This window comes from Myotis yumanensis, unplaced genomic scaffold (assembly GCF_028538775.1).
Source record: "Myotis yumanensis isolate MYYU_CA2020_CCGP unplaced genomic scaffold, mMyoYum1.0.hap1 SCAF_1, whole genome shotgun sequence".
Taxonomy (NCBI): Eukaryota; Metazoa; Chordata; class Mammalia; order Chiroptera; family Vespertilionidae; genus Myotis; species Myotis yumanensis.
Window position 1 is genome coordinate 47,340,814 of NW_027223752.1, and position 144,179 is coordinate 47,484,992.

The following is a 144,179-nucleotide window of genomic DNA, read 5'->3' on the forward strand; positions in this document are numbered from 1 at the left end:
AAAAGAGAGTAATTTCTTCTACCTTCCCTCCACAGATACTAACACGTTCACCTCTTGAGAAAAGTATTTACCTCTATATTTCTAAGTAACATTCTTATAACATTTGTATACTGCTTTATCAGTTTAGAATATTACCTGTTAACTTCCTACGGAAGATGAGGAGCCAGCATTTCTTCACACATTCACTCTCTCTCCACCACCCATAGAATTTCCCTCTCCTCCCAATAGTTATGTCATATTTTGACTAAATTGATATTATAGTAGTGTTTACATTATGATGGTGCAAGTGTTCATTGCTGAGCCAATTTAGATACTATTATGTTTTTCTTTAATTTTTTGTTTTCAGAGTTAATCATTTCCTCTTTTAGTTTGTTCATTTATACTATGTATATATCATCAAAATTTCTCATGTTCTTCACAGAACTATAAAACCCCTCTCATTATTATATTCTACCTGGTCAAATGCATTGAATGATTTTCGAGTTTTATTTCCTCCCCCGACCCCACCCCTCTCCCCGCTCCCCACCGAGATACCCCTCTTGGAACCTTTCATTTCCCTGCCCCTATGTGGACTGGCTGCTCAGCTTTAAACCTGTGTCTTCCCTTCAATTCCCTCATGTACTGGGGCTCCTGTTTACTGGATCTCATATCTATCTTCCTCTTAATCGATTTACTCCTCTATTTTGTGAGAGCACATACTTGAGTACCTTTCTGAGTATGAATCTATCAGAGATAACTTTATTTTTTTTTAATTTTTAATTAAATCTTTATTGTTCAGATTACATTTGTTCCTCTTTTTTTCCCCCCCATAACTCCCCTCCTCCCAGTTCTCGCCCCACCCTCTGCCCTCACTCCCCACCCACTGTGCTCATCCATAGGTGCACGATTTTTGTCCAGTCTCTTCCCACATCTCCCAATCCCCTTTCCGCCCCCAAGAATAGTCAGTCCCTTCCCTTTCTATGTCCCTGATTCATTATAATCACCAGTTCATTCTGTACATCAGATTATTCATTCACTTGATTCTTAGATTCACTTGTTGATAGATGCATGTTTGTTGTTCATAATTTGTATCTTTACCTTTTTCTTCTTCTTCCTCTTCTTAAAGGATACCTTTCAGCATTTCGTATAGTACTGGTTTAGTGGTGATGAAGTCCTTTAGCTTTTCCTTATCTGTGAAGCTCTTTATCTGACCTTCAATTCTGAATGATAGCTTTGCTGGATAAAGTAATCTTGGTTGTAGGTTCTTGGCATTCATCACTTTGAATATTTCTTGCCATTCCCTTCTGGCCTGCAAAGTTTCTGTTGAGAAATCAGCTGACAGTCGTATGGGTACTCCCTTATAGGTAACTGAGTTTCTTTCTCTTGCTGCTTTTAAGAGTCTCTCTTTGTCTTTTGCTCTTGGCATTTTAATTATGATGTGTCTTGGTGTGGTCCTCTTTGGATTCCTTTTGTTTGGGGTTCTCTGCGCTTCTTGGACCTGTAAGTCCATTTCTTTCACCAGGTGGGGGAAGTTTTCTGTCATTATTTCTTCAAATAGGTTTTCAATATCTTGCTGTCTCTCACCTTCTGGCACCCCTATAATTCTGATATTAGTGCACTTGAAGCTGTCCCAGAGGCTCCTTACACTATCTTCGTATTTTCGGATTCTTTTTTCATTTTGCTTTTCTGGTTGGGTGTTTTTTGCTTCTTCGCATTTCAAATCTTTGACTTGATTCTTGCGCTCCTCTGTTCTGCTGTTGGGTGTCTGTATAATATTCTTTATTTCAGTCAGTGAATGCTTAATTTCTAGTTGGTTCTTTATCACAACATTGAGGGTCTCATTAGTTTTCTTGAGGCTCTCATCAAGTTTATCGGCAGCTTCTAGCACATTATTGAAAGCCCTCAAAATTGCGTTTTTTAGCTCTATATCCTCCATTTCTGTCATGTTTTTTTGTCTCCGCATTTTTTATGCTTTCTTGGTGCACCCCCTAGTGGTCTTTGTTCGCAGTCTTGTTCTAGTTAAGACTTGATTGTTGTAGTTAATACTAGAGGGATTTGACCACCAGGCTGACTGGCTATGAGAACCAGCTATGTCTGCTGTGGGAAAACTTCTGTCCTCTGAAGAGGTGCTAATCTAGCTTTTGCCTGAGGCTATCCGGCAAATGGCTCTGGGCTCAGGGCTTGGGCGGGGCAGGTCGCAGGGGATCAACAGGGCGGGTTGAGGGAGCAGTTATGGGTGCTCTCAGTCTCATTCCCAGAGGCTCTGCTTCTCAGAACCCCAGTAACCGCTGCAAACCTTGGAGAGAAAGCTGCCCTCCCGTTCCAACTGATGCCAGACAATCCCGCTTCTCCCGTTTGAGTCTGAGTCCCTAGAGACTCGCCCAGATCTGGAGCTCAGAGTCTGAGACTCCCTCCTGATTGAAAACAACAACCGCGCCCTCAGCCACCAGCCTGCTCTGCGAGTGCACCTCCGCACCTTTGTATTTTCCACACTGCGCCTCCTCTGAGCCTCGGTATGCTGTTCTCTCTCCTTCTAGTTGAAGAATCTCTCCTCAGCCAGCTTTCCTGTGGTTCTGGGTGATGTCCATTCCCTTTTAGTTGTATTTTTGAAGTGGTTGTTGCAGCAGCAATCTCCGGTGTTTACCTATGCCGCCATCTTGATTCTCCAATTTTCCAGAGATAACTTTAAAAAAAAACTTCAATGGCTTTATTGCACTTTTATACTTGATTATTTGTTATACAATTCTAGGTTGAAAATCATTTCCCTCAGAACTTTTAAAGCATTTTTCGTTGTCTTCCAGCTTCCTGAGTTACTGTTGAAAACACTGATTCCATTCTGTGTCCTGATTCTTTATATATAACTTTATTTTCCCCCCTTTCCCTTCCTTTCCCTTCCCTTCCCTTCCCTTCCCTTCCCTTCCCTTCCCTTCCCTTCCCTTCCCCTCTCCCATCCTTCCTTTTCCTAAAAAAAACCTATGCTGTGTGGGGGCAAAGGGTCTACAAGAAACCTCTGTACATGGAGAAATCTCTATACCTTCCCCTCAGTTTTGCTGTGAACCTAAACTGTTCTCAAAAAGTAGTCTAAAAAACCACACACACACACACACACACACACAACCTGAAACAGGGGTCGGAGGAATATATGGAAGCTTTGGGGATTTTTTTCTTTATCTCTAGTTTTCAAAATTTTATGATGAAGGGTCCTGGATTAGTCTTTATCACTGATTTTGTGGGCATTCCTTGCATTTTTTTTCAGTTTGCAAATGCATGTCTTCAAGTTCTGAAATTTTTTCTTGTAAGTTTTCCTCTTCATTTAATGTATGTGTGCACATAAGCTGTCGATGTGTATGTGTGCATGTATATTAACATCTACCATTGGATGTTTTTGTTCTGCTTTCTGAGAGATTTCCTTTATCTTCCAACTCTTCCACTGGAACATTTATTTTGGCTGTCATATTTTGAAGAGCTCTTACCAGCAGTGTTTCCCAATTTTCTGAGTGCAATATTTTCTATATCTCTGGGAATATTGATAATAGGTTGTTTTCTCTACAGTATTTTTACTCTCTACATTGTTTTCTTTTTTCTGAGAAGAATATGGAGTTAAAACAAACAAATAAACAAACAAACCAAGTTCCCATCCCTCCCCTGTCTTTGATCCTCCCCTCTTCAGTTACCCATAGTTAAATTTGTTAGATGTCTTTAAGGGTCATTTTTCATGCACTTATTTACATTAAAACACACGCATATAATTGCATAGTTTATATTTTTTCCATAACTATGCTGCATTGTGCTTTTTTAATACTTAACAGCATATGATAAAGATCTTGTAATGTCTGTACTTCTAAACCACTTATTTTTAACTGCTGCATACTGTGCCACAATAAAATTGTGCCAGTATCTATTTGACACAGACCATAGTACATGTTTCTCTTTTCTCCACTCCAAGTTCATAAACATATTTTCATTTATTGCCCTATAATACTTTTATAGTTTTAATGTTTAGCTCTTTATTTAACTTATACTTGTGAGTGGTGCAAAGTTAAGATCTAATTTTATTTTTCAAAAGTATACATCATTTTTCTGAACTATAAAATAATCCGTTCTTTCCCCTATTATTTGAAATGTCACTAGATTCCCTCTTACATACTGTATGCTCCTGGTCTATTATGTTGTTCTAAGTCAGGGATTGGCAAATCACAATCCGTGGCCTAAGTCAGCCTCCTGACTGATAATTAAAGTTTTATTGAAACACAGCCATGCTCATTTGTTTCCATATTATCTATGGCTACTTCATGCTACAAAGGCAGAGTTGAGTAGTTACAACAGAGAACACTTGGACTAAAAAGCCTAAAATATTTACTATTTGGCTCTTTAGAGAAAAAAATTGCCAACTCTTGAGTCAGTATCATTAATAACAGACACTCTACAGTGTGCTCTGCATTTGGAAAAGTAAATATGTTCTCATTGGGTTATATTTCAAAAATATCTTGGCTGTTCCTTATAAATGTCTGTGTGAATTTTACATTTAATTGATTATTGATATGGTTGAGTTTAAATGTACCAACTTTCTATTTCTTTTTTATTTGTCCTATTTGTTCCTCTCCCCCCCACCCTTTGCCTTCTTTTGGTTTAGTAATTATTTTATGCCTTTTTACTTTTAGAGTTTATAGTATGCATCTGTAAGCTATCATAGTCCACCTTCAAGTAATTTTACATCACTTCAAATATAGTACAAGAAATAACAGTATAGTACTTCCTTTCCCTTTCCTGGCCTTTTTGCTAAGGCAGTCATACATTTTACTCTTTACATAAACTTCCTAATACATTGTTTTAATTTTTTCTTTATATGATCAATTATTTTTTAAAGGACTTAAAATGTTAAAAATTGTGTTTTATATTTACCCATATATTTATCATTTCTCAGGCTATTCTTTGTGCACATAAGGTTTTTCCTGTGGTATTTTCTTTTTGCCTGAAAGACTTGTATTAACATTTCTTGTGTAGATCTGCTGCTACTGAATTCTTTCAGCTCTTGCAGGCCTGAAAAAGTCTTCCTTTCAATTTTATTTTTGGAAAGAGATTTTTTGCTGGGTATAAAATTAATTTTAAGTTAACAGCACTTTTCTTTCAATATTAAAAAAAAAAAAAAAAAGGCTTGCTTTTTCAGCTTTGTTAGGCAGGACCGATGCAACCATCAGTCTTGGGAAATACCCTTTTGAGAACTTCATAAGATGCCCACTCAGTGCAAGGTTTTTCACTGTAGCTGGTGGAAACACCAACTATTTCTGGCCCTATGTGAGCTCCAGGGCTTGTTTTGCTCCTTCCTCATGGTTCTCTCCCCAACTCCAAATGCTTTCCTCACATGTGTATGCGGATCAGTACTCAGCTGCGGGCTTGAGAAGAACCTCTGTGTGCCCTCTCTGGCTCTCCTTCCCCGTCCCCCCCCCCCCCCCCCGCCCCACCCCCCTCCCGCCTCCTGCTCTGCACGGCACTCTTCTCTGGTACTCTGCCCTGTGAACTCATTACCTTGACCTCCCTAAATTCTCTCCTCTGCGATCTCAATTCAGGGAGACCACTGGGATCTATGTGGGCTCCTCTCCCTTCATTGTGGCCAGGAACCTCTCTGGACAGTAAGCCAGGGCAGTGATAACGCCCATCTTGCTTCTCTCTTTATGGGGCTTCCTCTGCCGCACTGCCTATTGTTAAATGTCTGAGAAACAGTTTATAGACAGCATATGTTTTGTTGTCTCGGGTGAGAGGTTAAAACGGGCACCTATTACTCCATCATTGTTAAAATGTTTCATTTGGGCTCTTAATTAGAATTGATGGGGAAATGTGACATTCACATGATTGAGTTTTTCTTTTAGGAACATGGTATTTCAGTTTACTTAGGCCTTCTTTTTAGTTTCTCCAGTGAGTTTTATGATCTTCCACATTCATCCTGATGTCGCATTTAAAGGACCCAGTATACCGGTAGGCTCTTTAACTTCTCTCTGACAGCATCTTATTTGGAGCCTGTAGCAGCAGCAATGTGGGGTCATGTAAAGAAGACCCTGGCTTCTGCTTCATCGCGTGGATCCTAGACCCACCCCCTTCCTCCCACCTGCAGATCAGAAGAAGAAGGGGACCTGTTACCAGATCTTCTGCTGGCTTTGTTCCTGATCACTCTTTCATGATGGCAGAGCAGGGCTGAGGGCTTCGGACCGGGGTCTGGAGTCTAGATGAGAAAACGCTAGGAGCAGCCCTCATAGAATCCCACGGTGATGGAAATTGACAGAGAGCTTTTTCATTTTGGCCTGGCTGGCCTGAGGCTTTTCTTCTGTTATTTATAGATGGGCATGGGTGAACTCAGAGAAGTAAACCCCAAAGATGGAACTACTGGTCTGTTGGGGGTCCCTTCACCTCTATCTGCTTGTGGGGTGCTCCCATCTATCTCATTTATACCCTGGGTCTCTTCTTTAAGAGACGGTTACTGATGCACAGAAAGCATGATCGCTAATAATCCCTCTGGGACAAACAGGCATTTGTGAGCTGGTTAGAGAGGTTGGGGAGGTGTGTTCTAAATATCAAACAGCACATTTAGAAGCAAACTTGGAACATAAGCCCTTCCTACGTCGGGAACTCTCTGTTTCTTTATCACTCCCTCATGAAATGCCCATGTTTTGAGGGAGGAGAAAAGAGTCTCTTTTTTCTAGATCAGTGGTTCTCAACCTTCCTAATGCCACGACCCTTTGATACAGTTCCTCATGTTGTGGTGACCCCCAACCATAACATTATTTTCGTTGCTACTTCATAACTGTAATTTTGCTATTGTTATGAATCGTAATGTAAATATCTGATATGCAGGATGTATTTTCATTGTTACAAATTGAACATAATTAAAGTATAGTGATTAATCACAACAAATATGTAATTATATATGTGTTTTCCCATGGTCTTAGGTGACCCCTGTGAAAGGGTCATTCGACCTCCAAAGGGGTCGTGACTCACCGGTTGAGAACCGCTGTTCTAGAGAGACCGTGGCCTAGCCCACACCCATTGCCGCCGCACTGGGGCTGTCCCAGCATGAACACTGGCGAAACAGTCAGAATCAGGGCGTCTAGCAAGCACTGACTGAAATCATCTCTTGCCATAAGGACAGTAATAAACTGAAGACACCTTAACTGCTACAGTTCACACCAGATGGGCAAGCACACATCCGAAGTAATGAGTTGGTTACTTACAGCTGTGCCATGTGTCTAGATCTTCGATTTATCTCTTGAACATATATAAACCCATCACCTACAATGGCTCAAACCTTCTGAGCGGAACTTTTCAGAGGTCAGGCTCCTCCCCTAATTCAAAATACATTTCTTAAGAATCAAGGGGCAGGTGAAATATAGCTTATTTTCATTATACCCGTGTGTGTGGATCAACTTGTACGAAGCATCAGAGCAATGATGAGGCAAATAAAACAGTGACAGGGAGATTTTAGAGCAGTTGACTATACTCATGTAACACCCCTCCCCTTTTACTCCGCTAAACAATCATATGTATCTAACACCCACGTCTCTAAAATGGGGGTGTATTTGGACTTTTTGAAACAGTGAGCTTAGTGCCTCACTGAACACTGGTCCACTCTCTGACAGATATATTGGAGAAAAAACACACAGCATGTTAGTCCCACAAAATGCAATGTACTCGGACACTCTGGAGACACATCCCATCCCAAGTAGGCATCATGCTAGTTCAGGAGCAGATAACCTGTATTGCTTGGGTACACCTATGACCAATGGTTTACAACCCTGAGGCATATTAGCACCACCTACAACACTTTTATAGTCCCGCCCCAGACCAAATAAATCAGAAGCTCTGTTCTAGGCCCCAGGCATTGCTGTTTATGTCCTGCAGGTCATTCTAATGTACAGCCAGGGTTGAGAACCACTACTAGACTAGAGTGGTGGTAGCTATTGTGCCAATATTCAAGTATTCATGCAGGGTAGATTTTTAATTTGTGCTTTAAAGCAGTAACTAACTCTTTAGTCTCCCCAAGGACATTTCCAAGTATGGTAAAACTGCCTATGTCTATGTCTCTAATATTTAGCGTAGGTTAACAATCACGTGTGTGTGTGTGTGTGTGTGTGTGTGTGTGTGTGTGGTAGTCCTGTAATTCTGCTTCCTATATAGCTATTGAATTTCCCCCTTTTCCCCTGTTGCCATATCCTTAGTTCAGGTCTTCATCATCTCTCTAGTCTTGCTGCCCCTTCCCCCTTTGGCTAGCACTGCTCCCGTATTTCTCTTAAGCCCCAGACACATCTTTCCTCTCACACCCTCTTCAATGGATCCCCCCGTCCAGAAAAATCTGTGTCCTCATCTGGGGGCACAAGGCCTTTCATGATGAGGCTGGAGAGAGTCTCACCGAGACAAAGGTCCCTGTGGGTCCTTGCCGGTCCCTTAATGAGCAGTTGTCGCCAGCTTCTGAGCCTTTGCCTGGACAGCTGGTACCTCACCCCGTCCTGCCAGAAGTCCCCGTTCAAGGCTCTTCTTCCAAGTAAAACCTTCTCTGATCTTCCCACTCTTGTTCCCACTCCCTACGTCTTCACGGCCCATGCTGATACCTATATAAGCCTTGAGTGTGTCTGCCAGAGTGAGTGGGTGCTAAAAAAATATAGTGTATGAACAGACATTTCATTTATCACACCATCAAAATTTTAAATCTGTCTTCCCTATTAGATTCGAAGTTTTCTCTAGAGCAGTGGGTAACATGGTATGTAATACAAAAAGCAAAGCTTTTGGAGACGAGTTTGGGTTAAAAACTCTGCTCTATCATTTACTAGCTGTAGGATCTTGGGCAAGTTTAAGAGTTTCCTCAGCTACAAAGTGGGAGTGACACCTCCTCAAAGAGTTGTGAGAATTAACATGATGTGTGTAATATCAGGCACATAGTAGGGAAACAGCTATTTTCCCCCTTGCCTCCAATTTACCAAATACTCTGCAAAATTCATAACACTGCACTACAAAGCTTGTGTTTTGGATTTTATGCTTCCAGGTGACCCACTGTCTCAATTCTGTAAAAGTTCAATTTTTGTCAGATTTGAAAACCTTCCTTTTTCTCACCTTAGTCATCTGGGGAATATTATACCTATTATTTTATTTAATCCTCAACAGTTCTTTGAATTATTATTCCCATTTTTCACAGCCAAGAAAACAGGAGCAAAAAAGAAGGTAATGGATTTTCTTTCAGGAGGGCTAGGGCATTTCAGAATCCTGTCCATGGCCTCGAAGCTCTGGGCTCTGTCCTTTATGCCCGTTGCCCTACACTCAGTCTTATGAATGCTTGCTTTTAAATGCAACCACTGCCCAGCTGGTGCAGCTAAGTGGGTAAATGTCGATCCATACACCAAGAGGTCATTGGTTCGATTCCGGTCAGGGCACATGCCCAGGTTGCAGGCTCAGTCCCCAATGGAGGCATGCAGGAGGCAGTCAATTGATATTGATGCTTCTCTCTCAACATTTCTCTCTCTTCCTCTCCTTTCCCCTCTAAATCCAATAAAAACATATTTTAAAAATAAACAGGTACATGCAACCACTAAGCTTTTTGAAATTAAAACCAACACTCCAATAATGATTGTCTTAAGGGCAAAAGTTATAGTAGTTATTTTAATTTTTAAAAAATAAAAAATATATTTAAAGACGAGTTTTTTTCAGCCCCATAATTTGGAACTGAATAGTGGCTGTCACAACCTCTCTGACTGGACTCGGCCACTTGGAGCCTTGGTTCCCTCATCTCTAACTTAAGAACAATGATAGCACCTGCCTTCTGCGAATACGGGGACTAAACGAGGTAACAAGTGCACTTCCAGCGCAGGCGGAGCAGGGCAGGCCCAGGGCAGGGCTCGGCATCTATCTCGCCAGAATATGAGGTTGTCCTTTAATGTGCTCCATCCCAGAAAAGAAGACACAAAGGAAACATTCACTCTTAAACACCTTTTGCTTCGTTGAGAACTCTAATAACAAAAAAAAGCACCCTGAGACAAATAAAAAGTAACTTTATTGACTGTTGATCTTACCATGAAATGCCTATAAGAATAATTACAAAATAATGTAGTTTGTTTTTTACACACTTTTGGTATCATCCTGATATGACGATCCTTTCACAGAAAGGATTCTTTACAATTTGTGTAGATAGAAAGCTCACTGTTGCAAATACAAATGTAGAAGCAGTGCATACCAAATCGGTACACTAACTTAGCAATGGACATTAACAAATGCAGAATAAATAACAGCTTTATACTTTTTTTATTTTTTAAAACAATTTCCAAATACAAAAATGTAGGTATTCAAAATGGATTTCCATATACATATATATCCTTCTGCTGCAAACAGTGGATCACAAAACAAAAGTGTCCTCAGCGTGTTTCATTCTTGAAAACCCACAAGACAATGCACCAATCCAATTAGAAAGGTGTGCAAAACTCCCAACTGTGCTGGCAGAACCCTGAAGGCGCGACTCAGGTTGAAGTTGAGAGAAAATAAAGTAAAAAGCGCTACCTAGTCAATACATGTGTGTTTTCTCCTTGGTCTTTGCAAGAAACACTGAGAGCTGAGGAAACACGGCATGTTGTGACGGGGCTCTTTACAGTCCAACTTCCCCAGGACTTGTCCCTTCCGCATCTACAGGAAACGGTGAACTGTTTGATGACGTCTAAGAAAAACAGTCACTAGATGATCCTTTCACACTCTCACCCTTTCATACAGAGGCTGAGATACTTTTATACATTCTGGTATCTGAAACTTTGGTTCTTTCAAAACATTTGATAAAAGTACAAGAATTCCATGACTATACAACTCTATAGAATTTTTTTTTTTCCTTGTAAAGTGTCAAGTTAGACGGACTTGACCAGGCTTGTGTGCACACGGCCCTGCCACGCCCGCGCGGGCATGCGGGGCACGGCGCAGGTGGGGCGTGCTCCCGTGTGTGTCTGTAATACTGACTCCCATCCGTGGGTAACACTGCGTGTCCTGCCGTCTCCTAAATCTACATCTTTGTTACCTGAAAACTTAACTCCGTATAAAAATATGACTGTTTCTTTAGAAAATAATAGTGTTGCTTTTTTTTTTTTAATAAAACCTGGAAGGTAGAAAAATGGTCTATCAAAATATGGTAAACAAATGCTTTAAATATGAAATCATTAAAAACATCTCATAGAAAGACACTGTGCTGAAGTTCTCTCCTAAAGAGCGAGCAAGGCTGTTACATCTAAAGGCTAACGACTTCATTCCCCAGATTTGGTTTCCTTTGATATCCTAACAGTAGTGGCAGAAACTGTCTCTAAAATGGCCCTTTCTCAAACACTAACATTTTCTGGATGCTTTTACGTCAAAATTAAAAAGACATCCTCTGGATCCATGGTTTTCAGCTCTGCTGATATCGGCTCCATTTGGAGAACTTTACAGGAAAAGGCAGTCCAGTCCGCCTGGGTCTAATGAAATTCACTGGAGGTGGGACCCAGACATTTTTTAAAAAACCTCTCCAAATAATTCTATTATGCAACCGGGGTTGAGAATCACGGCAAGAGACACACGAGAAATAGTCATTTTAAACTAGGTGAGTCAACTGATTGTCTGTAGGCAGCATTCATTCAATGACGCATCCTCCATATTCAACAAGACCGGCCACGTACATGAGACCGTCACGGAAGCTTTACACACATATAAACACGCACTATCTCATGTATTTATATATGTATAATAACATCTGGGGAGAGTTAGGGTATTTCTGGTTAAGCAGAAACTAGCATTACCATAATTTGTTCTTGATTTATTTAAAAAACAAACACTAAGCACGAACATTTTCTAAGACATTTCCATAGTTTTTAACAGAAAACAGTGTTGGAAACTCTACAAAATACATTGTGACATGAACACAGTTGCTCTATTATTTTCTGGAAGAGCAGGAGGAGGACGCGGCACTGGGCACGGGGGAGTCACAGGCGCCGCACGCAGCACGCCGTCTTTGGGCACTGCTTCGCTCACGCCTGCCGGTACCACCCTGGGTTGCACTTCTGTCATGTTCATCTCTTTGGCTTGCTAGACGCACTGATTCTGACTGCTTCGCCAGGGTTCACGCTGGGGCAGCCCCAGTGCGGCGGCAGTGGGTGTGGGCTAGGCCACGGTCCCTCCAGAGAAAGGAGACTCTTTTCTCCTCCCTCAAAACATGGGCATTTCATGAGGGAGCGATAAAAAAATGTACAGGCACACAACCCTACCATCATGCCCATGATAAAAAACATGATGTTATTACGTGGGACTGAACTAAAAAAAACAAAACGGTGAGCAAACACACCACGGTTCACTATTCTGAAGGCTGGGTAACCAGTAAAGCACATTTCCTTCCGAAGGCTCGTGAACTCCAGGCACTTGTCTTGCTGTACATTCTCTTTCACGTCTGTGTAATACTTAAAGTGCAATTGTCCCACGGCTTTGTTTCTGGAGCAAATATAAAGAAAGAGCTGTGTTTTGGGTGAGGGAGATATGGCACAAGGAATAAGAAAGAACTCATGGCTTTCACGGCCCCCAGGGAACAGGGCTGCCGTAGAGCTGCACGCAGACGTACTTTATACAACGAACTCCGGAACTTCGTCATGAGTGAGGTCCAGAGAAAAGTATTTGCTGGTTCTTTTGACTGGAAAAGCGTCCTGGATGTTGACACACTGCTGAGCCAAGCAGCTGTTGCAGTAGAGGCCTTCCTCGTCCAGTTCGTGGCCACAGCCGAAGGTGTAGCTCTGAGCAGTGTCTTGACACAGACCGGCGATGCGCAAGAAGTCTTTCTGGTAAAGTCTGATGTCATCAAGGCTCAAGCTATGCCGATCGGTGGAAGTCTTTGGTTTTCGACATATAGTCTGCAAAACAAGGGAAGTCTGAAACAACTTCAAGAGGACAGGCTCAAGTGAAAGGTTAGCAATAGCAGTATTTTCCTTGTTTACAAAGAGAGGCTGCAAAACTATATAAAGGGTTAAGGAACCCTGTATGTTAGAGAGGTTTCTAATCTGAAACACCCGGACCCCTGAGCAGAAAAATATCAGCACCACCAATAACAGGAATAGCAGTTAACATTTGCTGAGCCTTTATTATGTGGTGGTAGGCCCTGCTTTAAACATACTACGTGTATTACCAACTCAATCTTCCTATGAGCCCTATGAGGCTGGTGCTATTATTCTCCCCATTTTACAGATGAATGATCCAAGGCACAGAGAAGTAAATGCGACAGGAATCCAACTCTCTCGAACATCTCAGAAATCAAGCACTTGTCTTAAAATAAGGCTGTATAGGGAAAGAGGTTGTTTCTTTAGCATAGGGCAGTTCAGTGTGGCAACGCGTTCATGCTGAGGTCTGTTATTATGTTAATAGGAAATGGGAAAACAAACTAATTATTTCTCCAGAAGAAAGACTAGAGAACTGTTTTGTTTTGTTTTGTTTTTAAGCCAGAATTCTTGGGGTGGAAGAATAACCTGGTGCAGAGAAGGTTGGGAGGCAGGTGCCAGGACTGAGAGGCAGCTCTTGAACGCCTCAAGGGGCCATGTTCTGCCAAAGGCTTCACACAGCGGGTAGCAGACTATTGGAGTTCATTATCCCAAGAGGTGGTACTGGCTGAACATACAAATAGTTTTAAAAAATGGCTCAGATAATTACATAAATGGAAGATACTAAATGGGTTATTAATGGAAACGAGGCATTATTCTCTCTCACGTATGCTGCTGAACACCACAAAGGCCAACAACGCTGTTAGAATAAAGAGGCAAAAGCACCAGGAGGGAGAGAAGAGGGTCCGAGCCCAACAATAATTTTACCAGGAAGTGTCACCTTGGAGCACTCCTGGAGATGACCATCCCCTGTACTGATGTCCTCCCAGGCGCCCATGTGCTTTCACACGGAGAATTCTGTAGGTCATCACCACAAATCCTCATGGCGGGCACAGGAATGCCCTCCCCACTTTGTAGGTGAGGACTCTGATCCTTCGCTGTGCTCCACAAACATTTATGTACAATAAGAGCTAACACTTAGTGGCCTAGCAGGGTGCAAACCCACGCAGTCTGATTCTGGAGTTCATCCCATCTAATCATGCAACACATACAGCTTTAAAAATTATGCATTAGAGTTCTCAGAAAAATATTTGTTTTTAAATATGTTTTCACTGATTTCAGAGAGAGGGAGAGACAGAAACACCAATGATGAGAGAGAATAATTGATCAGGTGCCTCCTGTATGCTCTCTACTGTGGATCGAGCCCACAACCTGGGCATGTGCTCTGACGGGGAATCGAACTGTGACCTCCTAGTTCATGGGTTGATGCTCAACCACTGAGCCACACTGGCTGGGCTCAGAAAAATATTTAATAAAATGTCATTTCACATTATGACTACATAAATGAAAGAAGAAAGGGTAAATAGAAAAAAAAAAGAGAGAGAAAAAGGCGGTAGGCAAAAATTACCAGAATGCAGGAAAAAAATTGAAATAAAAGAAATACACAGAAGAAAAAAAAAGAGAGAACCCAAGAAAAAGAGACATATAAGGAGAGATTGACAGCGCTCAGAAAATAGAGGTCAACATAAGTTGTACATTTTATCCAAATACTGCAACCATGAGCTTTAGAGCATTAACTTGTCTATAACTTTTGACATCTTAGCCTAACCAGTGAACACAGGTTATCAAATATTCTCCCGTAGTATACTTTGAAAGTTTACTCTGAACCGGAGAATCAGAGTGTGGAGAAACACCTCTACCCAGCACACCTGACCAGTTGTTGTGGTCAATCAACACACACACACACACACACACACACACACACCGTCAGCCTGAAGTCTGGACACCTAGAGTGTGACACAAGTTGCATAATTTATCCAAAACCAAACCAACTCCAAGATAAATGGAACCAGCAAATAAACTGGAAGTCAGCTCAGAATGAGACTGTAATGCATGTATTTGGTAAGAATCATTTCCTCAGGATTTTCAATTTTCTCCTCTCTATATAAATATGCATGCGGACTTGCTATTTAAAGTGCTCAGGTCCCTCCATACCTGTGGAAGAGAATCGGTACTCTGGCCACGAAGTTTGACAACTGTTTCAGAGGAGCTGGAGGTGGAAGAACCGATTTCTTTCACAATCAACCCTAAAGTAAAACAGAATAAAAAGCAATGAAGATTTCATATTCATACCTCTTGCCACATATACTGCTGCTACTGAAAAAGAAAGATCAAATATGAACCATTATTGGAAAATCTCACCGTGATTCTTTGGTAGGAGACAACCAGGATGGAACACATTTTATCTTGTATCTTATAGGAAATTGGGGTGAGGGGTGGGTTGAGATGAATGTGGGTTTTGAGTATAGGAAGAAATTTAGAGCCTGAATTTTCTAAACTAAACTTCTAATGAAGCTCTCTATGATGAAGTTAGTAGTAAAAACAAAGACCCTGGGCCGGGTAAAGGAATCTCTTTACTATGTCTCCTGCAGTTTTCCCACTTACCACATAACACCAACGTTGAACTTAATCCCACCTGAACAGTGACTTCTAGGTTTGGTCCCCTCGGATGTGCAGTGGGTAAGTGTGAGGGCTCTGGCCTCTCGAGTCACACAGATCTGGGTTGATACTTGGCCCAGACAATTAATTAGCCATGTGTCCTGGCCAGTTACTTAACCACCCTGAGTCTCCTATCAGCCCCTCTTATACAGGGGGCTGATAGCAGCACCTATCAACAGAGTTTTACGATGATTAAAGAGCATGTGCATAAAAAGCACGAAGTACAGGGCCTGCACACGGAACACACTCTGTTCACGGAAGCTCTTCTTGGCCGACAGGGACACTGTGGCCCATACCTCATGAGGCAATCCCCTCACTGGTAAGAGCCTGAAATGGGAGGCCACAGTGAAGATCAGCAGGGTCCCTAATCACCCCAGTGCTTAGGGGCAACCTGCTGAAACTTGGAAACAGAAATCCAGGACTGACAGACACTTCCTTATGGGACCGCGGCATGTGAGTAAAGCATCCCCAAGACATGTTTCAGAAGGTAAAACTGCCAACAAAAGCTGGAGATGTATGGGAAGATCACTGACATTTTTCTTGCAATTAGGTGAGGCACGTGAGTAGGTCAAGTCCTTAAGGCCAAATAATTTAAGTACCTTCCCACCTTATTAAAACAAAACAAAACCGTCTTGTGATTTTCATTCAGCCACTGCTAATAACCTATAGAAATAACAGTTTCTGTGTTAAATGCTTCCCTCGTACCCCCCTCCCCACAAGCATTCATGTATATTGTTTCATGCACACACATGCACACACGCAGTGAGTGAGTGTGCTGTCTGTGCACCTATAATGTGCATGTAATTATGAGTTTATATTTAATACACATTGAAATGTACTTGTAAGGAAAATTCAACCCAATAAAACAAATGGGCAGAAAGGGAGGAAAGATGGGTGTAAGAACTAAGCTAAGCATGCCCAGAGCATGGGCCTGCAGATCTTTGTTTGTCAGGCAGAGGATTCTGTCACCACCGCAGGTCTGTTCCTGGCAGAGCACCTGGAGGCCAGGGTTCTGCTGGGCCAGCCAGTGGGCTTCTGCCATAAAGGTTCCTCGCGCTCTTGCAGAGTGAGTGCCAGGGTGGGCGGACTGTGCTGGCCTTATTCATCTGATTCCCTGCCCATGTGCATGGGAGAGGTGCAGCATCGGGGACTGTGGGTCTTTTTTAAAATATATTTTTATTGATTTCAGAGAGGAAGGGAGAGGGAGAGAGAAATAGAAACATCAATGATGAGAGAGAATCATTGATTGGCTGCCTCCTGCATGACCCACACTGGGGATCGAGCCCGCAACCCAGGCATGTGCCCTTGACCAGAATCGAACCCGAGACCTTTCATTCTGCAGGCCGACGTTCTAGCCACTGAGCAACACCAGCTAGGGCAGGACTGTGGGTCTTGACAGAGCAATGGCAGTCACTCCAACCCTAACAGGGTCTCTCACTCAATCAAAGCTTTGAGCAGCATAACAATAAGCACCCAGGCCACTTGGACAGTACCTGTACTAAGGCATCTTTCTCTAAAGAACAGAGATTAATTCATGACACGTGACAAAAACAGAAGTTAACTGAGGTTTAAAAACAAAACCCGTTCTGCTAAGGAGCACTCCCCGGGGGAGCTCACCAGAGTGTCCATTGAGCTTCCGCGACAGGAGCATGTCCTCCGTGATGTAGATGCACATGTCCGGGCTGACCTCCAGCGAGTCTTCGTTCAGCTGCTCCAGGTCCCTCGGGTCATCAACCAACATCTCTATTTCTGACACAGAAAAGGGAAAAGACATGTAGTGGCATAAAGGGAAATGATCACCATAATGCACAGCCACATTCTGAGGGAGGCTATGTAATTATTCGTATTTGAAAATAAGTTGGCTTATGAGGCTCTACAGCAGTCCACTCTCAGGACAATTCTCAAGCAGATGCTATTTGTCCTCTTTCTCACAAGACTGCTGTGTTCTCCACAGGTCTTCCAACACCCTGATTTGTCAAATGTTGTTTACTCTGTAAGAAAGAAGAAAAGCTCTACTACTATGCTTCCATCACAGGACAAACGGAGACCGATGGCTCATTTGGCTGATGCCACAGCAGACTGTTGACACAGAATGAGTAGTTCATGGAGCTCCCCACTGCCATAGCTGCTTAGTCTCAGGATAGTTGTGACTCAATTTGGTTACTACATGAATTCTATAGTAACCAAACATGTTCTGCAGCTTTCCTTAATGAAGTCAGTATCTCTTCCCCAAACCTGAATGCTATTGCATTTATTTGAGGCAGAAAAATAATAAAAAAAGATGTAAACAAATGCTAGGCTTGGCTGATACAGGCTGTCCATCTCATCTTATTTCCTCGCCACAGAGTTAAGCGGCCAAGTGCTGTGTTTCTTTTATACTCCCTAGCGTTCTGGTGATATGAGAAGTATTTAAGAAATACTAATTAATGAAATGGCCTGGACTCAAAATTCTTTTTTTTTTTTTTTGGAAAGTTCAAGACATTTATGTCACTATCATTGAATCCAATCTGTTGTCCTAACCAATGCTTATTTCGTGTGGAAATCAGAAACGCAGACCCAAGGGCTGTGGGACTAACTTCTACTGCATATAAAATCCTAAACCTTAGAATCTACAACCATCCAACCCTGTGGTGGCAAAGGCTCATGACTAGAGGGATGTTTTGTTCACAAACAACCCAATCAAGTCACTGGGGAAGGTGGCATGAGACTTCCTATTTTACTACTTCTTAGTTGTTCTGCAGACATCAATTCTGTAGAACTGATACCTGAGAAACAACTAGGAGAGAAAAAGAAACGAGCCATGAGGACGGGGCTGTCCTGTCAGCTCGGAGGGCCGGGGAGAAAGGTTACCATCGTCCTGCGAGTCCTCTTCCAGCCGGTCCTTGCCGCCGCTCTCCACCCCTGAGGTGTGGGAGCTGCCGTGGCTGGTCATCGAGCTGCAGGTCTTCAGCTTGCGGTGGATGGCGCTGCCGGAGTAGCTGTCCTCCGGCCCCGAGTCCCGAGGCTTGGTGTCCGCCTCGATGCCCGAGGTGTGGGAACTGCTGTGGCTGGCGGTGGAGTGACGAGACAGGCGCTTATGCTTCATGCTGCCCACGCTGCTCCCGCTGGCCCGGGACCGCTTCTCCAGCTGGTCCATGTCAAGGTCCAGGTTGTCACTGATGTAAGATTCCCGGTACTGCTTCTTCTCTGTTTGGGAAGAGACAACCGATCGTCATCTCACCCAACCAAGACAGGGGGACCGGATGGGGAGCTTACGTGAGTCAGTCATCAGGCCAAGATCAAGTACAAGTTCACTCTCAAAATCTAGTGACTGGCAAGTGGTCCTAATTCTGGCAGGCTCTCCACCTAAGAACACTGCCAAGTGAATAAAAGCCAGGACAGCACATTTGAGGGGAGCGCTTAAACTACTCAGGGTTCTAAAGCTTCAAACACCAGAGAAGAAGGCTGCTCCTTGACCGACCACCTCGTTTCAGCAAACCGTCATTGGCCCCGCAGTGAAATAAGTTCAGTCACTGAGAATAAACATTTAGAAAGTGTTAGAGCAACCTGACATTGTCGTGGCAGCCACCACTGTGACTTTTGTATTTTGCAGAAGTATCAGTCCACAGTGGATTAGAAATTTAAAAAACCTGGTCCTTCCCCCACAGGTAATTTCAGAAACACTACCTTAGGAGACTGTTGAATAAACATAATTATGCTACTTGCCATTCATTTCCTTTGTTCATTTGGTCCAGTGTTTGTTTAGCTCTAACTTGTTGAATACAATTTAAAATAATACAATTCTTCTGAGAATTTCTTTCAGGTAATTCTAAAATTTAGGTTTACATTAGCGAAGACTGCTTTTCTCCGTTTAGGCTGAATTAGTGAGACTGTCTCATCTAGTTAGAAAACACAGTCATCACGACTGGTGTGTCACATGGCCTCTGATTGGTAAAAATGTTCCTGAACGTGTCACATGCAGAGACACAAGTCCCTTTCATCAAGTGCTAAACCAGCCAGTACATCAAGCACAAAGTTACAGCTGAGGTGCAGGGGCACACCTGACACAAAAACATTATTTTTGTGCATCACGTCAGAAATTTAAAACAAAAAGATAGTTTAGCTTCCTTGTGTTTTTAATACGGATGAGAAATGACACATTAGAACAATGCTAACAATGGAGAGTGCATTTGGGAAACATTAAGTTGATATTATCTCAGAAGCTGCTAACAAGGACACTAATTGGGTCCTCAGGGGGCTGATGGCGGATTTAATTGTCTTGTTTCTTGGTTAAGTAAAAACACTCGCACTGCTGATGTCTGGTTCCAGCTCTGAAGTATCATCGCCACAGGCTCCCGAGAGGGAATGAGCATCAGCAGAAAGAGAAGATGATGATATGCTTTGCTGGATGCATAATGGAAAGATGCTAGGTGACGGCTAGGCGTGCTTTTCTGGGCTCCAGCCCCTTCCTGTCAATTCTAAGGAATCGGGCTGAAACACAAAGGCATGTGTGTGTAGCCACAGAGGACGCAGACTGGGGCTGGACATCACAGCCCAACATGCACCACTGAGACAAGTGCATCCAACCCATTTTTTAGGGTGAGCCTGGGTTCTAAGGATTCCTGCTTTCTTTCTTTCTTCTTTTTTTTTAAAAAATATATTTTATTGATTTTTTACAGAGAGGAAGGGAGAAGGATAGAGAGTCAGAAACATCAATGTGAGAGAAACATCGGATCAGCTGCCTCCTGCACGCCTCCCACTGGGGATGTGCCCGCAACCAAGGTGCGTGCCCTTGACCGGAATCGAACCTGGGACCCTTCAGTCCCCATGCCGACGCTCTATCCACTGAGCCAAACCGGTTAGGGCAGGATTCCTGCTTTCTGAAGGCAACAGGTTGACATGAAGATGAGAGCTAAAAGCATCTGCAAAATTCTCATACATTTCTACTTACTGTACTTTCAAAATAATAGATAGCCATGTGACCCTCGGAAGGGTGGCAAGTGAAGGAAAAGAAGTAATAAAAGAGAAATAGGGAAAAAGTTCTATAGGGTATTGGAGGTCTGAGACAATTGGGAAATGTGGATTTGATTATTTGAAAGTTTTCTAGTCCGGCCGGCGTGGTTCAGTGGTTGAGCATCCACCTATGAACCAGGAGGTCATGGTTCGATTCCCAGTCAGGGCACATGCCCAGGTTGTGGGCTTAGTCCCTGGTGTGGGGCCTGCAGGAGGCAGCCAATCAATGATTTTCTCTCATCATTGATGTTTCTATCTCTCTCTCCCTCTCCCTTCCTCTCTGAAATCAATAAAAATATATATTAAAAACTAACTAACTAACTAAATAAATATAAATAAAAGCTTTTCTACATCTTTACAAATAGTCTTTTTAACCCCAGCTTGCAGGTAGGTTTGGAGCCAATCCTAGTCTCCCATACTCACTAGTACACTCCCTGGGGTATAAGCAGTCACCAGCCTGCGCTCCTGCTAGGAGCCCTGTGTACATATACTTCCTATCAGAGTGTCAGCAGGCCTGGTGCACCACGAGGCTGGCTTCTGTCTCCTTTGAAGTGAGTGCTACATCACTTAGAGTTAGACCCTCTGCAAACATTTAAGAAGCTTCACACCACTCAGTTACAAACTGAGGGAAATGCTGAAATAACGCAGAAATTGGTTCGAAGGAATGCAAAATGCAACTTCTCATCCCCCTCGCAATCACTGGCATCAACAGCAAAGATGTTCAACATGCCAGTGTGCCCTTTATTCGTTCTGTGGGAAAAGCCCAGCGACCGCAAAGATTTTCACGCATGATTTTAAAATAGAATGCAGGCGATGTGACTTCTGTATAGATGTCTTAAGAATAAGCTCTAGGTACTGAATAAAGTTGGGTTAACATCTTTCTAATGACAAAGGCACTTCTCTTCTGAATACTATGGAAGAATTCTTGTGATTATTTTCTGCTATAAAACGCTAAAACAGTATTTCAGACAAGGTGACTCTAAATGAAATGTAATTAAGAAAAATAAGATTCCTCTGTGCTGCTCTTTTTGCTGAGCCAATATTGAAAAAGGGCTTTAACTGCGGGCGAGATAGGTGGATTCAGGCCAAGGCTGGTCCAGAGGAACTTGGTTTCAATTTTTCCTCAGACCTGGTGCGATCTCTAAGTAGAATAAATTAAATGTGTTTTCTCTGGAAGAAGAAGAAGAAGAAAAAAAGACTTTCCTTCCAAATCTATCTACATTTGCCCAAATAAAAGATCCAGTTTACAATTTTTTCATTCCTTCATTGCCCTGAACATGTAAGCCCACAAATGTACCCGGTACATGCTGGGTAGTTTACCTTAAACGCTATGGTTCGTTCCATCTTATGGGCTCTACAGAGCTCCCCCTACAGTCCCCTAAACAAGAATTTAGTAAAAGGCTGCTGGTGGAGAGCTGGTGGAATAAATGAACTTCTCAAGGCACCGATTAGGAACGAGGCTGACTTGGCAAACAACGGGCTCTGCACCCCACTAAGTCTCCTACCCATCCTCGCAAGTTTCCTCGGCACCTTTTCCTGTCTGAATTCTCTTTAATATTCGTGTCAGCGTCGGAGAGATATATTTGTCATACCGATGAGTCATCTGGGGAAGAACTGGCAGTCTGGCAGCGGCGGAAGCCAATACACCTGACATTTTTACCCACTCTCTCCGAAGACAGGTGCAGCGTGGTGGCAGACAGTGGGAGATGACTCACGTTCTAATCGCTAATTAAATGACAGTGACATCTCCAAATGGGGTCTCATTTAGACAGAGGCAGCTTTGGAAAGACATCAATCGGATGTGCAAAGCTCTCTGAGGTGTTTTGCTTGCTCAGAGAGAGCAGGCGTTGCCTTGTTTCTGTGGGAAAGGTTGGATCTGAGAGGTCAAAATCTGTTTCAGACGTGGACCTCCGATATGAATCTGCATCCTAATGATCATGCAACCCCCTAAAATCTACTAATCTAGTCGCATTACCAAGAATTAGTACGACATGATTTTGCAAAATAAACGGAAGGCATTAAAAAATAAACAAATATGCAAAGTAGCCTTTTGGGGGATCAGAAGTCAGAGTGTTAAGTGGAGTAACGCCAGGGTGCCATAACCCAAGATAACGGGTTACCCACGAGCTTCCTACTGTAAAGGTGAAGCCTGCTCTTAGAGGCCTTCTCTGCCTCCCTCTTCTTCACCATGTGTTAACTTTGGCCCAGGACTCTGGGGCTCCTAATAGACTGCTCTATTCTGTCTGTGTCTCAGCCCAGCCCCCACAGGACTGGCTGGTAAAAGCCTCAGGTGAAAATTTCTCCCTCCTTTGCCATTCTTGCTAGGGCAGACGTGGGGGCCTCCCCGAAGTCAAGAAGAGAGACTGCAGCCATTTCTGTGACCCACTCCGTTGGAAGCAATTTCAGATTGCCCGCGGATAATAGAACCCAGGTGGATCCGTGTATACACGGAGCTCTGAGATGCAGCTCAACCTTGGCCTGAACCTTCACATGGTGGCTTCTTACAAGCATTTTCAAGCCAAGCGTGGGGATAAGCTAAAGAGATTACACAAGGGGCAGCTCAACGACAGGGATCACCTCGGCATTTGGGATGGGTGCAGCTGCTGGCACCAAGGCTACCCTTGCCTTCTGGAACAGTGCTGGCATGGAAAGAGGAGGCTGCACTAAATTTGGAGAGTCCTGGCCGCCAAATCCCACCCCGCAGGAGCCTGCGATACCTTCGTTTTCCTCCAGCTTCCGGATGTGGCGCAGGATGGGCTGCAGGTTCATGTAGAGGCGGTGGCTGTTGCTCAGCAGCTGCAGGAGGTGCCTGGAGCGCAGGGGGCACCCCGTGTAGTATATGAGCTTCCTGGCTGAGGGCAAGCCATCTGGCAAAATCTCAAATTTCTTACCCTGGGGAGGGAAAGCATAAAATCAGATTCGGGAAGCAAAGTCTCTGATTTGCCCAGGTCCCCTTCGTTGTCTACTTGCTAAGGAAAACTACAGATTCCAAAAACGATGTGTAGCAGGTCCTTGGATAAGGTTGTTTCATCACAACGTTGATGAGTTGCTATGGGAACGCAACACTTGTTTCTATCAATTAGCCTATAGTAAAACTGGTTTTGTCGTACGTCATTTTGCTTAAAGTTGCTGTACCTGTGGACGACTTTGAGTGAGGACTTACCGTATAAAGCTCCATTCAAAATTTGCTGAGACATAAAGTACCGTGTTCCCTTTCAAAACTGTCACAGACAGAGGGTTATCCAAAATTCAGGAAAGGGTCTAGGGAGGGTCTTCTGGTAATCACTGACTGGGTGTGACAGTTGAGGAAGACCTTTGGTGTCTCTTGCTGGTCAGGCCATTTACATAATGGAGAAGGGAAGGGCCCATCATGCAGCATCCTCAACCTCAAATGCAATCCCAACACTTAACTCAGCAAACAAGTTCCACAAGCAGAATGCATTCAAGTATTTGTGGAACACGCACTGTGCACCGATCCCTGCGCTAGACAGACACGGAGGAAACAACAGTGAACAGGACAGACAAGCTCCCCACCCTCAGGGAGACACATTCTGGTGGGACAGATGGTAAATTAACACATAGAATAATTATAGCTTATGATAAATTCCGGGAAGGAAATAAATAGAATTATGATGGTGAAAAATACTGGATACCTATTTAGGGTTTAGAAAAAATATAAAACTTCTCTTAGCCGGAAGCTACAGAGACAGCAGTGGGATGGGACAAGAAAGAGAAAGAAGAGCTATAAGTGTCTATCAATGGAGATATAAGGAATCACATTCTTTAAGTCTGGGATCATTATCATAGTGTTTGAAGTGGAGGGCGAGAGTCTGGCAGAGTTCCTTACAGTTCTAGAATATTTTGAATTTCTTTCACTTTCCTAATAATGAATAAAGCAGCAGCAGAACTACAAAAAAGGAGTATTCCAGATACAAAGATTCTCAGCCAGAGAGGAGAAGTGAAGCAAAGAGGGAGGCATACTCTAACTTGAAGTGGGTACAAAGCAATATGGGTTTGTGTAACTCAGATAGGGATAGAATTTTTCACCTCTGGACTTCTTTAAAAGACCACTGGTGGACCCCAATGCTAGAACAGTAAAAACTGATACTTAACAAACTGTAAGCAGATGTAACTCATTAATCCTCATCCTCAATTTGAAATGAAGAAACTAAGGCACAGAGAGGTTAAGCAATTTGCTCAAGGTCACACAGCTAGGCAGGGCTGGGCTGGCTGCATGGGGAAGTCTGTCAAAGTAGATTCCTCCTCTCCAACCCACAGTCACCGAATCGAAAATCTCTAGGAGAGGAGGGCGAGGCCCAAAAGTCTATAACTTCAACCCGCTCCTCAGATGAGTATGACGCAAAACTAGATCCACTGAGTCCACGACCCTTAAAACACTCAATTCCAGAAATGCATTTTATGACTACTTAGTGTGGGACATGAAAGGGGCAAGTCTGGCAATAATGTGCTCATTTTCAAACAGCCCAGATCCTTTCACAAAGAGCTGGAACAAAGGCGAGCAGTGGGGAGGAGGCAGGTCAGGCCGCGCTTAACGTAGGAGTAAAGTGAAATCAGATTGAACTGTGCCCAAGTAATTAAAGTAATGTAAAGTCAGGAACAGGTCTTCTGACTCACAGGGCAGTGTGGAATCAGTGCCCAGTGCTATTTGGCAATACGACTCTTTATTTATATAGGCCATCTTCCTCAGGGGAGAGAGGCCCATGTGGACAAATCCTTATCTCCCTCCTTTGTGTATTTTTTCAGTAGTTTCTGAACAAAAGAAAATTGTGGATTTTAATGACTACTAGACAGACACACTGTTAACTGTAATTCTTTGAACTCTACTAAGAAATGGAGATAGCTAGCAAAGTAAAGAAACAACTGGAAAAATCATGAATTTGCTCTAAAAATATTCTAAAAATAAAGGTATTTTTCCTGTTAAGAACTATAGACCTTTCTTTATAATGATGAGTTTCAAAGAGTCAGATATTAATAGCAACATCTTTTTATATCACTCTTTATTCCTTCTTCAAAGGAAGTAATTTCCAAAGGAACTGGCCGGCCCCACACGAAGAGAACTTACCCTGTGATTATGGTTTTCTGTGTTCTAATCCCTCTGCTGTACACTTTTAAAATAATTCTATTTGATGAGCTCATCTTGTACTTTTCTCACTACATTTCTTTTGCAAGTAGAATAACTTAGGGTAGTGTGGTGAAGACCAGGCACACAAATTAAAATTAGTAATTTCTTTTGCTATAAAATTCTTTAATTTTAGCTGTTCTACTGATGAGTGACATAAGAATATAAGAAATCTAATTATCTTCACTGCTGACTTCTTAAAAATATCAACTTTTGTGTCTGGGACAATATTGTTTTAAAAAACAAGAGACAACAAAATTCCAAAACCAAACAAACAACTGAGTAATTTATTTTAGCCAGTTATTTTAAACTTACCACAAATACCAACTTTCCAACATTTGTCCAGGGGAAGTCATAAAGTAATTGTTTCTCTTCATCTAAATTCTGTGGGAAGAATTATAATGCATACAGAGTTACTGATGAAACTGACAGACACTAAAGTGGCTCTAATTTATCTCCCAGAAAACTAAAATACATTAATTAAAATCCGAAAGAGGCCCTCAGCTCTCTTTGGAGATGTGCAGACAGTAATTAAAAGATTAGTGATACGATTCAGTAGTTTCCGGTTCCCGAGTGACTGCATCATTAACTGCCCTTTCCAGGCAATCTTTCCTCTTATGGCCTATCCCTAAAATTTAAATAAAAAGTCCGAAAGACTTGGGCATTCAGGAGATGAGACAAGGTACTCAGACTTTCATCCATGGATATTTTGCCCACATCAAAGAAAAGATATCCTGATACTCTCCTAGCTCTCCCAGAACGAGGCTTTTTCTCTCCGTTGTCAATGGCTGTAGCACCATCCCACCTATTTACGCAAGGGACAAGCTTTATCAGAAAAGTGTAACGGAAATTAAAACATCTGCTCAGGCACTGTATGCATAGGTCATCTTTAGAATTATAAATGCTCCAGAGGACAAAAATATACAAGAGTATATTTAACGTCAATGACACACACAGAAAAAGTGATGGACGTGGGCCAATCTTTGGCTTTTTGTTTTCTGTTCTGGAAGACTTGTTACTACATGGTTTAGACCGGATTCCTTGGTCTATCCCACATCGTCCGCATCTGTGCACACATACAGGAAGCAATGACCAATCCGTGGCCACAAAAGGACCGGTGAACCTATCACAGGACCATAGAGGGACACTGTCCCTGGGAGACAGAGCAGTGCCTGCTGGACACTTAGTTCTCTCAGTTACTCACCTGGAAAATCTGTATTCCCCGCATGGTCAACCCGAGGGTCAGAGAAGCTTCAATTTCCCTTTTATCCTGGAGGAATAACATTTTATGAAGATGTCTACGTTAGAACCTTGAATATAAAGTCATAATTAAATTCTGAGATGCACCAGATTTTATATGTTAAAAACTGGGTAAATCTCTCAGCTCAGAAGCTAAGATTTCAGGCAAGCCTAAATATTTAAGGGTTTTTCATGAGGACAAATAATAAAGCTGTAAAAGTTTTATATCGGTTAGTTTTTTTTAAAAAAGTACTTATTTTTTAAATGCTCAATTATTACTTTCCAAAATGGTATACATTCTACCAGCTAACCCATAAACTATAAACAATAAAGTATAACTACATAAGGGAAAAAATTCTCCAATTAAGAATGTACTCAGGTGGGAAGAGATCAGCCAAAGAACTTATATGCATTTATGCATAATTCATGGACACAGACAATAAATAGCGTGGTGAAGGCCTGGGGTTGGGGGTGGGCTTGAACGGGTCAACGGGAAAAAAGGGGGACATGTAATACTTTCAACAATAAACACTTAAAAAAAAAAAGAATACTTAGAACTTTGGCGACATCTTTTTAAGTGCTCATCTGTAAAAGTGTTTATAAAATATAAAGTATAAAATAAAAGAGACATAATATTATTAAGTAACTAAACTATTCTCACTATAAGATTTCTCAGTACAAACAATAAATATGTACAGATCTTTATTATAGTGCCATTTCCCCTAGGAACATGGTTAAGAAGTATTTTTTGAAAATGCATCCTCACCAGGCACAGAAAAGAGAAGACATAGCCTAATTTTACTCTTTCGGTTGTTTTTTTTCCAACCAACATATTTTTATATCACGAAAGGCATATATAGTAAGAGAAACCAATCCATCACTATGAGTTTAGGCCAATTTCCCTTTCAAGGCCGTTCTGATTGTTTCCTGAAGTAAGACTGTGCTCATAAAAATGCGGGCTGTGCATGTATGAGGTGTGCAGTACTGGAAAGGGAGCACAGAATTTGTTTTTTTTTCTTCTTCAGGACGTTTCCTATCCTCCATCTACCTTATTTCCATTTTGTAACCAGGCCTTAAATGAAGCAGTTTTAGTGGCTGCCACTTGACTTCTCCGAAGAATAAAAATTCTGCCCACGAGGCAATAATATTATTTCCTACTTCATTCAGCTACATTACTATGATTAATTAGCTCATTTTAAGCAGACTAGAGTCATTTTCCATGCCATGTAGAAGTACTGCACTTTGAGTAAGTTTGAAAGATTTTTACACAAGATAAATTGAGGATATCTACTTCACTAAATGATTCCTAATAGGATTTTAAAAATTGATTTTTAGAAAAAGAGAGAGCGAAAGAGAGAGAGTGAGGGGGGTGTGGTGGAGGGGAGGGGAGAGAAACATCTATTTGTTCCACTTATTTATGCATTCATTGGTTGATTCTTTTATGTGCCCTAATCAGGGATCGAACCTATAACCTTAGGGGATGCTGCTCTAAGTAACTGAGCTACCTGGCTAGGGCCAATAGGATTTTTTTAAATACTAAATTTCCTTATCAAATAAGAATCACTAATGTACTAGACACTTCACCTGGTTATTACAGATTCATTATCTCATAGAATTTTCCCCAACGTTGGAAATGTATGGAATCATTCCCACTTAATAGATGGCCCAGGATTACTTATATTTACTTAGGATCCAGTAATTATCAGTGGTAATATAGGGTTTTTAAGTGACTAGAGGCCTGGTGCATGAATTTGTGCAGGGGTGGGGTCCAGCCAGCCCACCCGATAGGGCCAGGCCGGCTGGGGGGAGGGGGCATGGGAGGTTGGCAGGCCGGCCCCACCCTGGATTGGGGGAAGGGGGAGGGGCGATCAGGGGCAGGGCCTGGGGGAGGAGCTGCGGGCAGTTGGTCAAACTCCTGGTCAAGGGAACAATTTGCATATTAGCCTTTTATTATATAGGATTTCTGATTCCAAAGCCGCAGTCTTTTCAATGCATTATTAATACTTCTCATACATTTTAAAATTATAAGCTGATTGTCAAAAATGTCATTTATTTGCATTTTCTCCTATAAATTGTCACAAATAAAATTTAAGGAAAACAAACAAACAGCTAAGTCCTTTAGGAATTTAGCCAAAAAGATATTATGGAACTCAATTATGCCTTTCAAAGATGACAAGGGCATTAACAATGCACCTCTTAAACATGGAAGAGAGAAGAAACACCATCCCTTGGTCCCTTTCTAAGTTTTCTGAACCAGGCAATATGCTCACCAGCAGTATATCCAATGGTCTAGGGGTGTGAGACCATTGGGTAGGGAGTGATACCAAGCATAGTAACAGTGATAAAGGTAACAACTGCTTGAAGCACCTTTTATCCACTGTCCTTTACCTATTCAATGAACCTCAGAGGTAGGTCATGACCATCCCCATCTAACGATGAGAAACTGAAGCAGAGAGGTTAAGTAGTAACTGGTCTAAGGTCACATGGTAAGAGATGAAGCTAGGAGTCAATCCCATAAGTTAGGCTCAATAGACCACTTTCTGAACCACCTCATCCTATTCGGTTGGAGAATATACCTCTGGATACATAAGTGGGGATTCAGGAGTGAAATATGGCCACGAGTGGGGCAGGGGGGGGAGAAGACAGGATCCCATAAATGTAGTGTGAGGGATTCCCCGCAGAGCTTGGCCCCAACTGTTATTTGGGTGTGTGGCCTCTGACCTCTGAAACAATGAGGCTAGGTATACACAGGACACAGAAGGAAGTGACACACATCAGAGAGTTCAGTGGAGAAAGCACACAGGCTCTGATTAGGCCTGGGTTGAATCCTGGCCTTGCCACTTATTGGTTTTGAGGCCTTTAGTCTGTCTCCTAGTCTGTAAAATGAAGATTACAGTTCCTGTCTTACAGAATTGAGGAATTTTTTTAAAGGATAAATATAAATGGTGCCTCATAAACACAGGACTCAATAAGCACTCGCTGTCATTGTGAGGCTCTGGTTACTAATGGATCCGATGCTGTGTGACTTCACTTTGGGGAATATTAAAAACTAATGATCGAAGAAGTTGCCAATGTCACTCCCCGAGACAGAAATGCAGATTTGAGAGAAAAACTACTACGGTATTTCTGTTCACTGAAAAGCCAGATTCACAATATGCAGCCCCGTGTTATCACAGCGTTAGAACCAGGAGAGCCTGCACCCTGCTCCCGGGCCGAGAAAAAGCATCACCCGCTTCGAGATGACCTGTGGTGACAGACAGCGGGTCACGTGAAACTCTTTTAAAAGCCCTTTAAAAAGTGAACTGAGAGGTTAAATCAATGCCCCTAGTGATGGAGAAGGAGTTTTTTCTCAGAAGCTGCAGGCGCGCCGCCGTCTGTACCTTATACAATCTGTAGTAGTGGACGGCGACGTCGTCCAGCCGGACGGCCTCTTTGATGTATTTAAGATGAGCCTCGGAAGCGGTCAGTGCAAACTGATCTTTGTGCATGTTTGGAATGTGCTTCAGGATGTAGTCCTTCCCTCTCTTGGCAACAACCTGTTAGAATACAACGGGCAAGCAATGCAACATTTGTCAGGGGGTGTACACACCCTCACCCGTAAGTGACAGAAGGACAAGGACCTAAACAAACCATATAAACTGGCTAACATCCACTAGAAAATTCCCACGTTCACTCTGTCTTCACCATCAGTTATAATACGAGGCTGAATCAGCTAATACTCAAAGTGACAAAGTCAATTTAGCCGCAGTATTAAATATCTAAGAAGAAAAATCACAAGAAATGGGAAAAGTATGTTCTCTTGGCTTTAAACTCACCAGGAACCACAAAAAAAAAAAAAAAAAAAAAAAAAAATCAAACCAAAGACAAAACCATGCAAACTTGCACAATTTTGTACACATCATTCCTTATACTTGCAAAATTACTGGTACCATGAAATACATCTCCTGTCAGCACATCTTTAGGTTCCGGATCCTACTTAACTCTTCCAAAATCATAGCCACAGCGTGGGAGACTCTAAATGTTAATCCAAAAAAAGGCAGGGGACTGCGAGAAATTCTCTGAAATGTGTGGTTTTTGCATAAGAAGCTGATATGAACAGTCTATTGGATACTTATGAGAAAACAATTTATTTCATACATTCATTGTAATTGACTGTGGCTTATATTTCCATCAGACAGTAGCCTGAGCTTTGAGATGTCAAAAGTACTCAGTATCCAGCAGCTGCAGGCTCAGAGAAAGGTGTCGATTAGTTAAAGGTCCTACCTGATTTCATAAGGGCTAACAGATATGGAATTATGCAAAGGAAACTAGAGTGATGTTTAAAATCATAAGAATAAAAAAAATGAGAGAATTTTTAGTTTTAAAATGTTTTATAGATACTGACATTTTTTGTTTCTTTCTGTTGAATTAAGCATGATAAATTATTGGCCAATTTTCAAGTTTTACCGAGAACTCAAATTACAGATTTTTCTTTCTAGATGCCTTTTACATGAAGGTCATCTATATCAGTATTTGTTAACCTTGTTCAGGTCAGAGAACACACAGAAAATAGTACTTGTAAGGGTACTGAAGCAGTGACTTTGGTGACCCCAAGGGTTGAGGACACTGGTACCCAGGCACTCCGGACGCCAGGGCACATGGATGGGAAGCTCCGACGTAAATGACCAAGGCTCAGTGAGCACCTGATGATAACTAGGGAATGTAAAAGCAGGCTAATTTTGGCCCAACAGACATTGCTATGTAAAAGCTTGACACCTTTTGTGGTTTCTCCTCCAACAACTGAAGCACTGTCAATCAACTGTCAGTCGGTCAACAAAAACTTATATTGAGCACCTTAATGTGAAGTGCCGAGGAAACAGAAAAGGGTAAATTTATGTCTGTCCTTTAGAACATACCAAGAAACACTAAGGTTACTGGGGTTGGGCCCAAAAGATAAAGAGTTATTTGAAAATAAGATGTAAAACAGGGTCTGGCTGAGCACAGAGGAGGGGCCCTGGCACCTGGTCCATCTACCCAGAGGAAGCGACCCCTGAGCGGAGTGTTGGAAGGAGTTAGGTGAAGCGGGGAGAGGGGCTGCACAGGCTGAAATAATTGGAGGGAGAAAGGCCAGAGTGAGAGCCACCACAGGTGTGGAGACACGGGGATGACTGGACGATGCTACCGCATAAAATTCAAGGTGAGGACAGTCAGAAAGGAATCTGGAAAGGGGGGGCAGGGGCCACGTCCTGCAAAGCTCCTCAGGCATGCTTGGGAGCGGGCTGCACACATCCTGCAAAGCTCCTCAGGCATGCTTGGGAGCGGGCTGCATGCTGCAGGTGACAGGGGAGCCCTGGGGGCTTCATCCGAAGCCCAAGCAAACCTCCACAGCAGGGCTGTTGAGTGCTCGCAAGAGCTGGAAGCTGGGAGGCGGAGGAACAATGGTGGGGAGGGGACGCAATAGACAGACATGTAGGAAGTGAACAAAAATACAAGAGAGTTTTAGTTCTTACGCTGGGTGATGGGTTATCGGCTGTTTAGGGAAGAGGACGTTCTGGTTGACTGGGTGGGACGGGGAGAAGGAAGGGTGGTCAGGGAGGGAGTGCTGTGTGACTCCCAAGTTTCTGGGTGACGGGGTGGACGGCAGTGCCGCCAGCCGAGATTAGGAACACGGAGGCAGGAATAACCGAACTGAGGTGGTGGGAAGAAGATGAGTTTGACTCAGCACATTCGAAATTTGAGATGCCTCCGGGTGAACAGCTATCTCACGGACTCACGGGAGAGGTGGTTGTTAAAAGCATTCAGTTGGATGAAATCTCCCGTGATCGGGAGGGGTGACGTGTCAAGGGCAGCAGAGAAATTCTGGGAGTGAAAGTGTTCACTGGATTTGGCCACTTAAAGGTCACTGGTGACCTGAGGGACAGCCCATGAGTGGAGCCGTGGGGAGAGCAGGCAGATGGAGGTTGGTGGAGGAGGACACGTGGGAAGCAAAGAAGCTAGAAAATCAAATAGACATCGCTTTTTCAAGAAGCATTACTGAGAAGGGAAGGCAGGAGAGGCAGCATTTCTTTCCCTTCCTTCCTTCCTGAGGATGGGGGTGCAAACCAAGCCTGTCGTGTATGTTCTGACTGAAGAGCAGAGGGTAAAGGTAAGAGAAAGAAGTTACAGCAGAGACCTGGAGGAAGGATGGGGGCAGAACAGACGGGCCAGGGTAGAGAAAGTACAGTTGAATAGTTCATGCCGGAATAACCTAAATTACCTCGCTGAAGGAAGGAGATGGTGGTCAGAGCAAGGAGTTTACTTAACACACAGGGTTAAGGGGCCTCTGACTTACATGATGGCTCGACTTATGATTTCTTGACTATGGTGTGAAAGCAATATGCTTTCAACAGAGACTGAACTTTGAATTTTGAATGATTCCCCTCCCCCCGACACCCCACCCTCAGCTAGCGATCTGCAGTTCAGTCTTCTCTCGTGATGCTGGACAGTGGTGGTGAGCCACAGGGTCACACAATGGACACTCTGTGTCCACTGTGTCACCAGCGTTTTTTCTTTTTTGCTTTAGTTCAAGGCTTCAAGCACGCTCTAGGCTGTGTTCAGGCTTCTAGCTGTGCTCACTAACGCTGGGGACCCAAGCATCCATTCTGTTTTCCACTTTCAGTATAGTAGTCAAAAAATCATGAGCTATTCGACACTTCATCAAAAAGACAGGCTTTGTGTTGGATGATTCCGCCTCACTGAAGGCCAGTGTAAGTGTTCTGAGCACATTTTAAGGTGGGCCAGGCTGCGCTAGGATATTCGGTAAGTCAGGTGTATTGAATGCATCTTGACTTAACAATATTTTCACCTTACAATGGGGTTGACTGGGAAGGAGAAAAGCTTTCTCAAATTAAGAGTAAATAAGATCAAGGCCATGGAAACACCAAAAGCAGGCTGGCAAACTCCACGTTCCAGCATGTTTAGAATGGAGAGCAGTCTTCTTCCGAGTTAACTATAAGCCAGCCGCGTCTATGAAGACAGCACGGGTATCACACTCTTAAGTGTTAGACTTATATTTTGCGCATCATGAAGGGTTTCACCGGCCACGAAACATCTGGGTTCCCATTTCTTGAAGCTGCGCGTGTAGCCGCCCAATGACGTAGAAGCATGCTCTCTAGAGAAAACACTTTAGAATTTGAAAACAGTGCCTACCCAAGATGGGAAGTAAGCCTCCGGCTCGAAGTATTTTCCTTGGTGCTTATCCCTTTTGAAGTTCCCAAGGTCAGCCTGCAGGGCAAAGGCTGCCAGCAGGAAATAGGCCTCCTCGCGGAGCACACACTGAGAATGAAGCACTTGTTTTTTCAGGTGCCAGTAATAATAGAATCTTGCTGCTCTGTCACTAGGAAAATACAAGAAAACACATTTTGATGGTACAATCCAATGGCATGTAAACAGAACCCAAATCCTGCTATCCATCTGCTGACAAGGGCTCTTCTGTTTCGGCTCCCTGCTCCCCCCCTCTCCTTCCCCACTCACTGAAAAAAGGGGAGGTTGTAAGAACACCTGATCGCTGCCTCACTGAATTCGGAGTCAGACTACGCTGGCTGCAAAAATCACATTCCCTAAGACCTGTGACATTCGATTCATTCAGAGACTGGAAAAACGGTAAGTATTTCATTAAATCAGTATGACAATAGAAGCCTAGGTATTGGTTGTAATAAAATCATTTTGTTACAATAATGCTGTGCACATAATATAAATAAGGACAGATCTGAGGGGACAACCCAACCCTGGCTTTAATCTTTTGCTATTCTTTTTTGTTTTTCAGCTTGAGCACATTACAAATACTCTAAGGCCCTTTTAAAGATGTTTGTTTATGAGACTGTCTAGAAAAAAAAATTTCACTACAAAAGGTGTGATTTCTTTTTCCTCTTTCAGAATGAATGAACTGAAAAATGCTTCCCTTAAATCTTTTTTTAAAAATTATTATTAAGTGGGTGTTACTTTATGGGTGTGTTTTAATAGGCACATGTTATGACAACCATGATACTCCTCAAAAATGGAAATACTAGCAGTGCACTCATTGCAATCCACTGAGGTCAGAAATAAATATAGTCCCCATTAAACATGTTGAGCAAGAAGTGCTGACTGGGAAGAACATGGTCTAGCTCCAGAAGATGTCACAGGCACATAGGACGCCTCTGTGATTAAAGCAGAAATGCAAGAGAACACGTAGGTGTATAGTTAATGTGCTTATTTGCCTCTTTATTATTGTAGGCTGAATGTTTTTAGCTGAGATTCATAGTCCATTAGCTGATGATAATGAAAACATATGGGCTTATTTTTACCAAGATCATGTTTAAGTATCAAGAGTTTAAAAATAAAGCATTTGACAGAAACAAACAAAAGAGAATAAAAATAAAGCATTTATGTAATTTTTTTCCCCTTGGCACAGAGTACTTTTCAGAGCACTTCTTTTTATAATGCTGATCACACAGTGTTTGGACTAGTTCATCCCAGGGGGAAAGGGCAGAAGTATTGGGATAAATTAAACATTCACTAGCCCCAGGCGGTTAATGCCATACTTAGTCGGTAAAGTGCATTCCATACTTAGTAGGTAAATTGAGTAAAATCTTTATATAAATCGAGAATAACTAAAAACTTTCTCAGTCTTTAAAAAAATTCTTTATGGACTAATATATTTTACTTTGTAATGTGCCTATGGCGATGATATAAATATCAAGAGCGAATTTCACATGTAAATCACTAGCCAAATGTTTCTGTTGTCTGTTACATGGGGTTTCTCAAAGTTTAATAGGAAATAAGTAAAACTCGGAGTTCCCATTTCTAGTATTTTCTATCAGCCAACAAGATCATCTCTGAAAGTTTCCAGCACTGACTCCTCCTAAGCAAAGAGTAAACTTGCTTTTAAAACAGTGAACTCTGAGTTTGTATCACGGGCATAGTATTGTTCATGCAGCTACGTCCAGACAAAGAATCAATTACCTGCCCTTGCCAAACCGCATCTAAGATTCTCACAGGATGACTCCACTGGGCATAATCTTAGCTTTAAAGGTACTGCCAAGAACAGAAGCAAGACCCCCACAGTGAAAAGAAAACCAGGCTGTAAACACCCATGCGTTTTTATAGGAGAGAGTTCTTGCTGCTGCCCCACTCCGTGCCCCCCTCAACGAAAAGGAATATGATCCTTTCATCAATTTCTCTACTCTTCACAAAAGTGCGAGTTCCTTCGTGAATGAAGTATCTTTTTGGTAACTTATTTGTTATTGAAAATGTGGAATGCAGCCCTAGCCGGTTTGGCTCAGTGGATAGAGCGTCGGCCTGCAGACCGATGCGTCCCAGGTTTGATTCCAGTCAAGGGCACATGCTTGGGTTGCGGGCTCGGTCCAATGTGCAGGAGGCAGCCAATCAATGATTCCCTCTTATCATTGATGCTTCTATCTCTCTCTTCTCCCTTCCTCTCTGAAATAAATAAAACTATATTTAAAAAAAGAAAAGAAAATGTGGAGTACAGAGAATGTGAGTCAGCTGTACTGCTAACATTTTCATCAATAGCCTAACATAGTCATTCACTTACTTAACAAGTATTTATTGAGTGTACACTGTACTTTTATTGTAGGACCTGAGGATACATGCACATGCAAAAAGATTTAAAAAATAAAATAAAACCCCTTGCCCTAGTCAATTTGGCTCAATGGATAGAGCGTCGGGCAGGCCTGAGGACTGAAGGGTTGCAGGTTTGATTCTGGTCAAGGACATGTACCTCAGATGCAGGCTCAATCCCCAGCCCCGACTGGGACGCATGTGGGAGGCAACCAACTGATGTGTCTCTTTCACATTAATGTTCTCTCTCTGTCTCTCCCCCTTCCTTCCATTCTCTCTAAAAATCAATGGAAAAATATCCTCAGGTGAGGATTAACAAAAAAATAAAATTAAAATTAAACCTATGAGACAGCCTGGCTTGTGTGGCTCAGTGGTTGAGCATCAACATATGAACCAGGCGGTCACGGTTCAATTCCAGGTCAGGGCACATGCCCGGGTTGCGGGCTCGAACCCCAGTAGGGGGTGTACAGGAAGCAGCCGATCAATGATTCTCTCTCATCATTGATATTTCTGTCTCTCTCTCCCTCTCCCTTCATCTCAGAAATCAAATATATATATATTTTCCTGCTCTTAGAGAATTTATAGTCTAGCAGTGGAGACAGACAAACACGAGTACTTGATTTGGTCATAGGTACTTTTGCTGGTTTGTTTGTGTGGGAAGATGAGTGCCATGGGAAAGACAGGTTCATACTCTCTCCCTGTCCTCATACCTGATCAGTTTGCCGTTTTCCACATAGTACTGTACTCGGAAGTGGATAATCATAGGAGGTCCAAACTGGTCAATACCCTAAAACAGAGTCACATAAAAATCAAGCTATTTTCAGTTGCTTCAACAGTGGATTTCAAAAGTAATCACTTACCACTATTTACAAGCTACTTTTTAAACACTGAAAGGTTTTAATCTACTCCTGGTGAGTGTGGCCTTGCAGCGGGCAGACAGTTGTCCCATATGGATACCAGATTCATGCACAACCAGGAAGTCATAAAGCATCATTACTGTATCTGATACTCATTCACTGTAATGCCAATGACAACAGAAGGGGAGATAAAAATAAATGCCAGTGGAAATTTCTAGCTGAGATCCAGCTCCTTTCTCAGCTCTGTCCCCTGTGGTGACCATTTGCTCCTCATTACAAATGTTCTCTTGTTCCTCTGACATTCTACATACCAAATTCTAATATGCTGTTTGTTTATTTAGACATTCGTGCTCCTTACTTTGTAGTTAGCTTTGAAGTGGCCTTCCAGTTTATTCCAAGAATTCTTAAATACAAATTGGAGGCTCTAGGATCAGACACTGGGGATTTATTCCTGACTTAGGAGGGTGATCCTGAAAACACGAGGTAAATCCCCGTGAGTGCTCCCCCGTGTAAATAAAGGCACCAGCACAATAAAGTAACGAAGTATCAAATGTAAGGATAGTAAAAGTAGATTCAGAAGTTGCTAATACTATTTAGAACAACAGTTTGGACAACTCACACAGCCACAAGAGAGAACATGTACTTTTCCATACTTTTCATTTCAACGCCTTATCCCATGATTATTGAAAAGGTATTATCCAGGATTAAACAGATATTCCAAATCTAGTTGTATACTATAAGCTATTCATACTTCATTAAGGTGACATTTTAGAACTTTGAAAATCCATTTCCCTTTCCCATTCTTGACTGTATAAAATGTTGTTGACAATATTTTTAATGTAGAATGGCTAAAATAAACCTTTTAAGAAATCAAAATAATTTTGCTCATAAATGTAATCTCACCCAAGAGAATTCGTATTGTCGTACCTTGCTGGCCTCTTTCTTCCATTCTTTTGGACAATACTTATAAAGCTTCTGTGACAGCTCCATATACACATGCTCATTATCTGCACATTAAAAAGAAGAGACAAAGTGATAAAAATGTTTAATTTTTTTTAAAAGAAAACACAAAGAAACAGGGTTTTCAAAGAAAGCCTCAAGATTTATGAATGTACTCTGAATTCACATACTACCAAGATAATGCAACAAGATACTAAGACATTAAGTCCTGTGGGCTAGACAATGATGAGGGCCTTTTTGAATTATTTTGCTTTTTGTAATACCGCACACATACTATTAATATAGTTTCCAACTTGTACTTAGTTTCGAGGGTCAATACGGCTTACAGTCTAACTTCCAACACTGGACGTTACTTGGTTTTACCAAAACATGCTATTGTTTAGCTCTCAGAAGACTCTTCCCACACGGGCACGATAATGAACCATCCTCACTGCTGTGTAAGAAATCAGTTAACGCTGATAATAATCACACATTTTCAAGTGGGGGGCCTGACCCGGGCTCCATGCAGAGCAGTCCTCGAGGATTCTCCCCGTACAACACAGCGTGACAAAATGATGAACCATTACTCACGCTGCCTTTGGGACTGATCTTGTGGGAAGAGGAGAAGAATCTTATGCAAAACAAGAATGAATGCCAAAAGATTTCTTCAAGACGAACAGAAAATGAGACTGCTAAAAACCCATGTCAAAGCGATCTAAACATGTGAAAACAAGCTAATAAAAAATATAGAGGTTTTTCAGACTTCTCAAAGAGACACTTTTAAGAGAGATTTATTTCACAAGAAAAGCCTTCAGCATTCCTATCTTGTACAAAAGTTTTTAATCTTTTTCTTTTTTTTTTTCCTTAAAAGCTTATTTCTTTTTCTCTAATCCTCACCAAGGGGGCGGGCTCGTGGGAAGCTCCACTTAAAAATGTCCTCCTTCTGAAAGGGAAGTGTATTTCTTGGACCACTCCAGGGATGACATACATGACCACACTGTCACTCCTGGCTGAATGCTGGGGTTCGACTGGGAAAGCGCCAGAAGAGAACAGGGAGGGTGAAGCCACTCTTTGTCTCTAACTGGCAATACTAAATCAACCAATGTGAATGACAGGGAGAGGAAAAGGTCCCAGAGAAAGAAAGATGTTTCTTAACTTATCAGACTGATTAACACCATCGCTCATCTCGCCCACGTTACCGATTAAACACGAAATGGACAAGATCAGACAACCTTCCCGTTGAACCTGATTTGTTTGGCTTGAGTTCCCGTCTGAAGCAGCAGCCCAATGAGTAGAACCGAGACTGCTCACCATACAGCACATGCACAGTTTTCAAATGCCACTGCCCCTGCCATCTGACAGTCTGACCAGAGCTTCATTCTTTAAGAATTCTCAGGCACACACCAGTCCTGCAAAGCAGGTGGCACAGTAGTTTCCATTCGACATGTGAGAAAACTGAAACGGGGGAAGTCAAGCGACATGTCTAAAGCCACATAGTTAGCAAGCTGCAGAACCAGAATTAGAACCAGGTCATCAGATTCCTGTTCCAGCGTTCTTTCGCCATGTTACAATCTCTCTTTTAAAAAGAACACCTTAAAGTCCCTTCTTTTGAATCCGAAGGAAGGTGTAAACTGGTTTTATTAGACTGACTTGTTCAACAACAAAGATCAACAGTCTGCTTATGTAGTAAGAAGAATGAACCTCAGTACAGAGTAAACGTGAAGTTATTCAGAACCCACAGGGCGCCTTATTTCCTCCCAGACCCCGTCTTGAAAGAATGAATGAGGTATGTACTAACGCTGGGATGGAGCTGAGCATTTGTGTTTTTATTGCTTTAACTACCATGGGAAGAAAGTGAAGAGCAAATGGTTGATTCGTGGGTTCCTGACATGTTCGCTGCTCTGGCCTCACCTAAAAACACTGACAACAGCTCACATTTGGGAGAAGAGCCTTGCTTACCAGTTGATCATGACACACTTTCCAATCTGACAGATCTAAGCGTTTTATGGTACTAACCATTTTCTCAAGATATCATAGCCTTTACATTAAACCAATTCCTGTAGCAAAAAATAATTCATATCCAAGTGTAAATATAACAACATTTCACAAACAATTCTCCTTGAAAAACTGAACAAAGATATGAAAGGTTTTTGGTATTTAGAAGATTAATTTAGAGGAATTTTTTAAAAAAAAATTATTTTAGAGAAAGAAAGGGAAAGACAGAAAGACCTCAGTGTAAGAGAGAAACATTGATTGGTTCTGACTGAAGCTCAAACCAATTGAGCCACACCAGCCAGGGCCCAGAGAAATTTAAATTACTATTTGAAAGAAGAAAGCTTATAAGGAATGGCCACAGGTAAACCCTGGGACCTTAACTCTAACTGGCTAAGATGGTAGAGTTGAGAAGCCCTTCCCTTGAAAATCTTCTCCATATAAAGTATACAGAGGAAACTGATCCCATATCTCAAAGCTATAGATTCTGACTGGAGAAAAGAGAAGGGGTAAGGAGGAACAAACAGGAAATAAGAGTAAATTAACAGGGCACTTTGTTATACAGTCAATAACAAGTGAACCTGAATAGAGGAAAGTCAGTTTCATTGTGTCTACATTTCTTTTCATGCCAAAAATTCTAAAACAAATTAAATTACTAAAATAGCCAAGCTAATTTCCTATTAATTCCAGCTGCTCCCTCTGTGCAGGGAAACAAAAATCAAGCTTGGTTCATTAAAACATAAAAGAGCAAACACATAAAATCCAGACTCCTAAAGAGGAAAACATTTTTAAGTTCAAACTACAATAAATACATGATCTAAGATTTGAAATCTTGAAAAAAATACACAAGACTTCAGTTTAAAAAAATGAATACTAGACTAAAAACGATGATCAGTTTACAGGTATTTTTGGAATCACAATTTCATAACATATGCCCAACTTAAGTGACAGGTATAAAATGTCATTTCCTTTGGCATAGTTGGCTGAATCCATCAGAGATGCGGATAAGACTTACTCTGTATAACACTGAGTCCAAAGAGGTGACAGTCCTTTAGCCTGAGTAGGTCACACACCTGGACCAGCAACTGGTGACACAGAATTTTAACCTGCAGGGGGGAAAAAATACAACTTGAGATAATAATTTAACCAAGTCCACATAGTGAGCCACAACTGGGCAATTTAATGCATCCTAATCCAGTGATGGCGAACCTTTTGAGCTCAGCGTGTCAGCATTTTGAAAAACCCTAACTTAACTCTGGTGCCGTGTCACATATAGAAATTTTTTGATATTTGCAACCATAGTAAAACAAAGACTTATATTTTTGATATTTATTTTATATATTTAAATGCCATTTAACAAAGAAAAATCAACCAAAAAAATGAGTTCGCGTGTCACCTCTGACATGCGTGTCATAGGTTCGCCATCACTGTCCTAAACAGATTCCTGGAAAGGATAAGCTGACACTAGCAAAACAACTGTTGGGTTTATTGAAAGTGTCTACTTTGCCCTGTCCAGTCTGGCTCAGTGGATAGAGCACTGTAATGATTATCACAATACATATTTTTACACATGGTAATAAAGTCCCAATGCAATCTGTAGAAAACTCATAAATCTTATGATACTTGGGCAACACCTTAGTCTAAACCCATTATGGTATGCGATAAATATTTCGGAAGGAACCCAAAACAGCCTACTCATATTATCAAATTTGCCAAGTATAAGGAAAGTTTTCCTCGTGACGGCCTAAGCAAAATACACATATATTGTACAATACATGAATGCCTAGCTCTTATTTATCTTAATTAATTATTTTATTGTCTTACACTTTTAGGTACCTAAATCAGGTTCCCTTTCTGAATTCTAGTATAAATCAGACATCATAAAACCACATTAATTTGAAACCCTGGGAGTAAATTATTCTGAAAAGTCACATTTGAATGATAAAACAGTCCTTAAAAGATATAGTTTTAAGGCTTCTCAAATATTTAATGAAGTGTTTTGGGAGATAGAAATTGTGCTGAGTATACCTTGTTGAATTCAGAATGACGAAAGCTCATTAGAGTTGGAATTGACTTTAGGAGACCCAACTGGTCAACTGCTTCATTTTATAGAAATAAAAAAATAAGATCCAGAAAGCTTAAGGTCATGTGACAAAGGCAGCAATTCACAACTTTGCTAATTTGTGTACTGTAATATGATTATTCTATCTAATAAAGAGGGAATATGCTAATTGACCCTCATGCCATCGCAAAGATGGTAGTGCCCACAGCCAATAAGGAGGGAATATGCTAATTGACTGCCACATCCTCAAAGATGGTGGTGTCCACAGACACAAGATGGCAGCGCCCAGTCCCCTCAGCCCCCCCAGCCGCCCAGATCTAGCCCAAAGCACAGGCAAGCCTTGGATGGTGGCTGCCCAGCCACCCAGGGCTGCCTGAGGCTCAGGTAACCAGGGCTGGCCAAGGCTTGTGCTGCCGGCAGTGGCAGCAGCAGAGGTGTGATGGGGCGTTGCCTTCCCCTGATCGCTGGGTTGCCTCCCGCCCCTCAGGGCTCCCGGACTGTGAGAGGGGGCAGGCCGGGCTGAGGGACCTCCCCCCCTCCAGTGCATGAATTTTCATGCACCAGGCCTCTAGTACGTATATATTAAAATATGTGCAATGTGACAGTTTATCATTTCAGCTCTATCTATTATGGGTGGCATTTCACTTCTTGTTTGTACTATAACTTGCAAATGATATTATCATATTATCATTGTCTTCAATGATAATATGACAATTATCGTTTTAATTACTATAAATTCTAAATTAGTTCATTCTGAATTAACGACTTTTTATTATTACCTTAATATGTAACTCAGATTCAGAGAATAAAAAGATGCTGAAATTCCTTGATAACTGACAGCCAAACAGTTCAGAATAGAGAAAATGACAAACAGAGTGAGAAAAATAGGCTTGTTACTCTTTTCCACATCCATTACTAGCCGGCAACTCATCTACAGCACCTTATCCGCTGGAAAGGGCAAAAGGTCTTTATGTTAAGGCCAGAGACAAATTCAGGTGCTTAGGAAAGGTGTCCTATTTATACTCAGGACATACAGTAGGCTCTCCGTAAATATTTGATGAATGAAAGCCAGGAGTCTGATTTCCCTGTGCGCTCCTTTTGATCTGTCCCACGACTCTAGACTCCTCTCTGACCACCGAGTAGACAGACCATGTAGTAAATGGGAAAATGTGTGAATGCAAACCCACCAACACCACTGGGAGAACATGTGTACCACTGGGAAACCATCATCCTCTTCATTCATTAACAGGACTTTGGATTTTGGGTTCTATAGCACCATAATTCCACTTTACAAATACGCTTCAATAAGCAGACCGGTAGAGGGAAAAGTATCAGATGTTACATAAAACTGAACTATATACTACAAATTTGAGCCTTAGAATGCAATACAGCCTAGGGCACCTTTGATTCTTAGTTTTGACTGTAGCTAAAAATGTTATACACAGAGCTTTTAGGATAAAATGTGCTGAAAAGTTCACATAAAAATTCTTAAATTCTTAAACCACAAACTGTCCATAAATATAACCTAGGTTGTATTGTGTAACTGTTGTTCAAATAATGCTGCACATTTCCTCCATACTTCCCATATAATTATTATTATTATTGTTCTGCATGTTAAAATCAAGCACTTGGGAGCCTACTGATAAAGCTCTTTAACACTATCAGATAAGCACAGTGTTCTTGTTTAAAAACTGCAATTAGCAACGCTGTGCTCTGAAGTCTCACCTGTCCTGAGAACAAGCTTGGGCTTAGTACGAGTCTTCTATGGCAACACGTTAGCTGTTGTGAAATTGCTCATTATTTAATCTTCAGGAGCAATGGGAACTTTAAAAAGTGCCATAGAGTATGAGGTTTTAAGAATTAAGGCATTATCTAAAAATATACTCTACATGGAAGTTTTTGATAAAAACAGTATTTGATCCTAAATATCAATGGTTTGTTTTGAGCAGAAATATATAAAATATGTTCCAGAAAAGAAACCAAAAAAGCTTTTCACTCTGGTCTTAGTGAAGAGGAACAAGCTCTTGGTCACAATTTACATCACTCAAAAATTTTGTGGCTCTTACATTTGGCATAATTTTATTTCCCAAATTTTCCAAGTTTCCACATTTAATATTTATCTGCTGATTAAAAGAATTTAAAACAGCCCCTATCAATTTAACTCGTGAAGAATTCGGAATGATGAAGACACTAAACTTATTCCGCCTGCAGAAGATAACATTCTATCAAATATGCTTCAGGGAGTAAACTGTCTTTGCTTAAAACACTATTTAAAAATGATAAAAAAATTAGACCATTAATGAAATAGATTTTGCTACAGTTAATTTGTGATACCACAACTCTACAAACATCAACTGCTATTTTCTGGCAACTTTGAATGGGGGTTGCTGGCAGTGAGGAGTTCCCACACTCCTTAGCCCAGGCCCTCCCTCCTTGGGTCCAATAGCTTGATAGAGAGGAATCTGAACATGGCAAAGGGATCTACACACCCTGGAAGAAGAACAGGCCTAACAGAGTTCAGACTCTCGCTGTGAGTTTCATTAACAAGGTGCCACAACTGAAATGGGCAAACAGCTCAGAGTGCCTGGGCACTGTGCTTTACGCAGGTTCTATCTTTAAATCCTTGCAATGTCCCTGTGAGGAGAGTAAGATTATCTCCTTAAAGATGAGGAAACTGAAGCAAAAAATGAACTTGCCCAAGGTGCAGAGCAAGTCGGGGACTATGGATTTTTACCTAGGTCCCTGTCACTCAAACCCTCCTCAGTTATGACAACATATGGCGCACAGTCCTGACGATCCTGTAGGAACTATTATACTCATTTTGCAGAAGAAGGGAATTAAAGAAGTGCAAAATTAATCTCTGAGTAAGAACTGAAAGTAATAATACCAGCTATCATCTATGTATGAGAAATTATGCTATGTGTTAACCCTTAATTCTCACAATCACTCAGTACCACTGGTAATTAGTCCCAATTTATAATAGGTGAAGATGTTGAAGCTGAGGGAGGCTTAATAAACTTTCCAAACATGGGATTTGAATTCAGGTCAGTGTGTGTTCAGTACATTCACAAAGTTCAGTACTTTTCACTACCATACTGCCCCTCAATTATTCTTCATAAAGGGAAGGCAGAAAGGGAGTTAATATAAATCAAATGCCTAATATGTGCTGAGTACTGGGCAAGTTGCTTTTGCAAGTGAGGAAGGTGAATGAGCTTAAGAAACTTGTCCAAAGGTCACAAAACTAGTAAAATGTAGAGTCAAAATATGAATAATCTTAAATTTCTCAACAATGATGATAATTATATTACTAACAACTTACATTTACTCTGCCTTTACTATGTATTCTCAGGACAAAGCTATTAACACAATGTCAAAAACACAATTTGACACTATGTTAAGATCAATGGTGCCAGTAGTAAGATCTTTGATGATATTAGGGTATGAAGGTCTTTGACTGTCTGGCTTGACTTTAAAATATCTATAGCATCAGTTTAGGGGATCTTGTTAAATGCAGATTCCTGAGTCCTACCCTAGACTTACTACATCAGCATCTCCAAGGAGTGGAGTACAATGGTTTGAATATTTAAGGAGCTCACCAAATAATTCTGATGTACGTTAAAATTTTAAAGCCACTGATGTACAACAATTAACAGATTGACTGTCTTCCAATCTGTTCTCTACAATTATCTTCCTCACCTGAGATTTTAGTACAAATTAATTTCCTAGAAAATTATAGTCAGCTTTTAGTATTTCTTATGAAGTCAGATTAATCTTCCTTCCACTTAACTGAGGTCAGTAAACTTTTGTTCCATATCCTGTATGTGTGTATATACATACACATGAACTCATGTGTATAGATTCCACCAGGTAAAATGATAGAAATGGAATTGAGAGAAGTATCTTAAGTGCTTATGCTATATGATTATGCATATTTTTAAAATTTAGGGGGTACATTCTTATATAACTGTGTAAAAGAACTGAAATAGCATACTCACATATATAAATTACATTTTAATATATTTTGCCAGTGTCCACAGTGAAAGAGAGATATGTTGCCAATTTTTATTAGTTTTTAAAAACCAAATGCTGCAAAAATAATAGTCTGTCATTTCACACATCAAAAACAGCACAGGTACCCTGAGTACCTCATCAATAGAAATTCTGCCCCAACAGATGATAAAGTTAACTCAATAGGTAGGTTTGATTTTCAGACAACCCCTACAGGCAAAAACAAGGCTGCACTAGTAAATCAAGAAACTGTAGTGATTGTTAGGATAAAACCAAAACAGTTAATAAGCAAGAAACTTTCCCCATCTAAACTGCTTAATGAGGCTATTTAAATGCCATATATATTCAGTATGACATTTAGAAATATTCTCTTATACAGTAATTGGGTTAAAATATAGTAGCATATAGCAAAACAAAACAAAAAAAACTAATTCAAGGCAAGCGCTAAGGCAATTTTCCCCCTTAATTCCATCAGAATACAATCAATGAAAATTGATAATAAGGAGAGGAACTGAAAAATGCTAGGCATGCTATTGATTACCATAAAACTGTTTGGCAGTCTCTACCAAAGCTAAACGTATGTATACCTTGGGATCCACAATTCCACTCTTAGGTATAAGCCCAGGAATGTATGCATATATGCACACACATAAAATGTTCCTAATATTTTTATTCATAATAGTCCAAAATTTAAAATAACCCAATACCCATCAACAATAATTAAAGATACTGGCATATTCACACAACAGAATATTATACAACAATGAAAAAGAAAGAATTACTGTTACATACAATAAAATAGATGAATTTCACAGAACAAATGTTGAGTGAAAGAAGCCAAATAGAAAAGAGAACATGTCGCATAATCAGTGGCGTGGAGTTCTGAAACAAGCAAGATTACTCTATGGCGAAAAGATAGGAACGGCTGTTACCCTTTGGGTGGAGATTATTGACTAGGAAGAGTCACAAAAGGTCTTTCTGGGGTGCTGGCAATGGACTATATCTCAAGTTGGATAATGGTTACAAGGATGTATACACTTGTAAAAATTCACCGAGCTGCATGCTTAAGATACCTATACTTTGTTACATGTAAATTATAACTCAATTAAAAAAAATAATGTCATATTCCTTAATGTCCAGGTGAACTAAAGAGAATTAACTTTGACTCATGAAGCACAAGCAACAGTTCAATGTTCATAAGCACAACCTATTCAGGAAATGGGCTAGACTTAGGTTACTATTAAAACAATGATCAAAATACATTAAAAAGCTAGCAATTTATTACTATTTCATGTGTATAGGTACAACTCAAAAGTATTTAAAAAGCAAATTCAGCCGAAACCGGTTTGGCTCAGTGGATAGAGCATCGGCCTGCGGACTGAAGGGTCCCGGGTTCGATTCCGGTCAAGGGCATGTACCTGGGTTGCGGGCACATCCCCAGTAGGGGATGTGCAGGAGGCAGCTGATCGATGTTTCTCTCTCATTGATGTTTCTAACTCTCTATCTCTCTCCCTTCCTCTCTGTAAAAAATCAATAAAATATATTTAAAAAAAAAATAAAAAAAATAAAAAGCAAATTCATATTATATATATAAATAAAAATTATATTTCAATCGAAAGTTTAAAAATAGCAGTGTTTGTTTTTCTATAATATAGTAGCCAAAATTCTGTAATTGCACCCTAGGTGAGAGGCTATTGAAGTCAGCTGCACTTCAGCCAGAATTCAGAGTTCATACCTGTGTGGACTACTTTAGCACCCCAACCCGCCAGATTAATGATCTCATTCTGTAATAACTTCACCCCTTAATTAACCAAGTCAGAACGTGAATGTGGTCACGGGTGGGAACACAATTATTTAAACATTTCTAAGATGGGATCCACTCACATTGATGATGATGTTCAGAGACTTGTCATTGGGCAGGAAAATGCACACACTCCGGCGGTCTTGCATGACTCTGTTGTTACGGAAGTTCAGTTTGTTCATTGTGTGGGGGCCTCTCTAGCGGTCAGCGCTGGGCTCCGAGTCCCCGGCAACGCCGCTGCTTCCGAGAACGCCACAGCCAAACTCCGCTCCTCATCACACACTCTGTAGGAGAAGCACCATGATGTGGCACGATGGAGGTTTCACAGCTATAAAACAAAAAAGCCCAAATCAGGCGTGAATAAAGGCGGTGAGATTGGTGAGGAGAGACAGGGAGATGAGCAGCACAGGGACAGTGTGTCTCATAGCTAGGGCTGCCTAGAATAAATGAGAACTCCCTGAAATTCAGTCTACATCTCGCCCACTAACGACTGCCTTAAAACTTTCATTCGCAATCAGGAATTAAACGTAAAGCCCTCACATCCCAGAGCTGCCTTTGAGGCGTTTTCAGCCTCACAGGACAGATAACAAAGGGCGCGGAAAAGAAGCAAAATGACAAAATAGCAACAACAACAACATTCTCAAACTCTTTTCTTCCGTTACAAACTCAAATAAATGTCTTGGCTCTGGCATGACATTCCTTCTTCAACCACTTTGGTCTGGCTTTCACCTCCTCCTCGTCACCCGCCTGGCTGGACGAAGAAGCCAGGGACCTCCAGGCCACCAGCAGTATCCGAGGAGGTGTAACGGATGTCTCTGTGACGTTTTCCACGGCTGCTATGCCCCCCTTGCAACGTGTTTCTCCCTTTTATGGCACTGTTCTCTCCTAATTCTCTAACTTGACAATGCAAACAATTTTTCTATTTGTTATTTCACCAACCAATAAAATACAAAGAAACAACAAGACAGTATATATCAAGCTGCTAGTATGTTTGTATACAAAAGAAATGTGGATTTTGGATATCTCTGACATCTAATCAGTTTATTCAACATATTAATTTTATTTTTTTAACTTCTCTCAGATTTTCAATGTATATGATTTTATTCCCAAGTAATGAAAATTTTCTCTCCAATTTTCAATAATTGTCTTTTTATTTCTGTTTCATGTCTCATTGCATTGGCAAGGCCTTGCAGAATAATTTTAAAACAGTGGTGGATATTTCCTACTTTTAAGGAGTGTGTCTAATACTTCATACCTTATTGCTAATATAACACTAGTCAACGAAGATATGTTAAGATTAGTTGCCTCTCAAACCATTAGCAATATTTATATTGTTCCTTTTTTAATACTGTTATATTTACACTGTTCCTATATTTGTGAGAAGCAAAACAGAATTTCCAGGAATAGAGAACTGATTTACCAGGCAGAGACTTATAACCATATAGCTTTAATAGAAAAGCTATTATCAGTGCTCACATAAATCAAAGTATAAATGAGACAGAATCCTGTAGATTTGCTTCTTAAGGTTAAATGTCCATCTGTAATCAGCAGGAGGGTGGGAGAGAATATACTCTTAGATGACACATGAATAAATACAAAATAGTATTTCCTTTTAAAGTATAAATGCCCAGCCAGGGTGGCTCAGTGGTTGAGCACTGACTCATGAACCAAGAGGTCACCGGTTCAATTCCCGGTCAGTCAGGGCACATGCCTAGGCTGCAGGCTCCATCCCCAGTAGGGGCGTACAGGAGGCAGCCATCAGAAGTTTCTCTCTAATCGATGTTCCTATCTCTCTCCTTCCCCCCCCCCCCCCTCTAAAATTAATAAAAAAAGATATTTAAAGTATAAATAATATACTATCCAAAAGGGAGCTACTCAAACTAAGTAAACAAATGGTAATCTTATTTATAGTATTCCCTCCCTGGGACGGTGACCAAAAGCTCCCTTAGCAGTACTCTGCTTTTCCTAAAGGATAATAGCGATTGCTTCCCATTAGGTGGTAGCCAGCGCATCACCCGACAGGGTCACTGGAGGTCCCTGCTGCAGTTCTCTCCAGGAAGGGAGGGTTGACCCATGTGTTCTATGACCACAAACTCACCGCACCCAAATCCAATCACCGATTTAAATCATGCACATTTTTAGTTCAGCAGCTCCAAAGCACCCATCGTAGGACCAGTGCTGGCTGCAGCAGGGTCACCTGGACATTTGTAATAAATACAGATCCTGAGCACAGTGACATTTCTACTCAGTCAGAATCTCCAGGGTCAGGGTCAGGGTCAGGGTCAGGGCCCAGAAACCTTAATCTTTTAAAAAAGGTCCCCAGCTATTTCTGATAAACAGTCACATTTGGAAATCACACTTCAGTTAACAGAAGGAAGCACAGGGTTGGATATAATGCCTCCATAGCACCACATCAGGAAGTACACATGTGAAGTATAAATTCCTAAAACAGGTCACATGTATATGTACACTCGGAACATTTTCCTGAAAAATGTCACCCGGTGATCTAGGAATAAGTAAATTGGCGAAGCAGGGTACCCTCTATATACTCTCTCAGAGAAATTCAGAAATAGTTGAAAGCTCTGATAAGTCCTGCAGGCAACTTTTTAAATTGGTTCAACTTAATATTTCTCAAACTTACTTGGGCAGAGAATACTCCCCCACCCACCACATACCTATTAAGGTCCTGTAGAATAAAATCCTTAGGCATACTGCTTAAGAAACACAATTCTAAAATGATTTCCTTGTCAAGTATTACATTTCATGGCAAATTTCCCCCTCTGTATTAATACATTACAATCCTCTCTGCTATTAAAATCTTTTAAGAAATTATAAGCTATGCTTAAATGCATTTATTTAAATTCAAACACTTAAGTGATATTAATCCCAGTATATTTCTTCTTATTTAAATCTACACTTCAAATTGAGTTCCTCCTATAATTTTCCAGTTCTAATTAAACCAATTAACCGGCGGTATTTCTCCTGACCTACTTTCTAGAATGAAAAGAAAAACGTAGGGAAAAAATATATTCTGAGGTTTGGGATGTTTCCAAAGGTTTGTTAATTATAAAACTTCATTTGAGTACAATTTTTATTTATTTATTCGTTCAAATAATGAAGTAAAAAACCCCACAAACAAACTAAAAGAGGTTTACTGAAGAAAATCTAACAAAAGCAGAGTATTTAAGAAGCAGTAATGTTTCATTGCTGCTTTTTCTAGAAAGCTTTGAGGATGGCAAACTAAAAAAGCCCTAAAAGAGAGATAGGATTAAGTTTTTACTTTACCCAGAACTGCATTAAAGCTGATTAAAAGGTTCAACTGAAATAGCAAAATTACCAGATCTCTAATATGCTCCCGTATAAAATTTAATCTTAAATTGGACAGTCCTGGGGGAAAGAATTAGAATAAATTGATACCAATCTGAATTGTAGAAATAAGCCTTTTATCCACTGGCCACTTATTCTGCGTCCTAAATTTCAGCTCAGCTCATTCCTGGGCAAGGGGGCACACATTTCCTATTCCAGGGCAGCCTTTTTTCCCCCCCAGTGTTCTTAGGGTACATTATCTACAAAGAATAAACCATGTCATAATATCATTTCCCAGGCAACAACAAACAGCTTTACTAGTGATCAGACTCTACCTTGCCATCTTTATTAATACCCAACTTACAAATGTTAAGCTATAAGATTCCCACACTTGGATTTTAAAGTCATATTATTATAAAGTCCTATTTCCTGAGAAGCACCATTGGTTACAAAGTTACTTCATTTCTTTTAAGAATCAGGAAGCCATTACATAGTATGGACATTCAATAGCGATTTCCATTTTTTGGAAATTACCTTTAAAACTGGGTCATCTTGGAATAAAAGTATGGACTTTAGTTCATCCTACAGGGTAGAGCAAAAGTAGGTTTACAGTTGTGAGTACACGAAGCAGTGTTTATTCTTGTATTATTTATTAATTATTGTATTATTTTCCACACGAACAACTGTAAAACTATTTTTGCTCCCTCCCACCCCTCCCACCCCCCTGTAATATAGCAAGATTGGTTCATTAGTTGTGATAAATGTACCATAGCCATGAGAGAGGTTACATGTGGGGTATATAGGAACTCCCAGTACTATCTTTGCAACTACTGTGTATGTAAGAGAAGTCTACAATAAAAAGTTTATTTTCAAAACATTAAGTAAATGGAAATTTCCTACCCACATATTATAATCTCAGTTTGAATGGAGGCAAAGAGAATTCTCAACTTTGAGATTGTCAACCTAAAAAAACTTGAAAGGATGGTAATTTGATAAGAAGATTATTATAAGGCAATCCAAAATACCTCCAGACACTGCCAAATGTTCCCAGGTGCAAAATCACCCATAGTGAGAACAGATACTGTACAGCAAGCATGTCAAACTCGCGGCCCACAACGAATATTTTTGCAGCCCAGCCAATATAACGGAATGTAAGAAACGTTTTAATAAAAATTTTGTAACTTAATTTTTACAATATCCTGTTATACATAATTATTAATAACGAACTACAACGTTCGCTAATGACCGATTACTACAATTGTGTTGCATTCATTTCCCTTACACGCCTTATGCGCAGGTGAACCATTTCTCTCCACTAATACTAGCAGTGAATATTTTAGCAGCCGATTGCCACATCATTAGTAGTGGACTGACTTGTTTGGTGTGCGAAACAGGAAATATTTTGAACAAGAAAAATAGGTTTATTTGCGTTATGCTTATTAATTTGTGCAGTTATTCAGTGTCTGGTAAGTTAATGTTCAAGAAAAAATATTAATTTTTATTAAAATGTTCTATTATTTTATGTTAACGATTACTCATTTATTTCAGCCCTTTGTATTCAGCATGTCTCTATCGAAATAAACCTACGTTTCTATGAAAATTGAAGCTTTTTTTTGTTTTTTTGCAGCCCACATAAACTTAAACCTCGTTTATTTAGTCCGTGTTAGCCTTAGATTTTCACATGCTTGCTATACAGGTTTCCACAGAGAGGCATTATGGGCTCCTTCCTACCATCCAGCTGCTTTTTAAGGACAGGAGGTCCTCAAATGTCTCATTTGATGCCCTTTTCATTACAACATTGCTGAGGAAAAAAAAACTGATTCCCAGTGGGGGCCACTGTCTGTGTGGAGTTTGCATTCTCCCCAAGGGTTTCCTGCGTAGGTTTTCTCTGGATACTCGCGTCCTCCCACATCCCAGAGATGTGCACATGAAGTAAACTGGCCTGTCTACATCAGCTCAGTCTCAGTGAGTGTGGGTGGGGGTGAGTGGCCCTCTGATGGAAGGGCATCCTGTCCAGGGTGGGTGCCCACCTTGTGCCCTAAGCTATCGGGAAAGGCTCCGGCCACCCATGACCCTGAACTGGAATAAGCTTGGAAAATCAGGATCATACTTGTTTGTATTAACCTTTCTTACATGTATGTATAACTCACATTTATTTCATGTTTAATATTAGACGTGTTTTGGGTCTGTATTTAAAAGTTTGGTGATATTTTTATGACCAGAAATACGTTGTGGAATTTAACTCTGATTTATATCAATTAGCCAATGCTAAAATTAGTTTCATTCTACATTGTTTGGCTTAAAGTTGCAGATTCCAAGAACCTACTAAAGATGTTAAGTGGGGACTTACTGTAACAGTACAACTCTTAATCAACACAAATTTCCTAACTAAAGGTTAGCGATTGAGTTCCAAACTCAAGACCTGGCTTGAACCTTGAAGTCAAATTTTTCAACCTCTTGAAAGTCTAATGGCCTCTGGCTTCAGAAAAGCTTTGAAGGTTAGCCTTCTTCAAACTTAAAAGTTTAATGCAGCGCATTGCCAAACTCCTCGCGCAAGTACCTATGCGTTATTGCCAGGCACTTGTCCCTGAGAACCCTATATTTTGATTCGAGCATCTGGAAATACATAAATTAACTTGGAAACAACTGACACTTGACTTTCAATTGTCTGTATGCTCCGTATTATGAGGATTTCTTTTTTCCTTAAGTTACAGGTCATTTGCTCACTAGGGCTATTTTGGAACCACAGAATTATTTCTCTTTAGAGTAAAGTAAATCAAACCCTTTCTACTTCATGGCCTGTTTTGCAGTTACCGTTTTATCCAAAAAACAAAATAGTTGACATCTATCAACCTCTGGAGCCAAACCTTCTAGAAAAAACATCAGACTCTGTTACTGTCTCATCCTACCCTCCAACCATTGCTCTAGTAGGTAAATAAGGGACTGCCAAAAGCTGAAGATCACCTCTCTTATGGTTGGATGTCAGGTGTTTAGAGACAATATAAATAGAATATTGATTAAGAAGACAGACTTAACTTCCCCAATCAGTCAAACCTGGGTTTTAACCTGGATTCTACAATAATTAGCTATATAACCTTGGGCAAGTAACCTAATCTTTGAGCCTGATTCTTCAGCTGTAAAATCTATATTATTGGCCTCCTAGGATCACTGGAAAGATTACATGAGAGAATGGTCATAAAGTATTAGCTATCAGGCTGCTGAGGGAAGGCTCATGAAAGTAACAGTCATGAGTTGCCAGGTCATGAGAAGGCACATCTGCAATTAACCAGCAAGAACACTGTACATATCACCTGGAGCTCTAGAACTTAGAGCCAGATATAGCGACTGGACTAAACTTTGTGTGGGCGGGGGGGGGAGTGTTTTCTACTTTGGGGTTGGGAAGTTAAATGTATGGTTTGTTGTAAATGGAACAGTTACACTGTTAGGTGGTGACTCCTTTGAAATTTCATTTATGAAATTTATGAAAAAGAGAAAGTGTGTATGACTACGTACGTTCAAATGTGCGCTGGCTGACCAAAGAACGGAATGTAGAGGACATCTGTTTTAATCTACTTGGCACCATCTTTCCATTGGAGAGTGCTCCTCTCCCCTTCTGGCTATCAGTCAGAGCATTTCCTACTGTGGATGGGCGGAGAGATGATGGAGGGTACAGATGTGACCCAGGGTTGGCCTAACAGGTACCCTATTCTCCCAAGTCACAGTGCTTGGTGGAAAGGGTGCACATATGACCCAAGCAAAGTCGGAATTCCTCCGTGAAATCTGTTATACAGATGTTGGGATGGAGAGGGCTGCTCCCCTTTTTGGATTCCTATTTGTGCGAAGAATATGAGCCTGGGGTTGCTGGCAATCATCTTTCCACGGTAAGAATTTTCCTGGAGAAGAAAGACATCACAGAGGCAAGTGAAGCTCAGAAAGAATCCTGATCACATCATTTAACTCCTGTATCTAGCTGTGTCTGAAGCCAGAAACCTTTCCCAGGAATTCCCAGATAGTGGCCAATCAATTACCTGTCCTCTTCCGCTCATCCTGCCATTTGCGACCCAGTCCTCTCTAACAGAGCCTACTCAAACCAGAAGCTCATTTACTGCTTGACACGCTTATTCATTAATTCATTGAAAGTTTACTATCCCTGGCGACGAAGATTGACATTGACGTGGAAAAAAAAACCACACTACTCTAAGGTTTAAAGTTTCTCTCCATTCTACAACAAAGTAGAATAATCACTACGATGAATATACATCATTAGCGAAGACCTTCTGGGTAGAAAAACAGCTGAGTAACTGAAAAGTTTAGGTGATTGAGTTGCTTGCTGTTCAGACACCACCGTTCTCTAGGAGCACTGCACACAGCAAGTAACTTCTGGGAAAATGCATAAATTCATGTAATGCAAACAAAGCACAAGACAATTAGTTCATGACAAATTTTCAGCAACAAGAGAATATCACATCTTGAATACTAATTTGTGGGTGAGCGGTGCTGTCTTAGTAAAGACCACAAAGTTTTTCACAGAATGTGCGGAATGTGCTTTTACTGTGTTGTCCATTTGTCATACATTATAGTGGCTGCAAAAAAAATGGCATTTTTCCAAGGTTTTGTTTACGTTAACTCAACCAATCACTTTCTCTAGCTTTGGCAACAGTTTGCACTCTGGTACACTGACTCCTCGTCTCCCCAGTGCTGCCCTTCTCTGGCTTTTTTTTCCTGCTATGACCATACTCACTTGATTCACTCTGTTGCAGAAGCAAAGCAAAGGGTAATGGGAACAGTGGTACTCGGGGCAATGAAACCACATTTCTCCAAAGAAATTAAAAACACATTTCTCCAAAGCACAGTTCTGGTATGCTCTCTCTAAACTGAACAGCAATAAGCATAACTCTGTTATTCAACAATTACAGTGGCTTCCATGCTGGAGTTCATAAAAGAAATAATGGGGGTCTTCAGAGTTATTTTAAATACTTCAAAATGCCTGATAAAATTGGCACATTTCCCCATGGTGATACCTCAAAGGAAATTAAAATATCATTTGCTTAAGTAACTTCATATCATTTTTAAATGCTTATTTTGATAGCACATTTAGTTTTACTGCCAGATTTGAAAAATGAAAACAAATGACATCATTTATTTTGCTAGACAATCTTTCCAAACACAAGACCCAAGGAAGATGAAGGAGAGGAAGGCTAACAAAAGTGATCCTCAGCGGTCGGAAAGGTTGGGATAGATTTAGTTGCTAGATGTGCATACATTTAGAAACCATCTTAATAAGAAAAAAAAAAAATCCATCCTTCTGCCTAGTCTATCATTCTGGTGGCTTTCTCCTCTACCATAGCTCCTCACTGTGTTCTCACCTGGGTTTCTAAATGCGCTTGTCTCATCCTGTTCTTTAAATCTGCCACCCCCACAACGCTGGCAGCGTGACCTCGTGTAACTGCACCTCCCACCTTGCATGTCACACCCAGCTCACATCCTTAGTGCTACGGCATTTGCACAGGATAACACCTACCCTCCAAGCACAGCAATCTTCCACCGCCGGGTCCCATCCAGCCTCCGTGTGGCCATTCTACAACTCATGCTTTGTATTCCTGCAACCCTTTTCCTCAAGGTCCCCCGAACAAGTCTTGCTCTCATATGTCTATGCTTTTGACCATGCTGCTTCCTCTGCCCAGAATATCCTCCCTTGCCTATTATCTCACCCACCACCCACCTCCCAAAGAACAAAGTATCTTGGTCCACCCTGGAGAACTCAAGCCACTGAAGCATGCCTCCCCATCGGTGGGCAGCTGATTAACAGGAGAAAATAAAATTTTAATACATGTGCACAGGGAATTCACATGCACATGAAAATTTCAAGGACAGCGAGGTAAAACTGAATGAATGCATGATTTGCAGATAATTTAGGAAGAGTGGAGCATACGTGACAGGTTATTTTTTTGTTAGGCAACCAGGAAATAATGGGACATCAGGGAGGGGGAAGGAAAGGACAGTTAATAGGCTCTTGCTGGGAGTCTTCTGTCTAATGCTTTCTCCTGTGCTCTTATCATCGTTGTACTTGCTGGCCAGTCTGTCTCCCCACAGAGGACTGGAATCCCCTCAAGGACACCATCCATCAGCATCTTTATGCCTTTCATGCCTGGGGGAGTCCTAGGTCTGTGAGAGGCACCCAATAAGATGTGCTGAATAAATTATTTGGAAACTCATCAGAGATGTGAATGAATTTCCAGGCAATTAAGATTAAAATCATGTTCTTTAAGAAGCACTCCCCCAGCCCACAGCTTCTTGAATATTTTCTGCATGTTATTTACAGGGGAAAAGGGGTATATTTTTTCTTGTCTTTAAATTTAGTGGACAAACATAATGGAAGAATACTATTCTCCAATACTGCCAGCAAAATAGTTTCTAGGAAAGTCTCCATGTATATCAGGTTCAGCCAACTGGTGTAAAAGCAAACATAGAAAAAGATATATTGGTTGGGATGTGGTAAGTTGAAAGTAACAAAAATAGTCGACTCAAAGTTAGACTCCGGAGCCAAGCTGCCTCTGAGTCAGCTATTTACTAGCTGTATGAGCTCAGACAGTTCCCTCACCTCTCTACACCTCAGCTTCCCTATCTGCAAAATGGAAATAACAGCAATATCTATTTTACCGGATGTTGTAAGGCAAACACTATGTAAGTGCCAACTATTAGTAGTTACACTAGTTAAAATGATATAAGGTGAATTTAGAAAAACCAAAGTAACTGGAAGCCTAGAAGAAGGATGGGTGTGGGCTTGTGGTTTGATGCTCACAGTGTCATCCAGGACCTACTTTCTTTCTGGTACCTTGAAATCACTGCACTTTAAGGCTGGCGCCTCTGAGAGTGGTCACATCAACAAGAGTACTGAAACTCGCCCTGCTGGATGGCTCACATCATAAGCCGCCCATCACTGGGGGATGGAATTGTTAGATCAGCTTTTGCAGCCCAGGGCCCGCCTCTAGAGCTATAGCTAGAGTTGGGATTAACTATCCTGAAGTACATGGACATCAAAAGTAAAACCTGGGTACCCTTGGAAAGTTGGGAGATAAGGGAAAATGCTAGGTAGACAACAAGAACAAAGGCAATGATAAAATTCACGAGTTTTAAACCAGAGAAACTACTTCTGGTCAAGATGGCAGGTAGGTAAATGTGGTACTTGTCTCCTCCCACAACCACATCAAAATTACAATTAAACTACAGAACAACTATCATTCAGAACTGCCGGAAATCTGGCTGAATAGAAGTCCTATAACTAGGAAATTGAAGAAGGAGTCATATTGAGATTGGTAGGTAGGGCAGAGATGGGGAATGGGCTGGTTCCACACCCACAGGTGGTGGATAAAAATTGGAAGGGATATCTTGACTGCAGAGAACTCCCCTGAGAAGGGTGATCCCTGACCCACACCAGGAATTCCACCCAGGGTTCCAGTACCAGGAAGAGAAATTCCCATGACTTCTGGCTGTAAAAACCAGTGGGGACTGAGGCTAAGGCAGGCTGAGGCTGCTGGAGTCCCAGGCAGTTCCTCTTAAAGGACCAGTGCATGGACTCCATCCCTCTGAGCTCCAGTGCTGGGACAGCAGCTCTAAAGGAACCAGGGTCATCAGGGCAAGACCCCAGAGGTGGGGTGGTGGAAGGGGGAGAAGCTTTCTCCCAGAAAGAAGTGCTGGCAGAGGCCATTGTTCCTTTGATGAATCCTCCCCCACAGAGCTGGCAGGCAAGTGCCATATCTGAGACTTCATCAACCTGGCTCACATTGTTTGCCCAGCCCTGGTGATTCCCTGAGGCCCTCTCCACCCAACTTTCAGGCCCACCCAAGCTGTTTCTAATGGCTTTTCCATACATATGGCCTGCTGTGGCTCAAGCTTCAGAAGTTCCTAAAACCTCTCAAACAAGCAGCATTTGGCCTCAGTGTGACCCATATCTCTTGCTAAATGCCCCAGGCCCAGCACTAGCAGCAGCTGGCTTTGGCTCACACCTTGGCCTTGCCTGGTACCCTCCATTCAAGGAGGGGTGGACTCAGTGGGCACCAGAGCTCTGCTGAAATAAGTCCTGCTCTGCACAGCTGATCCACATCAGTGGTCACAGCCAGGCTTGCAGCTGACTGGCCTGGGGCAAATCCCTCCTACTGACATGCCAACAGCAATCAAGGCTCAACTACAAGAGAAGGGTGTATAGCCCACACAGGGGGCATACCTCAAGTTCTGAGTTTGGATGGTTAGGGAGGCTTTGCCACTGGATCCTATAGAACACCTACTATATTTGGCCCCTCTACCAAACCCTGGAGACTTAGCAGCTCTACATAATACATAGAAACAAACACACGGAGGCAAAGAAAAATGTCCAAAATGAGAGAACAGAACAAAACTTCAGAAAAATAACTAAACAAAATGGAGACAAGCAATCTACTAGAAGCAGAGTTCAAAAAACACTGGTTATAAGGATGCTCAATGAACTTAGGGGAAGAGTAGATGAACTTGTGAGAACTTCAACAAAAAGATAGCAAACATAAAAATGGAACTAGAGACCATGAAAAAGAACCAGTCAGAAATACATGAACTGAAAGTAGATGAAAGAGATCAAATCAGAGATTTGGAAGATAAAGAAGCAGAAAACACCCAGGCGGAACAGCAAAAAGAAAAAAATAATTTTAAAAAAAATGAGGATAGTATAGGGAGCTTCTGGGACAACTTCAAGCATACCAACATTTGCAACACGGGGGTGGCAGAAGGAAAAAAGAGAGAGCAAAGAACTGAAAGCCTATGTGAAAAAAATAATGACGGAAAACTTCCCTAACCTGATGAAGGAAATAGACATACAAGTCCAGGAAGCACAGAGAGTCCCAAACAAGAGATGTGAGGGTGGTTGTGGGAAATGGATGAAAAGGTGAAGGAATTAATTAAGAAGTCCAAATTGGTTGCTTCCGAATAGTCATGGAGATGTAAAGTACAGCACAGGGAATATAATATAGTCAATAATATTCTAATAGCTATGTTTGTCTTCAGATAGGTGTGAAATTTATCAGGATAATCACTTAGTAAATTATGTAATGTCTAATCACTAGGGTGTACACCTGAAACTAATATAATAATGTATGTCAACAGTAATTGAAAATTTTAAAATTGATTGTAGTATGGTTTTTATAAATAAATAAACCAGAGAAACTATTTTTTTTTACAGCCATCTGTATTCCAAAGTCATATTAGGTTTAGTAACCAGGCACAAAAATTCCTTTCAACCAACATGAATTTCTAGCAGTACATCGCCAACAAAAAGTGCTATTCTCAGGGAAAATCCTTCAACTTAGAAGCATCTGCTTCTAATTTCCACAAAGAAATCTTTGATTCCTTCATTCATGGGACTTGCACTCAACTCCCTGACACAGAAACTACAGTTTTCTAGATAATAATTTTGCTGTGAAATTCTCATTATCTGGCAATAATATCTAAAATATTAACATTAACTTTACTTATGTTTCCCATGAAACATTTCTTTCCAAAGAGTGCATAATGCCTTTAACAAAGATTGAATTAAACATTTGGAAAGTTGCTAGCTCTCTTGCAACATTGCACAAGGATTTTCCCATGTCATTGAATGGCTCTTAACAACAACAATCATGATGAGATGCAATGTACAAACTGGAAATGGGAAAGTCCATTGGCAATACAATATATAATTAAAATATAGTGCATTAGAACAATTCAGCAGTGAACATTAATGTGCCACAGCTACATATTGACTAATATAAATCTCAAAAACAATGTTTAGCAAAGAAAACAAGAAGCAGAAGAATATGGATACGGTACAATTCCTTTCTATGAACAGAAAGTTCAAAAACAGCCAACTATAAAAGATGATTCAATTAGGGCTATATATATACTAGTATATGGTAAGACTATAATGAAAGGCAAAGGAATGATTAACCTCAAAACTGCAAGTGGTGCTGAGGGGGCCGCATGGGGGGAGGGGTCTTCAGAAAAAGGCAGGTGCTTCAAAGATGCTAGAGAAATATTATTTTTCTTAAGTTTGGTAGTAAATACAATGGCGTTCTTTTATTACTATTATTGTTTAAAATGTACAGTGACATAATAATCATTCTTCAATGTGTGTATTTCACAACTTGAAAAAGTAAAACAAATCAGATGTATTGATGCTGAAAATGCTATAACCACATACTAGTGATTAAACTTAAAAAGATACAGAAGATAGGATAAGTATGAAATCAACTATAACACATGAAAGTAATCCTTATTAAATATTATTTTGCCTAATACACAATTATTTCCATGGCCCTAAACTGAAAAAAAAAAACAAAAAAAAAACAGCCTTAGATATTTTGGTGGTTAATGAATTCTTATGGGAGCTTTTACAATTTAGTGGCATGTGTATATATTAATTCCTGGCTTTCTATTTACTACTAAATGGAAAAGTAATATAATAAAGTGCTACGGAATCAAAACTTGACCACTTGATCAGATCTTAGAGATGATCTGGTCCAACCCCTTAATTTTATAGGTGAAGAAACTGACCCTTTGAGCCAATGACCCGGCAAGAGAGCACCAGTTAGTTTTAGGCAGGCACCTGGTGTGCTGTTCCTTCCAGGATTTTTCTTCTCTAAATTCTATTCAAAAATTCCCACAGGTAGGAAACTGAATCTAGACTCTTTTCAGAAAGTCCATGTTTTATGTATTTAGATATTAAAGTCAAGAGACATGCTAAAATGATATACTAAAGTAAACATACCCAAACGTTACTAAAACCTGCCTCCTACCCTGGTAGTTGTACAATCACATGCAAAAAACAAAAAAGTTTATGAAGCCAGGAAAAAACTTTAAGGTGCAAGGAATCCAATTTTTACCCCACACACGTAAAATTATGGGCTGAAATTATTTTGTTAACCGGACACACCCAAAAAAGTAGCGTTGGCTGCGGAACACACCCTCACATATACACATACTGTGCATGTGCCAAATGTGCAGAAAGGGGTGAAGTGAGACTCAGGGTGCAGGCACTCTTTACAGTAAAAGATCAAAAGCACACTCTACACACTTCAAAGTAAAAGACTCCTCTGGACATTCTAACAAGGCTTTATATTGCTATAAAAGTCCTCGTTTAACACCCTTTTGGGGGGTTTGCTGTGAATACATAAGTTAAAGACAAAGTTGTCTCATAAACTTATGAAAACATCCGAAAATATCAATTTAAAAAGTCAGAGAAAAAAATGTTTATTTTAATCATAAGAAAACCCTAGAACTATGATTTATAGTTTTAAAAGCCCTGGAGAAAAATGATGAAAATGTTTGTTTTAGATAAGGCTTCTTTAATTATAGCTTCACAAAATATTTAATGTTGTTATTGTCATGTAGGGATTCAACTCCAACCCATTAAGACACATATATCCAAACAAAGAATTGGATGAAGATTAACCAGAGACCAACAGTTGGAAGGATCACGCCCACCCCTCTCCCCCCCCACACACACCCAACCCCCATTCCCTTGGGACATCATCAAATCATTAGCCAATCTATTCTAAAGAGATGGAGGTGATTTGTGTTATTCGAGAAACATGAATCTAAGAAGGTTAAGGCGACTGTGGGGAACATTACTGGGATCCAGGGGGAATCTTCAGTCAGAAGCTGGCTCTCTCCTACCTGTCATCCAGTATTTAATTCCCATAGATTACTTCTGAAAGATAACTATGTACCATAAATTTGACGATTCCATCAAGTGTGAAATCTCATTTTCAAGTGGTACTTATGCAGTAACATTCTATTTCCCATATACCAATTCACAGTCTTCTTTGTGGAACTCTTCTCAACAGGGGTTTTGAAATAAGATACAAAACAAGGTCAACTCAATTGTTACCTATGTATATTCCAAAGATAATAGAAATAAAAGCCATTTAAGAGTGAACCTCTGAGCTCCCTGGTGTGTGAAGTCAACAAAATCCAATACTGTCACTGAATAGCCCAGTCAAGTTGCCTCCTTTTGACCTGCCTGCTCATTGGATTTTCTGGTTCTCTGATGTACATCCCCCCTGCATATTGCTAAAAGACAGCATTCCTTCTTATAGTAGTCATCCTCTAATGCTTTGAGGGAGACTTAAAGTCTGGTTTTTAAGGGTGTGGAGGAAGGAAATCAGAATTACACCTTACCCTAAGCTAACAGGGCTAATCCTCCATGAAAAATGGAACCACAGCTCAATCTTGAAGGTTAGAGTTAAAAACAAACAGGCCAACCAAATGAAAAATAGAAACCACCCTACCCCTGCTCAGCACAGCTTTCTCAGATGGCTCTATCATGCTGGGGAAGCCAGGCCAGAGGCTGGCCTACGGACTTCTATCCTGGAGAAATCAGAGGTGCAGCCTCATTCCAAGCCAGCCGTCCCTCACGACAGGACCACTGCCAACACCAATGGGGCATCACTGCATCTACTCCCTGACTCCTCCACAAGAAGGCTAGATCCTACCAGCATCTACCTCGGAATCATACCTCAGATCCACAACTATTCAAGTATTCAAAAAGCACTCAGGAGTGCCCATTTTCCTTCATGACCTTCACATCCGGAAGAGTCAATTAAGAAAACATGGTGTTGATCCTAGTCATGAATTTTCTAAGGAAAGCTGGATAACAATTCGTTTTCAGATAAGATTTGCAAAGTTATAAGTTATCTACTGGCTTTTCATAGGGCAGTGCGGGAGGTAACCAGTTGAGAGACAACCAGTAGATATGCCTCTCTCACATCGATATTTCTCTCTCTCCCCCTTTCCTTCCTTCCACTCTCTCTGAAAAGCAATGGAAAAATATCCTCAGGTGAGGATTAATTAAAAAAACACAAAAAATCTACCCCTAATATTACACTTAATGGTGAAAGGTTGAATGGTTTTCCCCCAATGGTAAGGATGCCTGCTCTCACTACTCATTTTCAAAGTCAAAGGACTTACTATCTGATTTTCAGACTTATTCTAAAGGGTACATACAGTAATCAAAACAGTATAATATTGTAATTAATATATATATATATTTATTTATTAATGGAATAGAAGAAAGAGTTGAGAATTAGAACCATACACAGCATACACAGTCATTTGATTTTTGAGAAAGGTGCCATGGTAAAAATTTACCTGATTAAAGACTTCAACCCAGAATACATAAATAGCTCTTACAACTAACAGAAGACATCTCTTAAAAATATGGAGGAAAGAGCTAAACAGTCACTTGTGTTAGGATGAACGACCCCTAATCTCTCCTGCTTGGACATGTGTTCTGAAATATATATTGTTATAAGCCATTTCCCATAGCTTGCGGCAGACGACCCAGTGCCTGCAGAAGCAAGGTAAGAACTCCCCTCTGCCTGACCGACCCGTACACTCTCCCCCTTGACCAGCTTGTGCCCTCCCCTAGGCTTGACTTACTCGTGCACCCACGTCCTGACCCTATAAGAGAACCTAATCATCCCTCGGGGCTGACACTGACACACTGGTCTCCGCCTGCTGTGAGAGAATGCAATAAAACTTCTTAAATTCTCACGGCATCTCTTGGCCTAGCTCCTTTCAGTGTGGACCTAACAACTTCATCAAAGAAAATATACAAATGGCAAATAATCATTTGAAATTATGCTCAACATTAGTCAATAGAAAAATAAAAAATCTTATAGTGAGATACCACTATAATCCTATATAATAAAAGGGTAATATGCAAATTGACCCTAATGGCGGAATGACCAGAACACCCACTCAACCAGTCACTATGAGACACACTGACTACCTCTTGGTCCCTTTCCCCAGCCGACAGGCTCCGATCGCCTGATGGCAAATGGGAATCCGGGGTGGGTGGCGGGGGGTGGGGGAGGAGGGAACAGGGCCGACGAGCGGGTGGAACGGCCGACCTCTCGGTTCCTCCCCCCTGGCCAGCAGGCTCCAATCTCCCAATGGCAAATGGGGAACCGGGGGTGGGTGGCAGCAGGGAGTAAGGCCGGCTGCGGGCAGCCAGGGAAGATGTCCCTGATCACAGGCCAGGCCTAGGGACTGTACCCGCACACAAATTTCATGTGCCGGGCCTCTAGTGTTTAAAATAAAAAGACTGGTAATACCAAGTCTTGGTGAGAGTTTGGAGCAACTGGAACTCTTAGACACTGCTGGAGGGAAAGTTAAATCATATAGCCACTTTGGATAACAATTTGACAGTTTCTTATGAAGCTAAACATTCATTTCTCATACAACTCAGATATCTCATTCTTAGGTATTTGCCCAAGATAAATGAAAAAATATGTCTACCAAAAACTAACACGTGAATATTCATAGTAACTCCACTCATAGTAGCTTCAAACTGAAAATAATCCAAATATCCATTAATAATAGGTAAGTGAATAAACAAATTGTGACAGCTGAATATTACCCAAAAATGAAAAGGAACTACTGGTACTGCAACAAAATGTACTTATGGAAGGAAGGAAGGAAGGGAGGGAGGGAGGGAGGGAGGGAGGGAGGGAAATACATTATGTTAAGTAAAGGAAGCCAGATACAAAAGCAAGGCACAAAAGATTACATGTTATGTGATTCTATTTATATGAAACTAGAGGCCCAGTGCACAAAATTCATGCATGGGTGTGGTCCCTAGGCCTGGTTGGCGATTAAAGCTCAGCGTCTGGCATGGAGTTTTAAATAAGTAGTACTTCACTTGTCACATGGTATAATTGTTCATTTGTCTGTCTGTCCCCCCTCATCAACCAGGCTCTAGGATAGGTCCATGCCTTGTTTCAGCATTGAATTTCCAGCAAAATGCTTGGCGCATTAATGACTGTTGAATTAAAGAATGAATTGCAGATGTTCTCTTGCTAACGTTGGTTTCATTTGCAAAATCCACATGTAAGTAAAACTTCCTACAGAAAGGGCCATGGTAGATACACTTCCATAAAATACTGGCACTAATTCCAATTTAAAAATTACAAAGTTCTAAATGTGAAATCATTTAAAAACACCTTTTTTTGTTGTTAAGCCTCACCCAAGGGCATTTTTCCCCCCATTGATTTTTACAGAGAGAAAAACACTGATGTGAGAGACACATCGATTAGTTGCCTGCTGCATGCGCTTCTTCCAGGGATAGAGCCTGCAACCAAGGAACGTGCCCTGGACCGGAATCAAACCTGAGCCCTTGACTGGACTTGAACCCAAGTCCTTTCAGTCCTGGGGCCGATGATCTAACCACTGAGCACAAAGCAGTGGTTCTCAACCTTCCTAATGCTGCGACCCATTAACACAGTCCCTCATGTTGTGGTGACCCCCAATCATAAAATTATTTTCATTGCTACTTCATAACTGTAATTTTGCTACTGTTATGAATCGTAATGTAAATATCTGATATGCAGGATGTATTTAGGGACCCATGTGAAAGGGTTGTTCGACCCCCAAAGGGGTCGAGACCTACAGGTTGAGAACCACTGAGCTAGGGCAAAACACCTTTATTTTAATTTCACTAACCAAGCCTACAATTAAGAGACTTTTTCAAGGTAACCGCTGCTCTGAACAGAGGATTGATAGTGTGAAATTTTATGCATATCTTGCTTATTTCAGATAAAATCTAATAATCTGGAATTTTGTGCCATGTTAAATGCATTATCATGGGAAGTACAATATGTTTGAAAAGATGACCCTGTGTAGTTCAGACAAACACAAAAATTCTCTGGTAAAATCAATGTAAATTAATGAAGGAACACAAGTTGATTCAGTATCTGTCCAAAACTAAAATAGACTTTAAAAGGCACTAAAAAAAAAAAAAAAAAAATCAGTGCTGCACCATACTTTGCAAATTCTCTAGAAATATTTTATCGACAGGTTAACTGTGACTGGTGGCAAGAAAACAAGCACAAGAAAACTCACAGTTAGAAGAGTATCATGTTCTGGTTTTGTCACAAACTGTCAAATAAAGGTGTCAAATCATACATTTAACCTCATTTGTAAAATACAGACTATTACTTTGAGGATCAAATAAATTTTTTTTGTAGTTTCAGATTCCTTTAAAAACTATAAAATGTCTTGTACATATGTAAAAATTCCTTTTAAAACTATGAAATGTCTTATACATATAAATTATGAGGATGCCGGAAAATCTAGTTGAAGGAAATAATCCCACCCTGTTTGGCTCAGTAGGTAGAGCATTGGTCCACGGACTGAAGAGTCCCAGGTTCGAGTCCAGTCAAGGACACCTACCTCGGTTGCAGGCTCCATCTCCAGCCCCTGTGGGGGTGAGTGAGGGAGGCAACCAATGGATGTGTCTCCCACATCAATGTTTCTCTTCCTCTGTCTTTTCCCCTCCCTTCCACTCTCTCTAATAATCAATGGAAAAATACCTTCAGGTATTTTAATCAAAAAAAAAATCACAGATAATTTATATTGTTGCGTTCTATGTTAATAATTAAAATCCAATCTTTTAAAAATCATTTTTTAATCTTAACCAGAGGATATGTTTTTTTTTAAAAACTGATTTTAGAGAGAGAGAAAATCTATGTGAGAAACATCTAGCATTTGCCTCCCATCCATTCCAACTGGGGATTGAACTGCAACTAGGTATGTGCCCTGACCGGGAATGGAACTGCAACCTTACGGTGTATGGAACAATGCTCCCATCGACTGAGCCACCTTGCCAGGGCAAAAATCCAATTTTTACTTAGCATCTTTTGAGAGTTTAGGAACAAAACTTGTATCTTTCATAGCCTTTTGAGTATTTAAGCAACAAAGTATGTTTTTTCCATGCCAACATTAAATCTGAATATATATTACTGTTATGGGAAGAGTTATATTTTATTTATATGTCAGACTTGGGAGATAGGCATCGGAGTTTTCGTAAGCACACTTCTGCCATTTCTTTTACAGGTCAAATGCCTCACTGACTTGCTCTAGTTCTAAATCTAGATGACGAGTCTGTCACCTTAGCTAGATCAGAATAAAATAAAGCTGTAATACTGTTGGGTTTAACAGTCAAGAGCCAACCGTTTTCTAGGAACTATGGAAGAATCCAGGAGAGGTAGATGGTTGGGGGGCAATTATTAAAGAAAATTTTATGTTATAAATTAGATAACGTATACTAGCTTACCCTGCTAGGTTTTATTCTACATCAAAATTCATTAAAAATAAGTAAATAAAATTCATGAAAATATCTCTTTCCATTTCTCTAGGCACTGGTAAAAGTAAAATACTTTAGTATAATACAAATCATCAGTTCAACATCCTTTTTTCCAGATTAAAAATATTTTATTTGGAATTTATTTTAAATTCTACATGACACTTAACATTTCTTAAAAACTATTCCCTGATCTCATTTCCTTAAATTTCCTTAAAATCACATTTGGAAATCTTGAGTTTATTTAAAAACTTCCTTACTTATGTTAATTTTTGTGAATCTCCTTCTATAATTACAAGTAACATGAGTTTAACAGAAATTTCAAAAATGGCATGACTGCAGCTGATCTTTGTTTCAGTTTGACACTAAACTATGCAAAAAATTAACTTTAACACTATATTTAGATGGGTTTAGTTAAGTATAGAATTCTATATATTTTTTTGGGGGGGGAATACTTAGAGCATTTCTGATTGTTGTGATAAAATACGTGCAACCACACAAAATTCCACTCTATTTTTTGGTTCGCTCACATATATCACCAACTTTACTGCTAAGGTTTTCTCATGACACCATATTTATATCACTCCAAGATCAGACTGATAAACTATTAATCTTTTTCAGTCATGGGCTTAGAAGTATAAAATAGAGGTACTATCCACTAGTTACTCTTCAAGAAATAAGTTTATTTTTTATAACCTATTTTTGAGAGCCATAAGAAAAGTCCTTATTGCAAACACCCTTTTGAAAATGATAGTTTCATAAAATAAAAGTTGATTTGCAAGTTAGCTATATCTGAAATTTCTAGCCCAATTTCCCTTTTGTTTACATATTTAAACAGAGTGCAACTCAGGTACCAAGCAAAAGGCAGTAAACTCTAGAGCTATAAATTATAATTCTTTCTTAATCACTAACGCAATGAGTATAGTCAATGGTAAATTATTTGGAAAAGTTTTAAAACACTTATTTTTGTTATAGAAATTATCTGTTAATCTATTTGTTTCTAAGATTAAATTTTTACATTCTGAATATTTTCCAAACTGCTATGGAATTATGAGAAAATCAAGGAGTTTGGAATTTAGTCATGTTATACTCCTACAGACCCCACCCTCAGACCAGAGTGCTCTTTCATAAGGGTTCAGAACACCTCCTACTTTTCAGTAATAATTGTTCAAAATGAACAATGATTTTTTTTTAAATATATTTTATTGATTTTTTACAGAGAGGAGGGGAGAGGGATAGAGAGATAGAAACATCGATGAGAGAGAAACATCGATCAGCTGCCTCTTGCACGCCCCCTACTGGGGATGTGCCCGCAACCAAGGTACATGCCCTTGACCGGAATCGAACCTGGGACCCTTCAGTCCGCAGGCCGACGCTCTATCCACTGAGCCAAACCGGTTAGGGCAAAATGAACAATGATTTAACCTGTTATTGATATCTGCCTTTCCAGCTAAGAGGTAAAAAGCTTCAGGAAAGCAGTTACTACCATGCCTGTCGAGTTCATACTTTCTGTAGAAAACTATCTGTCAAATGAATGGGGGAAAAATAAGACATTTAAGACAGTATGAGCCATTAGAAAGAAGCATATCTAAAATAATAAAGTGGTATATACAGTAATGACTCATTTATTTGGAAATTTCATCCACTAACTGAATCAGAGAATTTGCAATAAATGAGGTGTTTTCGTAAATTAATACTTAGATTACATAAATGTTACTGCAAAGCTACAAAGGAATGGATGCAGTAAATTAAGAAAGCCCTATTGAGGAAGTACTAGATTTTACACAAGATTTTTATTTTTCAACTAGAGGCCCGGTGCACAAAATTCGTGCACAGGAGGGAGGGAGGGGGTACCCTCAGCCTGGCCTGCACCCTCTTGCAATCCGGGATCCCTCCCACAATTCGGGACCACTGGCTCTTAACCACTCGTCTGCCTGCCTGCCTCATTGCCCCTAACCACTCTGCCTGCCTGCCTCATCACTCCTAACCCCTCTGCCTGCCTGCCTGCCTGCCTGATCACCCCCAACTGCTCGCCTGCCTGCCTGATCGACCCTAACAGCTTACCTGCCTGCCTGATCTCCTCTAACCCCTCTGCCTGCCTGCCTGATCACCCCTAACCGCCTCTGCCTCGGCCCCTGCCGCCGTGGTGTCATCTGGAAGGACGTCCAGAAGGTCATTCAGCTGTCCGGTCTAATTAGCATATTATGCTTTTATTATTATAGACTCTTCCATAGCATCATTATAAAAAACAGATTACCGTCCACTAGAAGCTAAATCTAAACCATAGTCAATCTGGTAAATCTAAAATAAACCTGCTAGGCACTAGTAAATTATAAGATACAATCACTGCCCTCATGAAACTTCTAATACAGTTGGGGAGCTAGAAAAGATAAATAAAAAGATGAGTGTACAGGAGCATGTGCTACGTTCCAATGAAGTGACACAGGCAACATGCAGCTCAGGTCAGTGGACAGACAGGAAGCGTGACTCAGACTAAGTGTGTATGTGCCTGTTGGGACAATGGGGAGAATAACTGGGCTAGACTTAGGGAGCCTTGTAATGACATTGGAAAATAAGTCAAGTACAACATAGGGATAGCAAACTCATCTGCCTACAGGAGCAGGTAACAAAGGAGTGAAGCCTGCAGGATGCAAAGTGCCAACAGCCACTTGGTCTCAATGTTGGGGGCAAGAGGATCTCTGCTGGGGACTGTGGGCGACTACAGAACTCTAACTCTAACTCTCTCTCCCCGCCCCCCCCCCGCCCCCCCATATAAAAGGGGAAGCTGGGCCCGCCAGCTTGGCTCAGTATTTGAGCTTTGACCTATGAACCAGGAGATTTCAGTTCGATTCCCAATCAGGGCATATGCCCTGGTTACAAACTCAATCCCCAGTGTGGGGCATGCAGAAGGCAGCCAATCAATGATTCTCTCTCATCATTGAGATATATATATATTCCCTTCCTCTCTGAAATCAATAAAAATATATTTTAAAACATAAATAAATAAAAGGGGAAGTTGGTATGTTGCTCCAAAACATTATTGTCACACCTTCCAGTTTTTCAAAAAAAGGTGTAAAATTAAAAACTTTCAATGTAGCCCTTGCTGGTTTGGCTCAGTGGATAGAGCATCGGCCTCCTGACCAAAGGGTCTCGGGTTCAATTCCGGTCAAGGGCATGTACCTTGGTTGCAGGCTTTCCCAGCCCGGGGCCCTGGTCCAGGCTTGTGCAGGAGGCAACCAATAGATGTGTTTCTCTCACTCACATCGATGTTTCTCTCTGTCTTTCCCTCTCTCTTCTACTCTCCTTAAAAATCAATGGAACAATATCCTCGGGTGAGAATTAACAAAATAATTTTTAATGTAAAATTTCTCAATTTTTAATGTTGGCAAATAAATGTTTGTAATGCTGTGTTAAAAACCAAAACATGTCTGCAGCCAATCTTCCTGGTGGGCCACAGCCTTGCAACTCTGGTCTGGAATGTTGAACTCCACACTAAGAGATCTGGACTTCATCCTGCACTCACAGACTTAAAAGACTTCGCATGCACTTCAAAACTTGCTTAGTTTTACACCTCTGCACACTCCAGTGTTGACCGTGTAAAATGCTGAGCACTGCCAAATTATTTCACATTGGCCTTGTGTATTTCTGTTACAAGCCAATTACGTTCATTGAACTAGCTGTGGAGTGACTTATAAGTTTCAGCTGAAAAAGCATTCAGAATGATACCAATAAAATAGTGTTGACAGAGCAGTACCTAAAAGAATGCTGGCATGATGTGTATAAGCCACAACACACTGGCGCTCCACTTCTCAAAAAACGTGCCACAATCCACTGCCAATGAAAGCCCTTGCTCTCTCCAGCATTTTTCCATAATTATCAACTTTCTAAAAACTATTACTATACTTTATTACCAAACAACACTCAAACACATGTAACAAAGTTTTAATTCTACAATCACTGTAAGCTTTTAACCACCCAAAAACAATATTTAAGCATTAAAGGCCTACGAGTTAGCATTTTAATCAGCTTAGGGAAAGAAAAGGTAATTAGTATCAGAGGCTTGCTGATTCGTTCTGATGATAGTATTATAGAAAGTTAGCATTATAATTCAAAGGTAATTCCCGGGAGGGAAAATTCTTGGTGCATAATTATGACATAAAATACAGAGCTATGAAAATTGCTTAATCACATGCTTTGAAATAATATTCACAATGAAAGTCATCCACAAAGTTAAAAAGAAAGATGAAGCAAGCAATGTGTCTATGACTTCATTTGCTCTGGCTCTGGAGAACCCCAGCCCTGAGCCATCCAACCCCGAAGGCTTCCAGACTTGTGGGCACTGCCATGTGTGCGGGGGCAAATCAGCTCAAACCCAGCACCACTGCGGAAACAGAAGCCAACCCAAAGCACATGAAGCACTGGGGCTCTGCTGTATCCTTTTCAAATAAAGGATCAGTGGCTTGAACTAGAAAACAAAACAAACAGGAAAGTCTTAACAAAGGGACATGATTCCAATATACAGTTCTTATCCAAAGGGATACAATTTTAAAAAAAGAAAAAAAAGAAGAGAACCTGCTTTAGGACTTTTTTCTATTTCGAAGAAACAGACTACAATCCACACACTAGAGTTTTACCAATAATAACTCAGGGGAAGCTGAGAGGCTCCCCATTCCTGTCAGAGCCTGTTGAAGACCCTCATGACTCCCAGCATTCCAAAGTCCCACCCTACATTCTATCAGACACGTTAAATGTACTCACATCCAATGAATATTAATGAGAGGTTGAACTGAAAATCAGAATTATGTTTCATAAGCTCTTTTAAATTTTTTTTTTAAATTTATTTCAGAGAAGGAAGGGAGAGGGAGAGAGAGATAAAAACATCAATGATGAGGGAGAATCATTGATTGGCTGCCTTCTGTACACCCCCTACTGGGGATCAAATCCACAACTTGGGCATGTGACCTGTCGGGGAATCAAACCTTGACCTCCTGGTTCGTGGGTCGATGCTCAACCACTGAGCCCACACCTGTCGGGCTCATAAGCTTTTCATTCTCTCTTTAGTCCACTCCAATGAGGTTTTTGTCTCCAATCCTCCACTGACACAGCTCAGGTGACCTGTCATGGCTCAGGTCAATGTTACCAATGACTTCCATTGCTAAATTCAATGAGCACCTCTCAGTCCTCATCTTACTTGACCTCTGAGCAGCCCATGGCACCACTGATTCACTCTCTCCTCCTTGAGACACTTACTTTAACCTCAGGAATATTCTTCTAATTTCCCTCCTATCCTCTAGCTGCTCCTTCTCAGTTTCTTTACTTCCTCCGTATCAGCTCAACCCCTCAAGGCTGAAGCACCTCTGGCTCAGCCCAACTACCTCATCACAGAAAAATTAGTCATAGTTCCTTCTCCCCACGGTGTGGGTCAACAGAATTAACAATATCTTCTAAAAATGACACTGTTAGTTAGGACATGGAGACAATTATGTCCACCATGTTAGAAATGTGTGCTTAAGTCCTTAGGCTTAAGATATTCTCTTACGAGTTTTCTTTTCTTCTCCAGAAACTGGAAATGCTGATATGATCCAAAGCTTGATCCATGGACTGCTTTCCCTGTCTACACACATTCCCCAAGTTATCTCATCCGAGTGCTGTGGGTGACTTCCAAATTTATATCTGCAACCCAGACCTATTCTTTAAACTCTTGATTCCTATATCCAACAACCTCCTCAGCTTCTCCACTTGGAAGATGAACATAACATGTTTAAAACAGCTCGTAGTTGTTTCCCAAACCAGCTCTTCCATGAGATCCCTATCTCAGTTCATGGCAACTCCATAATTACACAAAAAGCCCCGGTGTTATCCTTACTCTGATCTCTCGTTCTCATACTCCTCAAACAGTTGGCCAGGTACAACCTACAAAATAAGTCTTGGTCATTTCTCTTCCCTTCCTCCACTGCTAATTGGCATCTCTCAATGGATCACTGCAACAGCTGCTAACCGGTATCCCAGGGCCCACCCTTGACCACCCTGCTCCATTTTCCTGTCTCAACACTGTAGCCAGCGATTCTATTCAAATGAAAGTCAAATCACCTTACTCCGCTGCACACAACTTCCCAGTGATTCCCCATTTCACTCATGGCTCACCACACAGGCCCTACATGATTTGCTCTCCAAACCTGTGACCTCATCTACCACTACTCTGTGGCCTTTCCAACTGGTCCTGGGACACACCAGGCTCACTTCCACCTGAGGCCTTTGACAGTCCCGCTGCTGGAACACAGCTTCCCCAGGTGTCTTTGTATGGCTACCTTCCTCCCTCAAGTCACCTCAGTGAGGCCAACCTGACCCCACTACAGTAAGTCCTCATTTAATGTTGTCAATAGACATATAATCAAAGACATATAATGAACTCAATTTACTATAAGGTAACTGATATAAACAAGTTAAGTCCCTATGGCATCTCATCAACATTATAACGAAATGACATTAAACAAAACATCATTATTCAAGAATCTGCTGTACTTCAAATTACCAATGCTCCCGCTTCCTACCTCCTATACTCCTATAAAATTTGTTTTGTTATGTTTACTGTTTCAAAATTTGCTTAGTTTTAGGATTTAAGGTCCCCGAAGGCAGGACTTTTTTACTTTGTTCACTGATGTATCTCTGGGGCCTAGATCACTGCCTGGCACATAGGAGGCATACATTATATGGAATAAATGAATTTAATTAAACATTTAGTAATTCCAATTTCATAGTTTTCTTTTAATATTTGAGACCTTTACCAGATCATGAATATTTTTGTTGTTCTTAAAAAAACTCATTTGTACTTGAAGACAAGAAAGGTCTCAGCCTGAGCTCATGGCCCAACACAAAGCCAGGGGCCCAGGGCAGCTAGGAACATCCTACCTGGGCCCTTACTGCTTCTGCTCCCTAAAACCAGGGCTCCACTTAGTACGTATCTGAAACTCTAATACCTTCCCACACACGTATTTTGTTCTCCCACCGAGACAAGAAACACATTGGTAGGACTTGCACAAAGTATTCAACGTAGACGTGGATACATCACAGATGTAAAACCTGTTTTTTGATGGACTTAAGTGAACATTTTTAAAGCATTAAGTTTATTAAAAGTTCAAGATATTACACAACACATAACAGGGAACAGGATTACCTGGGATAAGTACCCCCTTTTAATGCACAGATCAGAATGACACATCTGATCATTCTGAAGGAACCCATGTCTGTGTTGGCTGAGTTTGTAATTATGCTGTTTAGATGTAAATGTGTCTTTCTAATGTGCTTAAGTTTGTTTTTCTTAAACACTTCCTTTGAAACTTTCAGACTATTAATTTTCTTTGAACGAATGGTTTAAAATCTTAAGCTCTGAGCCCCGTAACAGAAAATTATAAAGGGGACTGACCCATATTATACAAACTGCCAATGGTGGGAGACGGAGCTGGGAGGCATAAACAATTGCCTTATACTGTACCAGTAATAGTGGCTTTCTTTTAAAGGGCTCATGAAACCTACAGGGTACAGGAGCAAAAGACATGGGCCGCTGGTACCCTTTAATTTTAAAACTACTTTGCATAACATTAGTCATCATAAAGAGAATTTCTAAATCTGTAGATTTACTTTTTGGCATCTGGAAAGAAATAATTATCCAGTAGGCAGAAGCTGGGCAACTGAAATAGCTAGAAATTACACGAGAATTAGGAAAAATAATTTGATCAATTAGCGATCAGTGAAATGGGCCAGCTGTTCTTGATGCAGCAATACAGACTGTAACAGAGAAATACTAGATTTTGTTGCCTACTGACTGCCATCAATGAACAGAGTACGGGGGAGGAGGGGGGTGGGGGGGGTAGGGGAGGCAAAAGCAGGTTTACAGTCGTTTGAATGGAAAATATTACAATAATTAATAAATAATAATACAAGAATGAACTCTTGTGTTTCGCATACTCACAACTGTAACCCTACTTTTGCCCCACCCTTTATAATAAAATCTTGTCAACAGCCGCTTATTGATAAAAGCCTAGAGCAGTGGTCAGCAAACTGTGGCCCCTTGAGTGTGGCTCTTCCACAAAATACCATGTGTGGGCGCCCACGTACAGTGCGATTGAAACTTCATGGCCACACTCAAGGGGCCAAAGAGCTGCATGTGGCTCGCGAGCCACAGTTTGCCGACCACTGGGCCCTAGAAGAAGCCCAAGAAAACTTGAAATCCTTCTATACATCATTTTGTCTGTCTTAGGTAATAAGAGCTAACATTACTTTTTACTCTGTGTGAGGCCATGCTAGCGCTTTACATGCACTACTATTTCATTTCATAATCAAAACAACACTGTGGGGTAGTTACTTTTATTGTCTTCATTTAACAGGTGAGGACAAAAGGTTCAGAGAGGTTAAGTAACTTCCCCAAGGTTGCACACTGCAGGACAGTGGGGCCTGGACCTGGGCCCCAGAGGACTGATCTGAAAGATCTCATTTTGACTATCATATTTCACTGCCTCTCTCCCATGTTGTCTTCATAGCCCGTGCCTCTTTTCTGTAGTAACTTCAGTGAGCAACTTGTCAGAACTGTGGCCCTATAGTGAAAACATTTTTTTATTTTCTGAGATTGAACATGCTACGTTTTTGCTGTTATAAGCAGTATTTCATTTGAGCAGAATCTATGCACTACCCATTTATAAAACGTCTGCTATTTTGCCTGTTTTTCACCGTTCTAATGAGCCTAGGTTGAAATTCTGAGCCTTTTCTTGAACCATGTAAACGTCCTTTTCCTCTTTAGGGAAACATGAAAGAAATGATCTATAGCAATAGTTATCCTTCCCAAGCACTTTGTTTTATCTATTCGATTTCTCAGTGAAGTCATAATCCTGTGTTTTACAGTAAGTGCTTCCTGGGGACCGCCACAGCCTTCAGCACCAGAATGTCACTGTTGTTTTAGGTTGAGACCGGATGTTTCCAGGGATATTTGAGAATTAAAATAACTTGGGGAGAGGGGCTGGAGGAGGGAGAGGAGGCATAATGGCAGGAAGAGGCAAAAAAAGAAATCATTTTTGCAACATTTTCTTAAAAATGAACTATTTGAAAAGTATTTAGAAAGCAGGCCTCTAGGGTCCACATCCTAGATCATTTATGCATCAATGAAACAGTGAGTCAGGAGGGACCTACGTGGCACTGATAAATTAAGGTCTCACTGGAGAACCCTAGAACAGAGGGAGAAAGGAGAACGGGGGGTGGGGGGGAATAAGTCCCAAGGGTTGTATATGGGGGTAGAGGTAGAGCAGGCTGGAGGAGGTAAAATTCTGCCTCGCTGGGCTACACCTCTATTTTCTCTGGGCAGGTCTAAGTCTATCTGCCCACAGGACACCTCTGTGTGAGTCAGAAAAGGGTTCCCTGTCCTCCAGGCTAGTGGACAGGGTTTCAGCGCTCAGATGGCACTAGTCAAGATTAGACAGACTGTCACTCTGTATGAGTCACTCAATCTCAAGGGACCTCAATCCCTCTAAAGGTGATGGGGCTAGCTAACTCCTTAGGGTCCCCTCCCTCTTCCCAGTTCTCGACTGAAATCTGGCAATATCCAGTGGTATATTGCAAACTGAGGCCCTGAAACACTAGGATTCGGTGGACTGAGTTGAGCCGTTGGTGTTTTCGTGATATTGCATTTTTTCCCCCTCTCACATTTCTGAAGTATTTTTTCTCTTTTAATCTTAAGACTATACTCTTCCTTCAATTCCAAAGAGCTTGTTTTTTCTTGAGCCATCGAAAGTTCACACCCAACTACATCAGCCCCAAACTACTCAAATGTCCATCAATAGGATGGATAAACTGGGTATCTTCATTCACAGAAATAAAAGAAAAAAGAACTACTGCTACCTGCATCAATTTGGACATGACACTATGTTGAGCCAAAGAAGACACAAAACAGAGCTCATATTGGATTTCATTTAAATGCAGTCCAAGAACAGGTTAAAGCCAACCCTCGCAATAAAGGGCAGAACAGTGGTTACCCTTGCATCGGGGATTCTGACTAAGGGAGAGGCTTCTGGGGCTGGAAATGTTCTGTTTCTTGATTTGGATGCTGGGTGCCTGGGTATGATCACATTTTGCTTACACTTCTGATCTGTGCGTTTTTCTGGTTTATGTAACTAACTATTCGATAACAAGTTCATTCAAAGAAATTATGCCATGGGAACCCTGCCCCCCCCCCCCCCCAAAAAAAAGCAATCTACTAAAACTAGACAGCTACCTACAGGGAGAAAAATAATTCCTTTTCATTTAATGTTAAGTAGACAGAGAACCACCTGAGAAGCTAAGTAGAAACTTCATTAATATCCTAATATATTAATCCAGAGTTTGCTTGATTTTTATAATGATTTCCTCCTTCACATGAAACTGTGGCAAAAAGTTAGTCTAAAATATTGCTTTTCCCTGCCTTCATATACAAGTAAAACACTACTATTCTAAGTTCTATAAATATATATATAAATATGAAGAGAGAGAAAGAGAGGCAAAGTTATTAGACAATATCTAAAAACTAGAGGCCCGGTGCACAAAATTTGTGCGGGGGGGGGGGGGGACCCCCTCAGCCTGGCCTGTGTCCTCTCACAGTCCAGGAGCCAGCAGTGGGACATCGTTAGTGCTGCCGCAGAGGCAGAAGAGGCTCCCGCCACCACCGCTGTGCTCGCCAGCTGTGAGCCCGGCTTCTGGCTGAGCGGCGTTCTCCAGCTCCTGTGTTGAGCATCTGCCCCCTGGTGGTCAGTGTGTATCATAGCGACTGGTCATTCTGCAGTTTAGTCGATTTGCATATTAGTCTTTATTATATAGGATACCCCAGGATAATCAATTCAGAATATTGAGGTTCTTAATAGATGCTTTGGCCAGAATTATGCTAATTAATCACATTACCGAAATCACCTAGATAACGCCCACATCTCCACCTAATTTCCTGCTATACAGCTCCAACTCCACAGGCGGGGAAAGGCATTCAAGAAGATGCTGTGTTACAGACAACTACACGGACACTCCTGCAAACCCCACCTTCTTCCTTCAGCCTGTATGTGTTCCTCTGTGAATTTATTTCAGCACCACCTTTTTCTCTTCCTCGGGTAATACAATCAGCTGTCAGATCAGTAATTTCTTTCCCCTTCTCAGTGTTCAATAATCCCTCTTTGATCAATGTGGTACACTGCACAATCACTCCATTCGATACACATAAAAAGTGATAGTACACAAACTTGCATTAGAAGTAATCATATCACTAATTCATATAAGGTAACTAGAAGCACAGCTTGCTTGTTTTCACTCAAAACTCCATGGTAACTTCTGCCATCAGTACTTCTGCAGAGCCCCTATGGTCCCAGAGCATGGGGGTAGGTAGCTGTATTTCTCCCAAATGCTAGGGCACAAATTAAATGTTTGAAGAATCATTAACGCTTAGCCAAAAAAAAAAAAAATGTTTCCAGTCTTTGAAGTGGGAAGTGGAGTGGGGTGAGGTGGGGTAGGGAGACACAATCATAAGCATCCAGTCCCTGAACACTACTGAACACCAAACTAGTGGTTCAACACAAATGCAGGCAAAGTTTCCATGATAAATATCACTTAGCACTATTTCATGTTGAATACAGACCTTATAGAGAACCTTAATTCTAATCCTTTTTTCTCAGCTAAAGAGATCTTAATCTTTAATTCCCACTTTTAAATAGAAAGTTCTCCCGACTTCAGGCTTGTTTTAAATACTCATCCTTCTAAGTTTAGATTTTCCTTGCAATTCAATGCCCAGCATTCTACTTCCTCCTTCCTCTCAAATTATCCCTTTAACTTGTTTTTACTTATTTTTACAGGCCCCCAAAGCTTCTTCCTCAGGATAATGTGCTATTCAAAAAGCCTTCTCCACCACCCTTATATCAAACTTTAACTACAGAGGCCAACAATACCATTTTTCCTGTTTGTGTTTTAGGAAAGATACCGTTCAACTAAAATTTCACCACTCACAAAACTCCTTCCCTAAATCTTTCCTACTCACCCCCTCCTACGCCTGATTGCTTTGTACACAATCACAATGTAATCAAACTCCCAAAATGTGTAATTATATCATCATACAAAGACTTCCCTAAATATATATAATTTTAAGTGTGTAACACACACCCTTTATAACTTTGATGCTGGGACTACAGGCTGAAAAATGCTGGAGTTTTCTTATAAGTTGTGTGCATTGTTTCTCGTTGGCATGGAGGAGAGGGGAATAAGATCATCATACTAGGACCAATTGCTGAATCAGAAAACACAATTTTTGTTCCAGGAAGATTCTACTGACGGTTGTAAACACATTTAAAACTTTTTTTTTCTTTAAAAGAGGAGAGCTGAAATTGGCATAACTGAAGGCCAAACCTATGCATTGCCCATCAGGACACACAATACTGAATACCTCGTTTCCCCACTTACGAAACAGGCTCCATCTCCCAAACCAGAGCATTTATGAGGTTTGTATTAATGAGTAATTGGAAAAACCCATCTCTGCGTAAACGCAGAAAGCTTTCTGTTCTTTGGAATGCCTAAAACAATATGAAAATGACTTTAGAGCAGGCCCGTGAAATTCAGCTCTGAACCCAGAAAACCGCCGAAAGGATAATTTGTGCATGCCATCTGGGATCCAGGCAGCCTCGTCAACAGAAGGGGAAACTTGTTGAGATCATCCAAATCTAAAATTCACATACATTTTTACATCTGGACTGAATTAATCTTTTCTTGGTACTGGCTTTCATGTAATAAAATAATTGTTTGCAGGTTTTTGTTGTGTTTTTTTTTTTTTTTTTGTAAACCCGTAGCCTTAGACATCAAAATGTGCAACATCCAAGTTGAAAACTACAAAGAATTCCTTTATCAAAAAAGTTAGTTGTGCGACAGGACTCATTTACACTAAACTCTGAACTTGACAGCTCAGTCAAAAACAATTCCGTTTGAAACTTTCATTTCAAGCATCTGCCACAAAGGAAGGCTACACAGCCTATTATGTCATTGGTTCTGAAAGCCAAAACCTTTATAAGTGAAGTTAAAAGTGGAAACAAAGTACAGAAACTAGCAAAGCTCTACCACCTCCCCTTCCCCCCAGATTCGGCTAGCCTAGTTGAATGAGTTTTTAAGGAACTTGTAGCTAAAAATTATTACCTAACAGACATTTTGCTTTCAAAAGCAGTGTTATCATGGCCTGTATTGTTTTCCTATGGAGCTAGGAGCATCTTAAATCTTCCAGTTGAAATTATGTATTTGAAGCTGGTAGGTTACCCCTGTTGACCTCCTAAAAGGAGGGGGTGCAAATAGAGAAAGATTTCCCTGTTCCTTAAAATGTTTTGAGCACTGCAAGAGCTTCGGCTAACTGGCTAACTGTGGTCGGTCCATAAGTGTCAGATCTCAGGCATTCTTACAAGCTAATTCAAGGGGGGGGGCGGTGGGCAGAGGGGGAAATTAGTTCATATTACAGTCAGTCTGCTTTCTGGAGAAGATACCCTGCAGATAACTTGATAGTAGATATCCCCTGGAGGACCCTCCTCATCCAATAACCCCAAAGGCCCATTTTAATATGAAATATAAGTCCAGTATGTTTACAAGTATACTAAAATGTCAGTTGTCTCATACTGTGGAGTATTTCCATTTTTAACATAACACAGTACTTTTGTTTCTCAAAACCACATCCAAGGAAAATGATTCAGTTCTAGAAGTTTTATACTACAGTACAAGGAAGAACAGCAAACGCATCTGTTTCCCTGCGTCTCACTTCTCGACTCCCCTCCCCCACTCTCCATCCTGCAGGCTGTTTGTAGGTCTCCGTGGTTGTTAAAATTACTCTCTACAGTGGTCTCAAAATGCTGTCGATCCTGAAAAACTTCTTATCCTTGATCATCGCTGAGCCTAAACTTAGGCGCTGCTCTAAAGGAGAAAAATCCCAAAGTCAAAGAAAGTGTTTTTAATGACAGATGTACTACGGAAAATTTTCCCCACAAAGTTTTGATGCTGTGAAATATCAACTCCCTGAAATCACAGAAAGGAAATGACTTACATTCTTGGAAAATGAAGCCACTAGCAGCTTTCTCCAGCAGTATTTTCTAGTCCGTAAACTACACCCTGTGGCAAAGGGGAGTATTTCCTGCAAAAACTAAATTTAAAGAGATGCTTACAAAACCCATAAACAAACAACGTCGGGTCCCAGAGAAGAAGAGACTGAATCATACATGGAAAACCCGCCAAGAGATACTTTTTCTGAACATTTAAAAACAAAACAAAACATTAAAAAAAAAAACCACACACACAAAAAAACTGGAGAGCAAGGGCTTGAAGTCAAAAGCAACCCGAGAACATTGCTGAAGTTTCCTTCCCCGCCCCCCCCCGCCCCCCCGCTGTGGGCAATGCACAGCCCTAGGGAAATACTGGCAAAACAGATTTGTGCTAAAAAATAAAAACGAAAAGGGTGTCGAGAAGCTAATATTTCCCTGGACAAACAACGGCATGGCCTGAAAACCTGCCAGCTTTCACTCAAACTTTAAAATATGCTTATTTTGACAGCTTTCCATTTATTCGTGCCTTTAAGAAATCGCCCTGACCATCTGATTAAGCCGTCCCGGGACTCAAGGTGCTGCTACAGTCCCTGTGGACCTCACACTGGTACCCCCCGCTGTCCATACCTGACAGTCCCTGGCCATCCCGGAGGAGAGGCTGGGGGTCCCCTCCGCCTGGGGCCGGGCCTGCGCGCCGCCAGCTCCTCCGGGAACCCAACATCTGCAGGCTGCGCCCCGCGCTCGCATCCCACCGAGGCCCCCTTCTGGCGCCGCCGAGCTCCAACTCAATCTCCGGCTCCCCCGACCAGGCACTTTCAGGGACGATGGGACAGATGCTGCGCGCGGGTCCCTTCCCGCAGCCCCGCGGCCCCGCAGCCCGGCCCCAAGGCGCGCACAACAGGCGGCAGGCACCGCACCCAGGAATGCGGGGCTCGGGGGCTGGCCCCGGCGCCGGGTCAGAGACGGGGCGCCACGGACAGGCGCCCCCAGAACAGGGCACCGGGGTGCACCGGGGAGCCGAGCGCGACGCCTGGAGCCCAGGGCGCAGCCAGCAGCCCGGCCGGCCTCCCGCTCTCGCCGCCCGGGCAGCCTCGGAGCCCCGCGTCTCCCTGGCTGCCCGGCTCGGCTGCCCGGGGCCCCGACCCCCCGCTCCGGCGTGGGCGCGCTCTGACTCGCAGAAGGCGACCTACCAGCCCGCTGCCCGACGCCCAGGGCCGGGGAAGCCTGGAGAAGAAGAAGAAAGACGCGGGGAAGGGGACACGGCTTTCGCAGGAGCTCGCGACTTTCGGAAACCCTCCCCAAGCCCGTCCCGCCGCCGCGCCGCCGCCGCCCGGCCGGCAGGGGGCACAGCGGGCGGCCGGGGCGCACAGGCCGGGTAGGGGGCGGGCGGGGAGGCCCAGGGCGCCGGGTTCCGGCCCGTACCTTGAAGAAAAGTCTGGAGCAGCAGGCGTTGGACTCACCACAGCGACCGGTCCCTTCCTGCCAGCGCTGCGCTCACCCCGATCTCCCAGCCCTTGGGCCCGGGCAGCCAGGGGAGCGCCGGGTGCCGGCCCGCCCCCCGCCCACGCCTCCGCCCTGCCCCCCAGAGGCCCCGCCTCCTTCACCGCCCCGAGGTGGGCGGGGGAGGCAGCGGAGCCCGGGGAGGGGAGCGAGGAGATCGCGACCGCACGTGCAGCGCCTGCCGACCCCGCCCCGGACCCAACCAAGCGTCCCGCGGAGGGGTGCGGCGAGCCCGGGGCGGGAAAAGGCGACGGGAACCGCCCCTCCGGGGTCCCGGGGAGGGAAGTGAGCCGCGGAAGGTGTACGGACCGGGGCGATCTAGGCCTTTCCTCGCGCGCGAAGGGTACAGGCGCGAGGGGACACGGTCCGCGCCCCTGCTCCTGGCCCAGTGGCCCTCCCGCCCCCCGGGCCCCGCTCCCCGGGACGCTCCCTGCCCGGCTCAGTCGGGCTGGCGGGGGTGGCTGTTTGGCCTCAGCATCATCTTACTAATTCGGAACGATGGAGGGCAGGCCACGCACAGAGGAGGCGTTTCCAGCGGAGGAGGCTTCGTGACTCCGAGCTTCCCATCTGCCCTCCTGTCCCGCACCCACCTGCCCGCCCATTCATGACTCGGGACGCCGCACCCCCGAGAGTTTTCTATTCTACGTGGGGCGCTGCGGCGGAAGCCAAGCCCCCGGCCAGCTCAGCCTCTCCCGTTCGTCAGGTGGACACAGCCTGTGTCTGCTGTATTTTCGGTGCCTCGGACCCCTCAGAATTATATTTGCCCGCTCCCGATGGTGTCCGGAGAGAGCGACGGATGACGCAAAGGGAAGATGTTTTTATGGCACTGAAATCTAGGATCTTTTTGCCATCTGTTGGGTCTGGGAAAGTGGCGAGCTAAGCCTCTCCTGTGAGTCTGCGCCCACTGGGACCTGCAGCACGGGACCTGGAGACCATGGGAGAGAGACTCAGCCTCCGCCCTGGCTCCCAGGCCCGCGACCACAGAAGCTCCTGGGCTGACTGTGGAGCCTGTAACCCCTGGTGGGGGGTTGGGGGGGGGGGGGCAGTAATGCCGCACAGGGCCGCTCACCAACGGAGGGAAGGGGTGTATGTTCAGGGTATGACAACTGGGAAAGAGACGAGGAGACAGAGGAGGATCTGAGAAAGGACACTACCTAAAATCAGATTTATGCTGATCGAAGCCAACTTTAAAACTGCCCTGCTCTTTTAGTCAAAACATAAATACCTTGTCGGGGTCCAGCCCCAACAGGTCCAGGGGTCCCCAAAGGTGTGGATGGAGTCGGCGAAGAAGGAATGACACGGAGACAGCCTTCAGTTGATCAGCAGCCTAGCCAGAACCTCTAGCCAGGATCTCCAGCCAAAGTTCTGGTCAAGTTCTGGTTAGGAACTGATGTTTATTGTCTTGTTACATCTGTATTTATACCAGTCGATTTTAATCCTGTCAATTTCTATTTTCAAAGGTTAGGGCGTTTCTTGTCTCCATTCCAGGGAGTAAAGATTATGTAGCTTAAGCGTGATTGTTTGTAGTTAAAAGTGATTAACTACCCGCCTGGCACTTAGTTAAGGGGTTGTATCCCCTCCCTAACTTCAGGGAAAAATCCCCACCTGGGGAAACAACCTTTCTCGGAGAGGTGACCTTGGTTAAAACACATGGCGCTAAGGAGAGCAAACATATTAAGAACAGTATGCAGTATACGCCAGGTCCCTTGAAACATATGCTGTGCAGATGTTTACTTCCTGCAGTGACTGTGTCAAGCAGCAAGGATGGACCGGCTTCCGGCACTTTCTCATCTCATGGCACACATACATGAAATACTAAAATTCTGTCGCACACCAAAAAATATATTTGTTGCCAATCTAACAACAACAACAAAATAGGTGTAACTTTGATTCATTCACACCAGATGGCTATTGTTGTGTTGGCTGTTGTCACTTTGAGGAAAAAGAGGTCAACGCCCCTGACTAAATAGTCAGGCATTGCATGTTTTAAATAATTCTTGCAGCACCCTGGTTGAACATCACTGGTTTAAAGTACGCCAGTCTGTGCACCTTGTTTTCTTGGCAAAGAAATTCAGTTTTGTGTTCATTACAACAGAAGCTCACTGGAATAGTCTCATTCGCAGCACATTCATTTTAGGAGCCATGGCCTTAGAACTGAGTACATTGGGAATTATGATCTTTTTTCACAATTGGCAATACGTGCTGAGCTTATTTCTGTTAAAGTAGAGTGGTTTCTAAGGATATTGCACCTATGATTTGGAGTCATGACTTCATTATGGAAAGGACAAGAACTATGTTCCAATTGCTGCTTTTTAAATTAGTTGTAGTTAATTAAAAGCCTAAATTAAACATTGGTTAACGGTAGCTGATTACAGTGTAGGCATTTAAAAGTGGAGGATTGAACTTTTCCCTCTCATTTTTATCTGTTATATGAGCTCATATTGAACACTAATATGGAAAGGTCTTAAATTAATTTGATGTCTAATGAGATAGTCCAGCACTTCATATATAAATATAAGTAAGAAAAATGTGTAATAAGTTACTACCTTGGAAAACAGGTCCTAAATCTGATTTCTTTTCAGGCTTTGCGAATAAAAATCTAGCGAATAAAAAACAACATACTCTTAGCTTGGGAAACATTGCTGCAATATAATATAATTAGGCAACCCGAGGAGCAAAATATTTTTAAACAGCCTTTTTTAAAACATGTGTTTAAGATTGGGTTTATTGTCTAGAATTAGATTGTAGCAACATTTACTAAGTGAATATTTTTTTATCATAATCCTCATATTACCGAGACGAGGAAGCAGAGGACCTGAGCGTTCACATTGTAGTACAGCGTGAATACTACAACGAACATAGATTGTTACATAATACTCAGTAAACTAAGTACTTTAAAACTCTTGCCATTGGTTTTATAAACCCCTGAAACATCATAAAATTCTGAAAGGAATGCTTTGGAAAACAACACATACTATCACTTTCCCAGGTCCTCCCCCAGTCATTGGGGCCAGGATTTGGTAACTGGTGCTGGAAAAAACCTTTATTGCATTGTTGCCCTGGGAGTGTGCGGATGGCAGCTGTCACTCAATGACACACAGAGAGAAAAAAGCAAATATGAGAGAAAACATAATTCCATTTAAGATGGAAGTGGAGCTCAGAAAGAATGGGTTGTTTTATTTTTGGGTTTGGTTTTTGTTGTTGTTGTTGTTGTTGTTTGTTGTTGTTGTTGTTAATGCTCACCCGAGATACTTTTCCCACTGATTTTTAGAGAGTAGAGGGGAGGGAGAGGGAGAGGGAGAGGGAGAGAGAGAGATGCGAGAGAGACACATGGATTGGTTGCCTCTCACAGTCTCACCTTTGACTGGGAATTGAACCCAAGACCCTTCTGATCCTGGGGCCAACACCCTAACCACTGAGGCACACCAGCCAGGGCAAGAATGGGTTATTTTTATTTTTTAAAATATTTTTTTATTGACTTTTTTAGAGAGAGGAAGGGAGAGAGACAGGGGAGAGATAGAAACATCGATGAGAGAGAAACATCGATTGGCTGCCTCCTGTATGCCCCCTACTGGGGATTGAACCTACAACCCAGGCATGTGACCTGACTGGGGAATAGAACCAGTGACCTCTTGGTGCATGGTTTGATGCTCCACCACTGAACCACACTGGCCAGGCAAGAATGGGTTGTTTTAGATATTTATCACAGGAAACGTTTTTCTGTGTTTAAAGAATGTAATTTTGTAAGCAAAATTATATTTTATGATTTTTTTGACGTTGAGATATAGTTTTATTTTCATTGGTATGAGATATTTTCCTAAATATGAAACAATGCCCATCAGTGAAAAATCATTCTAAACACACCTTAAACTATTACTTTTTCCATGGCATATAAATATCTATATAATAAAGCCTAAGCGACTGTTAAGGTGGAACAACCAGAACAACTGGTCCTATGATGCACACTGACCACCAAGGGGCAGACACTCAACACAGGAACTGCCCCCTGGTGGTCAGTGCGTTCCCACAAGGGGAGCACTGCTCAGCCAGAAGCCGGGCTCACAGCTGGCAAGCACAGTGGTGGTGGCGGGAGCCTCTCCCGCCTCCACAGCAGTGCTAAGGAGCAGCAAGCAGGCGGGTGGTAAGGAGCGAGGGGTCCTGGACTGCAAGAGGGTGCAGGCCGGGCTGAGGGACCCTCCCCTCCAGTGCACTAATTTCATGCACCGGGCCTCTAGTCATAACTATAATTTCTTTTGGCTTTCTTAGGAAGCTGTTATTCATTCCATGAATTTATCAAATACACCCATATACCAGGCACAGAGTTAGATTCTGGGATTCAAAGATAAAAATATTGTCGTTTGAGGGACCAGGTGTGGGAGTAAACAGTTATAATAGACTTTAATGCTTGGTATGGTAAAAATCTGCAGGAGAAATAGTGGGAAGGCTTAGGACCTTCAGGGAGGGTACCAGACATTCCCTATCAACTAGATGGGAAGGGTAAACAAAAGTTTGCCTGGGAACCAGTTGGTTGAGGTGGTAGTTCTCCGTATATTGGGATCACCTGGGGGCTTTCAAAAACTATGGATGTCTGTGTCCCACGCATGTGATTTTGTTGTTCTGGGATGTGACCTGACTTGGGAATGTTTTCAAGATCCCAGATTATTCTCAGTGGAGACACATGTGGGAACCATGGGCTATGACATGTGGTATCTCAGGTAAAAGGCACAGAATAAACAAGTGCACAGAGACACTTTTAAAGTACAGTGGCCATAGCCTCATTTTGTAATTCAAGAGGTTTAATTTTTGGTGGGTGATATGTACACATATTTTGATATAAGGAACACAATTATATAGAAAATGAAGAGATGTGAACTGCTATAATTCACATTCCTTTACCAGTATTTTCCGAAGACCAAATAGTATGTTGAGAATTAAGGTTACTTCAATGTATTAGAAGAAAAAACTTTTGTTCTTTTTCATCTCTTATACATAATTGAAGGTTATTTGGGACTCAGAGTATGTTTCAATGCTAAAATATAAGTTCTAGTCAGAGAGAGAAGTCAGTAATTTGACATGCTGGCTTTTAAAGAATACTTTCCCAAAATAAATACTGTTTATTATTTTGGCTGAAGAACATAATAAAGAAATTAGGTTCATTTTTCTTTTTTGTAATTCCTGAAATTCATTTAGAAAGCAAAACAAGCCCAGCCAGTGTGGTTCAGTGATTGAGTGTCGACCTATGAACCAGGAGGTCACTGTTCAATCCCAGTCAGGGCACATGCATTGGCTATGGGCCATCCCTGGTAGGGGGTGTGCAGGAGGCAGCTGATCAATGATTGTCTCTCATCCTTGATGTTTCTAGCTCTCTTTTCTTCTCCCTTCCTCTCTGAAATCAATAAAAATATATTTTAAAAAAAGAAAAAGAAAAAGAAGACGCATTTAAGTCCTATTCTAAGGTCATAAATGTCCATTTAGCTAATGTATAGTATTTTGAAAGACAAAATAATCGCTTATGGAAGCTTCAAAGTGCAGTGATGAAGTCCTAGTTTTTCACGGTCTAACATTTAAAATGTACTTTTTATTATTCGCAGTTGGTATATTACTGTGTTCTATAAAATAAAAACACAAAAAGAGAGTTAAGGCTCCAGAAAAGTCAGAAGAATTTATTATCAGCCATTTAATCGGTCTCATTATTGTGTACCATGAATCCCTAACCAGGAATACAAATCATTAATCCCTGTGCTGTGTAGAGCCAACACAGCACAGGGATTAATATTATGTAGCAATCTAACTCTGGAAGATCTACCTTTACCCAAATTAGGGACACAGAATTGCAAAAATTAAATTCAGCTCTTTTGGCCATCAAATGTTGAGAAAATATTTAAAAGTAGGATAACTTGATTATCCTGGGACAAAGTTTGGTTTGAATACAGCATGTTAAACGTTTTATTACACGCATTTGAAGAGCTACTTTCTTTCCATTCTATTATAGTTTTAGTTTCACCATAAACATCACATTCCAGTTCTTTGAGGGCGTTGATACTCCAGACAAAAGGTTTGATAAGACTGGGTGAGCCAAGCCAGGCCCTTCACTCTTGAAGAGAGACAATTCTAAATGGTGCTGCTAAGATGTTAGCTGCACACGGCAGGATAATGCCTGCACTAAGGTCTTGTTGGTGTTGAAAGGCATGGTGACGCCCAGCTGGTGTGGCTCAGTGGTTGAGTGTCAACCGACCCATGAACCAGGAGGTCACAGTTCAATTCCAGGTCAGGACATATGCCTGGGTTGTGGCTTGATCCCCAGTAGAGGGCATGCCAGTGATGATTCTCATCACTGATGTTTCTCTCTCTCCCTCCCCCTTCCTCTTTGAAATCAATAAAAACATATACAAAATAACTTCTATGTTAAAATCTGTTTTTTAAAAAGGCACAGTGTCAAAGGCAAGTGCTAGGTTGAGGGATACTGCTGCTAACTCAAATGTGGTGAGGAATTTAGTGTAAAAATTGTACAACTGTCTTATGCACGGGGTTTCCCATTATCGGAAAGAAGATTGAGGACAGGTAAAAGGGTCCTCATACAGGAAAATGTCTAGCAGGAGGGATGAGACAAGGGGTAGACCCCCAACAGTGTAAAACTTCAGGATGTGCGTGCCCTTTGTGTGCCCTTTGTGGGCTGAGCTGGTTTTCCAGCTCCGATTCCTTGGGGAGATAGAAGAGTAAGGAAAGAAAGTAGGAATCTGGAGATAAGCTGGTTAGTCTAAGGCCCCAGGCACACTCCGGTTATATTTATCTGATAGTGATGTTCTAGGAAGAGTCACTTTCTGACACAAACAATAACATGATGTCGCTGAAATTCTCTAAAGCATTTTATGACATTTTATCCGCTTGTACCTCAGACACACTGAAGGGGAAGATGTGAACATCCGCCCTCCAGAACACAGGCTTGTAGCCGGGCCCACATGGCTTTCTTGAGAATAACAACAAAAGCCCCACTTATAAAGAGGGTTTATGAAAGCTTCCATTTTGTTTTAATTTGGTTACCTTGAGTAGATCGTACGCATCACAAACATGCACGTAAGCTTGTTTTTAGTTGCGTAAAAGAGAATGGTGAAGAAAAGTGCAAAGAGGGTGTGCTAGTTTGGAATTTCACAGAAAGTTCCCTGAAGCTATAGGACTCTGGTGGTGGGGTCTCCAAGGGATACTCCAACCATCTCTGGTGGTTGGGATTTTGGTTATAACACAAGGTTCTGGCGTGCTGGTTGTATTAACTGACTGGATGAAAGGAAAAAAATACTTATGAACACTCACACTAGGTCCCTGTTTTACTCTCACCTGATCCAAGGTTAGAAACAAAATCTACATTCACTCTTGTTTGGCTTGGCTGTGGAACCAAATGCCAGAGAATCTTAAGAAATTCTTCCATAGGCAAGGCAGTGGTCACATTTTCCTTTTCCAGGGGTAGCCTAATGATCTGTTCTATTAGCCTGAACAGAATTCTTATGCTCTAGTTCTTTGAAGAAAGCACACTGGTAATTAGACCATGGAGTCTGATTTAGAAATTAAGGATTGTGAGATTGTTCTCAAAGGCCCTCCGCCCCAGATGTTCAGTTCTGAGAGGCCTGGAGCAAAAAGGGCTGTGTGGGAGCTCTCTGGCTTTGAAGATAAACTAGGGGTGGGTGGGGGGTAAGACCTTCTTAAACATGCTTCCTTTTAAAAATGTTATTATGTATTTGTGCTTCATATATCATTGAGCCAAACATTCTATGTGATCTCTTGAGCAGAAATACAGAATCAGCAAATCAGTGATTTCCTGTGCAGCCAATAGTTCTACATTGATTGGATAATAATTTTTATCACTTACACGCTAATTTCTTAAAGGATAATAGGGATATATCTCTAATATGTGATAATTTTATGTACATATAGACTTAATATGATATATAAATCAACATGAAATAGTTTGCTGTCACATTACTTACTTTTTCATAGCACTTTTCACTATCTGAAATTGTTTATGACTATGTCCACTTGTTTGTCAACTGTCTCTCCCTTTATTGTTTTTATTTTTTGAATATTTATCAGAGTTTATTTGAGCCAAACTGACAGCAAATGCCAGGAAGCAAGATCTCAAGTGTTCCCTGTCTCTCCCTTTAGAGTTCGTGCTTCATGGGAGCACAGACCCAATCTCTTTAACTGCTGTGTTCCCCAGCATCTAGAACAGCATCTGGTACATGTTTGTTAAATGAATAAATCCCAAAAATTGTGTGTAGGGAGGGTGTGTGTGTGTGTGTGTGTGTGTGCGTGCACATGAGCATACTGAGGGTGGGGTGCAGAAAAGAGAGAGTCATTGAGGTAACAATGGGAAAGGATTGACATATTTTGAGGTACGTTTTGGACAGACATCCAGGTGATAATGAGAAAGGAACTATCCCTTAAGAAGCCTTTTGGTTAATTTGAATGGGGCACCATACATCAGCCAGTTCATACAATGTTTAGATTTAAAGTATAAATATCTGCTATAATGATCACTATTCTGTATCGACTGATGTTCCTTAAAGTATATTTTATTTCTCTTTGCAGCCTTCCCCTACCTTTAACTACTCACCCTGCAGCCCTTTGAGATACTAAGAAGACTGTTGGAGGGATTTCACAAGGACAGTGAATGGATTTGGAATTCCTTGCCAACAAAGCGTTTTGATGAGCTATCCTTGGGAACAGAGTGGTTTGAGTTGATCAAGAGGAAAATAACCGGCCTTTCTTCCATTTGCTCAGTCCCCCCACCTCCATGCGAAGTTTAGCTGAGCCTGGTGTCGCCCAAAGCTGCTCCACCTCTGAACACGTGGACTGGTAACTGCTCTGTCCACCACATCTGCCCTTCTACCTTTCCCACCAGAGCTGGGTTTTGACCTTGAGACTCTCAGTCACCGAATCTCTCCCAGTTCTTTCAGTTTATGAGCTGATTTTGGCTTCACTTATTTCCTTTTGCGTTTAATACCTGGGCTCACCATTTTGAATATACTCTCCCTCCTAGTCTCATGCCCTTCTAATATCGTTTCTTAATGTTCCAAAAATTCAGGTCAATACAATGGGCATTTTAGTGCATTTTGCTTTAGAGTCACTAAGGATGACTCAAGAAAATAAAATAAAGCAGTTGATTAGTCACATTCCCGGGACAACAGTTGCGGTGGCGGAGTAGTCACAGATGCTCAGTTAACCTTTTATTCATCCCTTTCACTACAGTGACGGCTCAGATTTGGTGGCTCTCTTCAAGACCCTCGTCCAGCTCTAAAACCCTGCCACCCTCAAGGCCCAACCTAGCTTCACTCAGTGGCGGTCACTGGCCCAAAAGGTTTATCAGCATTACCTCTTTGAATCCTCACAACTGCCCTTTGAGGGAGGCACTGCCATTACTTCTGGTTTACAGGTGCCCGAGATCTTAAAGAACCTCAGTGGTGGTGTGTGGGCCTGAATTCAGGAGATCTGACATCAACCTCCTGCTTTCTCCCTACACTGTCTTGCTTCTGGTCAGAGTTGATCAGGCATTTTCTCATTAGGGCTTTGGTCTTCTCCATCTCCAAACTTCTATGCATCTCCCTCTTAGACCATTCTCTCCTGACTCTTCTCGGTCAATCTACTCCTACCAAAGCTCTCTATCCCAAGCCCCACTGGCGGTTCAAGGGTCTTTTCTAGCCTTCATTTATTCATTTAGCAAATACTTAGTATCTATTTTGTCCCAGATGTTGGGGACACAGAGGTAAATAAGATATAATCTCCTACTCGGAAGCTCAAGTTCTAATTATCCATTCTGCCTCTAAATATTCAATATCTAGCAACCTCCTAGACCAGGGGTGGGCAACCCCTGGCACGTGTGCCAAACATGGCACACCAGTAACTTTTGCTGGCACGCGAAACCCTCTCTTACAACCTTCCATTTACAATTTTTTCTTAATATCGACTTTTTTATTTTTCAGATAAATTCAGTGTATGTGCATCTTATATAAATAAATAATTTTACATAACACGTATACATTAAAAAATAAATGTATTTTTCATCATCATATACTGTGTTTTTGTTGCTCAAATGAATTTTATTTTTTCTTCAAGGTTCTTCACATACGTACACCTTAAGAGATATCAAGTAGGCGTAACATGTTCTCAAAAAATTAGGGTTGGCACGCAGAAGAATTTTGAGTCAGAGATTTTGCTGGTTTTGGCACGCACTCACAAAAAAGGTTGCCCACGCCTGTCCTAGACCCTTCTTTCCAGCTACAGAATGCTGACGTCAACATACATTTCACACTGCCTCTAGCACCGACCCTGATAAGGTACGAGGAACATGTTTGATGGGTGGATAAATTATTTCAGGTAAGGTGATCAAGGTTTGGAAGTTTGTCCTTAGTCTTCTTTCTAAAACATGGGCATTTCAGGTGGGCTTTAGCTTTTATACCTTTTTGTCTGAGCAGACCTGGGGAGGTTCTGAAAACCACTAGTGCACTTTAGCTGACATGTGTTCCCACCAAAGTTACCTGAAACTGGTACTCATCGTTTAAGCCTTGTAATCTATGATTGTGGAAAGACAGACACCATGGCCTTATTAAAGGAATTTCAGCATTTTCAAGGGGCGGTGGGGGGAGATATTTGTGAGACAAATTACTTTTCAAACCCGTATTTTGCTACTTCTAATCTAGTGGTTCTCAAAGGGAGTGTAATTTTGTCCCCAAAGGAATGTGACCCTGTCTGAAGACACGTTTGGTTGTCACAAGTGCCTGGGGAAGGGTGGGGGTGGGGGCACACAATGCTACTGTTGTGTCTAGTGGGTAGGGTCTAGAGATGCTGCTAAATATCCTACCATGTAGGGCATCTCATAGCAACGAGTCATTGCCGCCAGACGAGAACACTGGTCTAAAGGGAGAGCGTGACTGGCACATTCAGGTGCCCTGTGAGTTGGGTTAAAGGGAGGGTCTCATCTGGGAATGTGGCTGAGTCTGTTGAAGAGAGTTGCTGAAGGTGAAGGACCATTTGGGACCTATTGTGTGTAATATCTGGGCTCAGTATCTCCATCTACTTTCCCCCTAATCTTACCTGGATCTTTCTGTTGGCCCCAAGACACTTGATGCAAATTTTATGTCTTCCTGTATCACCTGGGAAAAATAAATAGGATAGTCCCTTTATCTGACAAAAGCATTTTTTGCATTGGTGTAATTCCTGCCTCTGGCTATAAAACTTCTAATGTGGTAGAACACATCCTCTTTGTCAACAGAGGTCTTGCAACATGACTCAGTCTAAATTAAATGATAGTGAAGTTGAAGAAAGAAGAAACACTAAGGCTTTTCACTAAGCGAAGAGTCAACTTATTGAACTAAGGTCAGTCTTAAAGAAGAGTTATGTTAATAAATTATCAACTATATAGTTTAACCAGTCATTAGCTCTCACAATGAATGAGAATTTTAATTACTTAAAAATTTTTCTAAAAATTATTTTTAAAGTAGTGTAATAGAAATGTATTTAGTCGGTTAAACAATGTGTGTTTTAAGCTACTGCCAAACATATAGAAATAAAAATTTTGAAAGGATTGATAGGGCTATGAAAAATCATTTTCATAAATCATATTTATCACACTCATATTGACAAGCCATTTCCTTATCTTTATATTTCCATTACTCATATCACTAGCATTTATGATATGATATGATAAAGAATATATGTGTATGTATTAAATATATACACATTTCCATGAAGGCAAAACCCGAGAAGAATAGGTATAAAAAGTACATCATAACTTGTGTCCTAAGCCCATTTCTTTTATGAATTACTTCTTCTACCTCTGTGATTTTCTAAATAAAAGTTATCTTTAGAAAAAAGTACAACATTAAGCACCTTTTTCAAATATTGCCTGATTTCCACGTAGGCTTATTAACTGATTTCTTTTAGGTAGTGGCTTCCAAACACTTAAATGTATCAGAACCATTTAAGAACTGGCGAACAGGGCAGGGGATCTCAAATTGAAATAACAGAAACAAACTCTCCAAATCATTCTGACAACCACTTGTGACCATATGGGTAGTTGCTCTATTAATGCTTATGCTAAAGTAAGCTATAAATGAAGAGGCGAGATTAAAGGTACTTTTGAAATGTGTAACTGGAGCCCCCCAAATGCTTTAAGTACTATAACTCTACCATCTCTTTCCAATGAATAAAAATGGGGGAGAGGGACTCCTCCGCTCTCCCTCCATGGAGCACGCCTGTGCCTTTCCCTTCCCTTGCCTTCCCTTCCCTCTTCCCCTCCCAGCCCCAGGCACATTGCCACTAGCTTCCTCACTCCCAAGCTCCAAGGGCCCTTCCTTTACCTCTATAACTTCTTTTCTAAGCCCATTTCTTCTAGGAATTACTTTTCCTACCTTGTAATTTACCCAATAAATGTTCTCTTACAAAAATAAAAAATGGGGGTCAGGGGGTGACTGGGGGGAGAATGTGTTAAGATGTGATTAGTAATCTCTTCATCACAACAGGACATTGATGTCAGTGCACCCAATTGCAATTAGGGAAGGGTTGCTTATTTTTAATTTTCTGTGATGTGAATGTAGCAACTAAAACTGTGATGATTAATTTGGTCAATCAGAAGCCATTCGACTAAAGATAAAGCAATGGCGCCTACCAGTCTTAATGAATAATATAATAATATAATTGCATCTAGTCCTCAGAAACTTGCACATCAATGTAATCATGTGTAAATGAATCACAGTCTTAACATTTCCATAAACATGCTGAAGGGCAGCTCTGAGAAAATGGGATACAGACTGACTGAATAGGATGTGCAAGCATCCCGATTTTACTTCTTCCCATTTCTTAGCTTTTTTCATTAAATGCTGCCTAATAAACATCTGTATATTTCATCCCCACTGCACCCACCCAATCACGGCTTTGCAAGGTGACACATCATAGATAAGTACGAGGTATCATGAATAGGTGCAATTTTGTTCTGTGAATGACAAGTGACTTCAAAAGAGTGGTTTCCAGGAATGCAATGCACTTAAAATAATGACAGTTGATTGCTTATTGATCATGTGTTGTAAGTTTATTATCTTATCTATATATATCTTAAAGCCAAACAACTGGAATGTTGGAACAACGGGAACAATGGAATGACTGAAATGACTGGTGGCTATGACATGGCAGCCAATTGGCCTGATTGGGGCCCTGATCGGCTCTCCTCAACCTCCCACAACCCCTCCTTCAGACGGCCCAGCCCCCAATCGGCCCCCCCCACCCCGATCGGGAGTAGCCAGCCAACCTCCCGCATCCCCTACCGCACCACTGGCCCCCATTGGAGCGGGCCAGCCGGACCCCACCAGTGCATGAATTTGTGCACTGGGCCTCTAGTCTATACTAATAAAAGGGTAATATGTTAATTAGACTATATAGACTGGATGTCTTCTGGTCGTCATTCCAGATGTCCTTCCTGACAAAGCTGAGGTGTGGCCGGCTGCACGGCCCCTCGTCCAGTCTGGCCCCACCCCCTCAACGGGGACCCCCACCCTGATCGGGGGTGTGGCCAGCCTGCAAACCGCTGGCGCCCCCCAGTGGGGATCCCCTACCCTGATCTGGGCTTTCCTTCAGGGCAGGCCAGCCAGCCCCCACCCATGCACTAGGCCTCTATCCTATATAATAAAAAGGTAATATGCAAATTGACCCTAACAGCAGAACGACCAGAACGATCACTGGACCAGAAACTATGAGGTGCACTGACCACCTCTTGGTCCCTTTCCGCCGGCCAGAATGCTCTGATCACCTGATGGCCACCAGTAGCAGAGGCAGGGCCTGTGAGCGGGCAGGAACAGCCAACCTTTCGGTCCCTTCCCCCCGCCATGAGGCACCAATCACCCATTGGCAAATGGGGAACCGGGGGTGGGTGGGGGTGGGGGTGGGGTCGGCTGTGGGCAGTTGAGGAAGATGGCCCTGATCGCAGGCCAGGCTTAGGGACCGTACCCGCACACAAATTTCATGCGCCTGGCCTCTAGTGTAATCATAATAGCCACCCTGTGAGATAAGTACCATCATAATTTCTATTTTTACAAACAAACCAGGGCACAGGTAATGTACCCAAATTTAAATAGCCCACTAATACTGGAGATTCTAAATAGTTAAAAAAAAATAGAAAGTCATGTGAAAATAGCCCTAACCGGTTTGGCTCAGTGGATAGAGCATCAGCCTGCAGACTAAAGGGTCCCAGGTTTGATTCTGATCAAGGGCATGTACCTTGGTTGCAGGCACATCCCCAGTAGGGGTTGTGCAGGAGGCAGCTGATTGATGTTTCTCTTTCATAGATGTTTCTGACTCTCTATCCCTCTCCCTTCCTCTCTGTAAAAAATCAATAAAATATATTAAAACAAAAAAAAGAAAGTCATGTGAAAATAATGGAAACACCAAGATTTAATAAATTTAAAAAAATCTGACACTAGTATGTCCACTTCCTTAGCAGAATTCTGATTTTCAGGCAACAAGGTCTGGTATCAGCGTACTTTGAAAAGTACCCAAGCTATGTGCCCACTCATATGGATTCAAACCCGGATTTGCATACGGGACAGGAAGGGCTGGGGACAAAATTGTCAGCCCTGTTTCCGGTGGTAGATGTGTATAAGAATAATTATAAAGAATTGCATGAGGTTATTTGTCACGAAGGTGTCAACAGGGCAGCACTAGATGATACCCCTTCCACTCTAACAGCCTAAGTTTGCCTGTGTCTAAAATTGACCAAACTAAAGGAAGAACAACTGAAGTTCTCAGGTAAGTTGCTATACCCTCTGCATCTATCAGCAACCCAACTTTTTCCCTCCCAGTCTCCAGTGACTTCTTTTGAGCCATACGCATGGCATAAAGGAGAGAGTAAGACAGTGCAGGTTATTTATGGGGAAGTGACTGGCAGTCGCTGGAATCACCTTAGCTTTTAGTCTCCATGTTTTTGTTTATCATTGCTAGAGCCAGGTTGTAAAATCTAGCATGTGACAAGAGCCTCCTCCTCTGTCAGCTGTGGCTCCCGGAGCAGGAGCAGTGGCTGTCAGCCATGAGAGTCTCCACGAGGAATGCGAACAATGTGGAACCACCCACAGCGGGAGGCTCCCCGGCTGAGTGGGGTGGCAGGGACCTAGTTACTATTCCCACTGGCATTGAAGATTGGCCACCACGCTGTCTCACTTGGCTCCTTACTCCAGCAAAGAATTGGGCAAACTTTTGATTTCTGACATCTAAGAGTTCCCTATTACTTTTGCAACTTGAAGAACTCTTAAATAAATGTCCTTGTGTTTCCAGGAAAGCCACCCCTTAAAACCTTTTAGGAGATTTGGGGAGAGATGAGTTAAATTGGAGTGAACTTTTAATACTATTAGTTGGATTTGCAGAATATGTTCATAAAGATATCAACTTGTGTTGGGTATCTTATCTTTATCCTCACCTGAGATTGCCCCCACTATTAGTAGTTCCTATTTCAAAATGAAATCCCTTTAGCTTTGTAACTTGTTATGCTAATTAACAGGAAGAAAATGTTTTCCATGTTCTCCATTTCCCTTTTGAGAAGTTCGTTTTTTAGCTACACAGCATTGCAAGTGTGTGTGTGTGTGTGTGTGTGTGTGTGTGTGTGTGTGTGGTAGAGCAAAATGTGGTTACTAATTGTGCTGTTCTGTGCTGATAACATGCCATTTGCTTTATGTCAGTTTTTTCACCCCAGAAACTATTTCTAGGCAGTGGCATCACTCTTACATGTTACACTTCCAAAAAAAAAAAAAAAAAATTGCAAATGTGTGCTTCTAAAATAAAGGAATGACACATATATTTAACATCATTCATTTACATGCTAACTGGGGACACATCGATTATAGATTAAAAACAGTTTTTAAAGGATTTTGATTTAGTGGCTGTTACTTAAAATGTTATCTTTTCCCTTAAATAGGAGAAATAATCATATAAATAAAATTTCCTCCTAATTATTTAAAAAAACCAAAAATTTATTTTTTAATGTAAAATACAATTACTATTTATTTTAAATGTTTATGAATGTGAGCAGATAGTTCAGAATGAGCCTGTCCTTTTCTTGCCTACGGTGCCTCAGTCTTTTCTTTCTCCGCCCCTTGGGGGAAGGTCTCTCCTTTTCCCCCTCTGCATCCTCATAGTGCAGAATCAGGACATACAGAACAATTACCATTCACCCTTGAACAACATGGGGATGCATGACACCAACCCTCTGGCATTTGAAAAATCCATGTATAACTTTTTTTAATATATATTTTTCAGAGAGGAAGGGAGAGGGAGAGAGAAAAACATTAATGATGAGAGAGAAGCATTGATTGGCTGCCTCCTGCACGCCCTACACTGGGGGTCAAGCCCATAACCCAGGCATGTGCCCTGACCAGGAATCAAACCTTGACCTCCTGGTTCATAGGTCAACGCTCAACCACTGAGCCTTGCCGGCTGGGCCATGTATAACTTTGACTCCCTCAAAACTTAACTCCCATAAGGGACTTGGAGCAGCTATGGTATTTGGTATCCACAGGGTGTCCTAGAACCAACACCCTGAGGATAATGAGGGAAGACTGTGTGAAAAATGGTGTAGAACAGTGCATACTGGACTCCACGAGCCATGGGACATGAGTATCTTGTAACAACGGGAAACCTTCCAGGGGTCACATCCCACATTCTGGCCTTTCCCCTTTAGATTTTATCTTTAAATTGGACATTTGTATTTGAGCTGCATTTTTTGCAGTTTTTAAACCACAGGCTTTATCTCTTTGGCCTCACAAAAACAGTACGGGGCCTTCCTGAAATGTTTTCAGCAGGAGCCAGCATTTCACATGGCTGCTGCTTCATCGCTGCCCAGAGCAGGCCAGCAGCACATAGCCAGACAGAAAAACAGTCAACCTTAGACAAATGTGATGAATTAAAGCAATTTAGTCAGCGGGAGAGCTGAATAGAACTCTGGGGAAGAAGTGATTGGGAGCAGTCAGGCCAACCATCCTGCCTTTCTTCCTTATTCTGCAAATGTGAACGTATATAGGTCAGAGTGAAGAGCTAGGTACATACCAGATGAACCTTTTTATTGTGTTCTTTAGCAGGAAAAAAAGATTTCCCTAGATAACATATCTGGAGAAGATCCATTGTAGCTGCTTAATTGAGCAGTTACTAGGTATGAGGCACTCTCCTAAGGGCCTTACAAGTATTTTTTTTTAATTTAGTTCTTGTGCTTCCCACAAGTCTGTGAAGTAGGTAGCATTATTATTTTTTCTTGTTGTAATCACCTAGAAAAGATGAGGTAACTAAGTCATACAGAAGTCCCTTGTCCTAAGATCCTTTTCCCCCCAACTTTATTGGGACATAATTGACAGATAACATTGCGATGACTTGATACACATATAGTGAAATGTTTACCACAATAGGATTAATTAAAACATCTAACCTTGTCTAAGGAAGTTCTAAAGCCAGGATTCAAACCCAAACAGTCCACAGAGAATGAATGGTGTGGCAAAAGTAAGTTTACACTTGTAAGTACAGGGAACACAGAGTTTATTCTTGTATTATTATTTATAAACTAGAGGCCTGATGCATGAAATTCATGCAAGAGTAGTCCTTCCTTCCCCTGGCTGCCTGCACCGCCTTCCCTCCAACACCCGGGACCTGGGCTTCCCTCTGCAGGGCGATTATGGGGTGATGGCTGGGCCCCCGATCAATCACATTGCACCTGCCTTGGTTGGCCTGGCACCAGTGGATGTCATAGTGTGGTCCCGGATGGTCATCCGGATGGTCGTTCTGCTATTCAGCCATTTGGTTGATTAGCATATTACACTTCTATTATATAGGATTATTGTATTATTTTCCATGCAGAACAACCGTAAACCTACTTTTGCCCCACCCCATATGTTCTTGACAACTAAATATCATGCGCTGTGATAACCTTTATTAAACTGTTAAAGGAAATAAGAGCATTTAAGCTCTTTTTCTAAATAAATCTGTATAAACTTAAATAACCAAAAGCTTTTACTTATATGCCAAAGATTTTGTTTGCCAGCACCTGGGCCCATGTAATTCAGAATGGCGCTGGGCCCATGCACAGGGCCATGACAGACTTTGCTGGCCTGATACTGGAAAGGACCCGAAGCTTAACACAAAGCACTGGTCAGGAGCCTCTGGGAGAATGACAATTGAAAACTAGACTCAGAATTTTAGAGCTGAAAGGAAACTTATAGATAATTGAATCTCACCTTTTCATTTTATAAATAAAAAAACTGAAGCTCTGAGAGACTAGCAGGTTATACATCACTAACTAGAGGCAGAGCCAGATTCGAGCCCAGGCTTTCTGCCTACTTTCGTTCGTGACAGCAAGCTGCCTCCAAATTCACGAGAGACTTTCCATTTCCTTCCTCAGTGTTTTCAGAAATGTCAAATCTAATACCCATGTAGTTAAGTCATTTTATCTACATTTTTTATAGACATTGGTAAATGGAAATGTGTTTGGATTTCCCAAGTGTATTCAAGGTTCATGATTTTACATTTCCTACAAAGGGCAGGCTCAGCAACTTAATTTTCCTGGGCTAAGAGCTCTAATTAAAGCCTTTACCTTGACAAATAATTGGTTTTGAGAATAGGGGATAGAGATAATTCAGACATATGATAAGCATTTATCCATTTACTCAAACAGATGTACATGGCATGCCTATTGTGTTTTAGACACCATGCTAGGTATAGGTCAGCCAAATATAATTAGAGCATACTTCTATCCCTTTAGAAATAATTTCCCCTTTCTTTTCTATTAGCAAAGGATCTGCTATATTCTTGCTGCTCTTAAATTAGGCTGATGTCTCCCAAGGTGTATTAAGAATACTGCTTGTGGTATGCCACATTATTTTAGACAGTTTCAGATAAGCATTAAAAATAATAGTGGTGTTCATTTCAATGCATTTTAGAAAAACCAAAACAGCTCACAAGCCCACATTTAACAGATACTATAGCTTAGGACATGGCTAATCACGCTGCAGGCTATATGAACTCCAGGCGTGATGCCCAGGCATGTTCTGTGAACCTTCGGTAATAACATTTCAAAAGTATGATGATAATGGATTTTGGATTCTGCATTGATTGAATTTCTGTGTTCATCACTACATTTAAAAAATATACTTATTGAAAAAAAGGGAGAGGGAGAGAGAGATAGAAACAACAACGATGAGAGAGAACCATTGATCAGCCGCTTCCTGCATGTCCCACACTGGGATTGAGCCTGCAACCCAGGCAGGAATTAAACCGTGACTTCCTGGTTGATAGGTCGATGGTCAACCACTGAGCCACACCAACTGGCCATTAGTTTTTTTGTTTTATTTTTAATGAAGAATTCCCCTCTAACATGAAACAACCATTAACCAGCGAGTGCCTCAATCAGGCTGGTCCCCTAGGCTTTGAGGAATCAACTCATATTTAGATAAATATCACTCCTCTTTCAGTATCCTTCTGTGTTCCAGGTCCTTATCGGAGATATTAGAGGGACAGGATGTGTGTGAGGTGGAAAGAGCTGCCTGGGTATGTGAACTTTAGACAGGCAAGAAACTATATTCCTAAAGCAACTGTGAATTTTCTGTGCCATCTTTCCCCTTCATGCTTTACAAAATATTCGTGAGATTAAAAGTTGTTCTTTTCAAGCAACTCAGAAAATACCCCATACTGGAGGTTCCCCCACTTGGAGGCTCATAATACACATTTAATATTATTTAAGGCTCTTTGGTGTTGCACAAATTTCACTCGGTGTTTCCCAAACCTATAAAGTTGGATTTTCCCCACCACAGATCACCTGTTAACATCTATTGGAACATGGTTTGGGAAGTGCATTATGCACGCTATTATTATTACTAATTGTAGTAAGTACACCAATAAGAATTTGTTCTGGCAAATATCCGGTAATCACTTTTGCTATTTTTTTCTCACTCTTAGATCTATGGTATAAAACTGGTATTTTTATTCCCATTCAAAGATAAGTGCTATTAAGTACATAATATGAGCTGAGTAACAAGTTACTGCCAGAGACAGGATTTAATCTAAAGCCCTAAAACTTGGAGATGTAGTTGGTAAAAATCCAAATAATCCCTAATTACCAGAATTTGTGTTGGCTGTTGTTAGAGAAAAGCAACGTCACAGTATATTACTCACATCCTCGTCTCCTACCCCCTGTCTCTCTTAACCACATTCCCGACCTAAGCATGAACAACCCCTAGCTAAGTGCTTTAAGGAATAGGAGAACTAAAGGGAAACAGCATCATTTCGCTTAAAGCTAAACAGGAGTTATCACTTTTTCTTCCATGACGACCATATAAACATTTGTGGGGGGAAAATGGAGTAAGAGACACACAGATCAAATATTCTTAAATTCAGACAGTAAGAAGGCCTCCACCGGGAAATCTGTGAAGGTGTTTCTTTGAGAGTGTCCCTCCAGTGGCCTGTACCTCCTCCCAATGTTGCACTCCGTCTGTGGGTTGCTGTCACCGCCACCAGGCAGGGATGCTAGGGGTGGTGGGTAGAATGACATCAGTAAAGATTCCACTTATCCAAGGGAAGCAGAATGAGTACTCAAACGATGTACCAGTTTAATGCTGGAATTTCCCAGTTGCTCACCCTGGGTGATAAAAATATCTGTGGATTTTCTCTGCACTATCTGGGCAAGTGCTCAGAATGAACCATCTTTTCTCAGCTGGGAGAAAATCAAAGTGCCTTTTCAACAAGCAGGACTACAACTCCTCACTCCTTCCAATACCGCCAGTGGCGCCCTTAGTCCCAGGGTTTGAACTTGGGATGTGCATATGGCACCAAAGTGTGGAAGTAACAGAAAGCCTGCACCACCAGATCGTTGTTGTTGGCAGTATGATGTAGGTATAGCTGACCATTATAAAGTCTCATTGTTATATTTTTTCATTAGTTACCATTTACATGAAATCCCCCCACTCATTCGAATTTTCCTCCTTTGTTTACTTCTTCTCAGTTGGCACGGTGAAATAAAATTAGCTTGGGACTAGATGACGTGGGCTTGAATCCCAGCTTCACTTACTATCTATGTGATCTTAGGCAGTTTCCCTAACCTCTCTGAGCCTTCACTTCTTCACCTATGAAATGGTGGCTATAACACTTTCTCAAGGGTTATGAGCATTTTATGATATGAAAAAATATGAAAATGCTTATCTCCTATCCAATATGTGGGAAGTTGGGTTCTTTGCTTTCTTCTCTTCTCCTCTGCCTGCATCCATTGCCTATCATCAAATCCTATTGTTTCAGGAAGAAAATAAACAATAAACACCTTCCCTGAATTTGTTGGTTTTCTTTGAAATAACCTCATGGACCATGAGAGACTTTTCTTAGGGATCCAGTTCAATTTGCTGGAGCAGAGGAGGACTTGTGTAGGAGAACCAGCTGGATGGTTGGCTGGAGGAAAAAGACCAAGTCTCTACCCCTGCCTACATCAAGTGATAGGTTATTATTAATTTTTTTTACTTGTTTTAATTGGCCAAAACAAGAAACAGCAGCTAAGCGTTCCTTTCCTGCTTGCACAGACATCAAAGGGATTGTTTCAGGTTGATAAGTGGACTCTGGTCACTGTAGAATGCTTATGATCCTACTTGAATGGGTATAATTAAAAAGACAATAGTAAGTGTTGGTGAAGAGGTGGAGAAACTGGAACCCTGTTACATTGCTGGTGGGAATGTAAAATATGTTTCACTTTGAAAAATAATTGGGAAGTTGCTTAAGAAGTTAAACCTACCATCCCACCCAGCAATTTTGCTCTTAAGAATCTACCCATGTGGAAATGAAAACATATCCACATAAAGACATATGTGAATGTCCCTAGCAGCATTACTTATAATAGCAAAGATTGGAAACAATTCAAATGCCTATTAAGTGGTACATGGACAATGGAGTACTATTGAGCAATAACAAGGAACACACTACTGATACAAGCTACAACACGGGTGGAACTCAAACATGTCATGGTAAGTGAATGAAGCCAGATGCAAAAGACTGCACGATTCTGTTCAAATGTACAGAAATGGCAAATCTGTAGAGACAGAATATTGGCTGTCACTTGGGACTGGGGGTAGGGATTGTGGTTAACTAAAAATAAGCATAAGAGAACTTTTTTGGATGTTGGAAAGGTTCTCAAACTAGATTGCAGTAATGATTAGACAACTCTATACATTTACTTAAAAATCATTAAATTGTACACGCAAAATGGATAAATTTTATGGTATGTCAATTATACCTCAATAAAGTTCTTTAGAAAGCATGCTTATTATGTAATTCATGAGATGATCTCCATATCAACAGTAGCATTCAGAAGTTCTGGAGGATATCATAATCAGGCTGTGGTCTTGGACTTCAGCACACATCTGTCTTTCAGTTCTGATATTCATTATTCTGTGACTGATGGTAAACAACCTCAGTGCTCCAGCTTCCCCGTTGGGTAAGGCATGGAACAGTGAGCAAAGGGGAGGAGCAGGATTGGATGATGGGAGCCATGGGAGGGAGGGCACAGAGAGAAGGTGGGCAGGCCAGAAGCTACTTCTTTACCCACATCGGGCATGGAGATGGCAGGACACCTGCATGGCCGGACCTTTTGAGAACCAGGACCCAATATGCCCATCCTGCCATTTCCTGTCTTGGCTGTAGTCTCTCTTTGCCCCAATCTCTCCCATTTCTGCTTTTTCTTGATTTCCAATCTCCTCTGGGCTGTGCTTCTGCATCTATTAGTCCCTCAGTCATCTGTGCACCAATGTGTCCTATCTGGCTTGACCTTCTTCTGAAGTGTCTTAACCCCTGTATGCAACAGTTCAAACCAAGGACATCCTATCTTGTAATCATTATTGTTCCGTTATGAATAGGTCTCATGGACAAACGAATGCCTAAGAAACTAGGATCATTCATTTTCAATTTACCTTATTGCGGAAAATGAATGTGGGCAAGAATCTCAAAGAGTAGTGACGTTTGACTAGTTTGGGACTTGATAATTCAATAATTCTCCCTTTCACTTAATCTAGTCTTCAGTATTTCAGGGTGAAATTATCAAGAGAGAGGGAGCACTGTTATCGTGCAGGTAAATGTGATACATCCTTGATACTGATGATTATAATTCCATAGGCATTTATAGAATTGTGTGAGTCAACTAAATATCATAGAATTTGGCGCACAGTGCTTATTTAGAGTAAAGCTTATTTAAAATGTATTTAAAGTGGAAAATGCTCTCCCAAAGCTATCTGCCAGTTGGATCATTTGGATTTTGAATTATATGGTGTTTTTTTTTTTTTTTTTAAATAAGCAGCTTATGGTACTTTACAAATAATAGCTAAAATTATTGAGTTCGTGTAATGTTCCAGGCACCTTATTAATCTTCATAATGATTCTACCATATGAAATAGGGACAATAATTACCCTCATTTTACAAATGAGAAGAACAAGACACAAAACGGGTCTTTGCTCAAAGTGACAGTGGATAAGCAGCACAATCCAGATCAGAACGATCAAGCCCAGATCTTTCTGACTCCGAAGCCAGTGCTCTCAGTCACTACACTGAGCATCTAATAGACCTCATGATAAAATCTTGTAAAAACGGTCGCCTTCATTTTTACAAATGGGCAAGCCACAGGGGGACAAGGGCATCTGACTCATTCAGGAATAGGTAACGAGTCGGCTCCTTGAAGATTTGCTTTACAAAATAAACTGTTCACCAGGTTATTCTAAGATTTGAACAGAACGCTCTTCTCTGACAGGGTGCTCACCTGAATTCCAGCTACAGGTCCTCCAGTCAGCAGAGCATGTCAGACTTTTCATCTGCTGGAAATCACTGGACGAGCTGAAAATACAAGGGCCATTCATGTTTAAGTTACAGCTAATTAACTAGCGCTTTGATTTGGTTACTTTTTAAATTTATTTTTTATTTTAAAAAATATTTTTATTGATTTCAGAGAGGAAGGGAGAGAGAGAGAGAGAGAGAGAGAGAGAAGAGAGAGAAACATCAATGAGAGAGAAACATCATTGATCTTGGCTGCCTCCTGCACACCCCACACTGGGGATTGAGCCCGCAACCCTGGCATGTGCCCTTGACTGGAATCAAACCCAGGACCCTTCAGTCCACTGGCCAATGCTCTATTCACTGAGCCAAAACAGCTAGGGCTGGTTGACTTTTTTTTTTTTTTTTTTAAATAAGAGAACATTTATCTAGAAAATCACAGAGGTAGAAGTAATTTGTAGAAGAAATGGGCTTAGGAAGGGCCCTTGGAGCTTGAGAGTGAGGAAGGCAATGGTAAGGGCCTTTGGGGCAGAAGAGGGGGGAAGGCGAAGGTAAGGGGGAGGGGGAAGAGAAGGGGAAGGAGACAGGAAAGGCGCGGAGTGCTCCCAGGAGGGGGAGAGCTCCTGGTTTGGTTTACATTGAATGCAAACATTTTGGCATTCATTCCACTCAGGAAAAGACAGAGGAGGTTATGGATGAAGAACATTATCACACAGCGGATAGAATGCATGTATATTTAAGTAACTAAAACTAGTCATTTGACTCAAGGTAAACCATTATATATCAAATTCCCTTATAAATCTCTCTTTGGTATGTTTCAGACATGAAGATGTGGCTGCTGCTAGAGTTACTGTGCAGAAAACCTCAGTCCTGATCCTGAGGGTGAAAAGCCAAGACAAAGTCACACAAACAAGACTGTAACACACTGCAACCCTTCCCACTTCCCCTCTATAGTCCTCTGATCATGAGTTCAAGTAGACTTGTATTTTCCTTCAATAAGAGAAATCTAGAAACCCTTTCATCTGTTTGACGATCTAATACAAAATAGGATCATCGTTTTCCAGGCCTTGGTATATAACCAACAGCAACTTCCGTTTATTGAGAGCCCACTATAGAGAAGGCACTGTACTTGGCATTTTCACATTTATTGTTTCTAATCCTGATAAGTTGGCAGTTAGGTTTTCTTATTCCTATATTCGGGAAAACACAAAACAAAAATGGAACCAAGGGAGATTAGAAAATTCTGTCTGACTCGAAATTCCTGTGCTTTTCATCATACTCTCTTGCCCATCCTCAATCCTTGGAGCACCACCGAGAATTAGATGATTTTTTTTTTTTTTGGCAGCTTGAACAAACAATTATCAGTTGCCTATTCAATGCCTAACCTGAACCTAGGATATGACAACCCCCCAGAATAAGGCACGAACGTTGTTCTTCAGGAGCTCACAATTCAGGAAAGAGAAAAGGAGAACAGAATTAAGTTTGAAGAACCGTAAGTGCTAGGGGAACGTAGAGAAGGACATGGTTATGAGCTGCTGAGAATGGAGAAGCCTCCTCAGATGAAGTGAGGACTGGGTGAGCTGATAGAAGCAGAGAAGAAGAGAGCATTCTACAAAGGCCTGGACCTGGGAACGGACAAGCTGCATTGAAGAACAGAGAGGACCCCCACCTGGTGGATGTGCTGGGCTTTGTGCTGGGGAGCAAAGATAGTTGAATGCTATAGTGATTTGTCCTGTGGCAGCCCCCTGTGACCCTAAAGAAATTACATCCTAGTCAGGGTCCAGGGAGTAGCTATCCAGGTGCTGCTTCCTGCCATGGGCAGAAACATGTCTATTTTTTGCATCATTAAGAAAAAATGGAAAGGTGCATCCCAGAAGGGCTACAGGGCCAGTTTCAGTCACTTATTTTCTAACAACGCAACAGTAGAAATTATCAAAGTTCTTCTGAATTAGCTCCTGCTAAATGGGAAACTAATATATACGTAACCACCCCCACACCCAGCATCCACAAATTCACCCAGTTCTCAATATGCAGAACATTGGAAGTAATTTACGAAGACTTCAAAGTACTGATTTCTGGTCATGAACGTGCCCTCAAACTGCCCTGTTTCACTTCTTTTTAGCTCCTACTATGCTGGAGACACGTGGGCAGTACATGATGTTGTTTGAAAGTTAAGACAATGCTGCCATCTTTAATACAACAGGAGAGAGAGTGTCAACTGTCTTTAGAGTTTTCAAGCATAGTTTCTAGACACAGTGTAATTTTAAAATTACAATTTTCCTGCTAGCTGCAACACTTGAACATTTTCCGATGCATTTAATTACACAGCTTTTAATTTGTGCGAGGCTGGGCTGAGCAATTATTTTAGTGAGTTTTAAGAAGGCTAGTTATGCTTCCAGACAAATTTTCCCATGCTCCCTCAGCTCTAATTTGGACAAAAAATCATTTTACTCACTGAGCATAAAAGTTTTAGCTCTCTCAGCGCTACAGTTTAGAGGGTGAACAAGACATCCCTCTGGGCTCCTGGGGCTGGACCGAGGCAGCACGGGGATGTGCACATCCACTGGCTAAGCAGCGCCTGGCAGAGTCCCCAGGTGAAGGGGATATAGATTCACATGGGTAACACGCTCACACACACACTCGCCTTACAAATGCATCTTGCTTTCAGGAAGGCGGCAGTACCAAAGGGCAAGAATAAAAGAGGCTGAAAGGGAAGGTTCAGAAACTGGAGAGTCCAATTTACCCTTCCGTTATGTCACTCAAGGGCTCCCAGACCTTGAAATTTCTCTTATCTGAATCTGTGACTAGTATTGGCCTACGGTGTTCCCAATGAGCGCTACAGTTTCTACAGTGGCAAACACCAGGATGTTCCCAGGAAATTATTTGAATCTATTTCCAGAACCACTAACCCACATTTCTTGCCTTAGGGGGGCTCTACAAGGCCTTCTCGCTTTCATTCATTTGTTCACTCACTCAGCATTTATTGAGCGTCTACTACAACCATGGTAAGCACAGTCCTCACTCTGGGATTGCTCAGAGTCCAGTGGGGGAGACAGATACCTGGATGAATCTTGACGGTACAGTGTGGAGTCCTGTGAGGTGGTCAGGAACTAGGTGCTACAGTGATGGGCCGAGGACAGCAATGGTCAGCAAGTCTTCCAGGAAACTGAGGGCTGGGAAACTATGAAGGATGACTCGGAGTCCTCAGGGTGGAGAATATGTAAAGAGGATTCTAAACAGAGAAGCCGCGCGTCCAGAAGCACAAGGAAATGTGTGACCTTTGCAAAAATATGAAAGGTGACGGAGCTGAAAGAGGGCTGAGTCACCAGCCAGAGCTCTAGTTTTCACAATCTAATGAGCTCGAGTATTTGCACCTGTGGAATTCAGGAGCCCAGTTAAAAGGGCATTTTCTTGATCGGCAGTCAGGGACCATGCTGGCAGACTGGTTCGCCCTGCATTGCTCCCGAGGCAGAGTCTGCCTGCAGCCAGCTGGTGATGAGACGAGAGCCTCTCATTTCATTTCTCAGAGTCTGATCAGGAAAGCCAGCAAGATCATTTTGGCGTTGTTCTACCAATCACCTATCCTTTCCTCACATTCCACACTCCCAAGGTGCTGCTTTCACAGGTGCATAGCAGACAGCTGATTTTAAAATTTGATCTTTTATATTTTTTATGTTTTTGAGGAGCAGGTGCTGTTTATCTGCATTGTACATCCAAGAAAAATGAGCATCCAGTGACAAAGCCACAAACATGAGTCAGTGCAGAGAAAGCGTCAGACTGAAGGCCCCCCTCAGCTGGCGTGGATGAACCTTTAGGGTGCTGTGAGCAGGAGCAAATACCCCGGAGCCCGAGGACAGTGTGTGAGTCGGGGCCTGGGCAGCAGCAGAAGCTGGGGCAGGGACTGACTCAGAGTGAAGTTCACTCCAGGGCAGGGAATAACTACCCATGGAAACTCTATAAGGACTGGAAGCTCACAAACATACAATGAACCACGCTCTCCTATTTTCCTTCCTATAACCAAGGACCGGGAGTCAGGACTATGGCTGCCCTTTTCTCTCACCTATGCCCCTCAGCTGCTGCTGGGAGATTGATTTCCTTCTCTACAGCTGCCCTTTATGACCATTTTATCCTAATTTCATTGACATAGATGTGGCGAGGGTGAGAAATGGCCCGATTTGCACCCTGTTGGAATAACGTTGAACCTTGCTTCTCTCCCCAGACTGCCCACCTAAGCGGGTGCCCTCAGCACAGGGTGTGGAATCTGAGGCTTCAGCAATTTGGGTGAGGGTTACAGGGTGAGGAGAGGGATGCCCTTGAAGGAAAAGAATATAGAATTATGCAGGCAACAGTGAGTACAAAAATGAATAATTAAGAAAGAAGCCAAAAACAGGTAATAAAGCCTTGGAGATGGGGGACTTTTGCTAAAATATCTTAAGGGGAGTTGCCAGTTATTGTTACACAGAAATGCTTCCTGGTTGCAATCTGGCCTTCCCTCCACACCTACAACGCCCTCGTCCCAGCCACTCCCAGCACTCCCAGGGTCCCGTGCAGCGAGGGGCGTGGGGCTGGCACTGCACTGGCTCCGTGGCTCACCCAGATGTGGTACTGCGGGGGAAGGCTGCAGGAGAATGACTTGGATATACTTCCTGGTCTGCCAGAAAGTCCCAGGTTATGCCTATTACCCTGTTTACATTTTAATAATCCCCTTTCCTTCTAAAAACAACAGTCAGGGTTTGCATAATAAATTAATTAGAGGGTCACCCTGTTCCTGTTGTTCATCTCTGTGACCACACAAGCTGGGTCCAGGCGGGAGGCTCTCAGGTCTAACTTTAGCATCTTCATTGCCTTTCTGAGCCAGCTGGGCCTGACAGGATCTGCTTCCCAATCTTCAAGTGGCGGGTAATCACACTGACCTACTTAGACTGGGCTGCAAGGAAGGTTCTCGTTGTGTGCTTTTCTATCTTCGGAAGAGTCATTATTTTGGTATGTAAGTCTTCTTTCATTTACAGATCCAAGAATCTGTAAGTAATCCAGTAGATTTAGTCCTTTCTATTATGCTTCATGAAGACCCACCCATCTTCTTCTTTTTTAAAATACATTTTTATTGATTTCAGAGAGGAAGGGAGGGGGAGAGAGAGATAGAAACATCAATGATGAGAGAGAATCATTGGCTGGCTGCCTCCTGCAGGCCCCACACTGGGAATCGAGCCAGCAATCCAGGCATGTGCCCTGACCAGGAATCAAACCGGTGACCTTTTGGTTCATAGGTTGACACTCAACCACTGAGCCACGCTGGCTGGGTGGCCCACCCATCCTCTTAAACAATCTACAGGGTGGAGTGGCATAACATGCAAGCCTAGTTAACATGATCACCTGGGTGCCTGTCCTTTGGGTGAAACATTGCATCTAAATGTGGGGTGGAGCCCAGGCAGTGTTATTGGGCGATAGCCTGGCCTTGGGTCCCGCTGTGCCAGTTCATCACTGAGCGAACAAGCAGGGAAGCGAGGCAGAAAAGCTCCACCCCCACCGGAAGCTGGTTTGCAGGCGGGACCAGTGAGCACAGGCGGCTCCCTTGTGGGCAGGCTACCCGATCCACCGCACCACTTCAGAGCCTTGGAGTCATGCGTCAATCACACGACACCAGGCTTATTTTCCCTGCCAAAGTCACATGCGATGTGGAGGCAACATCAAAACGTTAAGGCTTAAAAGGCAGTTTCCTCTGAGTGCTGATTTGGGCCCGTAAACAGTGGCGTGGTTAGATGCCACTCTGTGTTTAAAGTAATTATACCCCGGCCCTGGCATGTGGTGATGTGCAAGGTTGCCGCAAACAGAGTTGACTCTCAGCAAACTCTGGCGAGTCAGCTTCTCCCTGCATTTACTACTTCCTCCTCGGGAACTGTCTCTGGGAAAGTCAGGACTTGGGGACAATTTTGAGGGCACCACCCAGCTCTGTAAGGCTGGTGCCAGCTTGCAACCAATGATATGTCTGTCTGCAAGATATCTTGGGGACCTGGCCTGTAGCAGCTGTGGTCACTCATGTTCAGTGGGAGCCCTTGGGCAATACCCGAGGCCTGTGGGAGGGGCAGTGGCCTGGACTGGCATTACCCTGTCTTGCCTGGTCTTACTGGGCCTGAGCAGCCATTGCTCAGCAAGGCAGAGGAATCCAGCCAGAGGGAGGCTGGTGGCGTGGGCAAGGCTTCGCGGGAAGGGTGACATCTTAGGAAGGAAGAGGTGACGACTCCCGCTGTGGGTCCAGAAGCCCTGCTTTGATGGGTCCAGGCTGGCTGGTGTCTAACTTTGTCCTAAGCAGAAAGTCACAGGGGCTCCTTTCTCCAGTTCCACTGTGGAATCGTACGGTTCTCAGGGACGAAGACCAAGTCACTACCCCTCTGTCCCATGTCTCGGCACAAGCATGTGGAACTTTTCCAGTGTATCCCTTTATCCTCACAGAACTTCCTTCATAAGTTGCTGCTGGCAACTCAGTTGCTGCTAATTAGCTGCCCTTGTTAGGCTTATTGCATCTAGTTGTACATTTTAGAGGAGACGTTCCCAGGCCAACTGAAGAGGAGAATTCACAGAACAAGCTGAGTGGAAACGGGTTTGGATGACCTCCACAGAGCAAGTCAAGCCGGTTCCCAGGGGGTTTGAACGTAGCGTTCCCAGGGAGGCAAGTTCAAGGCGAACGAGAGACCTCCAAGTGTCCTGGAGACCATTTAGATCAGTCACTTCATTTGATAAGTGAGGGACCTGGGGCTCATAGAGGTGAGCAAACCTGCCTTATCACGCAGCTGTTTGCTGGCCACCTCCGACAGTGGAGAGGATTTGGGCGACATGCTTGACTACAGAGGAAGTCCCTTTGGGGACAACTGGAATACAGTTGTCATAAGCAAAGGCCTTGCCTGTTTCTCTCAAGTTCACCTTTCTTTTCACCTCCTAACTTTTATTCATGGAGTAATGTTATATCCCTAAAGGAGGCACGTGGAATCCAGCTGTCGAGATTGTTTTGGATATTCCAAAAAGTATACAAAGCAGCTGATGTCATATCGGTAGGTGCAGTGGACCAGCTGTTGCAAAGGGCGAAGTTCCCCAAACATCTGGACTGATCTGTGTCCTAGGTTCCAGTTGCAAATTATCCATTAGCTATAAACTTTTATGCTCTGAGTCTGAAGTATTCTCTGGTCTCCCATCTATCTCGGGCACTTTAGCAGTAAGTTAGGGAAGGTACTGGGAGGTGGTGATGGGAGGGAGATTTGGGGAAGAAATCTTTCTTGTCATATTTATGACAATTTTCTCAAATGCTATTTTTTTCTTTATGTACTGGCTTCAAATTCATAAGAAGTGAAAGTCAGGATTATCTTTTCTTTTTCCTTTCCTTTCTCCCTCCATCCCCCTTCTTTCCTTCCTTCTCTCCCTTACCTTCACCCTCTTCTTTGCCCTTGTCTTCCTTGTTCTTCTGTTCTCCTTTTCCTCCTCCATCACACCTCAAAGCCCAGCTGGGCTATTTAATAAGCAGTCAGTTGCCCACAGTAGATGATTGTGGAAGGGCTGCTGTAGCAGTTGGTCACTTATTGAGCTCTGGTCTCCTATGCATTTATTAAAAATAAGTGTTCCTTCATATTGCTCAGCTATTGTATAGATCAGTGACGGCAAACCTATGACACGCGTGTCAGAGGTGACACATGAACTCATTTTTTTGGTTGATTTTTCTTTGTTAAATGGAATTTAAATATATAAAATAAATATCAAAAGTATAAGTCTTTGTTTTACTATGGTTGCAAATATCAAAAAATTTCTATATGTGACATGGCACCAGAGTTAAGTTAGGGTTTTTCAAAATGCTGACACGCCAAGCTCAAAAGGTTCGCCATCACTGGTATAGATACTGTGAACATTTGTGTTTTAATATAAATACAAGAAAACTCTTTGTTTTACAGAATCAAGACCCAGAAGTTTTAGTACATAACTCTGTCATGAGAAATCAGGTATTTGTTTCTTATTTTTCTTTTTAATCCTTACCTGAGACTATGTTTTCTATGAATTTGAGAGGAAGGGAGAAAGAAAGAAAGAAAGAAAGAAAGAAAGAAAGAAAGAAAGAAAGAAAGAAAGAAAGAGACAAAAACCTCAATCTGAGAAACAAACATTAACTGGATGTCTCCAGTATGTGCTCTGACCAGGGATGGAACTGGAGGGACACTGCTTACTCCACAGATGACCTTTGAACCACAGTGGTGCCCCATGTGGGGCCAGCCAGGGAAGGACCGAGGGAGGTTGGCTCCAGGGCATGTCTGCCCATCTCGCCCAGTCCTGCTCCACTGGCCACCTTCTAATTCATTTCCTTTCAATGTGCACAAACCCATGCACCAGAGCACTAGTAGTATAATAATCTATTATTCTTGTGTTACATATAATGCCCAACTTCCACAGAACATAAGTTCTTTTTTTAAAAAAATATATTGTATTGATTTTTTTTACAGAGAGGAAGGGAGAGGAATAGAGAGTTAGAAACATTGATGAGAGAGAAACATCGATCAGCTGCCTCCTGCAAACCCCCTACTGGGGATGTGCCCGCAACCAAGGTACATGCCCTTGACCTGAATCAAACCTGGGACCCTTTGGTCTGCAGGCCGACGCTCTATCCACTGAGCCAAACCGGTTAGGGCTATAAGTTCTATGAGGACAGTATATCCTGGCTCAGTGCAGGCATGTTCAAATAAATACTTGTGGGCCTAGCCAGTTTGGCTCAGTGGATAGAGCATCACAACTGAAGGGTCCCGGGTTCGATTCTGGTCAAGGGCATGTACCTTGGTTGCAGGTTTCCCCGCCCTGGTTGGGGTGCATGCGGGAGGCAACCAATTGATATGTCTCTCTCACATCGATGTTTCTCTCTGTCTCTCCCTCTCCCTTCCACTCTCTCTAAAAATCAATGGAAAAATATCCTTGGGAGAGGATTAACAACAACAACAAAATACTTGTGAATAAATGGATCCTCATTATAATGCATTTGTACATTGCATGTTTTATTTAGTTTAAAGGGCATGGGTGTTCTAATTCCCTTAAATGTAGGTACCTATTGACCAGATGATTTTGTCCCCTTGTTCAGAGAATAAACAGGTTAAAGAAAAATAAGTTAGGAAAGGTAGTTTAAGGTCCTCAAGTTTAGAGCTGCCTAATATCTATAAAAATAATTGTATAAAAATAATTATAATGATTAGCATTTATTGCTCAGTTATGATGTGCCAGGAATGTCCCAGCTACATTAACTCATTTAGTCCCTGTAACAACATGGAGGTTAAGTAACTTGCCCAAGGTCTCAAATATATACACAAATCATATTAAATGTTTTTTTTACACAATAGGCATATATTCATGTTGGTGTTCTCACTGAAACACTGTCCTACCAGAGAGAGCTTTACCCAACCAGGATTCCCATACTGAGGAATATTGCAGGTGGGAGAATGGTTTTGGTTCCTCTTGGTCACCATTCTCTCTCTTCTCTCTACACCCCCCCCTCCCACCCCCGCCACTGCTCTCCCTATCTTCCATCTTCCCTTCCCTTCTCCTGTTCCTCGCTTCTCCCCTTGCTGTGAGGTAGTAAAATCTCTGACAGAGCCACCTCTCTGTCAGGCTGTCATATACAAGGTCAGTGTTCCCACATTCCAAAGGCAGGTAGAAATGTGTGTGAACAATGACTCACTGTGTACATGTAAACGGTTCAATAATAGGTCTCACCTCAGCCTCCCGTCCCCCGGAGAGTGAGGGGGCCAGCCCACAGCACCCCTATGATTTGGGAGAAGCTTCCTATGACAAATGGGAGAGCCATACCCATCATAATGCATGTCCTGGCTTTTTATTTCATGGGCATGAAAGGTGATTTTTCAAAAAAAGGATAAGCATGAAATGAGTTCTTGACATGTCATGTCATACATAGTCATAGTAAGCATGTACAGTCACCTCTAGGTCATTCAGCAATCAGTTACCTTAGTGGTGGAATGTGTGGTCCCCTTGCTTCTCCAGGGGTTTGTTTACTTGTTTTTTTTGGTCCTGAGGATTATGGTGGAAATGGATTGGGCTGTTCTCTGCCTCCCTTCCAAACCCAGCCTAGACTGCATGGAAATGACCCCATGCCTCAGTTTCCTTGAGCCTGTGTAAACCTAGCTGGGGACCAGTTCCACAACCAGCCTCCTTCGCTGATATAACACTGCTGCTAGGGAAAAATCAGCCCTTTCAGATTGGGGCTGTTATACATCTATGATCTTAGGTCTCACCTGGTCTTTAAGATTGCCTCACAATTATTTTGCTCATCCTCAGCTCCCTTTTCTATTCCCCTCAGCAGCTGTTCCAAACCTCTTCCCTACTTCCTCAGCCCCCTTACTCTATCGAAGCCAGTAGTTCTCAACCTTGGCAACCTGCTAAAATCACCCCAAGACCTTTTAAAAACCCCAGTGCCCAGGCTGCATCCCAGACCAATTATATGAGCTTCTCTGGCAGTGGATCCAAGCATCGGTATTTTTAAAGCTCCCCAGATGATTCCAGTGCACAGTGCATTGCTTTTAAGCACATAATTTCACTCCTGCTTCATCAGAAAAGGGGAGTCAGTAAAGCATAACTCTCTCAAATTCCGACCCGCTCACAAGCTTTTCCCCAGGCACCCTCACCCTGTCGTCCTTCCCTCCAGTCTCAGAGGCTGAGGCATCCATTTCTTTCAAACTCTCTCCTTCATACTCGTGTCTTCCAAGATATTCAAAGACCTGCTTGTATCTCCAGTCTCTCCCTCTTTACTGGATCTTTCCCTTCAGATTATAAGCAAGATTAAGATTCCCCCAACTTTGAAAAGGTGTCCCTGAAGCTTGTCATCTTTATATCTCCTGCCTCATACCCATCCACTCTCCACTCAGTTCTCTGTATTCTGGTAATATTTTCCCTGAACATCAAGCTTTCTTAGCTGCATGAACTCTTACTCATCCTATATAATAAAAGCCTAACATGCAAATTGTCCCCTCGACTGGGAGTTCTGCCAGGAGTTCAATCGCTTGCTATGATGTGCACTGACCACCAGGGGGCAGCGCGGAACATGGTGGGTGTTGGCATCTTGGCACTGGCAGTGGAGGCACTGCCGCCCCGGTGGGCCCCGACAAGAGTGGAACTGGGGTGGGATGGTGAAGCAGGTGAGTGGGCGGCGCCAGGCCAAGGTGGGTGCAAGCCACTGGTCGCTGGGCAGGGGCCAATCGCCCCACCCATCCGATGCCCCACTGATCTGATCTCAGGGTGACCAGCGGCAGTGGTGGGGGGCAGGGCTGCCACCAGGCTCCCTCAGCACTTGGAAGCCGGGTGGCAGTGGGATGATTGGTGGGGCAATCAGGCATTGCAGGCGGTGACCAGTGGCAGCAGTGGGAGGGGGAAGGGGGGGGAGGGAGGGTGTACCCAGCCGGCAGCTGCTAGAGACCCTACCAGTGCGCGAATTTCATGAACCAGGCTTCTAGTCTTTCATAATTGAACTCAGTTGCTGCAGCCTCTATTTAAGGTTTCCAGATTCACTGGCTGGACGAAGACTCATCTATACCATTCTAGTACATCTCATTGACATTCTTTATTTGTTTTTCTCTTCTCTTCTCTCAAATTTAAACTCCTCGAGGGCAGGGACCACATCATTTTCATCTTTTTCACATCTCCACATGTGTGTCGAGAGCAGGGCATCTGCCAGAACAATGACTCACCGTGTACATGTAAACGGCTCAATCAGAGGTCACACCTCAGCCAGAGCAAAGCCTCCCATCCCCCGGCACTCCCATGATTTGGGAGAAGCTTCCTATGATAAAAGGGAAAGCCAGACCCATCATAAAGCATGCCCTGGCTTTTTATTTCATGGGCATGAGAGGTTGCTGGCTTTCTGTGCTTGTTGAACTGAATTGCAAAACCATCTTCCCCCCAGCTTCTTGGGCAGAATGATGGGGTCGAACTTGCTATAGGTGAATTTCATTGAACCAGGCCTCTGTGTTTTTATTTCCATGAATAACTGCCATAGAAATTATTTGGGGGTAATAATTGGGATGTTCTTTTGGATTTCATATTATGCCACAGAATAATGCCATTTTAACTTGTTTAGGATGAATTTTTAAACAAATCCATTACAGGAATTCTCTCATCAGCATTTCCACACTCTCCATGGCCATGGCCCCAACAACAATGATCATTACTAATCAAAAGAATCAACAATGTGGCTTGTACTTTATATACAGTTTTAGAAATTAAGATGAATACCCCAATGCAGTCCATTTTATTTTATTTACTTTTAAATCTTTATTGTTGAAAGTATTACATATGGCTCCTTTTTCTCCTATTGACCTCTATAGCCTGCCCTCATCCTCCCACCCCAGGCCTCCACCACCCTATTGTCTGTGTCCATGGATTATGCATATATGCATACAAGTTCCTTGGTTGATTTCTTCCCACCCACCCTGCCTTCCCTCTGAGATTCGACAGTCCACTTTATTTTAGAATCTAGCACCATTTCTTTGTGGAGGCACGGCTGACTAAACTCCACAAAGCAGCCAGAATAGGCTGAGCTTTTTTTTTTTTTTTCTTTTTAATATATTTTTATTTATTTCAGAGAAGAAGAGAGAGGGAGAGAGAGATAGAAACATCAATGATGAGAATCATTGATAGGCTGCCTTCTGCATGCTCCACACTGGGGATCAAGCCTGCAACCTGGGAGTATGCCCTGTCTGGGAATTGAAAGGAGACCTCCTGCTTCATAGGTTGATGCTCAACCATTGAGCCACACCAGCCGGGCTAGGCTGAATTTTTAGTGGCAGCAGCTTACTCCAGTTTTTCTGTTTCCTTTTGTTTTCTCTAAAATTCTCCTTCAAAAGTACAGGTTACTCCTCAGTCATAATCCAAATGCTAAATTAAACTCCCTCAATGGAGAAGCCAGTCCCTACCCTGCCTGATTAATTAGCTGATAAATCTAAGAAACTCCTCAACCGTATGGCCCTTCCTCGTGCCAAGTTTTGTATAATTCATAGACTGCATGTACTCATAAACATAAGAAAACACCTGTGAGCAATTAACCACATACCCTTGATTTAGAGGCCTTGGAAGTATGCTGATGGCCCTCAGACCATTGGCACAGATCTATAATTATGTGAGGCCACAACCAAATCATCACAACGGTCAATTACAGGAAGGGTCATTCTTTCAATACAACATGATTCTGCCTCTAAAAATAATTCTGTCTGAGATTCAGAAAGAAGTATTCTTTAGAAGGGTGCTGCTTTACAGCAACAACACATAGGGTTTAAAAAGGGACTAGTGCCTCAGGCCATTTTTTAAAAATATGTATATAACCATGACACGGAGAAAGGAAACCACCAAAACCAATTTTAAAAATTCACTAAATTTAAAACTGTGTTTAAAACTATCCACCTGGAAAATAGTGCATATCACTCTTTGTTTCTGTCTGGCCTAGAAACAATACCCACAGAGTTAATAAACCAAGTCTGCAACCAACTGAGAATGTAAAGATCCCTCTCTTGAGTAGACAGTCTACTGTAGAATTGCAAAACAAAATGATCTGCTTCTTTCTTCACTTTTCAAAAATAAATTCCTATCACTCTGCAGTGTATGCTATTTCATATCCTATGTGACTAGAATATTTTAAATTAAATCTCACAATATTGAAGAAAGCCATCCTTTTTCAGAACCAGCCTCAAAAAAAAAAAACAAAACCCAAAGACCCTAAAAACAAGAGTTCTTAACCAAGCGTACATAGGCTTCAGGAGCTATGAGCCTCCCCGCCAATTTTCAGAAAATTGTGTGTGTACAGTATGCATATTTTCCAGGGAGGGAAGTGGGAAGTATGTATGGCTACACCGTCTAATGCACTACATATATTGTAGCCTTAGTCGGGGTGTGCTGGAAGCATAAAATTTCCCCTGCATTTTGAAGATTTAGAGTGATTAAAAGAATGAAAAAAATACTGCATTTATAATTATTATACTGATTACTATTGAAATCATATTTTGTATGTATTAGACTAAAATATATTATTAAAACGAATCCCACCAGCTTTTATTTATTTATTTATTTATTTGTTATTTAAAATATGGCTACTAGAAAAACTAAAACTATAATGTAGCTCATACATTTCTATTGGATGGAAATGTGTCTATAGCTTTCACCAGTTTTTCAAAGGGCTCTTGTTCTTAAAGCCAAGAGGGTCTTAGTCATCTCTCATACCTCCAGATTCTGTATCCGAGGGCCTTGGCTGGAAACCAGCCCCAGGGGTCCTGATGCAGGCAAGGCTGCCCTTGGCTCACATTTGGAGACATGCTGCCATGGAAACCTCTAACATTGCTGGTGTTTCCAGAGACAAGCAGTGACCCACCCATCACTTCACCACGGGCACACAGTCTGTAATCTCTCTCCCTCCAGTCTTAGAGGTGCACATATCAGTGAATCTGCACTGCCTTCCGGGATGCTCCATCTCACACTGAATGTATTAGCACTTCTCACACCAATCCTGCTCCTCCTGCATGTTCTGTCTGGGTCCTCTCCTGATTCCCTGCCCATGCCAGCACCTGCAAACAGTCATTAAAGCCTATCAGTCTATCTAACACGCCCTTCTGTGTTTCTTTGCACCACTGCCCTAGATTATTGTCATAACCTCTCACCTCACCTCCTTCCTTCAAATCATCTTCCTCACTGCTGTTAGAGTTAATGTTAAAATCCAAATCTGGTTATATTATACCATTAAGTCTTCATGATAGTCAAGAGAGTCCTCCCTAAACTGTATCAGTCCAGGTTTCATCTCTGCTACGCTCCCCCACCCATACTCCTCAGCCACACCAGACTTACAGTCTTTCATATCTGCAAGTCTTTGCACGTGTGCTTCCCTCTGCCTGAATGCCTTTTGTTCCCCTTCCCTCTCAAGACCCACATTATCAGCATCTCTATGACATCCACTTTTAGACCTTCATAGCACTTTATATATCTCCCCATTATCACACATATCATACTGTATTGAATTGTTTGACTGTGAGCTCCCCTGAGTTATTCAGTTTTTATCCTGGCTGCCAGATACAGCAGAACCTTATTTGATATCCAGAGAAATTCCAAGTAATCTTTCAAAAAGTAGAATTCTCTAACCTCTTAAGCTAGAGTTTAAAAGATCCTTAGAGACCTTCTAGATTACTCTCTAATTCCTTGAAGTGGAAACCAAAACTTTTAGAGGTTACACAAGTTATCAATTATTGAGTGCCTGCTATCTCATTTCATCTTCGTGGTGACCTATGAAGTGGGCATTTCTATTAATACCCATTTTACAAAAGAAAAATGAGGCCTCAGAGAATTTAAGCCACGTGCCCAAGGTTACAAAGCTAATTGATTACCTGGCAAGGTTAGATAAGACTTCAGGTCTCCTTGTACTTGGTCTAATTGTCTTTCCCTTGTCTCACATGACTACTTACAATTTGGAGTGCTCCCTGAGTTATTTATCAGACACAAAGATGACATTTTATTGACTTTAAATAAATTTTTAATTACAATTGACATACAATATTACATTAGTTTCAGGTATACACCCCAGTGATTAGACATTATATAAGTTACTAAGTGATCATCACAATAAATCTAGTACACATCTGACACCATACATAGTTATTAGAATATTATTGACTATATTCCCTATGTGTACTTCATATCCCCATGACTATTCTGTAGCTACCAATTTGTACTTCTTAATGCCTTCACCTTTTCACCCATCCCCCCAAAACTCCTTTGATCTGGCAGCCATTAAAATGTTCTCTGTATCTAGCCTATTTCTGTTCTGCTTTATTTATTTTGTTTTTTAGATTCCACATCTAAGTGAAATCATATGACATTTGTCTTCCTCTGTCTGACTTATTTCACTCAGCACAATACCCTCTAGGGCCATCTATGATGTCATATTCCATTATATATATGCATCACTTTTTCTTTATTCATTCATCTTTTGAAAACACTTAGATTACTTCCACAAGTTGGCTATTGTAAATAATGCAGCAATGAACATCTGGATGTATATGTCTTTTGATTTAGTGTTTTGAGTTTCATTGAATAAATACCCAGAAGTGGAATTGCTGGGTTCTTCTTTGTTTCTTATTATAAAGCCTTGTTCTAAAGTCTATTTTGTTTGTTTGTTTCTATTTTCATAAAATATCTTTTGCCATCCCTTTACATTTAGTCTGTGTGCATCTTTCAATCTGAAGTGAGTCTCTGGTAGACAGCATATGTAAGGGTTTTGTTTTGTAATCCATTCAACCTCCATAGGTTTTTTTGATTGGAGCATTTAATCCATTTGCACTTAAAGTAATTTTTGGTAGATATGTTTTTATTGCCATTTTATTAATTCTATTTTTTATATTTGTTTCCTTCTTCTTCTAAAGAAGACCCTTTAATAATTCTTGTAATACTGGTTTGGTTATGATGAAATCCTCTAGCATTTTATTGTCTGGGAAGCTCTTTATCTGTCCTTTGATTCTAAATGATAGCTTTGCTAGGTAGAATAATCTTGGTTGTAAGTCCTTGCTTTTCATCACTTTGAATATTTTGTGCCAATACCTTCTGGTCTGCAAAGTTTCTGTTGAGAAATCAGCTGACAGCTTATCAGAGCTCCCTTGAAGGTAACCAACTGCTTTTCTCTTGCTGCTTTTAAGATTATCTCTTTATCTTTAAACTTTGGCATTTTAATTATAACTAGTGACCTGGTGCATGAAATTCATGCACATTAAAAGGGAATTAATTAGAGGAAATATTTTAATATTGCTATTTGCCCTTTCTCTATAATAGAAGTGTCAGAGATGAAAGAAAATTAGTAAAATGTATATGAAAATCTCCCTCCTGTCAGAGTCTGGGGCATGCCGCAGGACCCAGAGTCAAGTCCCCGCCCACCCCTGCACGCCTTGAAATCACGCAAGACCCAGACCCGGCCGACCCCACCCCCGTCAAGCCCTGCCAGGAGGGGGATGCAAGCCTCAGGTCCCTTGTCAAGCCCCGCCTCCTGCTGATCAGTCGTTGCACATGAGGGCGTGATGCCATTTGCATATTAGCCTTTTATTATGATGTGTCTTTTTAAAAAATATATATATTTTATTGATTTTTTTACAGAGAGGAAGGGAGAGGGATAGAGAGCCAGAAACATTGATGTGAGAGAAACATCGATCAGCTGCCTCCTGCACACCCCCTACTGGGGATGTGCCCACAACCAAGGTACATGCCCTTGACCGGAATCGAACCTGGGACCATTCAGTCTTCAGGCCGACGCTCTATCCACTGAGCCAAACTGGTTAGGGCTATTATGATGTGTCTTGGGTTGGGCTTCCTTGGGTTCGTCTTGTTTGGGACAAATATGACATTTTGTACAGAGAGATAGAATGTTTTAGTGGAAAGAACCACACTATGACCAATGAGACAGTTTCAGCCTCCATCTATATCTTTTAGAGTTTCTTATGTATTAAAAAGATTTATACTAGCTGTACTTATTAATATAAAATATTATGAAAGCCACCTAAGTGTCCACTAATGGATGAGTAGGTTAAAAAGAAAAAAGACGCATATAATGGAATAGTATTCATCCATAAAAGGAAGGAAATTTGCAACAATATGAATAAAACTTGAGGGCATTATGCTAAGTGAAATAAGTCAGACAAAAAAAGGCAAATACTGAATGATGTCATTTATGTGTAGAATCTAAAAAAGCCATACTAATAGAAACAGAGTAGAATGATGGTTATCAGTAGCTAGAGGAAATGGGGAGATGTTAGTCAAAAGATACAAACTTTAGTTATAAAAGGAAAAAGTTCTGGGAATGTAATGTACAGCACAGTGACTATATTTACCAATACTGTATTACATACTTGAAAGTTGCTAAGAGAAAATATCTTAAAATGTTCTTACCACACACACAAAAAAGGTTAATTATGTGAGATGATGAAGATGTTAACTAACTTCATTGTGATAGTCAAAACTGCAATATGCACATATATCAAATCATCACATTGTACAAGTTAAACTTATACAATGTTACATGTCAATTATACTCCCCAAAATCTGGGAAAAATATTAAACAAAGGCATATATAAATATAAAATTCGATATGTAAAAGTGTTTACTATATCTATATTAAACTAAATAATATATATCTATAAACTATCCTATGTAATAAAAGCCTAAGGGGCGTCGTGCGACATAGTCACAAGATAACCACCACAAGATGACTGCCCTCACATCATCACAAGATGGCCACCACAAGATGGCTGCCACAAGATGGCCATCACAAGATGGACCAGGCCTGCAGGGGAGGGCAGTTAGTGGTGACCAGGCCGGCAGGGGAGGGCAGTTGGGGGCAATCAGGCTGGCAGGGGAGGGCAGTTGGGGGCAATCGGACCAGCAGGGGAGCAGTTAGGCGTCAATCGGGCCAGCAGGGGAGTGGTTAGGGGCAATCAGACAGGCAGGCAGGCGAGCGGTTAGGCGCCATCAGTCCAGATTGTGAGAGGGATGTCTGACTGCTGGTTTAAGCCTGATTCCTGTGGTCCCAGATTGGAGAGGGTGCAGGCTGAGCTGAGGGACAACTTTCTCCCCCACCCCCCCGTGCACAAATTTCATGCACCGGGCCTCTAGTATATAATAAAAGTAATATAATAACCATATTATTTTGACTTGCAGATGTTTAGGCATTTATTTTGAAACCATTCTCTTCATTATAAAAATAACTGGAGTTCATTATGGAATACTAAAAAAATTATAAAAAATAAATAGAAGAATAATATCAGCATCAAGATCACTATTAACGCCGAAACCGGTTTGGCTCAGTGGATAGAGCGTCGGCCTGCGGACCAAAAGGTCCCAGGTTCGATTCCGGTCAAGGGCATGTACCTGGGTTGCGGGCACATCCCCAGTGGGAGATGTGCAGGAGGCGGCTGATCGATGTTTCTCTCTCATCGATGTTTCTAACTCTCTATCTCTCTCCCTTCCTCTCTGTAAAAAATCAATAAAATATATTTTTAAAAAAAAAAAAAAAAAAAAAAGATCACTATTAACGTTTGACAATTATTCCCAGTATTTTCTATACATTTTTTATTTGTTTGACCTACTTGTTAGTATATAAAATTCTGTCACTATTTTTTCCATTTTTCATCATAACATAAACTGCCTCTTTATTACTATATGATCTCCATAAGCATAACTTTTCATGGCTGCATAACAGTCTACCCATTACTGATGCCATAATGCTCAGAGTTGTCTGAGTCCAAATAGAATGATAATTAAGGGCATAAAATCTAGTAACCTGGTAGAATGAGCATTAACAGCTCAAAGGAACCTCAGATATCTCTAGTCCATTGTTTCTCAAAGTGTGGTCCTCCGACCAGCAGCATCTGCATCACCTAGGAGATTGTTAGCAATGCAGACTCTTGGGCCCTATCCCAAACCTATTCAATTCTAATCTGCTTTTCAACTAGATCCCCAGGTGATTTGTGTGCACATTAATATATAAGAGGTAGTGACTAAAAACCATCTCAACCTTGGCTGTACCTTAGAATCACCTGGGAAGATCATTAACATCATGATCAGATCACGCTAGAGACTAAACCAGAATCTATGGGAGGGAGACTCAAGTATCAATCTTTTATAACACTGTCCTGGTGATTTCAAGGTGCTCGAAAGCCACAGAAGAAGAAACTGAGACCCTGTCACAAACTGATTAGATGTTTATGTAGCCTCTGTCTCTAGTACTGGTGTTGTTTTCACAAAGTCATTCTATAAATGTCTATGAGAAAGTCTCAGAAAACAAGACAAAGCAAAACAAAAATAGAACAACAACAATGAAACCAAAATAAGACCTGATGATGCTTTCAAAAAATATTTAAATAGAAAAATTTCTTTGAATTTCCCATTGCATTTTCCTTTCTGCCCCTCCCTAGCCTCCTTCTCCCCTTTTCCCTTCTCCCAAGATATTCCTGGCCGTGATATTCTCTGGAGATGCTCAAAGACCACAAACAATGAGTTTTCTGTGTCACAGAGTCAACAAGCAATAGAAAGACTACTTGATTTCTTCTCAGTAATTTTGTCTTGGCACATTCTCCTACTCTCAAGCCCCAAATCCAATTTCTCTTATATGCCTGTGTTTAAGGAAGCCCTTGAATTTCGAAACTCTACACGATGTCGCAACCATAGGTTGACAGAAAAGTCAAAGTCATAGTCAGAAATTGTTTTTCCTAATTTTCTTTTCAATGAATTAACCACTTCATTGAAGAGTAAAGGGGGCCAAATATATGGTGATGCAAGATAATTTGACTTCGGGTGATGGGCATACAATACGATATACAGATCACGTGTAATAGAAATCTACACTTGAAACTTATATAATATTATTAACCAATGTCACCCCAATAAAGTTAATTTAAAAAAGAATTAACTACTTGAAAATCAAATACCTTGGAATCCTTTGGTCCCCTAGTCCTGCAGAATGTTTCACCGTTTCAACCCTGGGACCAGGAGGGGTTACACTTTTTCAAAAGTAAGACTCAACATTTATTCCCCCCCGCTTTTTTTTTTTTTTTTTAACATAAACTAGGATCACAGCACAGACTGTGAGTGTTTTGACCTTTATAGAGAATGTGATAATGGAACACTGGGCACATGGCTTACACTTGATTAATTAAAACTGATTTTTAAATTCTTTAATCTTTAATCCCAGCTTTAGGGACTTGATCCATTTTGGTTCTAATTTCTTCATTATTTAATTCCAATTTAATATCTGTTTTAAAATTTAAAGTGTTTTTTTTATTATTTTAAATTATAGTTAAACAATTTTATATTAGTTTCAGGTGTACAACATAGTGCTTCAACATTTATGTACATTAAAAGTGATCACCACAATTAGTCTAGTAACTTAACATTTATTTTAAAAGTTTACATTTTAGCCAAGCCGTCATGGCTCAGTGGTTGAGTGTTGACCTATGAACCAGTAGGTCAGAGTTTAATTCCTGGTCAGAGCACATACCTGGGTTGGGGCTTGATCCCCAGTGTGGGGCACGCAGGAGGCAGACAATCAATGATTCCCTCTCATCATTGATGTTTTTATCTTTCTCTCCCTCTCCCTTTCTCTCTGAAATCAATATGTTTTTTAAAAAAAAGTTTATATTTTAAACTTTTTACTCTGAGTAGTACAAAAAAATTTAAGCTGTCTTGCTAGTAATTGCCAACTGAGTAGAAGCACTTAGCTCTTTTTCCTTTTGACAGCCACTATACATTAAAGATTTTTAAAGAAATGGTGTAAAAAGAGAATGGATGGGGTCTATCAGCTTGTGAGAGATTTTGAAACCCTCTAGAAGACAGAAAGTGGTTATAGGAACAGTGGCCTGGAAAAGGGGGGGCTGGGGCATTTATGCACCGACTCCCTCTCCCCTCGGTCCCTAGGTCACGGCTGCCCTGCCTGGGACGGGGCCTGTGTGGAGGTCACGGAGCAGGTGACTGCCAATGTGTACACATCAGGGTTTGCACAGAACTGTCCACCTGGACTGCCACTGAAATCCGAGGTGGCTGTGGGATGTCAAGGTGGCACAGAGGTGACGCTGCAGCCGCACACACCAGGATGTGGAAGAGCCAGAACTCAGCCCTTTGTCTGAACGTGCATTCCTGCTTGAAACTTTCGTGGGCTCTTCACTGCCTGGCTCCAGGAACAGGAATGGGCTTCAGAGCCTTTGAAGCCTGCAACTTGGCGATTATGTGCATTCTGGGGTGGGGGAGGGGTGAGAAGGCCCGAAATTTTCATCATATTTTTCGAAGGGTCCACGTTGAGTGTTTGAGAACCACACATACAAAGCCCTAATCCTCAACATGACAGGTGAGGCCCTGCACAGTCCAGACTAATCCACCTCTCGGGGCCTCACCTCCTGCCAGTGCCCTTGCCCTGGGTCTCCCTGCTCTGCGAACTCTATTCCAGTCACAGAAGTTCTCACCAGTCTCAAACAGGCCATAAGCCCTTTAATACCTCTCTGATTCAATACACACCTTTCTCTCTGCCAGGAATGCTGTCTGCCCTTTGCCCCTTCCTCTGTCTGGGGAATTACCTCTTATCCTTAAACTTATCCTTAAAAACTCAGCAATAAAATTACCTCTCTCTCTCTCTCTCTCTCTCTCTCTCTCTCTCTCTCAATGTTTTCATTGATTTCAGAGAGAAGAAGGGAGAGGGAGAAAGAGATAGATACATCAATGATGAGAGAGAATCATTGATTGACTGCCTCCTACATGCTCCACACTGGGGATGGAGCCCGAAACCCGGGTATGTGCCCTGAATGGGAATCCAACCATAACCTCCTGGTTCATAGGTCGATGCTCAACTATTGAGCCACACCAGCCGGGCAAAATTGCCATTTCTACTGTGCCCTTTCTCCTTCTTCCCAGATTCTTCCTCAAAGGTTTCCTGATCCATCCATACACCGATGCTTGTGGAACTTACTCCTTAGTGTTGTCATTCATTGGTCATTTGTTATTGAAATCTTCAAAGTACAGACCATGCCCCTCAACACCCAAAATCATAACCTGCAACTGCAGACAATAATAATATTGATACAACGAGTGACGGTTTGAATGACTGTTTATCAGCTTGGCCAATTGTCTCTGGGTCATACGGAGGACCTGACCTGAAAGACCGTGGTAGTCTAGGTTTCTTGCTCAGGTCATGATAATCTGTCCCAGTCTGAATGTACATTCCTAGCTGATTTCTATACACTTTTTAAGAACTACTAGAAAAAAAGAATAAATAGAACAAGAAAGGCAACCTGGAAATGTAATGATGACATAAAAAAAATTCAATAGGAGGTTTGGAAGAGAGAGTTAGAGAAATCTCCTAGAAAATAGAGAAACAACTGTAAGGCTGGTATGCATGTCCCTCCTGGAAGCATTGGACATGCCTTCTCATCAGCGCATGTATTTGTCCCCCTGCATTGTAATAGCCAGGTTACCAGTCCCTGACCCCCAACACACTGGGTTCCTTCAGAGCTGGGACTGCGTCTCTTTCTACCCCATCGTCTATCACAGTGCTTGGCCCAGAACAGGGACTAGCACACATCTGTCTTGAAAGAATGAATGATAAGTGCCTGAATGAGATAGGGTAAGCTTCAGCTGGACTTGGGGTGGAAAGGAAGCTTTCTAATAACTAGCTCTGAAAGTCCTAGAAAAGGGGGTTGAGGGCAAATCCCAGGGAGCACCTCTTAGGGAAGAGCCAGGCTGGGGCAGTAGGCAGGTTCTCATTATTGCAAGTTTGCCTGAGCTGGGAAAGGGTGCTCTCTGGGCAGACAGAAGCGGGAGAAGCCACCAAGAAGAATTCTAGGGGAAAGAAGGGAGGGAAAAACTCACCCAGCAGATAATATTTCTTCAGGAATTAGTACATGCCAGGCACTGTGTCAAGGGCTTTTTATGTATTCTCTCACTTGGGCTTAACAAAAATCCCATAAAATAGCGGTAATTTTTATTATCTCTATTTTCTAGATGAGTAGAGTAAGGCATATAGATAATAAGGATTTGAACGAAAGTTTCAGAGCTAGGAAGTGATGGAATCGGGGTATGAGAAAAAAGTCTGATCACATCTGTGGTGTTTTAATTCGTGGGCAAAGGTCCCCATGTGCCTGGGTTGACCCCATGGGGAGCTGGAGTGCTCTCTGTAAATCACGGCTCTGGGACCTCTCCGAGGATGGTGGCCAATCCCTTCCCCAGATCACCACAGTCTCCCTTTCCCAGAAAGTGCTGTGTGGGAGCGAGTAAATAGCTGGGTTTGGGGCATAATGGTTTTCTTCTGTTTTGTGTTACTGGATTTGATGCACAGAAAAATGCCCAGAACCTCAAATAATTACAGTAAGACGACTCTGCTTCCTTCGCATGGCCGCAGCAGACGGGCGGGAGCCCAGACACGCTGCAGAGCGAGTGCTGTAACTGTGAGATGGGAAAAGCAGGAGCCCGTGATCAGGAATTTCCGACGGAACCTCAAGCACAGCGTGGCACTCGGCAGAAGTGGGGGAAGGGCCCCCTTGAAGGTCGCTGACGTGTTTCTTATAAAAATCACTTATTAAAGAGACCATGAATGCCCTAGGCAGTTTGGCTCAGTAGATAGAGTGTTGGCCTGCGGACCAAAGGGTCCCGGGTTCGATCCGGTCATGGGCATGTACCTGGGTTGCAGGCTCCTCCTCCACCTGGGCCCTGGTTGGGGCTTGTGCAGGAGGCAACCAATCGATGTGCTTCTCTTACATCGATATTTCTCTCTGTCTTATCCTCTCTCTTCCACTCTCTCTAGAAATCAATGGAAAATTAACCTCAGGTGAGGATTAAAAAAACAAAACAAAACAAGAGACCGTGAAGACATGTGATTAAAAGGGAAACATGCAAGTTGTAAGACAATTTATGTAATAGGGCACCCTTTGTCAGGAAAAGTCCCCACCAGACAGTTTACCGACTGGAAGGCCATATACAACCTGTTAATGGTAGTTGTCTCCTATGACCAGACTACGTGTAGGGGAGACATTGGCATAACCTAAATTTTTCACAAGACTATGATAGCCACGTATTATCAGGTAATGAAAAACACCAGAGTAAATAAAAATAAATAGGTTTAAAAAGAAAGTGAAAGCTGAACTCTGTTGTTTCTGTCAGGATTAGAATTAGCACTTCTGTGGTAGTGCCAGTTCCCTTTGTGATTGTCATGACCACGCGAAGTTGCCCCCCTCAATTTAAAAGCGAACGCATAATACACTTTCCACCACAAGCTGCCTACCAAACATTGGTACTTTCATTTAGCCCAACAATTCATATATATATGATTTCAGAGAGGAAGGGAGAGGGAGAGAGAGATAGAAACATCAATGATGAGAATCATTGATTGGCTGCCTCCTGCACACCTCCTACTGGGGATCAAGCCCACAACCCAGGTATATGCCCTTGACTGGAATTGAACCCAGGACCTTTCAGTCCACAGGCCCACTCGCTATCCACTGAGCCAAACCAGCTAGGGCAGGGTCCAACAATTCTATTGAGGAAGAAAAGGAAGTCATCCCCTAACTTCCCAGTTTTCATCATTCCTTTCAGAGACTCAATCCTAGAGCTATTGGCATGGGAATAATTCATGGACTGAGCCCAGGAGAGCCAGGTCACCTAGATGTCAGCTCAGACCAGTGTATCATTAGGTCGGAGGTGGTAGAAGAGGGCTGGGGCTAGAGACAGTTCTTTGGAAAAAGTCTGCGCAGTGCCCAGCTAGCATGTACATATGTGTGTATGTCTCTGTGTTTGAGTGTTTACATGTGTATGCATGTGTGTGTTTTTATGTGTGAGTATGTCTGTGAGACTGCATGTGTGTATGTGCTTTTGTGAATGTTGATAAGTGTGTTACGGAATGTGTTAGTCTGCATGTGTATGTGTGTGAGTGTGAGTCTGTGTGTGGAATGGGAAGATCTTTCTTTTTCAAAGCCAGGCACCCAAGGAGGTGTTGCCAGGTGCTTAAAGACCTAATACCACATTCTTAACCCTTCTCAGAGGACCTCCAGGCACCTCACCATAACTCAAAAATGTGGCAGGGGATGGTCCTTACCTACCCTGGAGGGAACACACTTCCCCTAGCCCTTGGAAACTGGCCCACTTCACTGCTGCCTATATTGTCAATTTTCAGTTAAGACCAATTCCTCTGACCCTTTGGCAACAACAGTATGGAAACTTGATAATTAATAATCACCTTCGAGTGGCTCAGATTATCCAGCGCCAGCAGTGGGAGGAACACAAGATCTGAGACCAGAGGTTCTAGCTCCTCCTGACCCACCCATTGTAATTCCCTTTACACATGAATAGACTATATAGTGAACAGGTCTCCCAAAGTATAAATAAACCACATCTCATTACCAATCATTGCCAGGTCCACATACAACCTCCAATTGCAGAGAGGCCCAGTTATAGAAAGAGCCTGTCTGAGATCCTATAGAAAAGAAAGTAAATTCTGTATAGTCTTGGTCTATGGGGTGCCTTTCCTGTAGACGGAGGTGTGGCACCTCAGTGGATTGCCTTCTATGATATGATAGATGCTCTCTCTCTCTGCATCCTTAAGATTGAAAGAAAGAAAATATATGTATTTAAATAGAACATATATCTTTTGGGGTAAGACATGAGCAATTATACAGACTCTAAATACTTCAGGCAGGAACACATTAAGAGAAAATGATTTACTTCTCTTGTTTGATGTAGCAAAGGCTTGCCTGTGCAAACCCATTCTAAAAATGGAATGAATAACATAATGCAAATTGATGCAAAGAAACCAGCATAGAAAAAGTAATGACTGTGTAATGACTGCAAGGCGGGGCTGGGATGGAGATACAGTGAACTTCATGAGAAAATGGTTGTGTTTTGGGTTGATTTCTGTTTTGTTTTAACCCTCATCTATCTTGAGTTGGCAGCTCACATTGACCATGGACACTTCAAGGACATAATCTCAAGAACCGAACCATATCCACATGCCAGTGTTGATATTAAGCATGTCCAGGAATGTATAAATATGGAGAGAACTTGGGAGAGCGTAAAGGTGTATTTAGAGCAGTATTCCCTGGAAAACACAAAGGACAAGGAGAATGAGAATATGGCTCATGGTAGTTTCTACTTAGCAGTATCCTACCCAAGGGCTGCTCTTTGGTGTTGGTTGAAATAAATACCATGGGCCATAGACTCTTCTCTTCACCGCTTCTTAGGCTCTTAGTATCCAGTCCCCTAACATCTTTAGAATTTTCAGTGACTCTTTTTATCCTGACCCAATCATATCCAACCATTTCTTCAAAACATGATTATTTTAACAGTATTCTAGTAATAGTATTCTTTCTTACTAACCCTTAGTGTGCAAGCATTCTGTGAATGCTAATTGCCTGAACTGGAAAGTGTGCTGGACACACAATGCCTCTCCCCAAAGTCAACTCCCTAAGCCCAGCATGAGGGGCTGGAGCTTGCTTTGGAGCTGGGAGTGTCTTGTGCATCTTAAGATGCCCAGTGCTTTTCACATGACAGACACTTGAAACTGTTGAACAAAATGAACTGTTGGAACCATTTTTCCCTAAGACCCACACCATGACACATACATCCACAGATACCCTGCCCCTCTCTCCCCGAGAAATCTAGTTGTCCCCAACTGCTGTGGGTAGTGATGGAAGTTTCCTGACCAAAGGACAACACCAATGAATGAACCACTCCATTTCCCCGGCCTCCAGGGGGTTGGCATTCTCATCCCCTCGCTGCCCTCCTGTTCACTCACTCACTTTCCCCTGCTCTCCTCTCCATGCATTTCACTTTAGGGACACTTTTTTTCCCAAGAGAAAAAAAGAGTCTGTCATCACACGAGTTGTTAGTTGTTTTGTAAGCATGATTTTATTTAATGCTTTAGGAAGTCCTAGAAGGACGTTCTTTTCTTTACTTGAGAACTTGGAAAACCAAGGCTTAGAGAGCGAGCAGTTCCCTCCAGATGATATAACTAGTGGCTGACAGGCTTGGTTTCTGATCCCCTCCCGCCCCCCAAGGAGTTTCATGCTGAGGCCTTTGTTCCATTATCTCCCTGGAGAATTTCTCCCCCCTCTTCCCCCAGGGAAGGATGGATCATGCCCAATGTATTATAATTTTGTTCTGTTTTCCTATCCATGTCTAGTACCAGAGGAAAAAGAGTTTTTCATTATATATTTTTCTTTTTTATAAAAGTATTTTTTCAATGAAAACCATTTAGGAAATATAGAGAAGTAAAAAGAAACAAACCACTTGCTATCCCACCACTCATATAACATGTCTAAATTTTTTTATGAATCTTTGAGGATATTTTTGATTGGAACTTTTTTATGGGTTTATGCTATACAAAGAGTTCATATTAAAAATACACTGCTGTGCCAATAAATAGTTCTACAGCATTTGGTTAACCAACTCCTCATGGGGTATGTAGGTGTGTGTGCATGTGTTTTAACAATTTTGAGATAAACACCCCTGTAACTATCTGTACATGCTAACATTTTTTTAAAAAAATATTGTTTGCTCATTTTATGAATGGTAAAAGCTGTTCACCCTAAATTATTAAAGCCAAAAAGAAACAAATAAAAATAGCCTGTACTCTAAACAAGGAATCTACAGACTTTTCTTGCAAAGGGGCAGGAAATAAATTTGTTAGCTTTGCAAGCCACATGGTCTCATTGAAGCTGGTAGACTCTGCCATCACAGACTGAGAGCAGCCACAGCTGATCTATAAATGACTTGGCATGACTGTGTGTCAACAAAACTTTTTAGAGACACTGAAATTTGAATTTTGTATAATTTCCATGTCAGAAAATAGTATTTTAAAAATGCTTTTTAGAGAGAGAGTAAGAGAGAGGGAGAAGGAAGAGATACAAACATTGATGAGAGAGAAAAATTAATTGGCTGCCTCCTGCACACCCCCTACTGGGGATCAAGCCCGCAACCCCGAACATGTGCCCTGACCAGGAATCAAACCTTGATCTCCTTGTTCCTAGGTTGACACTCAACCACTGAGCCACACCAGTCAGGGTGGAATTTACATTTAAAAGGCTTGGTTTCTGACCCCCAGAATATGCACAGATTGTAGCTAACTGGATGTTGACGAAGACATTTTTGAGTAGTGGGATATCTGGTTCTTCATTCAGGAGGTTGGTTTTGGTGTTATGAGATTGGCAGGAAGGCTGAGATGAGCTGTCTACTGGGTGCTTACTACTCAAGTGGGGAGGCGGGACAAAGAAAATTAAAGCTTAAAACCAGAGGCTATTAACTGCTGAGAAAGTGATAAATAAATTAAATGGCTAAGCTATGTTGGAGACCATTAGAATTGTCCAATGGTATCAAGCTCAGGCATTTGAGAGCATTTCTCTGTACATTGGTGGACACAGGACCTTGCCCTCTGCCTTTTGTAAATCGTGGCTTCACAACTTCCTCAGGGGCTCAAGGCTTTGATCTTGTCAGAGTCCATAGTTTATGGTGTGTTTTTTAAAAATATATTTTTATTGATTTCAGAGAGGGAGAGAGATATAGAAACATCAATGATGAGAGAGGACCATTGTTTGGCTGCCTCCTGTATTATGCCCCCTACTGGAAATCAAGCCTGCAACCTGGGCATGGGCTCTGATCAGGAATCAAACCGTGACTTCCTGGTTCATAGGTCAACACTCAACCACTGAGCCACATTAGCCGGGCCCTACTTTATGGTTTTACTTGTGCTATTGTATGCATAAACAATTTGTAAAACTATTTTCTTTTTTATTAAGCAGTAACCCAAGCTTGGAGGCCATGCTTGAAAATTTCACTAGATTTCCAGAAATTTGTAAAACTGCAAACAAATGCACTCATGAACCCTGTAGGGACTGAGCCTGGGGGTTCCACCACCAACTCTAAGGCCACCATTGGATAAGTAAAGGGAAATAGGGCAACATGTGTTGATGTGGTCTCTTCTCACTAAAGAGGTGGAAGAAGGCAGGTTACCCAAACTTAAGACACAAGATTCTTCTTTCCTGAAAGATATTAAAACACAAGCTTAAGGAGCTATATGACAGCAGTTTTCCCTTGCAGCATTGTGTACTTGTCACCCGCCCAACCATGGCCAGAGGCTCCAACAGCTGGAGCTGAGCTCTACCCAGGGCACAGGGGAGGCTGGTGAAGGGGTCTGCCCAGGAAATGGCAGGAAAGCCCCAATGCTAGGAAAGGCAGCTTGAAAGTCAACATCTAGGCATCCGACTGCTTCTGAAAGTCAATGGTGGAAAATACACCTTCCTTCTAAATTTAAAAATGGCTGCCCAGATATCCCCCCCCCTTTTTTTTTTTAAATCACTCAATTTTCATTCCAATGACAAGTGCTAATAGGATACTAAAATAATGTGCATATGACTAACCCAGGCTATTGGCGATAGCTGGTTGCTGTAAGCCCTGATATTGCCTTCCTCTGTCTGACTATGATTCTACTTCATGTGTCTCCTTGACTTTGGCAATGGCCAGCGTTTGATGGTTCAGAGAAAGGCAATTGCCTAGCTACTTAAAACCTGTACTTTCAAAAACATATTTCTCTCATATTGTCAGGCAAAGTTAAATAGGTACAACTTTCTTTGAGAAAGCCAAATATAAATTGTAAGCTTAGACATTGTAGATAAAATTGCTGTCTTAAAATTCTGAATTGCAGAAAAAATCAAAGCCTATCATGGAAATTGTTATTTAGCTGTAACTGGGAGTGTAGCTATGAGGCTATTATTAACCTCCTTTACAAATGGATGTGTCAGGAACTGTGAAGAAAGACCCACAGTTTGGTGGCCAAATGCCACAGTGAACTCGTCTCCCTTTGGTCGTTGTAATTCTACATCTGTTTCTAGCCTTTCTCACCTTGGTTACAGAGCTCTGCAAGAGCCAAATGGAGGTAAGATATCAACGACAAGGGAGTACTCCAGATCCCTATCGATCAATAAATGTCCCAATTATTGGTGCCCTTCTGAAATACTATGTTACTGAATGAAGCAAACAATTGAGTTCCCGAGCTTCAGATATTTTATTCTGCTATTCACTATAATAACTCTGTCTGTGTTCCAGTAACTCATTCCCTTCGGGAATGCAAAGGAGAGCTCTGAACTGGTAAGAAAGGGGAAACAAACTAACCAAACTGTCTTGTTTATTATACCTTAACTAGAGAAAAAGTGAGAGTGCAATAATTTTAAAAAATTGGAACTGTAACAACATCACTTTGAATTTATGAAGCACAGGGGTCTCACATTTGGGATTTCAAGTTTTCTGACAGCTTGTTTTTTATTACTTTTTTAAATTTCAGAGTGGGAGGAAGGGAGAGCGAAACTTTGATTGGTAGAATTGAACCAGCAACCTTCTGGTGCACAGGGTGACACTTTAACCAGCTGAGCCACACAGGCCAGGGCAACTCGTTTGTTGTTGTTGTTGATGTTCAGTGAAACTAGTCGGGAATCTATGTGATGGCTGGAGATTAGGCTGGCCATGAGAGCTGAAATGGTGACTGTGACTCCTAGCTCCCTCTCTCAAGCCTGAAGACTCTGAGATGGAAACATCACTCCAAGATGAAACACCAGAGAAGTGACAGGTTCTGCAGGGTGTTTGTGTCAGATTGAACAAAGAGAGTTTTACTTGGGAGGTCATTTATCATTCAGAACCTGACTACCAAGCTCGAAGAACAGAGACCCAGGGAACGCCTGTTCCTGTCTTAGAAGGGGAATGGGCGAAGGGGATGTGCTGCATGGTGGTGGAGGATACCTAGGCTTACAGTGGTGCGCACTGTGTAGAATGTACAAATACTGAATTATAGTGCTGTCCACCCAAAATATGTAATCTTGTATACACCTGCCCCCACAGTAATAAAAAAAGAGTAAGGTGATGAGATATGACAACAAGCAAGCGATGCTGACTCCCACCTCGCACCTTGACAACCTGTCTCCTTAGTTCTCAGGCAGACTCTGTGGGCTTCTGAGGTCGGCATGAAGGGATAGATGAGGTTGGGTTCTTGGAGTCACTTTCTGTGTTGTGGTTACAGATTATAATGTTGATTTCTGTTTGTTGGTTTGGTTTGATGGTTTTTCTTTTTCTTTTTCCTTCCCTCTACAACTAAACTGTTTTTCTCTCACTCTTTTTTTTTTTTCAATAAAGGATTGAAATGAAGGATTTTCACTGGAGGGAAGGGAGTTTTCCACTGGAGGGAAGGGAATGGCATAAAGGGCTTCTTTCCTGTTCTCCAAACTCCATGTCACTATTAACCGGAGCAGTGAGGACAGCAGCCATCTGTTTCCAGAGCCATCTTTGTTTCCAGGCCTCTGTCTCTCCCACACTGTGCTCCCCAGTTTTCCTCAGGTTCAATGGGACAGTGGCTTTGGGAAGCTGTCCTCTTCCTTCAGAGCCCACACAAAACTCACAGCGGCCTTGCATGCTGGGTCCTTAGAATTAGAAGGATTTTAGAGCTCTTCCAGTCTGGAAATCTCTCTTATTACCCCCTTCATTAATAACTCAGATCTAGCATTTCTAGAACATTTGCTCTGTACCAAGGAATGTTCTGAGTATTTGACGGTTTATTAACTTGTTTCTCACACAGCCTTGTGAAGTAGGCACGATTATCTCCATTTTACAGATGAAGAAGGTGAGGCGAAGAGAGGTTCAGTAACAGCCAAGATGGCCCTCAGGAAGGTGTGAGAGGGTTCCATTCCTCTTTTTATAGTCCACATTCTAGCCATAGTTGCTGTCTACTCCCTAGGTCTTCTGTCCCATGCTTCTGCTCTCTCCCTATTCCCTTTGCTGAGAAAGCCACCCCATCTGGCCCCTCCCCCAAGACTGGCGTTATCTAAGTCCTCCTTCCCCCTCCTGGTCGAGGGCACATGCATCTTCTCCAGAGAGCCTTGTCTGAGGAAAGCACTCGGGGTCTGGTGCAGGTCTGACTTATTTCTATGCTCCTCCCTCCCCTAGCTCATGGCACACAGCAGACAACATCTGTTGCAGTGCTTACACATGCCAGGGAAGATGCCTGACTGCACGCTGTGGGCTGCGTCGTTTCAAGAACCAATGCCCTCTTTTACACACTGCAATTAGGCTCAGTGGCCATATTAAATGCATATCTTAGAAAGGAATGGTTATGTGTCAGTCAAACGCTGTGCAGCATTTCCCGGGGAGGAAAGCATCTGTGTAGTGCTCAAACCTGCAACAACAGAACAAGAAATCCGAGGGCCCCCTGGGGGCCCAGAACCGGAGGCCCATGCTTCCCTGCCTTCTCCTGTGTGAAAGGAAGTTTCCATCCAGCCTCTGCTCTACCATCACCCTTTCTGGGACCATGAACTTTTTTAAAAAATATATTTATTGATTTTTTACAGAGAGGAAGGGAGAGGGATAGAGAGTTAAAAACATCGATGAGAGAGAAACATCGATCAGCTGCCTCCTGCACACCCCCCACTGGGGATATGCCCGCAACCACGGCACATGCCCTTGACTGGAATCGAACCTGGGACCCTTCAGTCCGCAGGCCGACGCTCTATCCACTGAGCCAAACCGGTTAGGGCTGGGACCATGAACTTTTGACCCAGGGCGGTGGGGCTCTGCGCAGGGTGACTCTCCCATCCACCAACATGACCACACGGCAAGCCATGTTCACAAGCCACAAAGGCGTCACTGCTTAACCATGAGCCGTGGGGCTGGGCCACAGCTCAGGTCACCGCCCTCAGGGCGCAAAACAATTCCACCCTTGTATACAGCAGTGTGTTTCAAAAGTCAGCATCGCGGCATCCACATCTCCCTCTCACGTGAGCAACAGGAGAAACAGTCAGGCAGAGGGGGGCGCACATGAAACAGTTTGATCTGATAATTTGCAGGGTCTTCCACAGGAAGTATCAGTTTCACACAGAGGTTGAAATCACCTCCCAACCCCAGACTTAAACGATTTGCAAATATTCACTGAAGTTAAAGAGGTGAATTTTTGATTCTGGCTCAGCATCTCTGCATCAGGTTCCCTATAGAATTAACACACACACACACACACACACACACACACACACACACACATACACCAGGCTCTCTCCCTGGGAGCACCAAAGTTTGAAAAAGCTGCCTCGTTCCATCTGATGTGAAATGTGAGGTGTGGGCTGAGAATCACTGCGACAAAAAAAACCCATAAAAATAACAGGCAACTCTCAGTCTCAAGCCTCTTGCTGCTGCTGCCTTTCCATCAAAAGGGCGAGAGAGGCACACCAGTAAGATCATTAGTTCTGCACGCGGCGAGACGTAATATTTCATAGCTACAGAAAACAGCAGGCGGCTGTGATTTACCGCCAGTAGAAGTAAAACATTCTTCACATGTGCAAACCCAAAGACACACACGATTCTGCAAACTCCAAATAAAGGGGAAATTATAAATTCAAGTTTGTGGAACTTACACTTCATTCACATTCAGATACCATTAATTAATGACTGGCAATATTTTAGTATTAAAATGAAATCAGAACGGCGAAGGCCCATGACTGTCCGAGACTCTAAGGAAAGCAAATGTTTATGGGAAAGTTTTAGTGAGCCATGGTCTAAACCAAATGGAAAAGTTAGTTCTTTCTATTCTTTGATTTTTAAAAAATATATGCTTTTATTGATTTTTATAGAGCGAGAGGAAGAGAGAGGGATATATAGAGAGAAACATTGATGAAAGAGAAACATCATCGACCGGCTGCCTCCTGCATGCCGACTGGGGATTGAAACCACAACTTGAGCATGTGCCCTGACCGGGAATCGGACTGTGACCTCCTGGTTCCTGGGTCAATGCTCAACCGCTGAGTAACACCGGCCAGGCAGAGCTTTCTGTTATATAGCATGTAACTGATCTACAGTATGATCTCGAACTCACCCTGATTAATGGCCTTTTCTACAAAACAGGGGGCCTCCCTCTTGCCTTCTTTGATTTGGCAGGTGCAGCTGGATTGGATGCTGCCAGGGCTCACCCTGTGCCCGCCTCTCTAAATATTCCTTCTCTTTTTAACTGTTCACTCCTGGGTGAATCTCCATGCTGGCAAAGACCCTTTCATTTTCCTGTTCACCCTGGTAGCAGGTTTGTGCTCAGCCTTTCTAATATAATCAAAATGTACCAGTTTCATGTTCCATTATCCCAGAGTATTCTATTCCCTAGCCTCTCTGAAGAGAAAGTTAAAGTAGTCTATAAACTAATTTGGAGAAATGGGAGCTAGTAATATATGACATTTCCAAGGAACAAACGTGACTTCAAAAGGATTTTCTGGCAATAAGGCCTGGGCCTACCACTGGAACTTAAAAGGTGGAATTTCAGGCCTCAGAGTGAGGGGACTCATGTAGCTTTGGCAAAATAGGTCTTTCAGAAACTCTCAAGTCGTAGTTTATAAGTGTCTACTTGGTCTGCCTTTCCCAGGAATCCTGGTTCCTTAGTCCATGTGGACTCCAGAGAGAAAAAGGGGATGGCAATACCAAGGCTGCAAGAATCTCCCCACACTCCCTCTTAGGGTTTCCCGTGCAGTCCAGGGCTCCCTTGCTCTTCTGTCGACTCCAGATTATTCAGACTTAACCCAACAGTGTATCATTCAGCTCTTTCTCTTCCTCACGAGTTCTAGCAGTTTCCCTGACAGCACTTTCTCCAAAGGAAGGAAAGAAAATTCAAAGCAGTCGATTTTGCTTTTGCTTAACAGCTCTGACCAAAGCCTATCACGTGTAAATAGCAGGGACTTCCTGCCCTATTTCCCGTTTCCAAGGGTTCTGGGAGTTGGACTCCTGCAGTGAAAGAGGGTTAAACAGGCATTTATTTCCTGTTCTTAGTAAGTCTCAGAACCAGGTCCAAGAAATGCCCCAAGTTCACCCAGGGCCCATCAACACTTCGCTCAGGTGTCTCCACTCCATGCACCCTATTTTGCTGTCCCCCAAAGCACACCCATGTATGCCAGGCCATTGGCCCCATCTTTGGTTCAGAAAGTATGGGGATTTGATTCTCAGGAAGAAGGAACGGAAATGTCATGGAGATAGAGGGTAGGCTTTATAAATGTATATGAAACATTTTAAATTGCCGTCCTCAGTTTTGTACTTAAAATATCCATCAAGTGTATCATTACGAAGTGGGAGTCGGGTTTTACCTCGAGGATTCTCTTTGGGAACGAAGCGCACAAGCCCCAGCAGGGCAGATAGAAGCAGCGCAACTGCATTTGCCAATAGAAGCAGGACTTCGCTGCCTAGAACATGTATGTGCTGACTGCAGCCCCTTCTGGCTGAGGCAGGGTACTAACGACAGACCCTCGAGAGACACATGAGTTTCTGGGCAGCAGCCACCTGTCGCCTGGCACTGACGCAATCCTGTAAACAGTCATTCAGGTCCCAGTTTTGACAGGTACAACTTAGAAGGCCTGCAAGGAGGGGGATGTTTATTAGAAAGGCTAGGGGTAGCAGTGGGGGCCAAAAATTCTAGATACATTTAGAAACGAGAATTTGTTTGTCTTTGCTCTCACTTATTCACATTCTTCCAGGAAAGGTGGATGATAAAGTATCAAAAGGAAGACGGAGTGTTTCTTCGGCTGGCTTACGGCTACACTACAGAAACCTTCTCTCGGCCAGAAGGGAGAATCCGAGCTGTTGCCTGGCAGCTTGAGAGAGCCCCTCTGCCTCCTCTCCTGGGCCCAGGACTCCATGGTCGGCAAACCT

General features: G+C 42.0%; 1 protein-coding gene across 5 annotated transcripts; it reads right to left on the reverse strand.

The window, feature by feature from the left end:
• Positions 1 to 9,990: 9,990 nt before the first annotated feature.
• Positions 9,991 to 107,970, reverse strand: FRMD6 (FERM domain containing 6). 5 transcript variants are annotated; one of them, XM_070419753.1, is made up of 15 exons: positions 84,083 to 84,178; positions 48,232 to 48,476; positions 41,293 to 41,383; positions 38,250 to 38,353; positions 37,200 to 37,276; positions 34,078 to 34,264; positions 30,291 to 30,446; positions 26,876 to 26,941; positions 25,987 to 26,055; positions 23,249 to 23,423; positions 18,390 to 18,725; positions 17,157 to 17,288; positions 15,036 to 15,127; positions 12,575 to 12,860; positions 9,991 to 12,447 (listed from the first exon to the last, which is right to left on the reverse strand). In XM_070419753.1, the coding sequence occupies exons 2-14, from the start codon at positions 48,328 to 48,330 to the stop codon at positions 12,576 to 12,578; spliced, it is 1,869 nt and encodes a 622-aa protein (XP_070275854.1). In that variant the 5' UTR covers positions 48,331 to 48,476; positions 84,083 to 84,178; the 3' UTR covers positions 9,991 to 12,447; position 12,575. The 5 variants fall into 5 exon arrangements, with proteins under 5 accessions (XP_070275854.1, XP_070275835.1, XP_070275863.1 ...); XM_070419734.1 differs by lacking the exon at positions 84,083 to 84,178 and adding an exon at positions 107,950 to 107,970 and having other exon boundaries at positions 9,991 to 12,860; XM_070419762.1 differs by having other exon boundaries at positions 9,991 to 12,860; positions 38,274 to 38,353.
• Positions 107,971 to 144,179: the final 36,209 nt, after the last annotated feature.

What these genes read in the sequence shown, in the direction of transcription:
- FRMD6 (XM_070419734.1), bottom strand. Translation starts at nt 48,330, where the DNA reads ATGAACAAACTGAACTTCCGTAACAACAGAGTCATGCAAGACCGCCGG. An exon ending in TGGACTCAGTGTTATACAGA is followed by an intron (nt 38,354 to 41,292) that starts GTAAGTCTTATC and finishes TTTAATGTGCAG; the next exon opens with ATAATGAGCATGTGTATATG. An exon ending in AGGCTTACTTCCCATCTTGG is followed by an intron (nt 30,447 to 34,077) that starts GTAGGCACTGTT and finishes GTATTCTAACAG; the next exon opens with GTTGTTGCCAAGAGAGGGAA.